We start from the raw sequence: 144,179 nt of genomic DNA on the forward strand, positions 1-144,179 counted from the left end.
CTCACGGAGCCGCTCGGCGGCTCTCTCACTGACTCACGGAGCCGCCCGGCGGCTCTCTCACTCACGGAGCCGCCCGACGGCTCTCTCACTCACGGAGCCGCCCGGCGGCTCTTTCACTCATGGAGCCGCCCGGCGGCTCTCTAACTTACGGAGCCGCCCGCCGGCGGGCTCTGTCACAGTCACCCGCATTTCTCGGAGGGGGCAGTTGCCCCGTTGCCCCCCCCCTGGATCCGCCCCTGGGCCATAGATGTATCGAATCACCCCCACTTGGGGGCTAAGAATATAAATGCAAATTACACACTAGGGAGGAGAACTCTGCAGGAATCCATGATGGAGAAAGATTTGGGGGTTCTGGTAGAAGACAGACTGAGTAAATGCATGCAATGTCAAAGCTAGCGAACTATTAGCATGTGTAAAAAAAGGGAATTTGCTCCAGAAAGAAAACTATAATCTTACAACTTTATAAAACTCTGGTTCGGCCACATCTGGAGTATTCCGTTCAGTTCTGGTCACCAGTCCTCAGGAAGGGTGTGCTGGAGAGAGCCCAGAGAAGTACAACAAAAATTATTAAGGGGACTGGAGGAGCTCAATTATGAGGAACGACTACAAACACTAAATTTATTCTCCCTGGAGAAGAGACGCTTGAGAGGAGATGATAGTGATATACAAATATCTTAATGGTGGTGGGTGATACCAGCATAGGTAGGAAACTATTCAGTCTAAGGGAGTGTAAGAGGACACGGAGCCACACAATGAGACTGGAGGAGAAGCGGTTTAACCTTAAGGTGCATAGGGGGGTTTCACTGTCAGGACGATAAGGTGTTGTCAGCTGGAAGTATTGATAGTTGTAAAAGACTCTTGAACGTGAATCTTAGTAAACAAAACATACAGGGATATGGGAAATGATTATCAACACTGACAAACATACAGTGGGGACGGAAAGTATTCAGACCCCCTACATTTTTCACTCTTTGTTATATCGCAGCCATTTGCTAAAATCATTTAAGTTCATTTTTTTTCTTCGTTAATGTACACACACCAACCCATATTGACAGAAAAACACAGAATTGTTGATATTTTTGCAGATTTATTAAAAAAGAAAACTCAAATATCACATGGTCCGAAGTATTCAGACCCTTTGTTGTGACACTCATATATTTAACTCAGGTGCTGTCCATTTCTTCTGATCATCCTTGAGATGGTTCTACACCTTCATTTGAGTCCAGCTGAGTTTGATTATACTGATTGGACTTGATTAGGAAAGCCACACACCTGTCTATATAAGACCTTACAGCTCACAGTGCATGTCAGAGCAAATGAGAATCATGAGGTCAAAGGAACTGCCTGAAGAGCTCAGAGACAGAATTGTGGCAAGGCGCAGATCTGGCCAAGGTTCTTAGGAGCACAGTGGCCTCCATAATCCTTAAATGGAAGATGTTTGGGACGACCAGAAGCGTTTCTAGAGCTGGCCGTCCGGCCAAACTGAGCTATCGGGGGAGAAGAGCCTTGGTGAGAGAGGTAAAGAAGAACCCAAAGATCACTGTGGCTGAGCTCTCTAGTTGGGAGATGGGAGAAAGTTGTAGAAAGTCAACCATCACTGCAGCCCTCCACCAGTCGGAGGTTTATGGCAGAGTGGCCCCACGGAAGCCTCTCCTCAGTGCAAGACACATGAAAGCCCGCATGGAGTTTGCTTAAAAAAACAACTGAAGGACTCCAAGATGGTGAGAAATAAGATTCTGATTTTGGTCTTAATTCTAAGCGGTATGTGAGGAGAAAACCAGGCACTGCTCATCACCTGTCCAAAACAGTCCCAACAGTGAAGCATGGTGGTGGCAGCATCATGCTGTGGGGGTGTTTTTCATCTGCAGGGACAGGACGACTGGTTGCAATCGAGGAAAAGATGAATGCGGCCAAGTACAGGGATATCCTAGACGAAATCCTTCTCCAGAGTGCTCAGGAACTCAGACTGGGCCGAAGGTTTACCTTCCAACAAGACCATGACCCTAAGCACACAGCTAAAATAATGAAGGAGTGTCTTCACAACAACTCCGTGACTGTTCTTGAATGGCCCAGCCAGAGCCCTGACTTAAACCCAATTGAGCATTTCTGGAGAGACCTAAAAATGGCTGTCCACCAATGTTTACCATCCAACCTGACAGAACTGGAGAGGATCTGCAAGGAGGAATGGCAGAGGATTCCCAAATCCAGGTGTGAAAAACTTGTTGCATCTTTCCCAAAAAGACTCATGGCTGTAATAGATCAAAAGGTGCTTCTACTAAATACTGAGCAAAGGGTCTGAATGCTTAGGACCATGTGATATTTCAGTTTTTCTTTTTTAATAAATCTGCAAAAATGTCAACAATTCTGTGTTTTTCTGTCAATATGGGGTGCTGTGTGTGAAAAAAAATGAACTTAAATGATTTTAGCAAATGACTAAATATAACAAAGAGTGAAAGATTTAAGGGGGTCTGAATTCTTTCCGTCCTCAATGTACATCGATTGAACTATTGTCTTTATTCAACCTTACCAACTATGGAACTCGGCTGGTTCAGCAGGGCCTGGCCGAGATTCGATCCATGTATGGGCAGACTGATTGTACCCAAGTCAATCCATATATAGAGTGTAGCCATTATAGGGGTGGGGGAGGTCATATGAAGTTGCCCTCTCCACACAGGCTATGGCGCTAACCTGCAGGTAACCAAATGAGCCAGAGCCTTCCCTAAAGGAAGAGTGAACTATGAATATATAATTGACAGTGCCTCCACCTAGACCAGGGCTCCAGCATATGTAGAGATGAACCCTTTCTAGGACAATATCTCACCCAAAATAACTGACAGCAGTAGTACTAATACACCCAGCATAGATTTCTAAGAGTAAAGATATGCAGACATACCAGCAGGTGATTAATGTAACTTTACATATGATAAAGTGATGGCATTACATACAACCAAAGCAATAACAGGAAGATTAGACATTAATGGCTGTGATGAGTTATTTTGAGGGGACAGCAAATTTACACTGTTATACAAGCTGTACACTCACTACTTTACATTAGTAGCAAAGTGTGGTTTCTTCAGTGTTGTCACATGAAAAGATATAATAAAATATTTACAAAAATGTGAGGGGTGTACTCACTTTTGTGAGATACTGTATATGTATCCGGATAAATAGCTAAAGACCTTTAACACCAATACCTTTAATTAGGCCCTGTGGCACAGTTGAGTTGCAGGGGCCCCTGATGAGTTGACTTGCAAGTCATAACACAATTGGACTTGAGACGACGAACGCTGACACATCTGTGGAGCGGTGGCTTCCTCGGGAAGCTTGTACAGATGAACACACCGATGGCAAAGAAGTCTGGAACATGCCACCTGCAAGGCAAATCAGGCCTATCTAGCCTATCTCTTGGTCCCTAACCTGACTATAGGCTATCAATGCTACCGGACCGCTACCTATCTAAATGGCCGTCGGAAGCCTATCCTGTTGCTACCCTGAGATGTTTACCATTCCCTAGGCTAATACTAGCTAGCAACCCCCCCAGACCAAAAAGGGACACTGTTGCTTTAAATAATGAAGTGGCAGATACACACTTCAACGCAAACCAGTCACTTGATAGGTTATAATAAAATGATCTTTGCTCTCATACACTTGAGAATAGCCCAAGTATATTGCAGTATGCAAATAGAGGCTTCTCTGATTCACGGAAACTTTCTAACAGATACAGTATCTCTGATTCCCACACAGGAGTGACAGTAATATAACAAACAGTGCGCTACACAGTGCAGTAACACTTGCCTATTGTTTGTCCCTTTTCAGCCTGAAAGAATGGATACAACACATGCTGAGCAAGCCTCCTGGCTTGCTCAGCATGTGTCTGGACACACTCTCCTTCACTTCCTGTAAGACATCCACATATATAGCCTTGAGGGTCTTCCTGACCCTTAGAGCCCATTCACACAGGGGCAACACTACTTCCAGAGCGACTTTGGGAGGCAACTTGGACACAACTTGAGTATGAATCACAGCACGACTTGGGGCAACTTACAACACAATTTGAAGTCGCCTCCAGGACAGGTAAGTTTACAAGTGGCCAATCAGAGCTTATCAGCTGTGTGTGAGAAGGAGGGGGCTGGCTGTTTAGTGGAGTAAATTACTTTCTGTTTCCTTTCTGCTTCCTGTAAAGTTGCCTCAGTATGAACAGTGATCAGACTTGGAGGCAACTTCCATTAAAATCAATGGGTACAAGTCAACTTCTAATCGGATGAAGTAGTACAGGAACCTTTTCTGAAGTCGGAGCGACTGCAGTAGTGTGCATTAAGACGGATCCATTCACTTACATTGATTTTTCATGTAGCACGACTTAAGGCGACTAGGGGCCACTTGGGGCAACTTGGAGTCGGATCCAAAGTTGCCCCTGTGTGAATGGGCTCTTAAGCAGGGACAGGAAACAACCTCTTAGCAGGCAGAATCTGCTTATACAAGAACTCTATGGTATGTACCAGGCATGAAAGTAAACAACCTCAAAGACAGTGTACAAAAGAACACTTCCCTACAAGAGCATAGATTGGGGAATTGGGTTCAAAACCCACTACACGTAGTCTGTTTTCTTGTCTTGATTTGCATATTGATCCTAAGGATAAAGTGAAGGAAAATAATTATGGATGCTGTTCAATGTGGAAGAAACAGAATAAAGAATTTGATCGAATGAGGTCCGTGTAGAAACACTACTTTGCCCTGCATCTAATTGTGGGTCATATTCATTTGTTGAGAATCCCATCTACATATTTATATGAATAAACATTTGAGGGAAGTCTGCGAGATTTATATGAAATGTCTGCGAGATTTATGTGAAATGCATTATTGACCTATGCATGGTTAGTGGGTCAAGACTTTATGGTTAGCTCTCTGCCTGCTTGAATATTTGTGAGCTATGAATGATCAATGCTCGTGAGTAGATTATATATTAATTTGAGTTTATTGATATATTTGATATACTACACTATGAAATTTTCTATCTTCTTATAAAAACATGTGGCCGAGTTGAGTGGAAGAAAGTGGAACATACCTGAGAAAGGGAATTTCCACAGAGTTTACTACCATATGGGGTTACATGGAAAATACCTTGTATAACTCACTTTTACAAGGGGTCAATAAACACTGATAAGTCTCCTTTTTTACAAGAGGGATAAGGGTGGTGAAAGATTTGAAGATTTTTGTATAGGAATACTGGAAAAGTCACTATCAATTCCAGTGTCACTATCACAGTGACACTGGACTTGATTTAATTAGATTGACTTGTCATATCACTGTTACTTTTAGGAGAGGATTTATAGTTTTTTAAGTTTTTCACAGTAGGTAACATGGAAATGTAAAAACATTGTACCCTAGTAAAATTTTAGTGCAGAAAGTCCCATCTTGAGGTTGCAGTGTCCATTTACATGATCTCATATATCAAAGAGAAAACTGTCTATTGGTTTTGACTATTATAGGCACAACATATGCATGAACTTATACAGTGGGAACGGAAATTATTCAGACCCCTTAAATTTTTCACTCTTTGTTATATTGCAGCCATTTGCTAAAATCATTTAAGTTCATTTTTTTTCTCATTAATGTACACACAGAACCCCATATTGACAGAAAAACACAGAATTGTTGATATTTTTGCAGATTTATTAAAAAAGAAAAACTCAAATATCATATGGTCCGAAGTATTCAGACCCTTTACTGTGACACTCATATATTTAACTAAGGTGCTGTCCATTTCTTCTGATCATCCTTGAGATGGTTCTACGCCTTCATTTGAGTCCAGCTGAGTTTGATTATACTGATTGGACTTGATTAGGAAAGCCACACACCTGTCTATATAAGACCTTACAGCTCACAGTGCATGTCAGAGCAAATGAGAATCATGAGGTCAAAGAAACTGCCTGAAGAGCTCAGAGACAGAATTGTGGCAAGGCACAGATCTGGCCAAGGTTACAAAAACATTTCTGCTGCACTTAAGGTTCCTAAGAGCACAGTGGCCTCCATAATCCTTAAATGGAAGATGTTTGGAACGACCAGAACCCTTCCTAGAGCTGGCAGTCCGGGGCTATCGGGGGAGAAGAGCCTTGGTGAGAGAGGTAAAGACGAACCCAAAGATCACTGTGGCTGAGCTCCAGAGATGCAGTCGAGAGATGGGAGAAAGTTGTAGAAAGTCAACCATCACTGCAGCCCTCCACCATTTGGGGCTTTATGGCAGAGTGGCCCGACGGAAGCCTCTCCTCAGTGCAAGACACATGAAAGCCCGCATGGAGTTTGCTAAAAAAACAACTGAAAGACTCCAAGATGGTGAGAAATAAGATTCTCTGGTCTGATAAGACCAAGATAGAACTTTTTGGCCTTAATTCTAAGCGGTATGTGTGGAGAAAACCAGGCACTGCTCATCACCTGTCCAATACAGTCCCAACAGTGAAGCATGGCGGTGGCAACATCATGCTGTGGGGGTGTTTTTCATCTGCAGGGACAGGACGACTGGTTGCAATCGAGGGAAAGATGAATGCGGCCAAGTACAGGGATATCCTGGACGAAAACCTTCTCCAGAGTGCTCAGGACCTCAGACTGGGCCGAAGGTTTACCTTCCAACAAGACAATGACCCTAAGCACACAGCTAAAATAACAAAGAAGTGGCTTCACAACAACTCCGTGACTGTTCTTGAATGGCCCAGCCAGAGCCCTAACTTAAACCCAATTGAGCATCTCTGGAGAGACCTAAAAATGGCTGTCCACCAACGTTTACCATCCAACCTGATAGACCTGGAGAGGATCTGCAAGGAGGAATGGCAGAAGATCCCCAAAGCCAGGTGTGAAAAAATTGTTGCATCTTTCCCAAAAAGAATCATCGCTGTATTAGAGCAAAAGGGTGCTTCTACTAAATACTGAGCAAAGGGTCTGAATACTTAGGACCATGTGATATTTCAGTTTTTCTTTTTTAATAAATCTGCAAAAATGTCAACAATTCTGTGTGTTTTTCTGTCAATATGGGGTGCTGTGTGTACATTAATGAGGAAAAAAAAAACTTAAATGATTTTAGCAAATGGCTGCAATATAACAAAGAGTGAAAAATTTAAGGGGGTCTGAATACTTTCCGTCCCCACGGTATATAAAAAGTATACATGGCTTTATTGATACAAACACATTTAAAATAGAATCAATTAAAAGTAAATTGCGGCTACATCACATATGTAGCACCCTCTAGTGGTACTAGGATGTGTACAGTTAGATTTTTTTGTAGTATAGGAAAATTTAAGCAGGCTTGGCAGACAGCCAAGCCTGTGTGTGTGTTTCATTCTGGGTTTGCAGGAAGCCAGGCAGGGCTGGGTGACTCTTAGGGCTCTTTCACACGGGGCCGATCATGGATGATCTGCCCCGTGAACACCCGCTTGCTCAGCGGGGATCGCTCCGCTGTAAGAGCGTCGCTCTCCCCTATGGGGGATCGGATGATGACGGACCGTAATGTCCGTCGTCACCCGATCCGAAAAGAAAAAAGTAGGGTTTTCCTCCGTTACACTTTTCGGATCGGAGCGGGTCGGATGTCAGCGGACATGTCACCGCTGACATCCGACGCTCCATAGGGATACATGTATGTCTGTTTTTCATCCGAAAACGGAAGGATGAAAAACGGACATACAGACTCCCCGTGTGAAAGAGGCCTCAGGCAGCATCAGCATCACTGAGACCTCTCACTTCTTTCCAGAACATGCTAGAATCTTCTGGAAAGGGAGGAGAGGTGAGGTGGAGCTGCCTAGAGTATTCTGAGGGCCCTGACCAATCCCCAACCTGGATTGGTAGGGGGCAGGCCTTCTCAAATACTCAGGGTCAGCCCAGCTGGGGAGGAGTTGTGATCGGGTGGAAGATGGAGATGGAGTGTTAGGCTGCCGGGGCCTTTGAGGGGGCTCTTCAGTCTGGGGGGGTGACCTTGGGCCTGGGCTCGGGTGCGGACGGGACCTTCTTACAACCCACGGAGGTGTCCTAACCAGGAGGCAGAGGAGCAAGAGAGGACAGCAGGAGGACACTGCCGGGAAAGTCTCCAGGAGTTCCACAGAGGCAGCCAAGAGGGCTGGTGAATGTTCAAACAGTCAGGAGGACTGAGAGATTGTAGTCTGGGATAGGTGCAGAGCCAGTGGAGTGGATTGTGGTGGAACGGGCGGTGGAAAGGGGCAGCTGCAGCCAGGAGGGCTGGCAGCGCCTGAAGCTGTGGTGCTGGGATCAGTAGCCACGTGGACAGCTAGCACTAGGACTACCACCATTCTTTTTGCTACACCAAAGGGGCCCGCGGTCTTTGCCTGCAAGGGGCATTTGCTAAGGCTCGGCAGAGCCAGTGTAAGGCCTAAACTATAGTGCTAGCTGGTCCTGGAAGTGTAACCAAGTGATGTGCTGGAGCTGGAAGCAAGGAGGTGTATATAGTTGAATTCCCAGTTCTTTATTTCTTCAATCAAGTGAGCATTCCATACCTGTTCTCACCCCATCCAAGTTTAATTCCCCTCAATAAAACATAAAAAACAAAGTACGACTGCTTCTTAACTTCTGAGTGTCTGAAGATTGTGTGCCTGGCTGTGCAGGGTGAGACCACAACTCCCAGCAGCCCCTACAGGGGCACCACTACATATCTGTAAAGGTTACATAGTTGTGGTTACAGACAACAACCTTGACCCTAAACTAATGTAGCACCCTGTAGTTTATGTAGCGCAGGTGTTGTGACCAGTTATCAGGCTAAGTAATGTGATTTTTTTTAGTATGGCTCCCTCTAGTGTCCTTTTGATGTTAATGCTGTTAGGACTTTTCTTACAATTCTGAAACAGCGCTGCAAAGTATTAAGGGAAATGTAGTTCAATGTTCAAGTGACTCATGTGTTTGGCTCAGTCAAGGAACTACTTACCTACAATGGCTTATTCACTTACCCACAAGGCCAAGCCACAGAACAGCCTGCTGGGTAAGCAAATAAAAGAGACAGGCGTGGCACGTTTTCTCTCTCGCTGGACACCATTGAATACACAGGAGGAGGTCTGTGTGTGTGCCCAGGGCTGGAAGAGCAGAGAGCTGATCGCTTGCCAGAGGGATCCTTGTGGGCAGCCCAGCCATCTGCCTTCCAGCACACCGGGAGGAGGTGTCATCTACACAGATGGAGTCTACAGACAGCAGGGATCCAGAGTGGGTGAGAAGGCATCTGCCTATACAAGTAGTGACTGTGATATTGAAAAGTGATTACCTGCTATACAGACAGCCGCTGAGACCTGTAGTTCCACAGATGTGGATGAGCTGCATCTGAGCCTTTTGCAATCAGATCTTGGGGCCTTGCTTTTCTTTTTACCCATGCTGCAAGGTCAGTACTGTACTGTTCACTCTCAGAAGGAATTACCAGTGGGAATGGCTTGCAGCTAAGTAATCAGTCTCACCATATTCTACAGTTACTGTTTCCTTTGCTATGTTGGATTACAAATACGTGCAACACCGTATACTGCAGTATAATTAAGCTAGCTGAAGAACAGACTACAACTGGAGGGACTTCCACTACTTTATTCTTCCACAAGGCTTTACTGCTATACAATTGTGCATCACTTGGAACTGCACTCTAGAGGGAGCCATTTAGCAACATACAGTTGGAACTTGTACTTTTATTATTGTGTTCACTGTCTGTGCAATTTCTGTGTGCATTGGTCTGTGTGCTGAGGCCTCAGTGGGAGGTGCTTCAATACAGGTATTAAAGTATTGAGGACTATTCCACTGTGCACCTGTTCAAATATACCCTTTCAGGTTGCTATTGGATAAAGTGGTATAACATTATTGCTTTGAACAAATGTCTCTGCCATTTATAACTTGTGTTATTCATATGTTTTTCTTCACCATTCTTCATCATAGTAAACTTTTACAAGTGGTTCATTGATACCTTGTGTGAGTCTCTTTCTACTACCACTGCTGGTGAAGTGACGGAACCCAGGGACTCGGTAAATATACTACATACTCTATTATTATGGTGTTTTCTCTTTGTTGTTGGGTCCTACACTGACATACAGTAATTACATAATTAACCAGGTGTGCCAGAGGGGTTGAGGCAGTTACTGGGGTTGAGAAGCAGAGTGCAGGCCCACTTATTTAAATTATCAGCAGCTCCTTAGGGGGTCAGTGCTACATTTAGGCAGGGAGCTCCTCACAAATTTACTTGCCAGGAGTAGTTATCCTGGTTGATTGATAGAGATCTATTGATTTCTCCCTAAGTTTGGCCTTGTTGCACTTTTCTCTTCTACCACTAGGTGGCTGGGTACTTGGTGGTACTAGATATGAGAAGGGCAACCCAAGGTCAGGTTATGGGTATGTGGGGTATCTCAGGCAATGGGCAGGGGTTTTCTTTAATTTCTTAGCCTGCTGGGAGAACCAAAATATTCGGGTGGAGTCAGTATTCTATGTGCTGGACTGCTGTCTGGGTGGACGTGTCGTATTGCCTGGGCTGCTATGCCAGAGATTGGGCCTATCCCGGGCACATCTGGCTGCTAGGCTGTCTGAGGGCCTATCCAGAAGCAAGAGAGCAGCGCAGGGTTGGGATTGCGGCTTGCAGTCCAACCAAAAGTGACAGTTCTGCCGGCCGGAGAACCTGTCGTGGTCGGAGGTAGAGGGAAGCTGTCGCCAGTAAGGGACTATCCGCCTTATTACAAGGGACCACAGTGAGTAACTGAAACAAGTACCGGAGCAGCAGTCTCACCAGACGGGGACGAATCTGGAAACTTCAGTGGGAATCAAGCCAGGGACACAGCCAGTGTAGGTGATGCTTGCAGGGCAGCCTTGTGTGTCAAGCTAGGGACTAAGCAGGCCAGCGTGGGTGAAGCTTGAGAGGTATCTAGAGTGCCAAGCTAGGGACCAAGCAGAGAAGCAGGGGTGATGCTTGAGGAAGAAACCTCCATGAAGATTAGAAGAGCTCAAGGGACTCAGTGGCAGTGAATCAGAGGGTCTAGTGAGAGACCGGGAGCTCAGTGTAGGGAAGAACTTCAAGGAGAAGTTGTAGTGAAGCTGAAACAACTGTTACACTTTGTGTTAGGAACTATTAAAGATAGTTGTCATAGGAGACAGCATTCCTGCACATGCAGATGTGGCTTCTTGCTGGAGGCCTTTCCCTGGACTGCTATCCTCCTATTGAAGTCTCGGAGTCTGCTAATTGAGTTTGCAACTATCTAAGGGTATCCTGGCCCTAACCCTCTCTCCCCCTAAAAATATAAAAAGGACTGTTAAGAGAAATAAAACCACTTTTACATCCAACCAGTGCTGACGCCCAATGACGTTCACCATCTTTGCACCCCACTATGTCTCACAACCCACTACATACGGAAGAAGGTCAGCTATCCCTGGCCCTAGAGGTTCTCATCAGACCAAAGGAGGCCTGGGACGCTGCTACACTAATGAATGCTTAGGCATGGAGTTCACGCATATGTTGTGCCTATAACAGTACCAACCAATTGAGGCTATTCTCTTTGATTTATGTCATGGGATGATGGCACTCCCATAGCACCTACTCTATGTTTGCATTATCTGCCCAAAAGGTACAAGTATATACCATCAACAGAGAATATACTAACAAGAAACCGAAAGAAGAGAGAGAAAATAATTTAACAAAGAGTTGGAGGAATGGAAGGGTAGGATTAGAGGGCCAAGGTAAAGTGGTGTTAGATAAGAGGGAGAAGGAAGGTTTCAAAGACTTCCGAAGACTCCCTACCAAATTGACTATAGGCTGTTAGGTGAAAGTGCTACATGGGCATATTGTATCCAGGGGTTGCAGACAGTTGTAACTTTTTTAAGAGTATTGGTAAGTATGCTATTGAGTTTATCATTGACAATGTGTAGCACCCTCCTAGATAGGTGCTAGTATTAGGTAAATTTAGTTTTGGTTCACTGTATCCAGTGGAGCTGCTGTGTTGTTGTTAGGCAAATTTAGTTGTGCTTACTGTAATCAGTGGAGCTGAGTTGATTATTCTAGTCTGTTCAGTGTTTCACCTGCTGCAGGTTTGATTGCTCTCTGCTTTTTGGAGAGCTATGAATCTCTCTGGAACTTAGGTGTGGAGCAAGGCAAATGAGCAGCATAAATATTTATATAGCCCTGGCCAATCTCAGGAAGGATGGCCCAGGTGGCTGCTTAGAGCCTTTATAAATACTCAGACACAGGGCATCAAGGTCTTTTCCTGTAGGAGTGGGTTGGTTGCTGTTTAGTTTCGGTAGATTGTACGAACTTCTCTCCCTGAATGTATCGGTTCAATAAACTACCTAAAGTGACTGGCGGTCAATTTCTTCCACCCACAAAAAGTCATATACACTTCATTGCCTCATCATCCCCGTCTTAGTCCATAGGGTTCAATATTGAGTTGGCCCACCCTTTGCAGCTATAACAGCTTCAACTCTTCTAGGAAGTCTGTCCACAAGGTTTAGGAGTGTGTCTATGGGAATGTTTGACCATTCTTGCAGAAGCGCATTTGTGAGGTCAGGCACTGATGTTGACGAGAAGGCCTGGCTCGCAGTCTCCTCTCTAATTCATCCCAAAGGTGTTCTATCAGTTTGAGGTCAGGACTTTGTGCAGGCCAGTCATGTTCCTCTACCCCAAACTCGCTCATCCATGTCTTTATGGACTTTGCTTTGTGCACTGATTGAAATCATTTCAGGGGTTGGGCTTGGCCCTTAGTTCCAGTGAACGGAACTCTTAAGGCGTCAGCATACCAAGACATTTTGGACAATTTCATGGTCCCAACTTTGTGGGCACAGTTTGGGGATGGCCCCTTCCTGTTCCAACATGACTGCACACCAGTACACAAAGCAAGGTCCATAAAGACATGGATAAGCGAGTTTGGGGTGGAGAAATTTGACTAGGCTGCACATAGTCCTGACCTCAACTCTGTAGAACACCTTTGGGATGAATTAGAGAGGAGACTGCGAGCCAGACCTTTTCGTCAACATCAGTGCTTCTGGAAGAATGGTCAAACATTTCCATAGATACACTCCTCAACCTTGTGGACAGCCTTCGCAGAAGAGTTGAAGCTGTTATAGCTGCGGGCCAACTCAATATCAAACCCTACGGATTAAGACTGGGATGCCATTAAAGTTCATGTGCGTGTAAAGGCAGGTGTCCCAATACTTTTGGCATATAGTGTATTCTGCCCTGAGATAAAATACTAGCCTACCGAGCCACCTGGAGATCCTTTGCCACTGTTTAGAGGTAAGGGGGTGCTACACTACAAATGTGATTCACCAATTTATTCAGGGTTTTGACTCAATCTGCCCTTTAAAATAACTTAGGGAAGCAGATTTGTGGTGAGTGTAAATGTTTGGAGACAGCCGTTATCACTCGATGTCAAGATTTGCAGGATGAGTAATGTTTGATCAAACGACACTGATCGCTTCTGGCCCCGATGGAATTCTTAGCAACCAGTAAGAGGCTGCGATGCCCCAAGTGACACTCGCCTCTGATGAAAATGTGTTGCTGTCATCACAGGCTGTGTAAGACTGCTGCTAAACTGTCACAGGGATAATGCAGACGTGTGAATTTTTGCTGAAATTCTTTCCTGCGACTGCACACAGCCTCTATCAGAACAGATGACTTTGGAGCCTAACTACAGATTCCCAAAGGTCACTATAAACGCATATTATCTCTGCAGCTGTAGTTCTACACATTTACAGCTGTTATTAAACAGATCATTGTTTCCTTAGACAGGAAGTTTTTGTTAATGAAAATCAGTTCTCATAAAAGCTGATATTCTTCAGAGAATGCTAGTTGTCTGCTATTACACTGATGTAGGGGCTTTGGTACTCTGAGTCTAAAACCCACAGCAAGCATGAAGGGCAGTCCTGACGCTGGTGAGTACATTTTTGCTTTAATGCTGTCATACCACCCACTGGTTGCGATATCACTAATGCGTCTCCACAGCTCTGAATTCCTGCTTCTTTTTTCTAGTTTAATTGACAGTTGTTACATATACTTTCCTACAACTTTCTGTCCCAGTGAAAATGGTCACCAGGACAAATTGAAAGTGTGAATCTCTCCAATGGGACAAAACAATAAAAATATGATGGGGTTCTAATCCCCATCACTGTATCCAAACCTAGAAAAAAAAGGATTGTCTATATTCAAATATATATTTATATATATATATATATATACACGATTCCGCACTTCCGGGTAGGAGGCGCGAATGCACGCTGCAGGCGGCTCGCTCCCGCTGTGACTATTCACAGCGGGAGGCGATAGATGGGTACCGAGGACTCTATCTCCGCCGACACCCGCCGATGGTTTGGTACACAGGCAGAACAGCAGTCTGCTTATGTAAACAAGACCCCCTGTGATAAAGTCAGAAGTGACAAAACGCGTTGGTGCGTGGTTACGTGCCGACTGCTGGTGACATCAGGACAGAAGGCGGAAGGAGACACAGAGACTTATCGATAGAGACCATAGTGTCTGGAGGTGGTGAGATGGTCATAGTCTACTACTATAGAGAAGAATACCTGATGTCACAGCATACAAATTTTAACTAAATGCAAGTTTTTATTTGTAAACATGTGAGTGGATTTTCAGCGTGCTTTTAATGAAATTTTGTGAATATTGGGTTACTGTACCATTGGAGGATATCTGTTTTTCCTTTACATCAGGGATCTCCAAACTACGGCCCTCCAGCTGTTGCAGAACTACACGTCCCATGAGGCATTGTAAAACTCTGACATTCACAGACATGACTAGGCATGATGGGAGTTGTAGTTCCAGAACAACTGGAGGGCCATAGTTTGGAGACCCCTGCTTTACATTATAATGGCCATCACTGATTTCATTATTGATTCCTGTGGAAATGTATGGGGACCACCTTTGATTCAAACAGCAGGATATTTTACAAAAGTGTGCTGCGCCGACCACGAGAGTGGAAGGCATTCAACTGTGGTGAGTACCTTATCTGCTGGGGAGAGGGATCACCAGTACACGTGAGTTGGTGTGGTGCTGTTATTATCGCTAGTAGGAGAGAATTTGAACACTATTTTTTCACTATTGGTGAACTGTTTTTTATTCAGATTTTTAGTGTTTTATGAAGAACAATTTATTGGTATTTTTTTTTATATATTATATTTTTTTAAGTTTTGAATGATCTTAAATTACAATTGAATGTCTTCCCCTAGAAAAAGCACCCCCCCCCCAGTAAAAAAAACACCTGCTAGGCACACAGTTAACCCTTTGATCGCCCCTGATGATTAACCCCTTCCCAGCCAGTGTCATAAGTGCAGTGACAATGCATATTTTTAGCACTAATAAACGTGGGAAAAAAACACGCTAGAAAATATGACCATAAAAAACGAAAGAAAAAACAAAAACTGTAGCTGCACAAACAAACACCAATATCCGTGTAAACATAAATCAATAATCAAAAATAAGTGCGCTTACAGCTTGTATACAAACATTGGTAACAATGATTGATTAAAAGATGAATTGTGAATTTCCGTGCATAATGTGAAAACAGTTCACAGTTGCTTTTCATTGCATCACTCTTTATGATATATACTTTTGATTTCACCATTATGCACGGAAATTCACAATTCATCTTTTAATCAATCATTGTTACCAATGTTTGTATACAAGCTGTAAGCGCACTTATTTTTGATTATATATTTTTAGCACTGATCACTGCATTAGGATCACTGGTTCTCATAGTTACATAGTGGGTGAGGTTGAAAAAAGACACAAGTCCATCAAGTCCAACCTATGTGTGTGATTATATGTTAGTATTACATTGTATATCCCTGTATGTTGTAGTGTTCAGGTTATTATCAAATAGTTTTTTCAAACTATCAATAGCCCCCACTGAGACCACTGTCTGTGGAAGGGAATCCACATCCTTGCCTGCTCTTACAGTAAAGAACCCTCTACGTAGTTTAAGGTTAAACCTCTTTTCTTCTAATTTTAATGAGTGGTCACATGTCTTGTTAAACCTACTTCCGCAAAAAAGTTTTATCCCTATTGTGGGGTCACCAGTATGGTATTTTTAAATTGAAATCATATCCCCTCTCAAGCGTCTCTTCTCCAGAGAGAATAAGTTCAGTGCTTGCAACCTTTCCTCATAACTAATATCCTCCAGACCCTTTATTAGCTGTGTTGTCCTTCCTTGTACTTCTTTGTACTTTGTACTCGCTCCATTTCCAGTACATCCTTCCTGAGGACTGGTGCCCAGAACTGGACAGCATACTCTGGGTATGGCCAGACCAGAGTCTTGTAGAGCAGGAGAATTATTGTTTTATCTCTGGAATGAATCCCCTTTTTAATGCATGCCAATATTCTGTTTGCTTTGTTAGCAGCAGCTTGGCATTGCATGCCATCTCTGAGCCTATCATCTACTAGGACCCCCAGGTCCTTTTCCATCCTAGATTCCCCCAGAAGTTCTCCTCCCAGTGTATAGATTGCATTCATATTTTTGCCACCCAAATGCATTATTTAAATTTTTCTACATTAAACCTCTACATTTACCATGTACTTGCCCACCCCATTAATTTGTTCAGATCTTTTTGCAAGGTTTCCACATCCTGCGGAGAAGTTATTGCCCTGCTTAGCTTGGTATTGTCCGCAAATACAGAGATTGAACTGTTTACCCCATCCTCCGGGTCGCTTATGAACAAATTAAATAGGATTGGTCCCAGCACAGAACCCTGGGGAACCCCACTACCCACCCCTGACCATTCCGAGTACTCCCCAATTATCACCACCCTCTGAACTCGCCCTCGCCCAGTTTTCAATCCATGTACTCACCCTATGGTCCATGGCAACAAACCTTATTTTGTACAGTAAACGTTTATAGGGAACTGTGTCAAATGCTTTTGAAAAATCCAGATACACCACGTCTACGGGCCTTCCTTTATCTACATGGCGACTCACCTCCTCATAGAAGGTTAATAGATCGGTTTGGCAAGAATGATTCTTCATGAATCCATGCTGATTACTGCTAATGATACCGTTCTTATTACTAAAATATTGTACATAGTCCCTTATCATCCCCTCCAAGAGCTTGCATACTATTGATGTTAGGTTAACTGGTCTGTAATTCCCAGGGACATATTTTGGGCCCTTTTTTAATATTGGTGCTACATTGGCTTTTCTCCAATCAGCTGGTACCATTCCAGTCAGTGGACTGTCAGTAAAAATTAGGAACAATGGTCTGGCAATTACTTGAGTGAGTTCCCTAAGTACCCTCAGATGCAAGCCATCTGGTCCTGGTGGTTTATTAATGTTAAGTTTCCCAAGTCAAATTTTAATTCTGTCCTCTGTTAACCATGGAGGTGCTTCCTGTGTTGTGTCATGAGGATAAACACTGCAGTTTTGGTTACTGAAGCCCCCAATTTCCTTGTGAAGACTGAGGAGAAGAATAAATGCAATACCTTCGCTATCTCCCCATCCTTTGTAACTAGATGTCCTTCCTCATTCTTTATGGGGCCAATATGGTCTGTCTTCCCTTTTTTACTGTTTACATACTTAAAGGATTTCTTGGGATTTTTTTGCTCTCCTCCACTATGTGTCATTCGTGTTCTATCTTATCCGCCCTAATTGCACCCTTACATTTCTTGTTGCATTCTTTATAAAGTCTGAATGCTGATGATAATCCTTCAACCTTGTATTTTTTGAAGGCCTTCTCCTTTGCTTTTATATGCATTTTTACATACGAGTTAAGCCATCCGGGACTTTTGTTCGCACTTTTAATATCCCTCATAAGACTGGAGTCAGCACTCACTCTCATTCACATAGTATGTGGAAAGAAAAAAATGCCTCCACATAGTGCAGATAAAAAAGGGGGTGTTTTTTATTGCTAAAAAAACTTTACAATAAAAACGTCTTCTACTGGGGCATAAGGCTTATGCCCCAGTAGAAGACCCTTTGGTCGAAACGCGTCGGACTGATTTATCTTCCTCCATGTTGCTCATTCCTTTTTTATGCTATTGTGATCACGTTTTTATTCTAAAGTTTTTTCAGCAATAAAAAACACCCCCTTTTTTATCTGCACTATGTGGAGGCATTTTTTTCTTTCCACATACTATCTGAATGAGAGTGAGTGCTGACTCCAGTCGTATGAGGGATATTCCATCCTCTGGATCCACATTTTGGTCATCCACTGTGAGGACTTACCTGGTGACCCCCGGAGATCCACGCAGAGTCCAGCCTGGAGGGTTCAACTACTGGGATATCCTACCTTACACCCTGGGTGGCATACTGCTTTCTTGACTCCCTGTCACTGACAAGGGAGTCCACAGGATCTGGTAAGAATTTATACATACCATTCTTCCCATGATGTCCCTGTCTGGTTGATGTGTCTTCTCTTCACGGATCTACACAATCCTTTACCAATTCTTGGAATATCATCTTCCTTGTGGATTACATCCATATTTTTATGCAGTGGGACATTATATTTTTTCCACTTATTCACATATTAATTTACTGACTTTATGATTATTTTTTCTTTGTTACAGATTGCCCTATCTGTCCTTCTAAAAACTGAGTCCCCTACCACCAGAATCTGTCTTTCCTTTCCCTTCGCTTCCCCTTCGCCCCCCCCCCCCCCCCCCCACGCTCACTGGAGAAGTTCTTCCCCTGGCAGCTAGGAGAGTCCCTCAGCTCCAGCAATGCTGGTCCCTGACTGATTTCACCAATGTCACTTAATGGAACGTACTTATTGGGTTGTTCCAGCCCTGGATCTGCCTCCCTGCACTTCCCCCTCTACCCTTCCTGATTGTCACCCATCCACTCTTTCCTAGTGCCTGCACCTCTTTGTCTCCACCCGCCTCTGTGCTGGCCCCTACCGTCACCTGCCGTGTACATTCTCAAAAAGGTGCCAGTTAGTGTCCGATTGTCCACCGCAATATTGCAGTCCCGCTATAAATTGCTGATCTCCACCATTACTAGTAAATAAAAATTAAAAAATCTTATAGTTTGTAGATGCTATAATCTTTGAGCAAACCAATCAATATACGCTTATAGGGATTTTTTTTTACGTAGCAGAATACATATTGATGAAGAAATTAGATTTTTTTTCAATTTTTTTTTATGGGATATGTTTTATAGCAGAAAGTAAAAAATATTTTTTCTTTACAATTTTGCGGTCTTTTTTGTTTATAGTGCAAATAAAAAAAAGCAGAGGTGATCAAATACCACCAAAAGAAAGCTCTATTTGTGGGGAAAAAATGGACATAAATTTTATTTGGGTACAGTGTTGCATGACTGCGCAATTGTCGATTAAAGTAAAGCAGTGCCGTGTCGCAAAAAAAAAATGGCCCAGTCATAAAGGGAGGTAAACCTTATGTAGGTCGAGTGGTTAAAGAATAAGCCATGATTAGCCAGAAAAAAATAAATATGTTCCCTTCCAGTGCTATCTATCCTGCTAAAATAATAAAAATACTCACTTTCTGACAAAAGCAACAAGTCAGCAATCAGGTTGCCATAAAAATGTGAGCTTTCAGATGTCTTTTTGAGCTTGATGCATGCACCCTGTACCCCAATATTCTGTAATTAATCTGCAGGGAGCACACTTATATTAAAGAGAATGTCTCAGTGCAAAGGGCTGGGTCAAGGAGGAGCAAAAGGGGAGTCAAACCCTCTCTCTGCACCAAGGGAGGCCACCACTCCCTCCCCTGTACTTTATTTGGACTGCCCTAATATCATAAACAATCTCCTTAGATTTATGTCTGTACCCTTACCTGGAATGAACCCAGATTGGTCTCCATGAATCAAAGTAAGGATAACAATATACAGATGTGTATTTTAATGAGTTATTTTGCATTTTTAGATATATACTGTATATATCAAGTTTAGTGTTGTTCTAGTTTGCTCTTTACACTGCTATTACCATCTCTTTCCACCAGCTACATACTCCCCCCAGCTAAATAAATAATAATTTGCAGACCTCTTGGCATGTTGTGCATGGAAGAAGAGCTGGCATTAACACGGGCACTATCTGTACACAAGCCAGGCCAGGCAGGTCACTGGAGCCTAGATAAGTGGCCCAGCAGAGCTGATAACACCCACAGCGTTCTTTTCTCCTCTCTACTGTAGAAACCCTCCAGGAATAGCTGTGCAGCCTTGGGGAAAGTGACTTTGATGGTTGTCAGAATATACAAACGTCTGTTTTTCCTTCCACTTTGGAGATACCATCTCCTATACGCTGGCAGACCCCTTCACCCACTTCTAATTTAAGGAACACTCTGGTCAGACACAAACATTTTCATGGAACATTTACCTAGTTGTTGAACATTTTTAGTTGTCATTTTGCATTTATATTGTGCAGCTGGACGCTTCAATGGGTAAATCCCTATAGTTGGTATTCTCTTCTCATTGGCTCTGAATGTGCACATGCAAAAATGCAGTCCAATGTGTTCCCTGGTTCATGCCACCCACTTCTCTCTCTCTGGAATTACTGTCACCTTGCACATATACATTGATAGGGACATTTCGCAGTGCAGAGATATGCAACAAATCACGATGCCCCACCTGTAGATATGTGAAGAGTTTTCCAAGTCTGGCTACCTTGGATTTTTGTATGACTTACATTCACATACAACACGTGTTCTGTTCAAGCACAGCTAAAGATCTTCCGAATCCTCTTAGCCCTTTAGCCATTTACTTACTCGTCTGAGCTTATTTCTGTGCAGCCCTTTGAGAACTTTTATTTTAAAGCCAACCTTTAGCCCAAACTTTTTGGATAGGTTGATTTTTTTTATTACTATTTGTGCCTTGGACCGTATTGAGGAGATCTTTCTTTGCGTCCTACAGTATATTGTCACTAGGATAGGGTCAACAAGAAGAGATCCGGGTTTTCCAACTCTTCTTTTCTAACCCCAGCTTTCTAGCCTCACCTTTATCAGGTGTGTTTTCACTTACACTTAAAGGAAACATCCCTTTAGCTAAAAAAAGTTATAGCAAAATGAATTGTTAGGTGCACTGGAGATAGCTCACAAAAATATTTGGCATATTTTTCTTAGGATTAGTATGTCAAAGTATTAACCATATAGAAACGTATAAAACGAAAAATGTAGACCACGTTTGTGTTAAAAAAAATTTTGCAAATTTGCAGGCATATAATCCAGTACTTGGCTAAGAAAATATAGCAAACAGGTGCTAATGATCAGTGTGATCAGTAACAGTAACATAATGGGGAAGTATATATGGGAGAAAAAACGCGACAATGACAAAAAGTAAAAAACTAAATAAACAGCAGCGACTCAAATGTGTGATATCACAAAAAACAGCATAGTGTAAAACAGAGTCGCGTAGAGTAACTGACATATACAGCATAAAACATCTAATAATAAACAGTTCTTATTGGAAAAGAGTGATGTGAGAAGCAGGGTGATAAGTAGACAACAGTGGCAAAATCTTGAAATTTAAAATACGTAGTTCATGTGTAGACTTTCAGACACAGTATAGTCCCCTTCAATCCCCTCTGCAATGGACACTATATGAGACCCCCACTGGTGATAAGGAATGCCTGCTTACCAGATACACTGGACCTTTGGAAAGGCCAGTAACGCTTGTGGCTGATTACCCCGCAAGGGCCTTTGGGTTGCAATGTGACCAAAGATCTGTGGTCCTGTAGGCGATCTCTCTCTCTCTCTCTCTCTCTCGATGTTAGGACAGGTGCACCTGTAGCTCTGGCATGTGGCAGCAGGGAAGAGCCCACTGTGGGACATTCCTAACATCGAGAAAGAGAGAGATCACCTGCAGGACCACAGATCTTTGGTCGGATTGCAACCCAAAGGCCCTGGCAGGGGAATCAACCACAGGCGTTACTGGCTTTTCTGAAGGTCCAGTATATCTGGTAAGCAGGCATTCCTTATCACCAGGGGTGGTCTCATATGGTGTCCATTGCACAGAGGATTGAAGGGGACTATACTGTGTTCGAAAGTCTACACATGGACTACGAATTTTAAATTTCAAGATTTTGACACTGTTTTATACTATAATGGGGGAGATTTACTAAAAGTGCACACATAATCTGGTACAGTTGTTCATAGTAATCAGCTTCTAACTTCAGCTTGTTCAATTAAAGTGAAAGAATAAAAAAAAAAACATATTATACTTAGCTGCTCTGTATTTTGCACAGAGTAGCCCCAATCCTCTTCTTTTTGGGTTCTGGCCCCCTTCCCTCCTGCCAAGTGCCCGCAATAGCAAGCCTCTTGCTATGGCGACACTCAAGTGGGCTTGCTCCTGAGCTCCATTGACACACAGAGCGTAGCTCGGTCCAGCCCCCTGCTCTCCTCATTGTCTCACTACCCATGATTTACAGCAGCAGCTGCTGTGTGAGCTAATGAGTAGAGAGAGACCCGGGAGAGCTACTGCTCTCAGGCACATCGCTGGATCGAGATGGGGCCCAGGTAAGTGGGGAGTGGGGGTGGGGGGGGGGGGGCTGCTCCCAGAAGGTTCTTTACCTTAAGGTAAAATAACCTCAAGTCATTAAAAGAGCTTTAAGCTTTGACAAAACAACATAGAGGCTGATTAGTTACTATGCACAGCTGCACCAGATTTTTTGTGCACCAGTTTTAGCAAATCTCCCCCAGTGCATATGTTGGACCAAAGTGATTAACTGAACAGCTGTGTAGTGTGAAAAAAGTGGGCAAAGGACAACTACATTAAAAAGAAGTGGTTGTGACATATGTGTCAATTCTTGGACACATGTTGTCTATCCTGCGTCATTATTTTTAACATCAAGCAACCAAAGCGTGTGGCAGGCAAGTGTTTCCAGAAGTGCTGTCCTAGATCTACTACAGAAGCACAAACAACGGGGAAAGGTTTAAAACAGATGCAATGGTTGACTGAAGAACCTGAGGTCCGTAAAGAGAAATACATCAAGCTTACCACCCTTTTGAAATCATAAAATGTCCCTGATGCTCACTCCCCTGCCCTTCACCCCACCTCTCTTTTCCGCCTTCCTACTGTGAGCATCCTTTGTTTCTCTTTGTTTATTTCTTTTTTTTTGTTGTTGCAGATCATGCTGTTTATTCAGACTTGATGTTTTAAACTGCTTAACCCTAATTATACAAACGTATGAATGTCCAGCTCCTCATTCAGGCCATGGGGAGAGAGTGTACTGAGCTTATTTATCCACATGGTCTCTCTCTTACATAACAGCATGAATCTTTCATTGTCCGTGAGAGACCCCTTAGGGATAAGTTTGATCGCCACGACTGTCAGAACTTTATAGTTCTTCTCATAAAAGGTAGATAAGTGACAAGGAATATTATGCTTTTCCTTTGCCTCCTTGAGAGACAGGCGATGTTCGCCCACTCTAGTGCGCAAAGTGCATATGGTTCATCCCACATAGAATATATTACAGGGACATTTCAAAACCTATACAACATATTGGGTCGAGCAAGTAAATTGTCTTATGGAATAGACTTTCCCAGAACTATCAGTAAGGTAGGACCATGTGGGACAGATTGACAAGTGAAACAGCCTCTTTTCCTGCACTGGTAAATTTCTACCCGACTATCAAAATAACCTCTAATATCTGTTGGTTTTTTGAGTACAGTCTTTTTGGGGATACTCAGTGGGACCAGGTTCTTCAGTGTATGAGCCCTTCTATACATCACTTGGGGTACATCAGGAAGATGAGGGCCCAAAGTGGGTTCAGATCGAAGGATATGCCAAGGTTTCTTAATGACACTGGCAATTGTTTTAAAACTGTTGTTGAACCCTGTGATAAATCTGGCACTATTTTTGGAAAGAGGGGCTCTACTGATCATAATATAGGAGCGGTCATCTAAACAAGACTCAAATGCATCCTGAAGGAGGTCATATGGATACCCTTTCTCTCTGAATTTGTCCAGCAATATATGGCTTTGGGATTTACAGTCCTGCCTTTTGGAACAGTTCCCTAAGGAACTGGCCTTTGGGTATGTTATTTTTTCCTGCCGTATGGTAGCAACTAGCATAATGTAGGTAAGAGTTGCCACCAACCAGCTTGGAGTGATTACTGGTGACAATGGAACCGGCTTCATGCAACAGTTCAAGGTGCAGAAAACAATCAGGGTCAATCACACGTGTGAAACTAAGTCCCAGATTGTTGCCATTACAATGTGCAACAAAGGATGTTTGGATCCTAATCTGAACCTACCTGAGCTCTACTGCAAGGAAGCCATTACTGCAGCCAAGCAGAGGTGCAATAACGCCGGGTGTTGTACAGGTGCAGCTGAAGGTGTACAAGTCTTTTGTCAAGAGATGGACAAGCACAGCCAGAAAGCTAGTAGTTAGGGATGAGCTTCGTGTTCGAGTCGAACCCATGTTCGACTCGAACATCGGCTGTTCGATCGTTCGCCGAATTGCGAACGTTATGGGCCGTTCGCGCTAAATTCGTGTGGCGCGTCACGGCCCATAATTCACTGCGGCATCGCAGTGCATTGCTGGCTGATGATTGGCCAAGCATGCACTATGACCCGCATGCTTGGCCAATCACAGCGCTGTCAGTAGAGAGAGCTGTAATTGGCCAAAGCCAGGGTGGCTTTGGCCAATTACGGCTCAGGGCATTTAGTACACACCCCACACTATATAAGGCCGCCTGCACGGCGGCCCTGTGTAGTGTGTGTTCCGGTGTGCTGAGAGATAGAGAGAGAGAGAGACAGTGTCATTTGATTTGAGTTAGATAGATTAGGCAGAACAGTCAGTCAGTTAGCTGCACTTACAGTGTATTGTGTATATATATGCATCCCAGGTGTTGCATATATATATATACACTGTATTCAGTTTAGCTAGATCCGTTCCTGTTATCTTCTATCTAGACTATTTACATTTAATGCAGTGCGTCCTGCTCACAGTGTTCAGCTAGATCCGTTCCTGTTATCTTCTAGACTATTTACATTTAGTGCAGTGCGTCCTGCTCACAGTGTTCAGCTAGATCCGTTCCTGCTATTTACATTTAGTGCAGTGCGTCCTGCTCACAGTGTTCAGCTAGATCCGTTCCTGTTAAATTCCTACTGACCGGCAGGCTTGTCTGGTTACAGTATATAAAGCTACCTGAAGAAAATTACAGGTGTTCTATTTGATCCTATTAGTACCACGGTCAGGCAGCTAGACTATTTACATTTAGTACAGTGCGTCCTGCTCACAGTGTTCAGCTAGATCCGTTCCTGTTATCTTCCTACTGACAGGCAGGCTTGTCTGGTTACAGTATATAAAGCTACCTGAAGAAAATTACAGGTGTTCTATTTGATCCTATTAGTACCACGGTCAGGCAGCTAGACTATTTACATTTAGTACAGTGCGTCCTGCTCACAGTGTACAGCTAGATCCGTTCCTGTTATCTTCCTACTGACAGGCAGGCTTGTCTGGTTACAGTATATAAAGCTACCTGAAGAAAATTACAGGTGTTCTATTTGATCCTATTAGTACCACGGTCAGGCAGCTAGACTATTTACATTTAGTACAGTGCGTCCTGCTCACAGTGTACAGCTAGATCCGTTCCTGTTATCTTCCTACTGACAGGCAGGCTTGTCTGGTTACAGTATATAAAGCTACCTGAAGAAAATTACAGGTGTTCTATTTGATCCTATTAGTACCACGGTCAGGCAGCTAGACTATTTACATTTAGTACAGTGCGTCCTGCTCACAGTGTTCAGCTAGATCCGTTCCTGTTATCTTCCTACTGACAGGCAGGCTTGTCTGGTTACAGTATATAAAGCTACTTGAAGAAAATTACAGGTGTTCTATCCCAGCTTAGTGCAGCTACAGGCCATTAGTATGTCTGGAAGGCCAAGAAGGAGAGGCAGACAGTCACAAGCCAATAAGAGAGGGCAAGCAGGCTCTGTGTCTAGTGCTGGTCGTGGAGACGGTGCATCCTCATCAGCACGTGGCCATGGGACACGCTTGGCCTTTTTTTCGGCAGCTGGCCATGTTGAGCCGCAACATGCGGAAGACTTGGTCGAGTGGATGACCAAGCCGTCCTCATCCTCCTCATCCTCTCTCACCCATGCCCAGGGTGCTTTGTCTGGCAAAGCAGCGGCCTCTTCCCTCAGCTCAATGTCATCAGTGACTCCTTCCCTAGCTCCACCATGTCCTCATGAGGATTCCCTCGAACTGTTTGACCACAGTGTTGGGTACATGCTCCAGGAGGATGCCCAGCGTTTGGAAGGCTCTGATGACGATACTGAGCTCGATGAAGGCAGTAACATGAGCGCGGACAGAGGGGGTGCCCAAGAAGGACAGCAATCTGGCAGTCATGCTCCCCCTGCTGCAGCATACTGCCAGGTTTGCTCCAGTGATGAGGAGGGAGGGGATGATGAGGTCACTGACTCAACGTGGGTGCCTGATAGGAGAGAGGAGGAGGAGGAGGAGGAGGAGGAGGAGGAGGAGGAGGAGGCGGCAGCACATCACCAACGAGGCAGGATGCCCTCCAGGGGCCAGCCTAAGGGCAACACATTGACTGCATCACACCCCAAAGCTCCACATGTGCAGGGCGCTGCAGTCTCTGCGCGTTATTCAAAAAGTTCTTTGGTGTGGGCCTTTTTTGAGACGAGTGCATCAGATCGCACCGCTGCTATTTGCAACATATGTCTCAAGCGTATCTCGCGTGGCCAAAATATCTCCCGCTTGGGTACCACATGCTTGACCAGACATATGTTGACCTGCCATGCAGTTCGTTGGCAAGCGTATCTAAAAGACCCACACCAAAGAACAAAGAGGATCTCTCCTTGCTCCTCATCAGCTGAGATTTCCAACCCCACTAGACCTTCAGTCCTCTCTGAGACCTGCAGTGAGAGGAATGAAGGTGTAGAATTAGGTGTGTCACAGCCAAGTACTTGTGGGCAATCTGCTTTTGGTACACCGACGTCAGATTGTACCAGGCAAATTTCCCTGCCCCAGCTGCTGCACCGCCGAAAGAAGTTTGCTCCCAGCCATCCACATGCCCAGCGGTTGAATGCTAGCTTGGCAAAATTGCTAGCACTTCAACTGCTGCCTTTTCAGTTGGTAGACTCTGCCCCCTTCCGTGAGTTTGTGGAATGTGCGGTTCCTCAGTGGCAGGTACCCAAACGCCACTTTTTCTCACGGAAGGCGATTCCGGCTCTCTACCGGCATGTGGAAGGCAATGTCCATGCCTCGCTGGACAGGGCGGTCAGCGGTAAGGTGCATATTACCGCTGACTCATGGTCCAGCAGGCATGGACAGGGACGTTACCTAAGTTTCACGGCGCATTGGGTGACTCTGCTGGCAGCTGGGAAGGATGCAGGACAAGGTGCAGTAGTGTTGGAGGTTGTTCTGCCACCACGCCTCCAAAATGCTGATTGTGACACACCTCTCTCCTCCACCCCCTCCTCTTCTTCTTCCTCCATGGCCTCTTCCTCGGAACCAGCGGTGCTCCGTAGGCGTTCAAGGGGCTACGCAAGTACGCAGGCCAAAAGATGCCATGCGGTGCTTGAGCTGGTGTGCTTGGGGGACAGGAGCCACACTGGGGCAGAGGTTCTGTCAGCTCTGCAGGGGCAGGTTCAGAGGTGGTTGACGCCACGCCAACTTAAGGCAGGAATGGTGGTTTGCGACAATGGCACCAACCTCCTCTCTGCCCTCCGACAGGGACAAATGACCCATGTGCCCTGTTTGGCTCACGTCCTTAACTTGGTGGTGCAGCGGTTCTTGGGCAGGTACCCGGGCTTACAGGATGTCCTGAGGCAGGCCAGGAAAGTCTGTGTGCATTTCCGCCGGTCATATAATGCCAGTGCTCGGCTGACGGACCTCCAAAAGGAGTTTAACCTGCCCAAGAACCGCCTAATCTGTGACATGCCCACCAGGTGGAACTCAACGTTGGCCATGCTGCAGCGGCTGCACACGCAGCAGAGGGCCATCAATGAGTACCTGTGCGACTATGGCACCAGGACAGGGTCAGGGGAGCTTGGTTTTTTTTCCCCACGCCAGTGGGCCATGATCAGGGATGCATGCACTGTCCTGTCACCATTCGAGGAGGCCACGAGGATGGTGAGCAGTGACAGTGCATGCATCAGTGACACTGTCCCCCTTGTCCACCTGTTGGAGCACACGCTGCGTGGAATAATGGACAGGGCACTTGAGGCAGAACAGAGGCAGGAAGAGGAGGACTTCCTTAGCTCTCAAGGCCCCCTTTATCCAGACAGTGTTCCTGCGTGCCCGCCGATCACACAGGAAGAGGACGAGGAGGAAGAGGAGGAGGAGGAAGATTGTGTCAGTATGGAGGTGGAGCCTGGCACTCAGCATCAGCAGCAGTCTTTAAGGGATCAGTCCCAAGAAACACATGGACTTGTACGTGGCTGGGAGGAGGTGGCTGCGGACCATGTCGTTCTTAGTGACCCAGAGGACTCCGGACCGAATGCCTCAGCAAACCTACGCTGCATGGCCTCCCTGATCCTGCAAAGCCTGCGTAAGGATCCTCGTATTCGTGGTATCAAGGAGAAGGACCAATACTGGCTGGCAACCCTCCTTGATCCACGTTACAAGGGTAAGGTTGCGGACCTTATCTTGCCATCGCAGAGGGAGCAGAGGATGAAACATCTTCGGGAGGCCTTGCAGAAAGGTCTGTGCAACGCGTTCCCAGAGACTGGGAGGTTACAAACTCCTGTTTCTGGACAACGTGTTGCTGAGGCTTCGGTCAGTCAAAGAAGGAGCGGTGGAGAAGGTGGCCGTCTGACCGATGCGTTCAGACAATTTTTTGGTCCGCAGCCCCAAGGTATGATCGGTTCCAGCAACCATCGCCAGCGTCTGTTTTACATGGTGCAGGAATACCTAGGGGCAAGATCAGACTTGGACACCTTTCCCACCGAAAATCCTCTGGGTTACTGGGTCTTGAGGATGGATCACTGGCCAGAGCTTGCACAGTATGCAATTGAGCTACTGGCCTGTCCTGCATCCAGCGTTCTTTCGGAACGCACATTCAGTGCTGCTGGAGGCGTGGTAACCGATCACAGGGTGCGTCTGTCCACCGACTCGGTCGATCGGCTGACCTTCATAAAAATGAATGAGTCTTGGATCACCACCAGCTACCAAGCACCTGATGCTGATGTAACCGAATAATTTTTTTTGAAATCTCAGATCCCTTCAAAGACTGCCTATGCTGATGCTGAGTGACTATCCCTGAGTAATTATCCTCTTCCTCCTCAATCATCACGCTGATAGCTTGTAAGAACATTTTTGGTTCTGGGCGCCACCACCAGTGCCTAAGGCACAATTTTTCAGCCCCTGTTTAACAGGGGCGTGTAATTACAATTTTTGATGTAATACTTTGCAGCAGGGCTCGTTCCTGCATTCCAACTAGAGTGTCTGTGAGGGGTTGCAGTGTTGTGGCACCAGCACCAGTGCCTAGGGCCCAATTTTTCTGCCCCTGTCTAACAGGGGCGTGTAATTACAATTTTTGATGCAATACTTTGCAGCAGGGCTCGTTCCTGCGTTCCAACTAGAGTGTCTGTGAGGGGTTGCAGTGTTGTGGCACCAGCACCAGTGCCTAAGGCCCAATTTTTCTGCCCCTGTCTAACAGGGGCGTGTAATTACAATTTTTGATGCAATACTTTGCAGCAGGGCTCGTTCCTGCGTTCCAACTAGAGTGTCTGTGAGGGGTTGCAGTGTTGTGGCACCAGCACCAGTGCCTAAGGCCCAATTTTTCTGCCCCTGTCTAACAGGGGCGTGTAATTACAATTTTTGAAGCAATAATTTGCAGCAGGGCTCGTTCCTGCGTTCCAACTAGAGTGTCTGTGAGGGGTTGCAGTGTTGTGGCACCAGCACCAGTGCCTAAGGCCTAATTTTTCAGCTCCTGTTCAACAGGGGCATGTAATTACAATTCTTGATCTAATATTTCACAGCAGGGCCCTGTGAGGGCTTACAGTGTTGTGGCCACAGCAACACCTAAGGCCCAAATTTCTGCTGAGTATATAGGGCAGGACCCTACTTTCAAACATCTAACTTACAAACGACTCCTACTTGCAAACGGAAGGAGACAACAGGAAGTGAGATGAAATCTACCCCTAGGAAGGGAAATTCTCTCCTGTAAGAGTTAATATGGGAAAACAATTTCTCCTTTCCACTGATGCTTTCCAATCCTTGTTCCACAAAAAAACCCAAATTTTCAAAAAACATTTTTCATTGGGACAAAAAAGTGAGGTGAAATCTTCTGAAGAGGAGGAAAGACAGCAAAACAAATGTCACAGGGGTGATAACCCTTCCCTATGTTTTCCAAAAAGCTTAGAAAAGATTTTTTGGCTGGAGCTAAACACGTTAAAAATGTTCAAAATTACAAACAGATTCTACTTAACAACAAACCTACAGTCCCTGTCTTGTTTGCACCGCCTGTATACTGCTGTTCAGAGTATATAGGGCCTGGTGGCCCCACACCTTTCCTTATTTTAATTTGGGTGCGGGGTTCCCCTTAATATCCATACAAGACCCAAAGGGCCTGGTAATGGACTGGGGGGTACCCATGCCGTTTGTCTCACTGATTTTCATCCATATTGCCATGACCCGACATGACATTAAACCCGCAAGCAGTTTTAAATGAGATTTTTTCCTTTAAAAATGACATTTGGTGCAGGGACTGTTCTAAACATGGGAAACACGCGTCACTTTACAGGCATACTATAGACACCCCCCAGGTACGATATTTAAAGGAATATTTCACTTTTTTTTTTTTACTTTAAGCATCATTAAAATCACTGCTCCCGAAAAAACGGCCGTTTTTAAAAGTTTTTTTTGCATTGATACATGTCCCCTGGGGTAGGACCCGGGTCCCCAAACCCTTTTTAGGACAATACCATGCAAATTAGCCTTTAAAATGAGCACTTTTGATTTCGAACGTTCGAGTCCCATAGACGTCAATGGGGTTCTAACGTTCGTGCGAACTTTCGGTCCGTTCGCGGGTTCTGGTGCGAACCGAACCGGGGGGTGTTCGGCTCATCCCTACTAGTAGTGCTAAAGTTGTTCATGTTCTACAGTTCTGGGGTATCCCATGCTCCCTATCCTCATCCAAGTGCATTGTTCCACAATAACAAAACAAAAAAAGAAAATGCTGTGTGCCTGGCTGTGTGTGTACTAATATGCAATATATATATATGTATATATATTGCATATTAGTACACACACAGTCAGGTATATATGTATATGTGTGTGTGTGTGTCCAGGTGATGGGTGGTAGACCAGCCAGGAAAATAAACTAAATTTTTGCTATGGGAATAAGCAAAGCATTTAAAAAATCTCTAAAAGGTTTAAGATAGCCATGGGACTATGGGGTTCCTCCAGAGGTTGCTAGGGGAGAAAGCAATGTAAGGGGTTACTTCTACTCTGACCACCAATCTTAGGTGTCATTTATACACTGACAAACACAAGGGGTCACTACAGTTTTCACAGAGTTTCTTTTCTGGCCATTATTATTATTCATTACATTTCATGATTATTCAAAAAATTATACTTTTATTTAAAATTCTCTACAAACTTTTGATCAAAGTAATGTGCTGTGAGCTGTAGGTCTAATGCTGTGTACACACGACTGGACTTTCAACGGACTGAATCACGTTGGACTTTTCGACAGACTTCCGTCGAATCGGACTTGTCTACACACAATCACACCAAAGTCCGACAGATTCGACCATGATGACGTACGACCGGACTAGAATAAGGAAGTTCATAGCCAGTAGCCAATAGCTGCCCTAGCGTTGGTTTTCGTCCGTCGGACTAGCATACAGACGAATGGATTTTTCGACCGGACTCGAGTCTGACGGAAAGATTTGAAACATGTTTTAAATCTAAAGTCCGTCACATTTTCGACAGAAAAGGTCCGCTGCAGGTCCGATGAAGCCCACAAGCGGTCGAATTGTCCGATGGATTTAGAATTTTATTGGGGGTTCCCTGAAGCCTGAAAACTATTTCAAGAGTTCCCCTACGGTAAAAAAAAAAAAGTTGTGAAAGGCTGGTTTTGCTCTTTCCCACTATGGTGTCCGTTTATGAAGCAGTGAAATCTATTCACTGCTTCGTTCTCCGGCATTCACAGTGAAGATCTTTCTCCTCTGTGTGCCAGTTTATGAAGCTTTGTAGATCGCTTCACCTTCGGAGGAGTGAAGAGATCTACAAATGCTTCAAACAGTGGAGAACGGCCCCTGATACTGGAATCTCGTGAGACTTTACGAGATTACAGCACCAGAAATACAGAGATGTCAGTTTATTAAGCGGTGATAAATTATCACCGCTCAATACACGGACGATTAATGTTAATAAAATAATGAGTCCCCCTACATTATATACATATGTATACACACACACACATTATATATACATGTATATACACACACATTATATATATATATATATATATATACATATACACATTATATGTATATATGTATATATATGTATACACATAAATATGACAGGGGGACATGCTAACAGTGTTGGGGGGTCTGAACGAGGCATAAGGAAGTTAAAAATCTTAATCCTTCCCCCTCAGATCCCCCCAGATTTCCTCTTCACTCCCCGATTCACCACCTCTGAGCTGGTGAACCTGGGAGTGTGAATTCTGACACAGATCGCCAGTGAAGCGGTGAGATCACCGCTTCATAAACTGGCCGTTACTGTGTCATTCATGAGAATTCTCCGCGTGTAGAGATAATCGGCGGGAGAACAAGTTCAAACATGTTCTCCCCCGATTATCACTGTTTCATAAACTGTTTATGGACTGTGATCAGCGGTGATCCTCGGGATCACCGCTGATCACTGCTTCATAAACGGACACCACTGTGCGGTACTAGAAAGTACACATATTAGCTTGAGTTGGACTTTAAAATGTAGGTGCACTTTTCAAAAGACCACATCAAAGATACATATTTCTGGAGAAGAATAACAGTTGGCTCATTCTGCCAAACAGTCAGTGGATCCTGTATTCATCATACATTGAGCACAGTCTTGTAATAACATAAGCGCTCATGATTTGTGTCATTCATAGCATTGCAGTAATCTGTGCTTTATGTCAGTCTCCATCCGGAAATTTGGCTTGGTGTATATAGGTCATATATTTAGCTAAATACAGAGCAGAAAGTCTGTTTAAACAAATTGTCTAATTTTGTATGTTATTATTCACAATGACATTTAACATTTCTCTTTTATTAGCCATATCTTTTCTCAAAATAGGCCATAGCAATCAACAAACTTTCGCTGTTTCCAGGCACGGTTGTGCTCTTATCACGCAATTTATCTATTGACTTTAGATTCCTCTCCTTTGACCCAGGCATAGTGGATGATAAAGATAACAGCAAAGTTTAATACAGAAGTTAAAGTGGATTTAAACCCTCTCCTATACCCAGTGAAGTGAACAGCCTCAGATGCATAGGCGTGCACACAGCATGTGCCGGGTGTGCCCAGGCACACCCTAATCCCCCCATGCGCATTAGTGTTATCGTTCTGTGTAGCAACAGGAACATGGGAAAGATCTCCCTCTTACCGGCTCTGCCATAAGAGAAGTGTTTATCCTTTTCTCTTTCACTGTGCCAGCAGGGAGATCAATGTGTCAGAGTCATATATATGTAGATACATACACATGCATGTGTATTTGAGCTTAAGGGTGCACACCCTAATGCATTAGGCTGCGCACACCTATGCTCAGATGATACACAGAGATTAAACAAATCTCCCTACATACGTTTTACATGTATATCTGCTCTCTTCAGCTTTCTACATTCTATAGAAAACGAACATCATGTTAGAAATTTTTCTTCCTGTTTCAGCAGTGGGAGGGGAGTCTGGGCATACACTTTGTATGTGCTGATTGGAGGAAAGGCACCCCCCCCCCTCCACATAGGCAGAGGAACGAAGAAACTTGCAGTGCTACACTGTGAATAGACAAGCTCTCTGCTTATCTTTCCCTAAGATCCCTCCCCGACACAAATTTCCAGCTGCAATAGCAGGCGTGAGCGTTGCACGTGGCTGGTGGCCGCAATGTCTGTCGGCCACCTGCAATCGCTCCACAGAGAGCCAGAACGGGGAGCTGACAATGTAAAACAAACAGATCCTCATTCCTTCCTAGTGATCAGGAACAGCGATCTCTCTCTACTTACAGTCAGTACACTCCCCCACAGATGGCCCCCTAGTGTTAACCATTTCCCTGTCAGTGACATTTATACAGTAATCAGTGGCTATTTTTTAGCTCTGATTACTTCAGCCCCAGAAGGATTTGCCCCCTTCCTGACTAGGCTATTTTTTGCGATACAGCACTGCATCGCTTTAACTGACACTTGCGCGGTCATGCGACGTTGTACCCAAACAAAATTTATGTCCTTTTCTCCCCACAAATATAGCTCTCTTTGGTGGTATTTGATCACCTCTGCGGTTTTTATTTTTGAGCTATAAACAAAAAAAGAGCGACAATTTTGAAAAAAAACACAACATTTTGTAGTTTTTGCTATAATAAATATCCCCAATTTAAAAAAAAAAAATATTCAGTTTAGGCCAATATGTATTCTTCTACATATTTTTGGTAAAAAAAAAAATCACAATAAGCATATATTGATTGGTTTGTGCAAAAGTTATAGCGTCTAAAAAACAGGATAGATTTATGGCATTTTCATTAATTTTTTTTTTTTTTATTACTAGTAATGGCAGCAATCTGCTATTTTTATCAGGACTGCGACATTGTAGTGAACAGATCAGATACTTTTGACACTATTGTGGGACCACTGACATTTATACAGCGATCAGAGCTAAAAATAGCCATTGATTACTGTATAAATGTCACTGGCAGGAAAGGGGTTAACGCTAGGGGGCGATCAAAGGGTTAACTGTGTTCCCTAGGTGTGTTCTCACTGTGAGGGGGGTGGGACTGACTAGGGGAGGAGAGAGATCGGTGTTCATACTTAATATGAACACACAAATCTGTCTCCTCTCCCCTGAGAGAACCGGGATGTGTGTTTACACACACAGACCCTGGTTTTCGCTCTGCACATGCAATTGCGGGTGCCTGGCGGTCATCACACCCGTCAGGCACGTGCATCAGCTTCGGGGACACCCGGCGGTGCATGCACACCTGCTGTGACATCTTAAAGAAGCGACGTACAGTATAACTGCGGCGGCTGGTTGGCTAGAGGTAAATATATTTGAGCATCATATTGTTCTTAGATTTTGTTATTGATATTAATAATAATAACATTAATAATAATAATGTCATATCTTAACCACTTGCCGACTGCCCCATTGCAGATTTACTGCTACAGGGTGGCCGTGCTGCACAGAATCACGTATATATACTTGATTCTACACTTCCAGATAGGGGGCGCATATGCGTGCGCCGCTTCTGCTGTGATTCTTCACAGAAGAAGCCAATCAGTGGGTGCCAGCCAAAGGATGTCCGCTGGCACCCGCCGATCATTGGAAAAACACAGAATGGAGCTCTGCCTATGTAATGTAAACAACGTTCTAACAGGGGGGAAGCGATGGGATTTTTTTTTTTTTTACCAAAAATATGTAGCAAAATACATATTGGTCTAAATCTATGAAGAAATTCAATTTTTTTTTTCATTTTTTATTTGGATAGGTTTTATAGCAGAAAGTAGAAAAAATATAATTTATTTTTTAAATTTTTAGTGTTTAAAAAAAAAAAAAAAAAAAAAAACGCAGTGATGATCAAATACCACCAAAAGAAAGCTCTATTTGTGGGGAGAAAATGACATAAATTTTATTTGTGTACAGCGTTGCATGACCGCGCAATTGTCATAATGCAATGCCGTATCGCAAAAAAATGCTCTGGTCATGAAGGAGGGTAAATCTTCCAGAGGTCAAGTGGATAATAAAATTATTATCATTGTAATTCTTTTATTATATTACATATAGTATGTAACAATCTAATGAATATTATCTATGCTCTCATGTTACATTATTCATATTAGGAAACATAAGCTTATTATGTAAAATGATCCTTTCTGCGGATAATTGGTCTAACATTGTTTTGACATCACTGTGAATAAAGTTGATGTTATTCCATTTTTCTGACCCCGTCCTCAAAGCTCTGTTTGTGAGTACAGTGTAGAATTCCCCCAGATAGTCTTCTGTTATGACGAAGTCCTCACAGCGGGTGGACAATGAAAATAGTCATTTATTTGAGTTTCCACTGAGTCCAGGACCGGAGCGTATTCTGCCCATTATCTCCGGATATTGCTACTCACCCCGCTGAAAATACATGGAAAAACATGAACTCCTGTCTGCCCTCTGACATGGAAAAATCACTGACAGCTCAAGCACTGTCAGCTGTCAAAACCAGATGGGAATACGTTTGTTAGTGTTTGTACAATTAGCTGCGTGGCTTGCTAGTGATAGGACAAATACAGAAATCTCACCCAAGACAAACTTTCAGGAAAATATAATAACCCACTTCTGGTGGGCGTCCTTTTTGGAGAAATAATTCCCCTGCCTTAAAATTTTAATAGGATTGCAAGTTTTCCAAAACAGAAAAATTAAACATACATAAGGGGAGTAATGCCAAACAACACTGGTGGCCAATTTAGTAGCTATAGGGGGTATATTTCACATGATATTCAACGTATATAATGTTAGAGAAAATTGTCTATTTTTCACTAAATAAAATAACTGGGATGTGATTGTGAAGCACAGAGTAAATAGTCAACCTTAAAGTGGTTCTAAAGGCAGTTTTTTTTTTTACCTTAATGCATTCTATGCATTAACCCCATTAACCCCTTCGCACCAACTGCACACATTTATGCGACTTCACAGAAGTGTTTTTTTTTTTCCATGGGGACATATATTTGCATAACTCCCTTTGTGCTGGCAGCGCACTCCCAGCACAGAGATCGGGGTCTCGTACTACTGATTGGGACCTGGGACTGTCAGTTCCGGGTCACCTGATCACTGTGATAGCCTCTGATTGGCTATTACAGTAATCAGTAACTGTGAGCCCACCCCTGAGTTTCCTTCCTCTTCTGAATGAAGAGAATGATACATTTTATCGTCCTCTTCTTGCAGGGGAGGAATTGTAAACAATCCAAGTGTGTAAAAAAAAAAAAAAATATATATATATATATATAAATAAATAAAAATAAAAAAATACATGTAAAAATAATAAGATCAAGGTTGCCAGAGTTATTGTTAGGGTCAAAGGTCAAGGTCAGCATATTTTGTGTAGAATAAAAAATAAATAAAAAATTGAATTGGTATCAGCGTCAGTGTGTTTTAGGCTCGATTCACATCTATACATGTTGCTTTTAAACGTTTCTGCAGTGCTTTTTGCGGTGCTTCCCGCGTTTTTGAACATTCGTTTTTGCTGCGTTTTGCGTTTTTTTTTTACAGTGTTTTTTTTATACTGTATACAGTTTAAAAAAAAAATTGAGAAAAAAAACACAAAACGAGATAAAAATGGGCAAAAAGGCTGTACTTGCGTTTTGGATGCGGGTCCATTGAATTCTATTACATGCAAAACGCTGCATTTTGCATGAAAAAAAGTCCCCGACCCTTTCCAAAAATGCAGAGGCACAAAAATGCATTGATGTGAACATGTTCCATAGGAACCCATGTTAAAAAATTCCCATGCATTTCTGTAAAATGCAAAATGCATCAAAAAACGCATTAGTGTGAATAGAGCCTCAGGCAGGATAAAAAAAAAAATGCACACCATCCTTTCTGGGCTGTACTACGGGTACAAACAACAACTAACATACACCTATGTGGTATCACAATTCATTTCTGGTTGTTCTTTGGTGGTAAATTATAATAGCAAGAAATATACAGCTAAATTTAAAAAAAAAAAACAAAAACTTTTTTTTTTAATTTTTATTATTGTGGGCCAGTTTTCCTTTGATAATAAAAAAAAACAGGAGATATCCATTACCATTTACCACCAAATGAAAGCTCAATTTGTCCTGAAAAAAACGCGGTATAATCCACCTGGATGCACATAGTAGTTGTGACGAAATGTACAGTTTTACTAACACATGTCAAAGTTGCAAAATTGAGCTTAGGTTTTTAGATTTGTTTTGCTCTCAGGTGTGAAGGGGTTAAGGTAAAAAACCCTCCCAGCCCCCCTTAGACCCCTTTCACACTGGGGCACTTTTCAGGCGTTTTAGCGCTAAAAATAGCACCTGTAAAGCGCCTCTCAAGCCTCCCCAGTGTAAAAGCCTGAGTACTTTCACACTGGGGCGGTGCGCTTGCAGGATGGGGAAAAAAGTCCTGCAATCAACATCTTTGGGGCGGTGCGGGAGCGGTGTTTACACCACTCCCAAAACGCCCTGCCCATTGAAATGAATGGGCCGTGCTGCCGAAGCGCCTGAAAAGCGATTCGGCAGCACCGCAACACAGGCGCTTTTAACCTATTCTTCTGTGGCTAGCGGGGGTTAAAAGCGCTGCTATAACAGCGGTAAAGCGCCGCTAAAACTAGCAGCGCTTTACCACTAATGCCGGCACTGCCCCAGTGTGAAAGTACCCTTGTACTTACCTGGATCCAGTGATGTGCATGAGAGCAGCTGCTCTCCTGGGTTTCTCTCTTCTCATTGGCTCACATAGCAGTGGGAGCCATTGGCTCACCGCCAGTGAGCAAATGTCCATTCACAGGAGCGTGGCTCGGAAGCAAGCCTGCTCATGTGCCCCATAGCAAGAGACTTGCTTTGGGGCCACTCAGCAGGGGGGAGGAGCCAGGACCTCCAGCAGGGGACCCAAAAAAAGGATCAGGGCTGCTCTGTGCAAAACCATTGCACAGAGCAGGTACGTTTAACATGTTTATTATTTTAAAAAAAAATGAATTAATCTTTAGTTTGACTTTAAAGCTAAAATCTGGAAACAAGACAAAATGTACTTTTCCATAGGCCCCACCCCCTGCACTAGATGGGTTAAATGCTTATTTAGTTAAGGAGTGCAGGGTAAAGTGTAATTCTCACAATATGTGGCTCCAGCAGGCCTCCTCACTCCAGCTTTGAGCTCTGGACACACACTTGCCTCCTTAAGTACAATGTAAGCTTAAAGTGGTTGTAAACCCCCCTGAGATATTTTTACATATAGGTAAGCCTATAATAAGGCTTACCTATATGTACTGAAAATATGTCCTAAACGTGCGCCATTTAGGAAATATTTACCTTGTTGTGCGCCGCTGAGGTCATCGGCGCATACGCAGTGAAGAAACGGCCGTTTCTTCCCCAGCGTGTGACGTGACTGGTGCCGGAGCCGGAGTCCACGGCCCCGGAAGGAAGAGGGGCGAAGATGTTTCCACCAGCGGGGACATCGCAGGCTTGGTTTGCAGGTAAGTGCCACATAATGGGCTAGTATGCGATGCATACTAGCCCATTATGCTTTTACTTTGCAGGGAATAAAGAGGAAGTAAAACCCATCAGGGTTTTCTTCCTCTTTAAAGATTGAACTAATCCCAAAACCAAAAATGTAATTTATTGCAGATTACCAATCATTGGATGCAGTGGCTGCTTTTGTTTTTTGTTTTTTTTTTGCTATAACTTTATTCCTTAATTTTCAACCAGTGATTGTCCAGTAACACATCTGCAGTCTTATGCCCCGTACACACAGTTGGATTTTCCGATGGAAAATGTTCGATGGGAGCTTGTTGGCGGAGATTCCGGCCGCGTGTAGGCTTCATCGGACTTTTTCCATCGGAATTTCCGACACACAAAATTTAAGATCTGGATCTCAAATTTTCCAACAACAAAATCTGTTTACACAATTCCAACGCACAAAATTCCACGCATGCTCGGAATCAAGCAGAAGAGCCGGACTGGCTATTTTAAACTAACTTCATTTTTCTCGGCTCGTCGTAGGTGTTGTACGTCACCGCGTTCTTGACATTCAGAATTTCCGACAAGATTTGTGTGACCATGTGTATGCAAGACAAGTTTGAGCTAAAATCCATCGGAAAAAAACATGGATTTTGTTGTCAGAAAATCCTATCATGTGTACAGGGAATTAGGGTGGCTACATTCACTGCTCCACTGTATCTATGCAGGAGCAACGTAGATACCCATCTGCGGCAGCATTATCAATCCATGTAGAGGGTGGTGTTAGATGGACCAATAATTGCTTGTAAAAATCCGACATGCTGGTTGTACTCAAGTCAACTGATGGATCGAATTGGGTACAATCAGCCTGACCAAAGATGGTTTGAATGGGAATGGCTGAGATTTAAACCATCTATGGCCTGCTTAAATGCCACTTACCTTGACTGACTGGCAAAATCACGAGATAATAAACTATATTACAGGGGAACCCAGAAAAGCAAAGGCTGCTATGCTAATGCTACTGACAAACTAAATAATATATATAATCTTTTATTTTTGCCATAGTTATATTATAATAATAGCCTGCACTGTGTGTGATGACACCAAAGGACCACCCACAGTCCAGAGCTTTAGGACAGTGCTGGAGCTTGCTAGACCAAGGTGTAGGGTAAATAGTACACTTTATCTCTGCAGCCCTAGACTAGATGAGCACTATATAGACAAAAGTATTGGGACATCTGCCATTACACGCACATAAACTTTAATGGCATCTTAGTCCGTAGGGTTCAATATTGAATTGGCCTACCCTTTGCAGCCATAACAGCTTCAACTCTTCTGGGAAGGCTGTCCATAAGGTTTAGGAAGGTGTCTATGGGAACGTTTGACCATTCTTCCAGAAGCGCATTTGTGAGGTATTGTCAGGTATTGTTATTGGATGAGAAGACCTGGCTCACAGTCTCCGCTCATATTCATCCCAAAGGTGTTCTATCGGGTTGAGGTCAGGACTCCACCCCAAACTCGCTCATCCGCACTATATTTCCAAAAGTATTGGACCACTCCTCCAAATCATTTGGTGGAGGGGGGATTATGGTGTGGGGTAATTTTTCAGGGGTTGGACTTGGCCCCTTAGTTCCAGTGAAGGAAACACTTAAGGCATCAGCATACCAAGACATTTTGAACAATTTCATGCCCCCAACTTTGTGGGAACAGTTTGGGGATGGCCCCTTCCTGTTCCAACATGCCTGCTCTGTGGAAGGGTTTTGCACAGAGCAGCCCCGATCCTCCTCTTCTGGGGTGCTCTACTGGCGCTCTTGACTCCTCCCCTTCATCTGGTGCCCACAAGGAAAGCCGTGCGGGTGTGCTCCCGAGTCCTGCTGCTGTGTCCATTGACACAGACAGCCTGATTCAGCCTGCCCCCACGTCACTGGATTTGATTGACAGCAGCAGGAGCCAATGGCTCCCACTGCTATCAATCTATCCAATGAGGAGAGAGACAGCTGCAGAGCTCGTGAACATTGCTGAAATGGATGGGCTCAGGTAAGAAAAGGGGGGGAGGGGGCTCTGGGGGCAGCTGCAGTAAAGAAGGTTTTTCACATTATCACACAGAATGCATCAAGGTGAAAAACCTTGAGACTTTACAATCCCCTTAAGAGTTCCCTTCACTGGAACTAAGGGGCCAAGCCCAAACCCTGAAAAACAACCTACACACTAATTCCCCCCTCCACCAAATGATTTGGACCAGCGCACAAAGCAAGGTCCAGAAAGACATGGATGAGCGAGCTTGAGGCGGAAGAACTCGACTGGCCTGTACTGTACTGGCCTGTACAGAGTCCTGACCTCAACCTGAAAGAACACCTTTGGGATGAATCAGAGCCCCGACTGTGAGCCAGGCCTTCTCGTCCAACATCAGTGCCTGACTTCACAAATGGTCAAACATCCACACAGACACACTCCTAAATCTTGTGTTAGGTTATAACACTTCACAGAACGATGGTAGCTTCTCGTGCAAAGCTACTTACTCTACTTATCAAATTCCTTTTTGACTTATCCCAACGAAGAATGCCCCAGGAAGAGTGAGATATCTCAGCAGAAGAAGAGCCAAGGGCTTTCTTTATCTTGGTAATCTTGCAGCATGCTGCCCAAGAGATACAAAAAGGAAATATCAGTTTTGGGTGAAATGACCCCCCTCTTTAAAATACTTTATTACAGAATGATTCTAATTAAGTTGTATATGGAAAAATATCAACCGGTTCTGACCCCACCATATCACAGTGGCAGGAAGGATCCTCAACATCTGGCTCAGTTGCCTTGGGACGTGCTAATGATTAAAATGCACAACAGGAAATGTAAAAACATTGTAGAAGATATGGGAAAAGTGAGGCTTTGCACGTACACCCCAGGCTGTGTTATTATACAAACATATTCTCAGAAAATTATTAAATATGGAAAAATACAGAGAAGCTATCGGTTTCCATTTGGCGCACTTCATGACATAGATTGCAATTAAAACATTTATATTCTGCAGTTTTGCACAGTGCAGGACCTTCAGCCTTTAAAAGAGCAATCACTATTGAATAATATGCCACTTAAACCTTGGGTCCAGGTAATTTCCACCCTCATGGAACTCCATTGGAAGGTCCACCCCTGAGGAAGTGCTTATTAACCTTCTCCATGCTAAACTCCTCCCTCATGTAAAGATCTTGCTTCAAACTGAAGAGGCCTTAGATATAATAAAACATAGCTGTTTATAATGTATCAAATTCAGGCCTATTAATTATTATTAATTATTTATTTAATACTCATGTCCAGATAGGAAACAATTCGGATTTTAGGTTTCTATGTAATTTTTTGGGATGGACAACATATTTATCCCTACCTGTTTTCTCCCTCGTTTGTTATTTCTTCTGCACTTTTCAATCAATATCTACAGGGTTTGTGTCACACCACTTATGGTGATCAAGAGTCCATTTATCTCAAAATGCATTATTATTACTTTACAAAATACCATATTAAAAAGAAATTCACATTTACCAGATTCTTTCTCCTCACATTATGACAAAGTCTTATGACTGTACATAATATTGGACGCCTCTGCCACCAGAACTATGTACAGGCTTTTTCGACATCAAACACGATTGAACCCTCCTGACCTTACCCGAGCAAGAATTGGGCCTCCTTGGGCATTGAGATGACCACATAAAGAACTGTGCAGAGACATTCTCCACAAGCATTAACGCTAGGTTGCACGCAACATTTACAGTCAGGTCCATAAATATTGGGACATTGACACAATTCTAATCTTTTTGGCTCTATACACCACCACAATGGATTTGAAATGAAGCAAACAAGATGTGCTTTAACTGCAGACTTTCAGCTTTAATTTGAGGGTATTTACATCCAAATCAGGTGAACGGTGTAGGAATTACAACAGTTTGTATATGTGCCTCCGACTTTTTAAGGAACCAAAAGTAATGGGACAGATTAACAATCATCCATCAAACTTTCACTTTTTAATACTTGGTTGCAAATCCTTTGCAGTCAATTACAGCCTGAAGTCTGAAACACATAGACATCACCAGACGCTGGGTTTCATCCCTGGTGATGCTCTGCCAGGCCTCTACTGCAACTGTCTTCAGTTCCTGCTTGTTCTTGGGGCATTTTTCCTTCAGTTTTGTCTTCAGCAAGTGAAATGCATGCTCAATCAGATTCAGGTCAGGTGATTAACTTGGCCATTGCATAACATTCCACTTTTTTCCCTTAAAAAACTCTTTGGTTGCTTTTCGCAGTATGCTTCGGGTCATTGTCCATCTGCACTGTGAAGCGCCGTCCAATGAGTTCTGAAGCATTTTGCTGAATATGAGCAGATAATATTGCCCGAAACAGAATTCATCCTGCTACTTTTGTCAGCAGTCACATCATCAATAAATACAAGAGAATCAGTTCCATTGGCAGCCATACATGCCCACGCCATGACACTACCACCACCATGCTTCAGTGATGAGGTGGTATGCTTTGGATCATGAGCAGTTCCTTTCCTTCTCCATACTCTTCTCTTCCCATCACTCTGGTACAAGTTGATCTTGGTCTCATCTGTCCATAGGATGTTGTTCAACTGTGAAGGCTTTTTTAGATGTTGTTTGGCAAACTCTAATCTGGCCTTCCTGTTTTTGAGGCTCACCAATGGTTTATATCTTGTGGTGAACCCTCTGTATTCACTCTGGTGAAGTCTTCTCTTGATTGTTGACTTTGACACACATACACTTACCTCCTCGAGAGTGTTCTTCATCTGGCCATCTGTTGTGAAGGGTGTTTTCTTCACCAGGGAAAGAATTCTTTGGTTATCCACCACAGTTGTTTTCCATGGTCTTTCGGGTCTTTTTGTGTTGCAGAGCTCACCGGTGCGTTCTTTTTAAGGATGTTCCAAACAGTTGATTTGGCCACACCTAATGTTTTTGCTATCTCTCCGATGGGTTTGTTTTGTTTTTTCAGCCTAATGATGGCTTGCTTCACTGAGAGTGACAGCTCTTTGGATCTCATATTGAGAGTTGACAGCAACAGATTCCAAATGCAAATAGCACACTTGAAATGAACTCTGGACCTGTTATCTGCTCCTTGTAAATGGGATAATGAGGGAATAACACACACCTGGCCATGGAACAGCTGAGCAGCCAATTGTCCCATTACTTTTGGTCCCTTAAAAAGTGGGAGGCATATATACAAACTGTTGTAATTCCTACACCGTTCACCTGATTTGGATCTAAATACCCTCAAATTAAAGCTGAAAGTCTGCAGTTAAAGCACATCTTATTCATTTAATTTCAAATCCATTGTGGTGGTGTATAGAGCCAAAAAGATTAGAATTGTGTCAATGTCCCAATATTTATGGACCTGACTGTATTTGGATGACCACAACGTCACCAGATGTAAGTGATAACTACTAAATTTCCTTTTTGAAGTTAAACTTTCTGCACAATTTCAAAACTCAACAATACTACATTAAAATGGCTTTCCCACCCCCACTCTTTTTCCTTTTTTATCCTCCTGACTCTCCTTCCTGTTTTTGAGACGCTGACCCTGAATGACACTTCAACAAAGATAGTTCCGATCTTATGGGGAAAAAGAAAAAAAAAAGCTGATGAAGATGTTGTACTGTGATCTCTGTGAGAGGTAATAAATATCTCTAAGCATAATACTATTGCCCCGTACACACGGTCGGACTTTGTTCGGATATTCTGACAACAAAATCCTAGGATTTTTTCCGACGGATGTTGGCTCAAACTTGTCTTGCATACACACTGTCACACAAAGTTGTCGGAAAATCCGATCATTCTGAACGTGGTGCCGTAAAACACGTACGTCGGGACTATAAACGGGGCAGTGGCCAATAGCTTTCATCTCTTTATTTATTCTGAGCATGCGTGGCACTTTGTCCGTCGGATTTGTGTACACACGATCGGAATTTCCGACAACGGATTTTGTTGTCGAAAAATTTTATAGCCTGCTCTCAAACTTTGTGTGTCGGAAAATCCGATGGAAAATGTGTGATGGAGCCTACACACGGTCAGAATTTCCGACAACAGGGTCCTATCACACATTTTCCGTCAGAAAATCCGACCGTGTGTATGGGGCATTATACTTGTGTGGAGCACCCCTAAAAAGCCGATCGGGTAGATAGGGCTTATTTTCTCTCCTTAATTTGAAGAGGTTGAGGACTATAAATTTTTTGGCTGCACTTGTTCACTTCTTTACAAAAATAGCACAAAAAAGCTTTTTTCTCCTCAGCTGCACCAGTAGTCTGATTTTGTCTTCTTCTCAAGACTAAAGCACTAAATAGTCACTCCTGCAGCACTGGGGTTTTGTTCTCACTCAGCCATAGGATCATCAGTTGCCTTCTTCTGATACACAGCTGGAAGATGGACGGATACAGTGAAGTTCCTAGTCCTTTATATTTCTGATATACAGCTGGTTTTTCCCTTGTTAGGGAGATGCAGGGTCACTCAACCTCCTGGGCTCCCAGAGCTTCCATTCCGGCTTTCCTCCTGTGAACTCCCTCCTGAGTTCTTATCATCCTGCTGACTCTCTCTGTTCAGGTCCCCCAGCTAAGCCAAGCTGGGACCCTCTTTGAGCTTTAAGCCCTGGTTTACATCAATGCTACTTTGAAATCACACTACTACACTTGAAGTAGTGCGATTTTTAAAGTGGCAAGGTCAGCGCGATTTCAGGTGCTACTTGATAGACATCTGTGTGGCTTCATGCACAGATGTCTATTGGAGTCCCACACGTAAATTAGCAAAAGTAGTGCAGGAACTACTTTTGCAAATCGGTCCAGCGCCGCAAAATCGGTGTCGCACCGATTGGAACAGTGCCATTGCCTCCAATAGGTTGAGACTTGTCATGCAATTTGACCTCTCAAATCGCATGACAAATTGCTCCAATGTGAACCTAGGCTGAATAGAAAAAAGAGATTCTGTGGACAGGTGTCTTTTATACACGTAACGAGTTGTCATTTGGAGCACCTTAAATTGACAGGACTAATCTGTGTACCACATGAGAACATACTGTAGCCAGTCTGTGGCAGCCAGAATTATTGTTGGTTGGTAGGGGATCAAATACTTATTTTACTCACTGAACTGCAACTAAATTTATAAAATTTGTATCATGTGTTTTTTATGGATTTTTGGTTGGTATTCTGTCTCTATCATTTAAAATATACCTATGATAAAAAATATAGACCCTTCATTTTTTTGTAAGTGGGCAAACCTACAAAATCTGCAGGGGAGCAAAAAATTATTTTCCCCACTGTAAGACCTTGTTTTGTCCAGGGGAGAGAAGAAAGACTTATACCCACCTTATCCTTCACTCCACCGGCAAACGGCACTCCCGTACAATCCAGCGGTGGACTGTTCCTGGTGTCCTCACATTCAGAGCAGGTCTATGGAGCAGTCCACTGCTCAAGGTCGCTAGAGCACAGGGGTGCTGGAGAGGATCAGGTAAGTATATCACCCTTCATCTCTCCCCTAGACAAAAACAAGCAATTAAATCTTGCAGGCACAGTCCCACTGCAAGGGAAAACTTTTTTTTGCCCAGAGTTCAGATTTAAAGCACAGTATATTTATGTGCTTGCTATTTATTGACACCAAAGGGTGATCTACTACAGCAGCTGAGAATTTAAATTGGTATTTGGATACTTTGCACAGGTAACAAGGTTATAAGAGACAGATCGCTGAAGAAAAAAAAAAATAATGTCTGGGGAGATCGAAGAATCCATGCAAAGAGTGAGACTGGACACTGGAAGATCTCACCTCACAAAACCAACTTCTTTTTATATCTCGCATTCATTAAGTCGCTAGGACTCAACTTCATTGCACTTAATAAGATTATTCACTTACTGGCCACTTTATTAGGTACAGCTGTTTAATTGCTTGGTAACACAAATTGCTAATCAGCCAATCACATGGCAGCACCTCAATGCATTTAGGCATCTAGATGTGGTGAAGACAACTTGCTGAAGTTCAAACCGCGCATCAGAATGGGGAAGAAAAGCAGAGTTAGGCTGCTTTCACACTGAGGCGCTTTACAGGCGCTATAGCGCTAAAAATAGCGCCTCAATAGCGCCTGTAAAGAGCCTCTCCCCTCACTCCAGTGTGAAAGCCCGAGTGCTTTCATACTGGAACGGTGCACTTGCAGGATGGTAAAAAAAAACCTGCAAGCAGCATCTTTGCAGTGCTGTAGGAGCAGTGTACACACCGCTCCTAAAGCGCCCCTGCCCATTGAAATGGGTTTAACCCTTTTTCAGCCACTAGCGGGGGTTAAAAGGGCCCTGCTAGCGGCTGAATAACACCGCTAAAAATAGCAGTGCTTTACCGCCGATGCCCCTAATGCCCCAGTGTGAAAGTAGCTTAAAGCCCCATACACACTATTAGATTTTCTGCAGATTTTTGTCTTCAGATTTACCAAAACCATATAATATGAGGTCAAACCTTAAGAGTTTCAATTTCTATGCAATCAGGCAGGCCCTCGCACTACATGGTTTTGGTAAATCTGAAGACAAAAATAGTTCTATATTTGGTATTTCCCAGCAGGCTGTAATTTCCCTGAACACCTCTGGGTGTAATACCCATTCCCCTTGGGAGATCTCTTGGTGGCTGAGGAAGTCCGCCACTTGATTGTTTTCCCCCTTTAGGTGGACCGCTCCCAGCGACAGTAGATTCCCTTCTGCCCATCGACAGATCTGGTTGGAGAAGTGGCTTAAGGAGGGGCTCCTCGTGCCCTCTTGTTTGTTCACATAAGCTACTGCCGTGGCATTGTCCGACAGGATCAGGGTGTGATGACTTCTTAGTTGGTCTTGGAAGTGTTCTATGGCTTTTGCTATTGCCATAAGCTCCCTCCAATTCAAAGACGCCTGGGCTAGGTGGGCTCCCCATCCCCAACTGCTCGCGGCTGTTGTCAACTTCCGTGAGGTTGGGAAAGACTGTGCCAGACCCTGGTTTAAATTTGTGTGGATCCTCCACCACCAGAGCAACCTCTTCACAGAGGTTGGGAGTAAGAACGATCCTCTTGTTGATTTCTTAGGAGAAAGGCTTGTAGGGGCCTTAGAGGATACTTGGTCCATTGTACTGCTGGTATCGTTGAGGTCATCAGACCCAGAACCAACATCAGCTCCCTGATGGATGTTGGGAGGTTGTTCTGTACAGTACTTACTCTCTTGACGAGGCCTTGAATCTTCTCCTCCAGTAGGGACATCTTCTGCTCTATGGAGTTGAGCAGATATCCCAGAAACCGGATGTTCTGAGTGGGACACAGGTTGGATTTTTTTATGTTTAAAATCCAGCCTAATGACTTCAGTCATAGTTGAGCTTCTGCCAGGTCTTTTACCAGCTGTACTTCTGATGGTGCTGCGAATAGTAGGTCATCTAGGTACGGTACTACGGTCATCTTCTTCAACCTCAGAGGGGTCGGGCTTCTGCTAGGACTTTGGTAAATATCCTCTGTGATGAGGATAGCCCAAAAGGAAGAGCCCTGCTCTGGAAATGATACTCCTTTCCCTCTCCACCGCTAACCTCAGGTATCTCTAAGACTCTTCTGAATGAATGAATGATTTGTAAAGCGCTACAAATGCGAACTGAATCGCCTCAAGGCGCTAAATGCGTTTTGTGTTGAACAGCTTCTTAGAAGAGGAAGGTTTTGAGTTTCTTCCTGAAGGCCAGATGGTTTTCTTCCATGCGGATGTGAGTCGGAAGAGTATTCCATAGCAGAGGTCCCTGGACTGCGAATCTGCGTTCTCCCCTTGCTTTGTAGCGGTATTTGGGAACGAGGAGGAGGTTTTGGTTGGATGATTGCAGATTGCGATTGGGTATGTAGTGTTTTATTTTCTCTCTGAGGTATTGAGGGGCGTTACCTTGTATGCATTTGTGGGTGAGGCAGAGGGTCTTAAATGTGATCCGATTCTTTACCGCTAGCCAATGTAGGCTCCTCAGGGATGGGGAGATAGACTCCCAGGGTTTTTTTCCTGTTAGCAGTCTTGCCGCCACGTTTTGAATTGCCTGTAGGCGCGCAAACTGATATTGGGGTAAGCCTATGTAGAGTGAGTTTGTGTAGTCAAAACGGAAATTGATGATTGTTCCAACTACTGCTGCTTTGTCCTCTTCTGGGATAAAGGGAATGAGTCTGCGTAGCAGGCGGAGGAGATGGTGAGATCCGCTAACTACTGATCCTATTTGTGCATCCATTGTCATTTCTGAGTCAAAAGATAACTCCGAGACTCTTGGCTTTGGTGCTCGGAGAGATGGTCTGTCCGAAGATGGTGAGAGGTGTCCATGGAGCCATGGTTTTGGGATTTTGGTTAGCGTGTAGGAGGAGAAGTTCTGTTTTTGACCCGTTAAGTTTGAGGGAACTAATGGTCATCCAGTCATCTATCAAAGTGAGGCATTTCTCTAGTTGTTGGTGGTCTTTTTGTCAGGTGATTCGAAAGTAGATTTGGGTATCGTCAGCGTATGGATGGAAGCAGAGGTCTGATTTTTTGATGATTTTGAGGAGTGGGTGGATGTAGATGTTGAATAGCACTGGCGACAAGGGTGAACCCTGTGGAACTCCACAGGAAATTGTCTGGGTGTCAGAGGTGAATGCTCCAAGTTTCACTGTCTAAGAGCGATTCTCTAAGAAGGATGCAAACCATTTTAGACTCGAATCTGTGGCTCCTGCAACTTCTGTGAGGCGGACAAGTAGAGTATTGTGGTCCACTGTATCAAATGCTGCACTAAGGTCTAGCAGTATCAGGAGACATGATTCTCCGTCATCTGCTGCTTCGAGGGCATCATCCCATATTTTTAGAATTGCTGTTTCTGTGCCATGGCCTGGGCGGAAGCCTGATTGTAGAGTGTCCAGAAGTTGATGTGTGTCCAGGTGGCATTGTAACTGTTGTACTACCGCTTTCTCCATAATCTTGGAGATGGTGTTTAGGCTTGTTATTGGTCTGCGGTGGTTGCGGTCCTTAGGGTCGAGATTGGGTTTCTTTAGCAGGGGTTTGACGGTGCCTTGCTTGAAGGAGGTTGGCACAATCCCTTCTTTGAATGACTGATTTATGAGGTGTGTTATAGCGGGAGCCAGGATGTCGGAGCATTCTTTCAGGAGTTTTGTGGGAATGATGTCATTTGGTGATGTGCTGTCTCAAAGGCTTCTCATAATGGTTTTAGTCGTGTCAGTGGTGATCGGGGTCAAGAAGAAGTCCGGCGGTTGAGCGATGTTCGTGTTGATGTCCTCTTTTTGCTTTGGTTGGGTAGGGTTGGTTGTTTTTTTCTGTTGGATTGATTTCCGGATGTTGTCGATTTTGTTGATGAAGAAATTTGATAACTCATTGCAGAAATCTTGAGTATCGTTTGCTGGGGGCTTCTCGTATGGGAATGTTGAGATAGGCATCCCTGAGACCCATGGTCGCCATGAAAGTTCCCAGTTGAAGGATATTTGTTTCCCAAGTTCTTATTTAGGATAATGTCGCTCCTCTTGTCCATACAATCTTTTAGATGCCCCATGTCTTCAAAGGACTTTTTGGAGACTTTTGATAGTGGCCAGACTTTTGATAGAAGGTAGCCAGCCTTCCCCCTACTGGCGATCTGTCGTCATTGTTTTGGGGTTTGGTTAGAAGTGCCAAAGAGGACGTTACTCTTCGGCTTCCCCTTGTGACCCGTCCAGTTGTTTTTGGGGTAGTCCTTTTCTTCTTGCGGAAGCTCTCTTGGTCCATGAAAAAAACTCTTTTGTGGAGGTTTGCGTTTTTCATTCAGAAAGGTTTTCTTCCTGTCCGCCTTTCTTTCTAGGGCTTCGTCCAAGCCTGTTCCGAACAAACAGTCTCCGGAAAATGGGAGGTTGCATAGTCTCATTTTGGAAGCTGGGTCCCCTGACCAGGTCTTCATCCAAATAGCGCATCTGGCTGACACTGCTAGGCCTCCTGATCTTGCTGCCAGTTTGACGGACTCTGCGGATGCATCCGCTATGTAACCAACTGCCTTGGAGAGAACCAGTAGGGTTTTTAAAATTTCTTCCCTAGGCGTACCATTTTTTATATGGTCTTGCAGTTTGGAGAGCCAAAATTCAAGGTTTCTTGCCATGCAAGTGGTGGCAAGTGCCGGCCTCAAGAACTTGGGAAACAAGTGTCGCCAGCCTATTTAGGATAATGTCGCCCTCCTGTCCATACAATCTTTTAGATGCCCCATGTCTTCAAAGGACTTTTTGGAGACTTTTGATAGCGGCGCATCCAATTTAGGATTCTTATTTCACACTTCCTGTGGATCGTCACTGGAGAACCCCTTCTTATGACTAGCTGCAAAGAAGGGCTTCTTTTCTGGGTCTGCTCACTCATTCCTTACGATGTCCGACATCACCTGGTGGACCGGGAATACTTTGGACTTTTTTCCAATTTCTCATATATATAGCCCCAAGTAAGTCCTCTACATCTTTTAGGGACAATTTATACTTGGGCCCTCTTTTTCCGTCTCCCCCAGCTTCCTGCTCTGAATCTGAGCTGTCGGCTAACCGCGCTACCACCCGATCGTTCCCTCGCTTGCTCCTGCGAGTCTGAGGCGACTGATCTTGGCGAGGCTATGGGAGAGGAACTTCCAGAGGGAGCTTGTTGGAGGTTTTACCTCTGCAATGATTTTTTAAGATCCTTGAAGGTAGTAGCCATGTCCTTTCTCACGGATCCAAAAATCTTTGTGTAAATTACATCAGACTGTTTTTTAACCAGTCTGTCTATGCAGACTTGACATAGCGGCTCTGTGTATCCCAAGGGCATCTTGGTAGCACATTTTGCACATCGCTTCCTGGGAGTGGGCTTTGGGTCTTTAGAGGGCTTTGCCTGCCAAAACATAAAACACAGGGGCTCATGGCAGTGAGAAAAAAGCATCAGCATTTACTCAGCCATTACAGCATGCACCCCCAGTGACACCTGAACCCCCTGTAGTGCCCCAGCTTGCTAGAGACCACCACCAACTAGCCTGCTGGTCCCTATATGGACAACAAAAGTTCACCCCCTGGTGACTACCTGTGTCCCACTGGTGCCTGCATCCCTGGGAGCCTGGGCAGATGAGAGCTCATCTTCCTCCTGCATCCTGGAGCTTCAGTGGCGATTCGCTGACTCCTGAAGCCGTGTCCACACAAAAAACGGTACCAGCTGGCCATTCCAGCTCCCTGTGCCTTTAAGGGGGCTGGACCAGCTCCCCTTGGGGCACACAGATGATGTCGTCTGTCCCCGGAAGTGACGCCCGTGTCTTCCTGGTCAAACAGCCTCCGGCCGCGGGTACACCCCCCCCCCTGGTGGAGCCAGTCAAGGGGACACTGTATCAGCGCCTATCTCCCCGCCTGGGCTCAGAGGGAGCCGGAATCCTGCTTGCTGCTAAGGAGGGTTGCCCGTGGCTGCACACCCGACCTCCTCCACCACAGAACAACGCAAATAACCACTTGTTACAACCACAGTATGCAGAATACCATCTCTGAATGCACAATACATCGAACCTGAAGCAGATGGGCTGGAGCAGCAGAAGACCACACTAGGTACCACTCCTGTCAGCTAAGAACAGGAAACTGAGGCTACAATTCACACAGGATCACCAAAATTGGACAATAGAAAATTGGAAAAAACGTGGCCTGGTTTGATCTCAGTTTCAGCTGTGACATTTAGATGGTAGGGTCAGAATTTGGCATAAACAACATGAAAGCATGGATCCATCCTGTCTTGTATCCAAGGTTAAGGCTGGTGGTGGTGGTGTAATGGTGTGGGGGATATTTTCTTGGCACACTTTGGGCCCAATAGTACCAATTGAGCATTCTTTTTCTTTTTTAATCAGAAAATACATTTTTACTGTGCAAAATTTCAAAAAGTACAAACATTCAGTTTGTGAAAACTCTGGATATATAATTTATAATTTTGAGTTTACATCACCAAAATTGTACCAGTTTTCAGCATCAGCGTCATATACCAAGGTATACATTCTGCACAGTAAATATAATAATCAGTATAGCATATACCAATAAAGTAAAACAAAGAAAAATCACAGGTAGATTAAGAAACCAATTTAAGAAGTGTGTGCTATCCTCTAAACGATCACCTCAATCATGTAGTATAGAGCATTCTTTAAACGCCACGGCCTACCTGAGTGTTGTTGCTGACCATGTCCATCCCTTTATGACTACAGTGTACCCATCTTCTGATGGAAACTTCCAGCAGGATAATGCACCATGTCACAAAGTCCTCATCTCACCACTGGTTTCTTGAACATGACAATGAGGTCACTGTACTCCACAAATCGGCAGCAACTGTGTGATGCTTTTGTGTCACTATGGACCAATGTTTCTGAGGAATGTTTCCATGTTTCCAACACCTTGCAGAATCTATGCCACCAAGAATTAAGGCAGTTCTGAAGGCAAAAGGGGGTCCAACCCGGTACTAGCAAGATGTACCTAATAAAGTGACCGATGAGTGTGTATCACAACTGGGAGATAGCTGGCACACCACAAATGGAGGATCTGAACCATCATGGTAGGAGGACCAGGTATTTGTACATAAAAGCTGCAGATTAAAAAGATGGAAAGCAACTTTTAAATGATATTAGGATGTTAAAGCTTATATGAAATGTTTAGGTAAAATGAGGTGTGACTAGTATTACCAGTTTACACTAATGATTAGTGATCTACCTCAGTAGGTGGTAATGTACCGCTCTCTGCCTGGCAAATGACATTGATCTGCAGGCTCCAAGTTAATATGTAAAGTCAGAATCTCAAATAAGAGACAGGTACAACAGTCACTTCAGATCAATGAAGAAGATAAACTTAGAAAAATGTTGTGAAATAACATCTCAGTTTCGTTTTCCTGATAAATAATTTCGTAAATGGATGTCTTTTCCTCCTTGAGTCTTGATTTCTCAGAAATGTTTGTAAAAGATAAAGATAGAGATCAGTGATTAATAATCGGTGTATGTTGGGACTAAGCAACCCTGGAAAACTGGAGATCTACATAATAGAGATCAAAGATCACCAGCGTGTAGCACTCTGGTCTCTGGAGACCTAGTAAAGCTCCTTTAAAAAGTAAGGATGGTTTGAAAAGTGCAGGAGTAATTTAGTAGTAAGTTACGCAGAATTCAGGGGTCAGGAATAAATAACAGAGTTTAGAGGTTAGAAGTGATGAACACACAGAGGTCAGTAGCAATGCAGAATGCAGGAATCAGGAGTAAGTAACACAGAGTCCAGATGTACAGTGTCTCACAAAAGTGAGTACACCCCTCACATTTTTGTAAATCTTTTATCATATCTTTTTATGTGACAACACTGAAGAAATGACACTTTGCTACAATGTAAAGTAGTGTACAGGTTGTACAACAGTGTAAATTTCCTGTCCCCTCAAAATAATTCAACACACAGCCATTAACCACTTGCTTACTGGGCATTTAAACCCCCCTCCTGCCCAGACCAATTTTCATCTTTTAGCGCTGACGCACTTTGAATGACAATTGCGCGGTCATACAACACTGTACCCAAATTAAATTTTTATCCTTTTTTTCCCACAAATAGAGCTTTCTTTTGGTGGTATTTAATCACAGCTGGAGTTTTTATTTTTTGCTAAACAAACAAAAAAAGATGGAAATTTTTGAAAAAAAAAATCATGTTTAATAGTTTGTTATAAAATTTTGCAAACAGGTAATTTTTCTCCTTCATTGATATGCGCTGATGAGGCGGCACTGATGGGCACTGATAGGCTGCATTGATGGGCACGGATAGGCACAGTTAAGGCGGCACTGATAGGCACAGTTAAGGCGGCACTGATAGGCACAGTTAAGGCAGCACTGATGGGGACAGATAAGGCGGTACTGATGGCCACTGATGGGCGCTGATGGGTGGCACTGATGGGTGGCACGGATGGGCACTGATAGGTACCACTGATGGGGGGCATTGATGGGGGCACTGATGGACACTGATAGGTGGCACTGATGTGCAGCACTGTTGGGTGGCACTGATGGGTGGCACTGTGGGCACTGGTGGATGGCACTGTGGGCACTGATGGGTGACGCTGGTGGGCACTGGTAGGCAGCACTGCTCCTATTGCTAGGTGTCACTAGAAGGGGGCACACATGATCGCCGTGATCGGGACTGATGTCCCGATCACGGCCGCTGGTGATCGGGTTTTTTTTCCTCACGCTGTCAGAGTGAGGAGGAAAAATAGCCGATTACTGGCTCTGTTTACATCACATGATCAGCTGTCATTGGCTGACACCTGATCATTTGGTAAGGGGTCGGGACCGGCCCCTTACTCTGATCTGTGATCAGGCGAGTCTCATAGACTCGCTGATCACCGAGCGTGCCCTACAGGGGGCGCGCAGGCCGCTCGTGCACGGGATGACGTCAATAGACGTAGTCCTAGCAATGTAGATCCACGCTGTTGCCGTCATTTGGCAATGGCCCGGATCTGAAGTGGTTAATGTCTAAACCGCTGGCAACAAAAGTGAGTACACCCCTAAGTAAAAATGTCCAAATTGGGCCCAGGTGGCCATTTTCACTCCCCGGTGTCAAGTGACTCGTTAGTGTTACAAGGTCTCAGGTGTGAATGGGGAGCAGGTGTGTTAAATTTGGTGTTATCGCTCTCACTCTCTCGTACTGGTCACTGGAAGTTCAACATGGCACCTCATGGCAAAGAACTCTCTGAGAATCTGAAAAAAAAGAATTGTTGCTCTGCATAAAGATGGCCTAGGCTCTAAGAAGATTGCCAAGGCCCTGAAACTGAGCTGCAGCACGGTGGCCAAGACCATACGGTTTAACAGGACAGGTTCCACTCAGAACAGGCCTTACCATGGTTGACCAGAGAAGTTGAGTGCCCATGCATCATATCCAGAGGTTGTCTTTGGGAAATAGATGTATGAGTGCTGCCAGCTGCTGCAGAGGTTGAAGGAGTGGGGGGGTCAGCCTGTCAGTGCTCAGACCATACGCCACACACTGCATCGAATTGGTCTGCATGGCTGTCGTCCCAGAAGGAAGTCTCTTCTAAAGATGATGCACAAGAAAGGCCGCAAACAGTTTGCTGAAGACAAGCAGACTAAGGACATGGATTACTGGAACCATGTCCTGTGGTCTGATGAGACCAAGATAAACTTATTTGGTTCAGATGGTGTCAAGCGTGTGTGGCGGCAACCAGGTAAGGAGTACAAAGACAAGTGTGTCTTGCCTACAGTCAAGCATGGTGGTGGGAGTGTCATGGCCTGGGCTGCATGAGTGCTGCATGAGTGCTGCTGGCACTGGGGAGCTACAGTTCATTGAGGGAAATTACGAATGCCAACATGTACTGTGACATATTGAAGCCCAACATGTACTGTGACATATTGAAGCCCAACATGATCCCCTCCCTTCAGAGACTGGGCCACAGGGCAGTATTCCAACATGATAACCACCCCAAACACACCTCCAAGATTACCACTGCCTTGCTAAAGAAGCTGAGGGTAAAGGTGATGGACTGGCCAAGCATGTCTTCAGTAGACATGTGCGCTGTCAATAAATTAAATTTGTTCCATTTCGTATTAGCTGTTAATTCGTAATTCGTGTCTGAAATTCAATTTGGATTCGTACGAAATACGAATTTTCGTTAGGTTCGTTAACTTTTCGTAACAATTGCGAACGTTCGTTATGATGAATTTAAAAAGCAAAAAATACCTTTCTTAATATGGCAGTCGTCGGACTCATTATGCTCATTATGAAGGGGCTCCCACATCCCTGTGCTGTGCTGACTTCCTGGGTTTGTACCCTGCTGTGCTCATTATGAGGGGCTCCCACTATCCCTGTGCTGTGCTGACTTCCCCAAGGAAGTCAGCACAGCACAGGAATGGTGGGAGCCCACTAATAATGAGCACAGCAGGGGTACAGCCCCAGGAGGAAGTCGGCACAGGGATGGTGGGAGCCCCTCATAATGAGCACAGCAGGGGTACAGCCCCAGGAACTCAGCACAGCACAGGGATGGTGGGAGCCCCTCATAATGAGCACAGCAGGGGTACAAACCCAGGAAGTTGGCACAGCACAGGCAAGGAAGTTCCTCCTGGGGCTGTACCCCTGGTGTGCTCATTATGAGGGGCTTCCATCATCCCTGTGCTGTGCTGACTTCCTCCTGGGGCTGTACCCCTGCTGTGTTTATTATGAGGAGCTCCGACCATCCCTGTGCTGTGCTCATTATGAGGGGCTCTCACCATCCCTGTGCTGTGCTGACTTCCTCCTGGGGCTGTACCCTTGCTGTGCTCATTATGAGGGGGCTCCCACCATTCCTGTGCTGTGCTGACCTCCTCCTGGGGCTGTACCCTTGCTGTGCTCATTATGAGGGGCTCCCACCATTCCTGTGCTGACCTCCTCCTGGGGCTGTACCCCTGCCGTGCTCATTATGAGGGGCTCCCACCATCCCTGTGCTGTGCTGACTTCCTGGGTTTGTACCCCCGCTGTGCTTATTATGAGGGGCTCCCACCATCCCTGTGCTGTGCTCATTATGAAGGGCTCCCACCATCCCTGTGTTGTGCTGACTTCCTGGGTTTTTAACTTCATCATAACAAATAATCATAATTAATGAACATTCTTATTTTGTCTGATTCTGAATCTCCCATCGACTACCAGTACCAGTCTCCCACTCCCATATTAAAAAGGTCATTTTCCCAACCCTCACTCAGCAGCAGAAGAAAACCTCTGATTGGTCAACAAAACACCAGTCATGTTTCCGTTGTAACGGAATTTGGATCCGAAATTCGTAAATGAAATTTCCTTCCTCAGGAAAGTCAGCACAGCACAGGGATGGTGGGAGCCCTTCATAATGAGCACAGCAGGGGTACAGCCCCAGGAAGTCAGCACAGGGATGGTGGGAGCCCCTCATAATAAGAACAGCAGGGGTACAAACCCAGGAAGTCATCACAGCACAGGGATGGTGGGAGCCCCTCATAATGGGCACAGCAGGGGTACATCCCCAGGAGGAAGTCAGCACAGCACAGCGATGGTGGAAGACCCTCATAATGAGCACAGCAGGGGTACAGCCCCAGGAGGAACTTCCTTCCCTGTGCTGACTTTCTCCTGGGGCTGTACCCCTGCTGTGCTCATTATGAGGGGCACCCACCATACCTGTGTTGTGCTGACTTCCTGGGTTTTTAACTTAATTAATCATAATTAACGAACATTCTTATTTTGTCTGATTCTGAATCTCCCATCGACTACCAGTACCAGTCTCCCTTTCCCATATTAAAAAAGGTCATTTTCCCAACCTGAGCATGCATGGCAATTTGTGCATCAGATTTGTGTACACACGATCAGAAATTCCGACAACGGATTTTGTTGTCGGAAAATTTTATAGCCTGCTCTCAAACTTTGTGTGTCGGAAAATCCAATGGAAAATGTGTGATGGAGTCTACACACGGTCGGAATTTCCGACAACAAGGTCCTATCACACATTTTCCGTCGGAAAATTCCAACCATGTGTATGGGGCATAAGTCTTCAAGGTTGTCACACACTGTTGCTGGTATGTTGGCCCATTCCTCCATGCAGATCTCCTCTAGAGCAGTGATGTTTTGGGGTTGTCGCTGGGCAACACGGACTTTCAACTCCCTCCAAAGATTTTCTATGGGGTTGAGATCTGGAGACTGGCTAGGCCACTCCAGGACCTTGAAATGCTTCTTACGAAGCCACTCCTTCGTTGCCCGGGTGGTGTGTTTGGGATCATTGTCATGCTGAAAGACCCAGCCACATTTCATCTTCAATGCCCTTGCTGATGGGAGGAGGTTTGCACTCTAAATCTCACGATACATGGCCCCATTCATTCTTTCATGTACACGGATCAGTCGTCCTGTTCCCTTTGCAGAGAAGCAGCCCCAAAGCATGATGTTGCCACCCCCATGCTTCACAGTAGGTATGGTGTTCTTTGGTTGCAACTCAGCATTCTCTCTCCTCCAAACACAACGAGTTCTGTTTCTATTAGGGTTGTCCCGATACTAATATCGGTATCGGCACCGATACCAAGCATTTGCCCGAGTACTTGTACTCGGGCAAATGCTCCCGATACTTCACCTGATACCAGTGGTGATCAGTGAGTGGGGGATTTACAAGCTTCACCCCCCCTTTCAGCTGCTTTAGTGAAATGATCTCTACAGTGGTGATCGTGCTTGTAACTCCCCCACACCCAATCACCGCTGACAGTCACTGCATCCTCCTCCAGTCCCCCTCCATGCCCCCTCTGTTCTGCTGTCCCCCTCCTTTCTTCCCCCTCCATGCCCCCTCCATTCTGCTGCTGTCCCCCTCCATTCTGCTGTCCCCCTTCCTTTCTTCCTCCATATTCCCCGCCATTCTGCTGCTGTCCCCCTCCTTTCTGCTGCTGTCCCCCTCCAGTTTTCCTCCGTGTCCCCTTCCGTTCTGCTGTCCCTCTCCATGTCATCCTCCTTCCTCTGATGAATGAACAGAGTCAGTGATCACTGATCTAATCTCCTGTGATTATGATGTCTCAGTTTATGAATGGAGAGGAGCTGCTGTCTTCTCTCTATTCATTTTCAGTGCAGCTGAGGCTGCAGAGAAAGGAACTGGGGAATCTCTATCCTCTGTCTCTTTCTCTGTCTCAAGGGGGAGATTTCAGGGGTCTATTAAGACCCATGGTATCTCACAAAGCCCCCCAACAGGGCTGACTAAAAAAAAAAAAAAGTATTACAATAAATAATAATAAAAAAAAATATTGTAAAAAATAATAGAAATTAAAATAAAAAACACACAGACACCATCCACCCCCTCCCTCCCTAAAAAAAAAGAAAAAAAAAGAAAGCATTGTAAAAAAACAAAAAACAAAAAATTGTAAAAAAATTGTAATAAAAAAACCCCCCAAAAAACACTGTCACGTGACATTAAAAAAAAGTTTCGGTATCGGTGAGTACTTGAAAAAAAGTATCGGTACTTGTACTCGGCCTTAAAAAAGTGGTATCGGGACAACCCTAGTTTCTACCAAACAGTTCTACTTTGGTTTCATCTGACCATATGACATTCTCCCAATCCTCTTCCGGATCATCTAAATGCTCTCTAGCAAACCTCAGACGGGCCCGGACATGTACTGGCTTAAGCAGGGGGACACGTCTGGCACTGCAGGATCTGAGTCCCCGGCGGCGTAGTGTGTTACTGATGGTAGCCTTTGTTACGTTGGTCCGAGCTCTCTGCAGGTCATTCACTAGGTCCCCCCGTGTGGTTCTGGGATTTTTGCTCACCGTTCTTGTGATCATTTTGACCCCACGGGGTGTGATCTTGCGTGGAGCCCCAGATCGAGGGAGATTATCAGCAGTCTTGTATGTCTTCCATGTTCTAATTATTGCTCCCACAATTGATTTCTTCACACCAAGCTGCTTGCCTATTGCAGATTCAGTCTTCCCAGCTTGGTGCAGGTCTACAATTTTGTTTCTGGTGTCCTTCGACAGCTCTTTGGTCTTCACCATAGTGGAGTTTGGAGTGTGACTGTTTGAGCTTGTGGACAGGTGTCTTTTATACTGATAACAAGTTCAAACAGGTGCCATTAATACAGGTAATGAGTGGAGGACAGAGGAGCCTCTTAAAGAAGAAGATACAGGTCTGTGAGAGCCAGAAATCTTGCTTGTTTGTAGCTGACCAAATACTTATTTTCCACCATAAATTGCAGATAAATTCTTTCAAAAATCAGACAATGTGAATGTCTGGATTTGTTTCCACATTTTGTCTCTCATAGTTGAGATATACCTATGATGACAATTACAGGCCTCTTTCATCTTTTTAAGTGGGAGAACTTGCACAATTGGTGGCTGATTAAATACTTTTTTTATCCCACTGTATGTGCCCAGCTCAAATTTCATGAATCGGGTTTACATCCACTTTAACCACTTACCCACTGGGCACTTAAACCCCCTTCCTAACCAGACCAATTTTCAGACAGACAGACTCCATCCGAAAGGACTGGATCAGTAGATACTGGTTCAGGGATCTTAGGTCTAAATGGGGCTTGTGTCCCTGTTTGGTTTTTGAACCGTAAACAGGTTCAAGTAGAACCGTGCGCCCCTTTCGGATACAGGAACCTCTACAATCATCTCCTTGATGCACTAAATGATGTAGTGCCTAAAGCAATAAGTCTCTTTTTGGAGGCTCCGAGGGAACGCTGGATCTTAGAAACCTCTGAGGGGAACCCCCCGCAACTCCAGCTTGTAACCGCGGGATATAGTTGAGATGACCCGCTTGTCCTGAACTATTGTTCTCCAAATGTCCGCAAAGTGCAGCAGCCTTCCTCCCACCCAATAGAGTGGGGGCGTCCCCTCAAAAAGAGGGCTTTGTGCTGGGTTTAAAAGAGTTTTGGACCCAGGGCTTTTTCTGGCCCTGGCCTTGTGGCTTGCCCCTGGCTCTAGCGCCCTGTTGGCGGCGGAACTGCCCTGGCGCTGAGACACTTGATGAAGCAGTCCCTTAAGTTTTAAACAAGGGATGCCTGGTGCTTTTCTTCACAGGAGGTAGAGAACTCTTCTGGTTATATTTGTCCAAATGATCACCAAATAAACGTTCCAGATGAAAGGGGAAACCTGCCAATAACTTTTTACAAGGAAGCTCGGCTGACCAGTTCTTAAGCCACAAAAGTCTGCACATATGTACAGACAAGAGAGCCAAACGAGAAACCTGCTGTATTGAATCCTTTAAGGCGTCAACAGCAAAACACAGTGCTCGAGGAATATCTGTCTTATTTTCAGCCAGATCATCCTCCCAGTTAGGCCTTTCCGGCCGTCTGAACTGATCCTTGACGGACTGGCAGATACTAATTATTGTAACAGCTGGCTAAATAGCTGAACCGGCCAAAGAAAAGGAAGCTTTTAATGACTCCAATTTCTTGTCAACAGGGTCTTTCAAGCCTTGTGCTTTATCTACCGGACAAGTTCTTGTTTAAGGAAGAGACTGCTGCATCTACGGCTGGCATGCTCCACTTCTTAACAAACTTTTCATCCATGGGATATAAAAGGGAAAACCTCTTAGGAGGAACAAAAACCCTGTCAGGATGTTCCCAATCAGCATACACTGCCTGTTCCAACAGAGGGTGTAAGGGGAAAGCCTGTGCGGCCTGAAGAGGCCTCAGGGACCCCAAGGAGGACCAGGCCCAGTAACCTCTATAAGAGGCAACGTAAAAGCAGAACGAACCATCTCAGTAAGTGACTGGATCAAAAGCCTCTGCGACTGAAAGGTAGACATCAACTGCGGGATGGAGGCAATCATGCCAGCAATCCTGTGCTCTAACCTGGCTAGGGACGAGGACAGTACATCCTTGGTAATAAAGGTTGAAGCAGCAACATTGACTGTAGGCTCAGATTGCCCAGATGCCTCTGGTCTTTCAGGGGATTTGACTAGGTTCATCAGGAACTACTGACGACATAGGTGTGGCCCTCCCTGTAGTGTTAGTCCCACTCCTCTTTTTTTGAAGACATTTACTAGCCAAAAAAAGAGAGTACCTGGGTGTAGTATTAACACACCTCATAAGGTAGACACTTTAATAGGGCTCACCAAGCCCCTATGCAACAATCCTGCTAAGCACCTTTAGCCTGCCAAGCAACACCTGGTGACTCATGTGACCCGGGTAAGGATAATGCAAATGCCTGGTTCAGAGCCTGCTCTGTGTCCCACAGCTGCCTTCTGTAAGCACCGCATGCTTGGTATACACAGCTTGAACGTTCTTGCGCATATGTGCGTACGCACGTGCATGGCCCCGGCGAACAGGCACGGCTGTATTCGCGTATGTCATAAATCTTCGTGTGCCTAGATAAAGGCTACGGCGCATGTGCGACTTCGCGAAGCCGCGTGCGCCATTGCCACCAAACAAACTGTTGAGCACAGCAGCGCTCTTGCGAACGCACGTGCACCATGGCGAAACCAAGGCGAAATGGCACACCGTTGTGCGCCATCATACAGGTGAAAAACAGCAAGACACAAGCAAAAAAAGGTACACTTTGCAAACACCCACAGCTAGCCCAAAACTCCCCCATATGGTCACTACACACAGGTGTCCAGCCTCTAGCTAGCTTGACTGATTGTTACAATCACTGGGACACCCCACAATAAGTAAATAAAGGGGTTTCACGTACCCATCCAGGGTAGCTTAGAAACTAAGAGCCCAATCTTCACCTATCATGGCGGGTTCCTGTCACTTGAGGACCTTCAAGGACTTGGTACCCTTTTCATGTTTAGGGTCCACTCCTACTTGGACCTGTACAGCATCCTGCAGGAATGCCTTAGAGCTGTGGTGTGTGGTGTGGTGTGCGGTGTCCAGGATTCCACTTGAATCTGCATGATCCAGCGCCAGGAGGCCGCATTACATGTAAAACCTTGCAGGATCTGGAGTCTTCTTTGCGAGGCTCGGGTATCATTTATCTAAGCATATAGAGCCTGTGTCAAATGGATCTGATTGGTCAATCCCTTGATTCATTTAAGAACCGTTTGTGGGACTAGAGACCTGAAGCTCAGAGGGCTCAAACAACCATGCCATCCATACTTCCTGTATGGGAGGGGTTATATAGGGGATCACTTCCTGTCTAAAGACCTTTGGTCTACCAGTGTCCATTCACCTTGAGATGAAGTATAACCCAGTAGGTAATGAATATTAGCCTAACTCTGTCTCATGAAGTATGAAAAAGAAAAATAAACCCGATCACCAGCTTCTGTCAGAGGGACATTGGTCCTGAACACGGAGGGCCGCCGCCGCCTCATCAGTGCCCACCAGTGCCACCTACCAGTACCCACCAGTGCCACCTATCAGTGCAGATCAGTGCTGCCAATTAGTGCCCATCAGTGCCTCATCATAAGTGTTGCTTATTAGTGTCACCTACCAGTGCCCATCAGTGCCACATATTAGTGCCACCTATCAATGCCACCTATCAGTGCCCACCAGTGTCGCCTCATCAGTGCCCATCGGTGCCACCTTATCAGTGTCCATCAGTGTCGCCTTATCAGTGCCTATCAGTGCCCATCAATGCAGCCTATCAGTACCCATCAGTGCAGCCTCATCAGCGCACATCAATGAAGGAGAGAAATTACCTGTTTGCAAAATATTATAACAAACTATCAAAACAGTTTGTTTGTTTTTTCAGAATTTTTGGTCATTTTTTGTTTGTTTAGCAAAAAAAACAAAAGCCCCAGTAGTGAATAAATACCACCAAAAGAAAGCACTATTTGTGTGGGAAAAAAAGATAAAAATTTGGGTAAAGTGTTGCATGACTGCACATTTGTCATTCAAAGTGCGACAGCGCTGAAAGCTGAAAATTGGCCTGGGCAGAAAGGGGGTTTAATTGCCCAGTAGGCAAGTGGTTAAAGAAGTTGTATGCAAGCCGCGATGAAGTCGCGACAGCATGTTGGATTCGAAATCGCGGCAGTGTGAACCGTGGCTAAGACCAAAATGTTTCAGTATATGACAGGGAAACGACATAGGTTGTTATATTTCTTATTCATACTTACGTTGTAACTTCCCAGATTGTTACTCATTCCACATTGGAGAACTAGGCAGTGCTACAGACGTCAGGCTGCACTAATGGAAATGGTGTTTATATCTAGCAGGTTTTACTAGGAATATACACTGGAGGCCTGGGCAGGGGGCTCATCATTGTGTTACTATCCCAGCGCTATTATCAGCTGAAAACATCCAATTGCTTTATGTTGCTCTACTCAAAGAATAAAGGAACACAAAAGAAGGCAAAACTATAGGCATAATATAAACAGTACCCAAAGGCCATATAAAAAATGGAAGGATTCTCAGCTTAGCAACCTATGTACACATTTTTAGCACACTTTGAGGACAGGAACAGGAACAGGAACAAGTAAATCCACACAAACATTTCTGCCTACGATCATTCCTAAAAACTGTAACATAATGTACTTCCTCCAGGGGCACCTCAAACGTGGCACAACATTTTTAGCTTCATACAGAGAGGCTGTTGCAGGGGCAGATTTATATAAGACATCAACACAGCCAAGAACTGCACAGGCACCAGAATTTATATGATTGCATAATTTTTTTAGCCAGCATGCCAGTCCAGAAAGTACATGTTGACCCTGGATGATGCCTGAAACAAGATGGCTCTGTCTTTCTGGAGAGAAAAGCAGATAATACCTGTAACTGTTACACCTACATAATATTTAATATGCATGCACTTTGATTAAGTCCAATTTGAATAAAATGAGCCAGGGACATCATGCTATAATCATCAACGCACAGAGTTTCCAGTCACCCATCTTCCTGGCCGCCAACTAGCCCAAGCCATTGTGGTGCTCCCAGCCACTGTGATGTGTTAATCGTAGAACTACAGAATAGGCAGAGAAAATGGAGAGAGATGTTCGGTGATGTATTAAAAAGACTAGTACAAAGCTTCCCAATCCTTTCACCACTGGGCATCAATGTATGGTTAATAATAATAATAACAATGAACATATTAAAAAGTCAAGTATTGCGGTTTGAATATACAGTATACACACAATACCGTATATTGTGTGTGTGTGTGTGTATATATATATATATATATATATATATATATATATATATATATACTATGTTGTCAAAAGTATTGGGATGCCTGCCTTTACATGCGCATGAACTTTAATGGCATCCTAGTCTTAGTCTGTAGGGTTCAATATTGAGTTGGCCCACCCTTTGCAGCTATAACAGCTTCAACTTTTCTGGGAAGGCTGTCCACAAGGTTTAGGGGGGTGTCTATGGGAATGTTTGACCATTCTTCCTGAAGCGCATTCGTGAGGTCAGGCACTGATGTTGGATGAGAAGATCAGTATCCACTATCCAAAAGGTGTTCTATTGAGTTGAGGTCAGGACTCTGTGCAGGCCAGTCAAGTTCCTCCAACCTAAACTCGCTCATCCATGTTTTTATGGACCTTGCTTTGTGCACTGGTGCGCCGTAATGTTGGAACAGGAAGGGGCCATCCCCAAACTGTTCCCACAAAGTTGGGAGCATGAAATTGTCCAAAATGTCTTGGTATGCTCATGCATTAAGAGTTCCCTTCATTGGAACTAAGGGGCCAAGCCCAACCCCTGAAAAACAACCCCACGCCATAATCCCCCTCCACCAAATTATTTGGACCAGTGTACAAAGCACTGTATTTTGAATGCACCGATACCAGTTTTTTCAGAACAAGTAGGAGTACAGATACTTTTTATCAAATACTCGCCGATACCAATTAACGATAACTATTTTTTGCATGCAATGCGGTGCAATTCAAGCCTATACAAAGTGTATTGGCTCAAATTGCACTGAAAAGAATCACATGTGATTTGAACAAAAATGCGGTGCAATTCCTGTCCGAATCACATGCAGTTTCCTGCAGTCACTACGACAAGCCTGGGTTCACACAGGAGCAGTGCGGAAAACTGCATGCGATTGAGACAGGAATTGCATCACAATTTGAGCCCATTCATTTTGTATAGGCTCCAATTGCATTCCTGTTCAAATCATATGCGATTCTTTGCAGTGTGATTTGAGCCCATTCATTTTGTATGGGCTCAAATTGCACCACACAAAAAAGTATGGTTTTAGTATTGGAGCATTTGTACGATTACAAGTACTCATGCAAATGCTTAGTATCGGCACCAATAACAGTATCATTGCAACCCTAATATGTATTGTAATATGAAGGAGCCTAGGATCACCAGCCAGCCCACTTTGTAAAAGCAAAACTGACTTTATTTTCAAAACCCAGGCAAAAGAAAAGAGCTTCTCGGCAGCATAAGCAACATAAAACAGTCTATAGCTTCTGGTATACAAAAACAAAACTACAGTCCACCGCCAGTAACACTCAACCACTAACAGGGTTTTATTGTCCCCGTCTGTTCCAGGGGTCCAGAAAGGTTAGCAGAGCCTAGCAAGGTCTTTGCAGATTAACAGCCTACATGTAGGTAGGTTGTAATATATATGTAGCTCGCTATTTAGTAGCTGGACCACATTGTTCACATGACCGCAGTTTCCTCCTGGTCCGCAAGAGAGTTACACCACACACAGGAGAGTTACCCCACATGCACGGGTGCAGATGACCCTGCCAACAAACTTGGCATAGACCGCAGTATACGCCCATCACATAGGGTTGCCACCTTATCCCTTTAAAACCGAACACATATTAATTAGACTGTGACTGATTAGGGTGGTAATTAACATTACTTGGTGCCTTATCTGCATTAAATTAGCATCAGAACCTGTGTAATTCATATGTTTGGGTCTATAGGGATGAGGTGGCAACCCTACCACCACACACAACTGAAGAACACCTCTAAAGAGACCATGGCTGTTTAGTCAGTTTTTAGAACTTGTTTAGAGACTTGGAACGTGACTACCATGAAGTGCTTCGGATTGAGTCAGACGCTGTTCCTTGACTGGCTGGAATCCTGATAAGGGATGTATTTAACATCCAAAACCCAGAAGCTCTCAGATCTCCACATGGTTTGCCACATCTCAACGTTACCATGTATCCTTGGCAGAAACTGATCCCTGTGCTGGACACCGACCTCTTGTGTCGGCCTTTAGCGGTACTTGCTCACTGCCAGGTGCAAGGGAGACATGAGTTGCGAGTTGTCTGCCCATTGTGCCACATTCGCTGCATGGAATACACCCATTGGGCTACTTGCACCAGCCACTGCTGCATGGAAGAGACAGAGGGACATTCCCACCTTAGCTCTGATGGAGTGCTGACATCTCGAACACCTACAATTCCTTCCTGCCCCTCCACTGCTGCAAGCTCACTTGCTCTGCTCTCCTTCAGGAAGCATCTGGCTTGACCCCTCCCATGGCACCTGGGGTCGAGCAGCTGACCTCAGCGCCTTCAACAGGAGAACCACCTGTTCTCGGCTCAGCCCACCTCCTGTCTGCAAGGCTCTGAAATGTCCTCTGCTGCTGCGCTGTTGGCACCTACAGTGGCAGCAATGTTCACCATACCCCTCCCAGATGTTACTAGCACTATGTCCATGCTGGATCCTGACCAACTGGTGCTTTTGCCGTTTATTCCAGAAACGCCTATTGCTACTACCTCATCTGGGGTCCCAGGGTCTCCCCAGCCTTCACCTTGCTGTCTGGAAAAGTTGGTGAAGATTTCCTGGAGTTGTAGTGGGAAGCAACATTCCACCTCTCCAGAGGCTGTCATACCTTTACCTTGGGTTTCTGAGGAAGCAGCGACTCCAGTGTTCTCTGCATTCACCTCCAAAAAAAGACTGGCCCTCGCAATGATAGCACCGTCCCGAGGATGCATATCTCCCATGAGGAATGGTTCCCCTAGGCCAGAAGCTGACTCAATTGTCTTGGATGCAAAGACACTTTGATAATTATGTTTTTGACAAATACAGGTTTATATTCCCCTTATGTGCTGAAGATACTGTTCAGACAGCTCGAGGAGGAGAGGCCAGAAAAATAGGGCAGAGCTGTCTGGGAGAAGCTCCATGTTCTGTGGCACCTCTGAGAATTCCAGAATCAGAATGAATTAACTCATGCCCGCTTTCATTAAATCTACAAGGAATGAAACCTTGGTAGGCATATTTTCATGGACAGAGTGGAACTGGTTAAGCAGGACTATGCCAATTATCAGGTGTATCGAAGACCCACCCGGCCACGGGAGAAAGGGTCTGGCTCCCAGATGCTATCTTTTATGTCTAAAACTTACAGAATTCTTATAATGTTTTAAAATTTATACCGTTGGTTGTACTGCCTGTGAAGTTTGTACATTCTTGTTCAGTCTGTTTAACTATTCATTGTTTATGAGTAATTCACTATGTGATGTGCTATTATTTGGGGTTTTAGTTAGTCGCAGCTGGGACAACATGAGAAAAAGGGAGGGCGAGTGTAGGTAGGTTGTAATATATGTGTAGGTGGTTATTTAGCAGCAGGCCCAGGCTGGAGAAGGGGTTAAAATTTTTGGCTCAGTTCCCGGGCTTTTGGTTTTGGCGGGCTTACCTGTTATATAAGAGAGAGCGGGACTGACTGGTGGCTGGAGAGCAGAACGCAATGGAGACACACCTGTGAGCGCACGTGTGGTGCTGAAGATACCGCGGGTCATGGACAGTGGGCATGTGCAATTCGTTTCGTTCAGAATTCGTTTTTTAACAAATTTCGACAAATTCGTTAATTCGGGAATATCCGAATTAACGAAAACCCGTTTAACGAATTTTTCAGAATATTTGTAAATTCGATAAAATTGGACATTCGTAAATTCGGGCATTCGTACATTCGTACATTCGCAATTTACGAATGTACATTCGTACATTAGTAAATTAGTGAATTCGTAAATTTGTAAATTCGAAAATTCGGAAATCTGAAATAATAGTTAACTAATAATAATTTAACTATTAGTAATTACTAGTAACTTTTAAATTATAGGTATTGTAATTTCCTTTCAAATTTGGCTGTTAGTGAATGTAACACATACAAATTTATCCGAAGTTATGAATGATCCAAAAAAATGGAATGGAACGTAATGAATTCATAATAATAAATAACAATAATAATAATAACATTTTAATATTATTATTTATTATTAATCTGTTCCATTCCATTTGTTTAGATGCAGCATTCGTTTTGGATAATTCGTAACTTCGGATAAATTCGTATTTGTTACGTTCACTGACAGTCAAATTTGAAAGGAAATTACAATACATATAATTTAATAGTTAGTTACTATTTCAGATTTTTGAATTTTCGGGTTTTTGGATTTTCAAACTTCGAATTTACAAATTTCCGAATTTTCTAATTTACAAATGTACGATTTTACGAATTTACGAATGTACGAATTTACGAATGTGCAAATGTAAAAATGTACGAATGAACGAAAGTTCGAAATTACAAATGTATGAATGAACGCATTTACGAATGAACGAATTTACGAATCGCGATCATAACGAATGACCCGAAAAACGAAAAAAAATAATAAACTAATGAAACGAAAACGAAAATGAACACATTTTTTGGCTGTGCGCATGTCTAATGGACAGCATTCAAGTCATGGACCTTGCCTATATGGACTCTCGCCTCACGGAGGTGTGCCTGGGCCACTAGATTATTCTAGTTATGGTTAGGGAAAAAATGTTGTTCATATTGATCTGTATGCCGCATCATGGTTAGTAAAGTTACAATAACCATGCTAAGCCTGGTCTGAAGTGATTCAAGGGGTGGATGCTGGATCTGGTGTATTCCAAAGAACCTGGGTCTGTAACGCACTATTAGGTATGGAGTTAACATCACTACAAAAGGTTAACTCGGCAAGACAAGGAAGGAGGAGTGTAGTTGCTATGTGTAACCAAGTGAAGAAACACGCTACAAGCAACCAGTCGTTAGGTGTGGTACCCGGTAAGGTGACAGGTCCTCCGGTAGCAAGGGGCTTGATGTTCTGGCACCATCTCCTGCGATCTGTCTTCCATAGCACCTGGGAGCAGACTAGTATTACAGAGATCCATGACCTGGCCACAATGTACAGGAAGCTAAGGAGTTAACAGTGAGAATGCATGAGGTCAGTGCTAAGTGCTCAGTTGGACCCCATTTATGTTACTGGGAGTGAGGTAACAGAGGAACACTGGACTGGTGGAGTGGGTGCAGTTCAGAATATCCCTCCTAATGCAACATACAAGTTACAGTGTGTAATGAAACTGGAAATATCTATTTTCAGAGGTACTCTGCACTTTATTACTGCACACAGTGAAGACTCATCTCGACTAAAATTTAATTATTTGGCCTGAACCCCAAACGATATGTCTGGCGGAAATCCAATACAGCTCACCATCCAAATAACACCATTCCTACAGTAAAGCATGGAGGTGGTAATATTCTGTTAATGGGGGTGTTTCTCTGCAGCAGGGACTGGAGCTTTTATCAGGATAGAAGGAAAAATGGATGGGACAAAATACCATCAAATTCTTGAGGAATATCTGCTGCCCTCTGCCAGAAAATTGTCAATGGGAAGAAGGTTTTACCTTCCAACATGACCATGACCCAAAGCACACAGCAAAAATGACCACACAGCGCTTGAAGGAGAAAAAGGTGAATGTCCTTGCATGGCCCAGTCAGAGCCCAAACTTAAACCCCAATGAAATTCTGTGGAATGACTAGAAGACTGCAGTCCACAAATAGTCACCATCAAATTTACCTGAACGTGAGCAGTTCTGCAAACAAGAGTGGGCAAATATTGCAAAGTCTAGATGTGCAAAGTAGAGACATATCCCAACAGACTAAAGGCTGTAATTAAAGCTAAAGGTGGTCCAACAAAATACTGACATAAGGGGGGTAAATCCTTTTTCCAACTCCGTGATTCTGTTTTTGATTTTTTTTTCTCTGACATGTTGGTATTATATCTTATATTTGGATGCTATAAGTTGCACTAATAAATACAGCTGGATAAAGCAAAAACTGTGTCTTTCTTCATTTCAGGCTGCTGCAGCAACAAAATGTGATTATTTTAAAGGGGGTGATTCCTTTCTTTACCTACTGTATATATACAGTATATATATAAATTTTGTTTTATCGTACAGAATTAGTATAGTATAATATAATAATGACTATGCTGGACATGTAAAGGGACAGGCACACAGTTAAAGAAGACAGATATGAAGTACAATACAGGCACCTAGATATCTACAGTACATTAAATAAGAATCAGAAAGAGAAAGGAAAGAATGCAACCCAGTAATACTGAAACTGAGCATTCCTTAACACTATCAACATCTGCTGAGGACAACATCCTTCCAGGTCACATGTTCTGGCACAGGCTCTCTGTGAGATATCATGTCTGTGGACAGTAAGCTTCTGGGCCAGCATTTTGTTCCAGTAGCTGTTAGGAAGGAATCAAGCTGTGGCCCTAGTCACAGAGGAGGAAGAAGCTGACAGTAAAGGATACAAGGGAGGTGGGAGCTCAGGGGGTTTCAGGAAAGTTGCCATCACAAGAACATTGTTGGAGAAAATTCTGAGAAATAAACGGTTGAATAGAAAACCTTCTTTCAGCAGACTTTGGATATCAAGCTGCCGTGCAAGGTATGTAACTTAGAAACATAAAGGTGCTAGTGGGTATGCTTGCAGCAATTATCATTGTCTTCTTGACACTCAAATGCTAGGCAGTAGAGATCTGGCCAAGTTCCGACAATTCTTGGTAATGATGGAGATTTTTCCCCCCACAATTGCTTTTCCCACATTCTTATTACCCAATGAGGCAACCTATCATAGTGACAGTCCAATAGTAATGTTAGTTACATAGTTACATAGTAGATGAGGTTGAAAAAAGACACAAGTCCATCAAGTCCAGCCTATGTGTGTGATTATATGTCAGTATTACATTGTATATCCCTGTATGTTGTGGTCATTCAGGTGCTTATCTAATAGTTTCTTGAAACTATCGATGCTCCCCGCTGAGATCACCACCTGTGGAAGGGAATTCCACATCCTTACCGCTCTAACAGTAAAGAACCCTCAACGTAGTTTAAGGTTAAACCTCTTTTCTTCTAATTTTAATGGGTGGCCATGAGTCTTGTTAAACTCCCTTCCGCGAAAAAGTTTTATCCCTATTGTGGGGTCACCTGTATGGTATTTGTATATTGAAATCATATCCCCTCTCAAGCATCTCTTCTCCAGAGAGAATAAGTTCAGTGCTTGCAACCTTTCCTCATAACTAATATCCTCCAGACCCTTTATTAGCTTTGTTGCCCTTCTTTGTACTCGCTCCATTTCCAGTACATCCTTCCTGAGGACTGGTGCCCAGAACTGGACAGCATACTCTAGGTGCGGCCGGACCAGAGTCTTGTAGAACAGGAGAATTATCGTTTTATCTCTGGAGTTGATCCCCTTTTTAATGCATGCCAATATTCTGTTTGCTTTGTTAGTAGCAGCTTGGCATTGCATGCCATTGCTGAGCCTATCATCTACAAGGACCCCCAGGTCCTTTTCCATCCTAGATTCCCCCAGAGGTTCTCCCCCCAGTGTATAGATTGCATTCATATTTTTGCCACCCAAATGCATTATTTTACATTTTTCTACATTGAACCTCATTTGCAATGTAGTCAGGGCCGTCTTTAATATTGATTGGACCCTGGGCAAACATTTTCTTGGGCCCCCCTCCCCCATGCAATTTCACTCTCCACCTGCTCTGAATCTACAATAAATAGCAGCTAGACTCAAAATCAGTTTACTGAATTAGATCAGGAAGTGATTGCGATTGGTTGACAAAGGTTACAGTTTATCATTACCACTCACTGACTGGCTGCTAGAGGTTACAGCACACATTATGGCTTACTTATTATTTTCTAGAGGTTACAGCACATGGCTTCTGCCTGTTGCTGATTGGTTGCTAAAGATTACGGTACATCAATACTGCTCACTGATTGGTTGCTAGAGGTTACTGGACATCCTTACCACTCACCAATTGGTTACTAGAGGTAACTGTACATGTGCACATGCACCACAATTCAGGGTGCTGTGGCACCATGCTATTTTGAAAAAGGGTTCCACCTCCAATTTGCTTGCCTTGCAGAACAGGCTAATGATAGGGTCAATGACCACCGTTGTAGGCAGGACTAGTTACATATTAATTCCGAAGCTATTTACATATCAATGCAGGTTATTTAAATTTAAACACAGGGCCTGCAGGTGAGTCATCTGTGCACAGCAATAGGCAGAGCTGAGCAAGACCTGAGATATCAGGACACAGCATGGGACTAAAACTTCAAGGGGCAAGGGAATTTGAACTGGGATAGTTGGCAAGTATGAGGCAGCTGCTTTGGGCCCCAAAACAATGATGGGGCCCAGGGCAGATGCCCCTTTTGCCCCACCTTAAAGACAGCCCTGCATGAAGTTGCCCACCCTATTAATTTGTTCAGATCTTTTTGCAAGGTTTCCACATCCTGCGGAGAAGTTATTGCCCTGCTTAGCTTAGTATCGTCTGCAAATACAGAGATTGAACTGTTTATCCCATCCTCCAGGTCATTTATGAACAAAATAAATAGGTTTGGTCCCAGCACAGAACCCTGGGAGACCCCACTACCCACCCCTGACCTTTCCGAGTTCTCCCCATTTATCACCACCCTCTGATCTCCCCTTGTAGCCAGTTTTCAATCAATGTACTCACCCTATGGTCCATGCCAATGGACCTTATTTTGTACAGTAAACGTTTATGGGGAACTATGTCAAATGCTTTTGCAAAATCCAGATACACCACATCTACGGGCCTTCCTTTATCTAGATGGCAACTCACCTCCTCATAGAAGGTTAATAGATTGGAGTGGTAGAGTGGGAGATGTGTTGGTAGTGCAGGTATGTATAGGCAAATGAAAAGCAAACACAGAGCTCTTCCCTCCCCACTCTCATCTGGAGGAATTATCTCGCACCTTTGCCTGGCTCTCAACCTCCACAAGCCACAACAGATGCAAACAGGTAAATAAAAGAACCGGCAACTCCGTAGGAAACAGCAATCTTTATTATCTTCTATAAAGGGGTGTGCAAACCAGAATACAAAAGTGCTAACGCGTTGCATCTCACAATGCCCACAGCTAAGATTAAGGCCCTTGTGGGCCGAAATGCGTTAGCACTGGTGTGTGCTGGTTTGCACACCCCTTTATAGAAAATATCTGTTTCCTGCAGAGAGTCATTGAGTTGCCAGTTCTTTTGTTTGCAGATGTGGGCCAATCTATCCCCCCACTGCTGCATATACTCAGCTATGGTTCACTTCCCTCAGCTCTGTTTATCACTAGAGCATTATACCCAATAATTCCAGGTATAAGTGAGAATGTGGATTTCACCCTTCCTCCCACAATGTACCTCTAGATGCAAAAGTGACCTCCAGAAAAACAAATTATTAAGGAGCTAGAACTTTAAGACTAATTTGTATGATCAAGTGAAAGGAAACTGTCATACAAGTTCACTGCATGTGGTCAGGTGGCTAACATAAAACATGGCTTCCCTCGAAAGGGTACCCAGAAGTCAATATAACAATAGAAATATTGAAAGAAGTGCCAAAACCAAACAATGAGAGAGTTCAAAAACATATAATTATTCATAATGCAATCACATAAAACAGCCAATGCATTTGGGGGCACATAACCAATCCACCTCCATCAGGGCTACGAAGTAAATGAAACAGGATAATAAAAATAGGAACCTATATCACAACATTGTAACATAAATTCCAATTTTCATTATCACGTTTAATTTATTTTGTAGCCCTGATGAAGGTAAAGTGGTGTTTGGTCCCGAAACGCGTTGAATGTTTCATGTGAGCAATTAGGAATAGCATTCATTTTTGTTTGACATTATGGTGGAGAACCCTTTAAGCCTACACTCAAGTTGAAAAATATCTTTACTAGAGAATAGGGTTAGAGAAGACGAGACCCTTCTGACTTACAGAGCCTTGTCCCTTCTACATACCACTAATTTTCTGGTATCGGAAGGATTTACTAAAGTAGTAACGCATGTTTACTTTGTAAAGTGTTTTCTAGTCTAAAATAGTAAAGCTAGAATTATTAATATTAGTAATAATATTATTATGAATATACATTTTTTAAGCTATTATTATTAATAATATTAAATATTTAAGCTATTTAAGCTATGTTAAAATTAATTATTATTATTATTATTAAAGCTTAAAAGAGAAGTATGGGTTTGGGCTTTTTTTTTATATTAATACTTACCTAGGTGGATGAAGCATGGTGCATCTGTCCCCCGGCGCCTCTGCACTGAGAACTGAGCGATCGAACATCGCCGATCACTCGGTTCTGACAGCTCCCCGAGCAGAGAGCTGCAGACTATCAGTCATCGCTCCCTGCTCTGCCCCCTCCTTGCACACGTTTTGTCACATGAAAAGATATAATAAAATATTTAAAAATGTGAGGAGTGTACTCACTTTTGTGAGATACTATATATAGATATAAATCTATATATACACACACATTATATTGCCAAAAGTATTGGGACGCTTGCCTTTACACACACATGAACTTTAATGGCATCCCAGTCTTAGTCCGTAGGGTTTAATATTGAGTTGGCCCACCCTTTGCAGCTAGAACAGCTTCAACTCTTCTGGGAAGGCTGTCCACAAGGTTTAGGAGTGTGTCTATGGGAATGTTTGACCATTCTTCTAGAAGCACATTTGTGAGGTCGGGCACTGATGTTGGACGAGAAGGCCTGGCTCGCAGTCTCTGCTCTAATTCATCCCAAAGGTGTTCTATCGGGTTGAGGTCAGGACTCTGTGCAGGCCAGTCAAGTTCCTCCACCCCAAACTCGCTCATCCACACTATATTGCCAAAAGTATTGGGCCACCCCTCCAAATCATTTGGTGGAGGAGAGATTATGGTGTGGGGTCGTTTTTTTAGGGGTTGGGCTTGGCCCTTAGTTAGAGTGAACTCAACATCAGCATACCAAGACATTTTGGACAATTTCATGCTCCCAACTTTGTGAGAACAGTTTGGGGATAGCCTTCCTGTTCCAACATGACTGCACACCAGTGCACAAAGCAAGGTCCATAAAGACATGGATGAGTGAGTTTGGGTTGGAGGAACTTGACTGGCCTGCACAGAGTCCTGACCTCAACCCAATAGAACACCTTAGGGATGAATTAAAGCGGAGATTGTGAGTCAGGCCAACTCAATATTGAACCCTACGGACTAATGCCCTGTACACTCGGGCTCCATCCGTCTTTTTCCATCGGAATTTCCGACACACAAAGTTTGAGAGCAGGATATAAAATTTTCCGACAACAAAATCCGATCGGTTAAATTCCGATCGTGTGTACACAAATCCGATGCACAAAGTGCCACGCATGCTCAGAATAAATTAAGAGACAAAGCTATTGGCTACTGCCCCGTTTATAGTCTCGTCGTACGTGTTTTACGTCACTGCATTCAGAACGATCGGATTTTCCGACAACTTTGTGTGACCGTGTGTATGCAAGACAAGTTTGAGCCAACATCCTTAGGGAAAAAATCCATGGATTTTGTTGTCGGAATGTCCGATCAATGTCCGATCGTGTGTACAGGGCATAAGACTGGGATGCAACTAAAGTTCATGTGCGTGTAAAAGCAGGTGTCCCAATACTTTTGGCAATATAGTATATATATATATATATATATATATATATATATATATATATATATATATATATATATATATATATATATAACAAATAAAATGTTGGAACAGATAGTAAAAACAGGACTTCTTATAAGAGAGCCTTTACTGTAAAGTGGATGAGTCCTTAAAATCAGTAGCAAACTCTATGGACGTGCGTCTTTTTTTCAATCTGTCGCTGGAAACCAGAAACAATAATGTAGGATCTGTCAAGCATGGGACAATGCATTCAGTTCATACAGCAGGTCATTGTCCCTTTAAAAGAAGGCGGAGCCAGGCGTTGGCTAAATAACTTCTCATCCTGATACTGTCCAGGGAAAATGAAGTGAAACGGTTGTCAGCGCTCCAGGCTATAAACTTCTGCAGTGGAAGCAGCCCATGGAGTTGTGGATATTTTATCCCTAATATGCAGGTAAGTCATCTATGTATACAGATGGGGATTGTAGAATTAAAGGACATGTCCTAGGGGTGCTATCTGCTGAATGAATGTTATACTGAAATTATTATTGAAATTATTGCTACAGAAACAATAGAGTACTGTCCATGATACTTTTTTTATTTGCACCAACATACAATTTTTCAGGACAAGCTTTCTTGTATACCCCTTTCATCAAGGTCTGATCGACAGTACTCCATTGTTTCTGTCGCAAGTGCACCAATGCGGCTCCAATCACCTAAAGCAAGGATTGCTTCATTTAGTTTTTCTACATTACCTATGGGAGTTGGGGCTCAATACCTGTGTGTTAGGAGGACATGACCAGTATGCATGCTCATATTTATGTATTAGAAGGAGGCTAGAAGTACTTGTCCTGAAGTTTGTTTATCTGTGGAGAAAAGAGGTATGTATTCGTATCTGTGTATTAAGGATAGTTGTCCTGACGTCTGTGTATTAGAAATGGTTGTCCTGATGTCTGTGTATTAGGGATAGTTGTCCTGATGTCTGTATATTAGGAGGGGGTATTAGGGGGAGTCTTGATGTCTGTACATTAGAAGGAGAGAGGTGTCCTCAGATCTGTGTATTAGGAGGAGGTGAGATGTATCCCAATATTTGTTTATCAGGGGGAACTGAGAGGTGTCCTGATGCCTGTGTATTAGGAAGACACGAGAGGTGTCCTAATGTCTATGTATTAGGAAGGGGTCATACATGCCCTGATGTCTGTGTATTAGCAACCAGTGAAAGGTGCGCTGATGTCTGTGTATTAGGAAAGGGTCATGCATGCCCTGTCTGTATATTAGGACGTGAAAGGTGTGTCAATGTCTGAAGAGAGGCATTTCCTTTAGTCTAGGTCTTATAAAGAGGTGAGATGTAACCTGCTGTCTTTATATTAAGAGTTGATGAGAGTTGTCCTACTGTCTATATAGTAATAGAAGGCGACAGGTGTCCTGATGTCCATATAGTAATAGGTGGAGATAAGAGTCCTGATGTCCATATAGTCATAGGTGATTAGAGGTGTCCTGATGTCCATGTAGTAATAGGTGGAGAGAAGAGTCCTGATGTCCATATAGTCATAGGTGATTAGAGGTGTCCTGATGTCCATGTAGTAATAGGTGGTGAGAAGTGTCCTGATGTCCATGTAGTAATAGGTCATTAAAAGTATCCTGATGTCCATGTAGTAATAGGTTGTTAAAGGTGTCCTTATGTCCATGTAGTAATAGGTGTTGAGAAACATCCTGATGTCCATATAGTAATAGGAGGTACGAAGTGTCCTGATGTCCCATGTAGTAATAGGAGGTGAGAGGTGTCCTGATGTCCATGTAGTATTAGGTGGTGAGAAGAGTCCTGATGTCCATGTAGTATTAGGAGGTGAGAGGTGTCCTGATGTCTATGTAGTAATAGGTTGTTAGAGGTATCCCGATGTCCAAGTAGTATTAGGAGGTGAGAAGTGTCCTCCTGTCCATGTAGTATTAGAAGGTGAGAAGTGTCCTGATGTCCATTTAGTAATAGGTTGTTAGAAGTTTCCTGATGTCCATGTAGTATTAGGTCTTGAGAGGTGTCCTGATGTCCATGTAGTAATAGGTCATTGGAGGTGTCCTGATGTCCATGTAGTAATAGGCCATTAGAGGTGTCCTGATGTCCATGTAAAAATAGAGGTAGGGCCTCAAAATACTACTAATAAGTAAAGACTATGGGTACCATCATCCTAAAGACTATCATAGGGATAAATGCAGGAAGACTATCCCCCTCAAAAGTCTCCAAAGCAGAGAACAAGGGAAATGGACTATCTTGGTACCCTGGATAGATTCCACATTGAGTAAAAAAATATAAATTTTATTGATACAAAAAATGTAATTAAAAACAAGGTATCCAGATGCAGTCTACAACAGGGGTTTACAAAAATAATAGAAAGGACCATATCGTATGACAATACACGTTATACTGGTGCGGTATATACTCCACGGTGGAACATAATTAGTCCACAGTGCACTAACATCCTCTATATGTTTTGTGGGAATTTACCGCTTCTTCAGGAAGAACAGTACTAGATAAAATATGAAGAAAATATAATAAAATATAAATAGTAACAGGCAAAAAGGTACAAGGAAATATAATCCAAAACACAAGAGGAGTGAAATAGGGGAATTGGGTACTACTGTCGCTTACCACTGAGGACCAACACGAGGGCCAAAAACAGGACACAAGTGTCACCAACACTCCCCTACGGCAGACATGGGGGACAAAATGGTGGATGCTAAGGCTGAGTAGCCACTGAGGAAAAAAATGATATAATTGTAAAGGACCTTGTCCATGTATATGGATAAAAAGGGGGGGGGTAACAATTTGAGTACACGAAAGGAAGGGGGAGAAGGGGAGTGGGGGAAAAGGAAAGAAGAAAGGAAAGAGGATAAGAAAAAGCACAAGGAGGAGAGGAAAGGGGGAGGAGAAAAAGGGGGGGGGGAGACAGGAGGATGGGGGGGTGGGGGCATGAGAGGTATCCTGATGTCCATGTAATAATAGGTTGTTAGAGGTGTCCTGACGTCTGTGTTGTAATAGGAGGTGAGAGGTGTCCTGACGTCTGTGTTGTAATAGGAGGTGAGAGGTGTCCTGATGTCCATGTAGTAATAGGCAGTGAGAAATGTCCTGATGTCTATATAGTAATAGGTGGTGAGAGGTGTCCTGATATCCATTGTAGTAATAGGCAGTGAGAGGTGTCTTTATGTCCATGGAGTAATAGGTAGATGTACATGACCAATGTGTTGTATTTTGTGTTTTATACATAACAAGGTTTATTTATTAGGGTAAATGATGCAGGAGCAGTGTGAAATAGTGCTATGGGTTACCTCTGTTGGAACATCATCACTGCTCTATGCACTGCCTTACTCAATAAACCCGGCATTAACAGACAGAGATGGATGCTCAGTGCTTTCATGTAATAAGGCATGAGGTACGCCCAGCCCCATCAACTAGGCTTCATAAGGGAAATGTATTTTTTTTTTCTATGCATAAGAATAATGTGACAGGTGCATGCTGGCACTACATCCTCTTAGTATTATTTGACAACACTGTGCCATTTAACCCTTTAACCTCCGGTGTAAAACTGCTTTCTCTCTGCAGTTGACTTGCCAGCATCCCCACCCTGTGAAGGGGGGACAAAGCTGTCCCTGATGTCTCAGCAAGGCAGTTGAGAGGTATGCGCTAAATGTAGACATTCTTATCTTATACCAGTCTGGGAGAAAGAGAGAGAGTGAAAGTGCGAGAGCACGACAACATTAACCCGTGGTAAGCCACATATACACCGCCTGCTGCAGTCATAAGCAGGGAGGGGTTAATCCTTATGCAGACAGTCATACAGGGCCTAAGAAAACAAATTGTAGGGGCCTTGTAGGCACAGCACCTAAAACTTCCTACCGATGCCGAATATTTAAAAGCCTCTACGTTTGTTTTCTTTAGATCACCTATTTTACTGGATCCAGCAACTTGAATGTATTAACTACCTTTACAAAAACAATTGTCCATGATCATTTTTTTTAAAGTGCCCTAACATTTCACGTTTCAAAACAAGCTTTCGTGGCGTTCCCCTCTTCTCGGTTCAAGCCATACATTTGTTTTTTTGTCTAAGGGATTGTCCTAGTTAACATTTTGCTAAAACTTTGTGCATCAGTACTACTTGGACTGAGAAGAAGGGAGCACCTTGAAAGCTTTTCCTAAAAATGTAATAGTTACATTTTCAGGACAGGCTTTTGGAGTGTTCCCTTCTTCTCAGTCCAAGCAGTACTGATACACAAAAGTTTAGCAAAATGTTACCTACTATGACAATAAAAAAAAAAATGTACTGCTTGGACCAAGAAGAAGGGAACACTCCAAAAGCCTGTTCTGAAAAATGTAATGTTAGTGCAAATAAAATAAATTATTACAGTCAGTTGTTTTTGTTGCAAGTGAACTAATATGGCTGCAATCACCTCAACTTTCTCTACACGAATTGACTTACTATTTATAATTACATACAATATATTAATATATACAATGTACATACTAAAGGAAGGTAAAATTATCTTCACCTAAACTGTGTATCACGTAGTTAAAACATTGCCACCCAGTCTGCTCCTCTACACCAGACTTTGTCAACCACGGTTCCTCCAGAGGTTGCTAGGACTTCCTTAAGTACGGTAATAGTTAGTAAATTGGCACTCGGTCTCTACACCAGCCTTTGTCAACCAGGGTTCACTGGAACCTTAGGGTACCTCCAGAGGTTGCTAGGGGTTCCTTCAGCAATTCTTAGTACACTGACACCCAGTCTGTTCCTCTGCACCAGCCTTTGTCAACCAGGGTTCTTTGGAACCCTAGGGTACCTCCAGAGGTTGATAGGGGGTCATTGAGCAATTGTTAGTACATTGGCACCCAGTCTGTTCCTCTACACCAGCCTTTGTTCTGTGGAACCCTAGGGTACTTTCAGAGGGATTCTTTAAGCAATTGATAGTACATTAGCACCCATTCTGTTCCTCTACAGCAGCCCTTTTTAACCAGGGTTCTGTGAAACTTTAGGGTCCCTTTAGAGGTTGCTAGTGGTTCCAATTAATAACAGCCACCAATGGTCGTTTTAGCTACCTGTAAGGTAAGGGGGTTGTTCTTCCACATAACCACAAATGTAAGGGGCATTCTATCCAGTGACAATCACATTAATGTACTACGATCTATAGTTAGTATTAACAGGGGTTCTCTAAGTCCGAAAATTTATTTCATGGGGTTTCTTCAGTTTAGGAAGGTTGAGAAAGGCTGATTTACAAAGACATATCGTACACACATACACACATGTAAGGTTTACATAGCTCAGTCAAACTGGGCGCATGCAGGAGCGGGTTTAAATATGTGACATATGTTTAGGAACTTACACTTTATGTAGGATAAAGCCAAGGCCACTCTGACAATTTTCAACCATGAGAATAGTCATAAAAAAACAAAAATTTATTTTACTTAATTTTTTATGCCACTGTGCTAAATTTGTGTAAATCATTAAACAGATCATTTTTGTTACATTGCAAAAAGAAAAAACAGGGAGAAAGAGGGACACGAGGAAGGAAAAGATTAGGGAATAATGGATTGTTGTCTAGTCTTTTCCTGCCTGTACCAAGAAATTGTTATACATGCTAATTTAAATCAGATAGACTGAGCTGAAGTAGCCAGTTAGTAGTGTTCTTTAATATATTATATTCTGAATGTTTTAATCAACTCAGAGATTATCCTAATTTGTTCTGGTATGCCAGTATTTTACATTCAGTTACTTTACTGTGTTATGTTTTGGGATAACTACACTTTAGGAGGCTTTACAAAAATAAGACTACTACCTTCGGAATAAATAGTACAAATTCTAAAGAGACTGTAAAGATCTCAAGGTGCAAAAGCCAGTGAAATTTAGGGTGAATGTCGACATCATTTAATGAATGCCTTGTGCAAAAACATCAGCTCACTGACACTTTTTAGGCTATAGTAACACTTTTAAAATATATATATAAAAGGCTGGCCAAACATTATGCCATTTCTTGTACAACGTTCCTTTTACCAAAACAATATAATACAAGGTCAAACATAAACTATTTCAATTTGTATGCACTACATAGTTGAAGGTAATTCAAAGGAAATTGAACAAGAACATTTGTATAATGTATGGCCAGCCTAATATTCAGCAAATGGTTATTTATTTTATCATACTCAAAAGTTAATAGTCCTCCAGAAGTAGAACAATGAGGTTTAAAACCCAACTTTTTGTCAAGCCTTGTGCTCCAAAGGTTGACAAAGGGCTATTGTGGCTAAAACATCACCTCACCATGTTACTTCTGGAAAACCTGTACATTTTTTACTGTCATGCTTTGAATATAAGAAGACAAAGAGCTATTTTCTGAACTTTATACTACATAAGCCCTCTGTGCAGGACACCTTGCTGAAGAAAGGACTACAAGCCACCTTATACCACAAATGGTTTTAACCCTTAATCAATAATCCAGGCATAAATTTGAATATAATGGACTGGTGTGTAATACCATATCATCAATACGATTATTGTCACCCTATTACAGCTCAGAATTTATTGTCCTGCTGAAAATAGCAATAATAGACCACTGGGTCTTCTCTAAACAGATAGTAAGCTTTTAACCATGTTATTATGAGATGGTAAAGAACTTTGAGGTTGAGTTGTTACAGTGCCTTGAAAAGGTATTCATACCCCTTGAAAGTTTACACATTTTGTCATGTTACAACCAAAAACGTAAATGTATTTTATTGGGATTTTATGTTATAGACCAATACAAAGTGGCACATAATTGCGAAGTGGAAGGAAAATGATAAATGGTTTTCAAATTTTTTTACAAATAAATATCTGAAAAGTGTGGCATGCATTTGTATTCAGCCCCCTTTACTCTGATACCCCTAAATAACATCTTGTGAAACCAATTACTTTCAGAAGTCACCTAATTTAGTAAATAGAGTCCAGCTATGTGTAATTTAATCTCAGTATAAATACAGCTTTTCTATTTAGATTTGTTAGAGAACCTTAATGAACAAATAGCATCATGAAGGGCAAGGAACACCCCAGACAGGTCAGGGATAACATTGTGGAGAAGTTTTAAAGCAGGGTTAGGTTATAAAAATATATCCCAAGCTTTGAACATCTCACGGAGCACTGTTCAATCCATCATCCGAAAATGGAAAGAGTATGGCACAACTGCAAACCTACCAAGACATGGCCCTCCACCTAAACTGACAGGCCGGGCAAGGAGAGCATTAATCAGAGAAGCAGCCAAGAGGCCCATGGTAACTCAGAGATCCACAGCTCAGGTGGGAGAATCTGTTCACAGGACAACTATTAAAAGGCCACAAAGCTGGCCTTTATGGAAGAGTGGCAAAAGAAAACCATAAGAAATCCCATTTGCAGTTTGCAAGAAGTCATGTCGGGACACGGCAAACATGTGGAAGAAGGTGCTCTGATCAGATGAGACCAAAATGTAACTTTTTGGCCTAAAAGCAAAACTCTATGTGTGGCGGAAAACTACACACTATACATCACCCTGAACACACCATCCCCACCGTGAAACATGGTGGCAGCATTATGTTGTGGGGATGCTTTTCTTCAGCAGGGACAGGGAAGCTGGCCAGAGTTGATGGGAAGATGGATGGAGCCAAATACAGGGCAATCTTAGCAGAAAACCTCTTAGAGTATGCAAAAGACTTGAGACTGGGGCAGAGGTTCACCACAACGACCCTAACATACAGCCAGAGCTACAATGAAATGGTTTACTTTAGATCAAAGCATATTCATGTGTTAGAATGGCCCAAAGTCCAGACCTAAATCCAACTGAGAATCTGTGGCAAGACTTGAAAATTGCTGTTCACAGACACTCTCCATCCATTCTGACAGAGTTTGTGATATTATGCAAAGAAGAATTCGCAAAAATGTCACTCTCTAGATGTGCAAAGCTAGTACCCAAAAAGACTTGCAGCTGTAATTGCAGTGAAAGGTGGTTCTACAGTATTGTATTGACTCAAAGTATTGAATACAAATGCACGCCACACTTTTCACATATTTATTTGTAAAAAATGTTGAAAACCATTTATCATTTTCCTTTCACTTCACAAGTATGTGCCACTTTGTATTGATCTCTCACATAAAATCCCAATAAAATACATTTATGTTTTTGGTTGTAACATTACAAAATAAGGAAAATTTCAAAGGGTATGAATACTTTTTCAAGGCACTGTATGTACCTCTGATATTGTGTCTAATAGTAAATGTACACTCATTACATCAGATTTGAATCTTAAAATTAGATAATTCCCAAGTCTTTTTTTTTACTCCTTTATTAGGGAGCATTGTGGTTGGTTGATAAAAATTATAAAGTATATTATAAAGCATATTATTTTATATTTGTCCCCAATCATTGGTATCTCTAATATATCTGGGTGTTGTGCATTTTGGCCTCATCTACTTTGCTCATAAAACTAAGGGCTCAACTGCTCTTTATGGATGTAGAGGAGGCCTTTGACAGTTAGATGTCCCACTTCTTATTTCCGTTGGCAAGAGAAAAGTTCACTCATTTTTCTAAATAACTGTTATTTCCAGGATAACATATTTGGACCAAGAGCCTCATATTAACCACTCGCTCTCCGGAAGGTTTACCCCCCTTAATGACCAGTCCAATTTTTGTTTTACAGCACTGCGTTACAATTGCTCGGTTGTGTGGCCCTGTACCCAAATAAAATGTATGTGCCTTTTTTCCCCCACAAATAGATCTTTCTTTTGGTGGTATTTGATCACCTCTGCAGTTTTTATTTTTTGTGCTATAAACAAAAAAAGAACAACAAAAAAAAAAACAAAACAAAAAAAAAACAATATTATTTACTTTCTGCTATAAAACATATCCAATAAAAAATGTAAAAAATCTAATTTCTTCATAAATTTAGGCCAATATGTATTCTGCTACATATTTTTTGGTAAAAAAAAATCCCAATAAGCGTATATTGATTGGTTTGGTTTGCGCAAAAGTTATAGTGTCTACAAACTATGGGATAGATTTATGGAATTTTTATTTTATTTTTTTTTTTACTAGTAATGGCGGCGATCAGCGACTTATAGCAGGACTGTGACATTGTGGTGGCCAAGTCGGACACTAAGAGACACTTTTTGGGGACTAGTGACACCAATACAGTGATCAGTGCTAAAAATATGCAGTGTCACTGTAGTAATAACGGTGGCAGGGAAGGGGTTAACATCAGGGGCAATCAAAGGGTTAAATGTGTTCCTAGGGAGTGCTTGCTAACTGTGGGGGATGTGCTTGTACTGTGGGAAGGCAGAGATCCGTGTTCCTGCTTAGCAGAAACACAGGATCACTACCTCCCCTTCTCACAGAATGGCGATATGCCGCTCGGGAATTAATCAGAGGGTCCCAGCAGACATCACGTCCGTCAGAGCCACTGATTGGCTGATTGGGAGCAGGTCACCGGCGGCCCGCGTGCGTGCCCCAGACCCGGAAGTGCAGGATCACGTACAGGTATGTGATCTTGCTAAGAGGAGCCGCTTTGCCGCTATATATATATATATATATATATATATATATATATATATATACATATACAGTCTATGGTCGGCAAGCAGTTAAACCTCCAGTAGATGTTGTCAAAGGCCTCCACTACATCCATGAAGCAGTTGAACTTTTAGTTTTCATGAGCAAAATAAATGAGGTGGATAGCTTTACCAGTGTTATTTATTTATTTATTTTTTTAAGCAAGGTCAGTTTTCAAAGATTAATAGAGGAAAAATATACTAAATACTGTTCCTATTGGCCATTGAGCCATTCCATTATATTGATCATTGTGTGGGAGTGTGAACAACTGACCAAGCTTCAACACTACCAGGAGAAGCCTTTAACCAACAGACTTTATTAAAATGTCTTTAAGTAACTGGACCACATTAACACCAGTAAGTACCTTAGCATACTGTGCTCTAATAATTAGGAATAGTCAAATTCTTATCTACCATACTTAGCGGCAGGTCACTATTTTATTTATTTATTATTACAGGTACTTATATAGAGCTTTCAATTTACACAGCACTTTGCACATATATATTGTACATTCACATCAGTCCCTGCCCTCAAGGAGCTTACAATCCAAGGTTATATAGCGCTGTCAATTTACATAGAGCTTTGCACATGCAGTGGATTTAAAAAGTCTACACACCCCTGTTAAAATGTCAGGTTTCTGTGATGTAAAAAAAATGAGACAAAGATAAAACATTTCAGAACTTTTTCCACCTTTAATGTGACCTATAAACTGTACAACTCAGTTGAACAACAAACTGAAAGTGGTTGTAAACCCTTACAGACCACTTTGACCTACAGGTAAGCCTAGATTAAGGCCTACTTGTAGGTCCAAGAAATATCTCCTAAACCTACACGGTTTAGGAGATATTTGCAAAAAAGACAGGCACGCAGGCGCACTGAGCATGCCGCTGCTAATGGCGATATGGCGGCTCCCATCCGCTTGCGCGAGAGTGATGTCATCGCGGCTCCGGCCAATCTTCATTCCAAGCCACGAAAGAAGATGGACGCTCCGTAGCAGAGGGGACAGCGGTGACATTGCAGGCTCCTGTGTCAGGTAAGTGACACATAATGGGCTACTATGCTATGCATAGTAGCCCATTATGCTTTACCTTTGCAGGGAAACAAAGAGGAAGTAAACCCATCAGGGTTTACTTCCTCTTGAAATCTTTTAGGTGGAGGGAAGTAAAAATAAAAAAATAAAATAATATGGTTGCATAAGTGTGCACACCCTTAAAAACTAATACTTTGTTGAAGCACCTTTTTATTTTGTAACAGCACTCAGTCTTTTTGGCTATGAGTCTAACAGCATGTCACATCTTGACTTGGCAATATTTACCCACTCTTCTTTGCAAAAACACTCCAAATCTGTCAGATTGCAAGAACATCTCCTGTGCACAGCCCTCTTCATATCACCCCACAGATTTTCAATTGGATTTAGGTCTGGGCTCTGGCTGGGCCATTTCAAAACTTTTAATCTTCTTCTGGTGAAGCCATAACTTTGTTGATTTGGATGTATGCCTTTGTCATGCTGAAAGATGAAGTTCCTCTTCATGTTCAGCTTTCTAGCAGAAGCTTGAAGGTTTTGTGCCAATATTGACTGGTATTTGAAACTGTTCATAATTCCCTCTACCTTGACTAAGACCCCTGTTCAAGCTGAGGAAAAACAGCCCCAAAGCTTGATGCTGCCATCACCATGCTTCACAGTGGGTATAGTGTTCTTTTGGTGATGTGCAGTGTTGTTTTTGCGCCAAACATATCTTTTAGAATTCTGGCCAAAATGTTCAACATTGGTTTTATCAGACCATAACACATTTTCCCACATGCTTTTGGGAGACTTCAGATGTGTTTTTGCAAAGTTTAGCCGGGCTCGGATGTTTTTCTTGCCACTCTACACCATAGCCCAGACATATGAAGAATACGAGAGATTGTTGTCACATGTACCACACAGCCAGTATTTGCCAGATATTCCTGCAGCTCCTTTAATGTTGCTGTAGTCCTCTTGGCAGCCTCCCTGACCAGTTTTCTTCTCGTCTTTTCATCAATTTTGGAGGGACATCCAATTCTTGGTAATGTCACTGTTGTGCCATATTTTCTTCACTTGATGATGATTGTCTTCACTGTGTTCCATGGTATATCTAATGCCTTGGAAATTCTTTTGTACCCTTCTTCTGACTGATACCTTTTAACAATGAGATCCCTCTGGTGCTTTGGAAGCTCTTTGCGGACCATGGCTTTTGCTGTAGGAGGCGGCTAAGAAAATGTCAGGAAAGACCTACTAGAACAGCTGAACTTTATTTGGGGTTAATCAGAGGCACTTTAAATGATGGCAGGTATGTACTGACTCCTATTTAACACGAGTTTGAATGTGATTGCTTAATTCTGAACACAGCTACATCCCCAGTTATAAGAGGGTGTCCACACTTATGCAACCACATTATTTTAGTTTTTTTATTTTTACTTCCCTCCACCTAAAAGGTTTCAGTTTGTTTTTCAGTCGAGTTTTCAGTTTATAGGTCACATTAAAGGTGAAAAAATGTTGAAATTATTTATCTTTGTCTCATTTTTTTACACCACAAAAACCTGACAATTTACCAGGGGTGTGTAGACTTTTTATACCCACTGTATATATTGTACGTTCACATCAGTTCCTGCCCACAAGGAGCAATTTAGGTACGTTTGCAACTCAATGGCCTACTGTAAATGCTGTACTATATACATTAGAGGCAAACACAGACATTAGTATTCTACAACTGTATATTAAGACAGATTTTGCTGATTCATAGTGAAATACATCACAATTATCACAAGAGATATGAAAATCTATCTCCATCTGACTTAAAGGCAAAGTATTACATATTGATTAACACCACAGAAACCTTTTATATTGAATTAAGAGATTAGAAGAAAAAAAAAAAAGGTTAAATATATTTCAGGGCATACTCCCATGTAGCAATTTGTTAATAATAAAAAATAACTATATTTTAGGGGATAATAATAATTATAATGTTAGTGATAATGAATATAACAATATTCAGCAATTTAAAAAAAATACACAGCCATGATGTCCATATTAATCCACTTTAAGAATGTTGAAAGCGGTCAAACGTTTTTAATAAAATCACTAAATTTATATGCCTGTACATTCTAAAATTTAAAAGGTACAAAATCCTAGTGAAAAACAAAATTTAAATACAAACTTAAATATTGTACAATTCTACATTTGGATAAACCAAGCAAGCTTTCATACAGCCGTTATTACAGAAAGTATAAACTAGTTCAATTAGACTGTGATATATTTTGTTTTAAGTGTTCACCACTGTGAAAATGGTTTATCTCTTTAAATCCTGTACAATAAAATAATAACAAAATCAATTATCTAACATTGTTAGTGAAGTAAAAGGTGTGTATTATTATAAAAGACTAAAAACTTTGCAAACATATAATGTTCGAAGCACTGTATCAATAATTAAAACAGATACAAGTATGGGGATGATTGTTTGAAGTGTTTAGGACAGTGTTTCTCAACTCCAGTCCTAGGGTGTGTAGTTTTCAATGCAAAGAGCGGTGTTATTTTTTTTTTCTTATATTTCCATTAGTATATTATTACTACTTATTCTTTTTAATTAAATTGGTCTTTGAATTTTTATAGTATGTCTTTACTATATTTGAAAACAGGAAAAGTACTTAGAAAATGTGCTCATATCTCCCTATTTGGCTTCTAGAATCCCTAGCATTATCACATTTTTAGGCAGCCCTCCAGTCAGTTATTACAGGAGAATTAGCATAGTACAGTATGTGTATGTGATAGAAAGACTATAAAAAAAAAAGCGGTTGTATATATTCTTTTATTTATCTGGTTCTTATGACTTCCTGAATCTGGACTGGGATGACAGATCCCATACCTGGATTATAAATCATGAAAAATAGCTTAAAGTACATGTTCTCATAATGTTATAATTGTTTCTCATGCAGTGCAAGAGTCCTGGACAAGAGGAGACATGGGGGAATGGGGCTTTTTGAGCTCGCTATTAGATGCTGTCCAGGAGCACTCTCCCATGGTGGGACGGTTCTGGCTGGTGGTGATGCTCATCTTTCGCATACTCATCCTGGCCACCGTGGGTAGTGACATGTTTGAAGATGAACAGGAGGAATTTGTATGTAACACTATGCAACCAGGCTGTCGTCAAGTTTGCTATGACCAGGCCTTCCCTATATCCCACTACCGCTTTTGGGTCTTCCATATTGTGCTGCTCTCTGCCCCAGCAGTGCTGTTTGTAATTTATTCCATGCACCAGAATGCCAAGATGGGAAGAGATGCAGATGAAGAGGAAGCAGCACAACCTGGGCAGCCAAGCAGCATCAGAACCAAGTTAAGGGCTGACCAGCGTGGACGTCACATACGCACATTCTACATTGTCAATGTGGTGATGAGGATAATGGCAGAGGTGGGTTTTCTAGTGGGACAGTGGTTACTCTATGGGTTCAAAGTAGCTCCAGACTACATCTGTGAACGCAAACCCTGCCCACACAAAGTGGACTGCTTTGTGTCCAGGCCAACAGAAAAGACCATTTTTCTGCAGTTTTACTTTGTAGTTGGGATCATCTCTGCCATTCTCAGCCTGTCTGAACTGCTACATATTTTGGTAAAGGGAAAGTGCCGGTCTAGGGAAGGACTGGGGTCCAGTCCACCTCCAGCCTACGAGAGGGATAATTGGTCCAACAGAGAACATGAAAGGACCAATAACTTTCTTCTCCGAAGACAAAGTACTGATGATCGAAGAGCTAGCGGGGCTGGTGGTCATCGGCTTTCTATTGCATATCCTCCCGGCACAGCGTATAAGCTGAAAGTAGGCCCTAGCTCGGCTATCAGCAGCAAATCATCCAGACTGATCAAAGGTGACTTAACCGTATAAAGGGATGCTTGACTAAACCATGTAGAGTGGGATTTGCATTGACTGACATGCTTGTTTTACAAAGACAGATGCCATGCCAGATGACAGAAGGGCATCAATTCTCTGCAATCAGTGGTCTTAGAACTCCACTTTAAAAAAAGTGTTGCAAAATGTGGTCTAACCACTTCAGCCTTCAAAGAAGGGGCTGTCTCAAATGAATGCTATGCATAAAAGCACCTTCTACAGACAATAAAAATGTCACGTGAAGTGGAGAGAGCCACCACATGTCTTTCCCTCAAAAGGTTGTTCTGGTTATTAGAGTATTTATTTCCATAGAAGTAGGTTGCACAACCACCCTACAGCATCTTCTGGTAGTACAAACAGTTATGTTATGTATCAAACAGTGGATAATATCGTGGGATGCTATTTTTATGTACAAACTTATAACTAAATTCAAGGTCCAAGATCAGATCATGCATAGTAAGGATGCCACAGAAGCGATAATTGTCACACAGATATTGGAGGAAAATTGAGTGGCTTGGTAAATTTTGCACACTTAGCTAGGCGAGACCTGTCAACAAAACATAAGGTTATTGAACATTTCCAGAATAGGATGCGTGCAGAGTCTGTTTTATAATAAAGAAAGCTCCTATTAAACTAAACTGTATCTGAGCACCACAAACTAAAAAAGCTATTTAACTACCTAATTTGTTGCATTCAAAGCAAACTCATCCATCCACCCATGTCTCCATTCGAGAGGAGTAGTCTGCTGAAGTCCTCAGCAGAAACCAACTCCTCCCGAAGTGTCCATCTCCTGGCTCCCCTCCCCAGCTGTGCTCAGTAGTTCCTCCCGTCAACCTCCGCGTCACTACTGTGCCTTGCAGTGGCGTCAAGGTCAGCAGAAGGAACCATCGAAACCAAGTGGTGTTTATTAGCTTCTTTGTGGCTTCAACAATCCTAAAAAATGTTACCGCTCCAAAAGCCCACATTTGGATATCTGCTTCCTATCTCAGGTGTGGGCACAGCTCCCCAGCGTATCTCTGCTCAAAGTCCATCAAATAGAGCAAAATGTCACACATCATGTTCAAATTTAAAATGTACTGACGCATTTCACCAAACAGACAATACGGCTACAAAAGCCCACGCTTGGATATCTGCTTCTCATCTCAGGTGCAAACACAGCTTTCCTGCCCATCTCTGCTCACAGTCCACCAAACAATATGGAGAAAATACTGGCCATCATGTTTCTTTTAAAATTTCCAACGCATTTCACCCAACATGGACTTAGGCACAGAGATTCTACAGTAAGGCCTTGTTGAGTGAAACATGTAAGTGAGGATCCCAGGCAGGTGATTGTTAGACATTTTTCCACATGGAATATCAATGTTTTAAATTGAACCGATTATGTGGAGTTTGCCCCATATTGTTTGGTATTCTTTGGAGTCATTTTAATATCCCCAACAGGGCCACTTTAAAGTTAAACTTCTGGGAAACAACTAAATACGTGCTTGAAATGTTTATATTTACAGTTTACTTGCCAAAGGCTTCACAGAACATTGTGTAAGGAACATTGGGCACCTTTTCTTGCATCTCAGCTTGGTTGGCACAGACCCCCCATGATATTTGAATGATGAAAATGATCCAGAACTAATAAAGTGTTGTGATTTATTGTGGGCAGGAAAAAAGGGCAGGCAAGGCTTTGTATATCATAAGACTGTATACTTTTGAAGAATTCCACTGCTGAGTCTGAGTATCACCAGCTCCAAGCTCAGATGCCAAGTCTGTCTCCCTTAAATGGAAAATAAATGTAAAGAGCCAGCCTGCGTCTAAAAGAGCTATATAAATGTTAAAGCCTCCAGTCATAAGCAAAAACTGTTGTGACGTCTGAATCTGACATTAGGCATTGCTAGTAAAGTGTTTGTAGAGGGAACTGAAGTACATATATCCTTCTGTTATAAATTGAGATCATACAGTTTGCAGCTTGCTGGACTACTGTTGGTTTTACTGTCAGCAAAGCATGGCAAAGGGGTGACTAGGCAGTTTATTCCAAAAACTCAGATGGTCGAAGCGATTGTCAGGTAAAGGGGAGTTTTCAGAGATAAAAAGCACAATCACAAGGGTTCAACATTTTTATACTATTGTTAAAAGTCATGGCTGGGACTTTTTACTCTTTACAAACTAAAGTCACCCTAAGTAGTGTTAATACATGACCCAGAGACAATAAAATAGCTGAAGGTACAATGCTCAATGGCCAACCATCGTCATTTAGATTTTTTAATGTGAAGTACTGAATGGAACCCTGTCATCGTGCCAGTGATGATCCTTATAACCAAGAGTAACCTGGAGTCCATTGCTCCATTTAACAACATTCCAATACTGCTTGGTTGTTTTTGCACGTTATTGTATTACAAACATAGGACAGCCTATTCATTTTCACCTTTTGGAGCATAGGGCCAGGGTGCCGCTGATAAGGCAGTACAACTGGTCCTGTAGTACTGGACCCAGGCCCCATCAGCTAAACGGGGGGGCCCCGGGCAGCTTTATTGTTCATTTCTGCCTAATTGAATAAATGGAGTATACTACACCCACACCCCCACTCCTACTTGCTAACCAGGGCTTAAATTACATTTCCCTGGGCCCCACCAGGTCAACAGAGGGGCCAAGGAGATGGGAGCAAAGGAGGGACTTTTTTTCATTTTTGGGGCGTAGGTGGATAAAGTCAGTGCTGCTGTTCCACTGCACCCCTTGGAGCATGGGGGAGGAGGGTTGGCATGTAGGCAGGGTTGGGGGGAGCCACTCAGGGAGGCTGTATGGGGCCCCATGATTTCTAACAGCAGCTCTGCATAGGGGATAGAGTACTGTAGCTGCTGGACGCATTTGGGGTTCTCATTTTTTTCTTGCGTTTCGAGACATGCAAATGTGAATGCATCCTTGGGGTGTTTTATAGTATAACACTACAAGCTTTACTTCCTCCTTTTTTTGGAGGGTCAGATGCTTTGGAAAAAAAAAACCTTATTCACATACAGTTGAACCTCAGATTGCGAGTAGCGCGGTTAACAAGTGTTTCGCAATACGAGCACTGTATTTTTAAAAATCGTAACTCGCCCCTGCCTCTGGCCGCATGTGGTATTGCATCCAATTGAAGTCAATGCGGAACAAATTATTTTCGTTTCCATTGACTCCAATGGCAAAACTCGCTTTGATATACAAGTACTTTGGATTACGAGCATACTCCTGGAACGAATTATGCTCGTAATCCGAGGTTCCACTGTACCTCCCAACAGTTGGGAACGAGGGACACCTATTAGCAAAAGTATGTAGTCATAGGATACAACCCCTGCAACACCCCCTCAAAGGAGAATTATAAAAAATAAAATTAAAAAATAAATGAGTTACACCCACAAATGAGGAGGAAAGAGGGACAGAGGGACTTCCAAATCAGTTACAGTTGGGAGCTATGCATTCAAAATGGGGCAACTGCCTTCCTTTCTCATCTTTCCTGCCCCAAACACAAACACATCCTTCCCCACTTAAGGCCCCTTTCACACGGGCTTTCCAATAAGGTCCCGGACCTGATTGGACGCTCCATTCACTCCTATGGAGTGGCAGATGTCAGCGGTGACATGTCCGCTGGCACCCGCTGCAATCCGATCCTGTCCGTGAAGTCAAGACAGATGGTCACCCTATTTTCCATCCTTCTGGCGGATCGGATGGGATTGGATGAAAACGGACAGGCGGTCCGTTTTTATCCGATCTCCCCATAGAGTAGAGCGGGGCTCTAACAGGTCCATCTCAGCACAGTGAGCAGAGACAGACCTGTCATCCACCTGCTCAGTGGGGATCAGCAGATCGATCCCCCCCCCCTGCAGAGCAAAGCGGAGTCCACTGGGCGGACCGCCCGCGGGCAAGGACCTTACAGTGCCTGAGTGATCTGTTTTGCCTGGCTCAAACCACTGTAAAATGGGAAGAGAGGATATGCATATGTTGTGAGGGTCAACATACAAGCTTATACAAATACTGACTTTCATACGAAGAGGGGAAAAGAAGACCAGGAAAGCCATTAGAAATCATGGGGCCCCAAAGAGCACTTCCTGACAGTTCCCCTCCAAACCCCCACTGCTTTGACCTGTCTGACAGCAACACAAAAATAAACATGTTGGGCAGCCATACAGAACCCCTAGAGTGCCAGTACCCTGTGCAGACCACACCCCTCAATATATGCCGTCACCACTGCCCACTTTCCTCCAGTTCAGCAGCAGGCGAGAGGGGACTATTTACTCATTTTTGGGAGCAGGCAAAGAAATCCTCTGAGCCATGGCTCCCAAAAATGTAATTAAAGTTTTGGCCTGTCCCAGTGGATGGATATAGAAGTAGATCCTTACACTTTAATTTAATTGTCAGGAACCACAGCGTCAGGGATTACTCTACCTGCTTCTGAAAATGAGTACATTTCAGGCATCACAGTGGTTAGCACTTTCGCCTAGCAGCACTAGGGTCATAAAAGAAACATTGAGGCAGCCTTTGCTCAGAGCTTTGAATGCCTAACCCATAATATGCCTATAGATCAAGAATTCTAACTATTCTCTGACTTTCATCATCTGTTTACTCGCTTTAGGTCTTTGAAGCAGAAAGTGTAGACAAAAGACAGTTCCCATATTTGTCTCAAGATGGATTCGCTTGAAAAAAAATCTATTTTTTAATGGAAGTATACAGTATGTCACTACTTTTACAGACAAATATGGAGGTTGCACGCTATATCTTGAAAGCGCTAACATGATCAATTGCATACAATTGTACATTGTATTTTTTAAATTGAAAAAGTACCATAACTGAGGTTACAAAATTCTTCAACAATTATTTTTAAGCAAACTTTGTATTAGAAAAAACAGAAAATTAATCTACAGCGCACACTTATAAAATCTTCCTATATTAATGCCATCAGTGCTCTTCACATGCATTGTAAACCACACACAGACTGGACACAATATAATATTTGTTGCATGAAAGCATTCCTGTATCATTTGGCTCCATCTAGTGGCCAAATGTGGTATAGTTTTCTCATTGAGGAATTTCAGAAAACTATACCATATTTCGACCACTAGATGGAGCTGACTATGCAAGCATTAATCTATTAGAAAAAATATGGTGACATTTTGTTCACCTTCCATAAATGTTTCTGACGTTTGTGCAACGAATGTTTTATAAAATAGACCACAGTGTTATTTACAGTTCTCAGTCCTTTTAACGAAATTTCCCCTACAATAAATATTTAAAGATACATTACATGTTCATGAAATAACGTAATGTTCATGAAATAATACTTGTATTATGGATTTGCACACCTTAATGAAATAATTAAAGCCACCTTACACTGGAAAATTAAATATTTATTATATCGGCCCTACATGTAGATTTAAACTGCAACCTTTTACAGCACACTCAACAAAATGCCAGGGCCTGTAAATAAAAACGATCAGAATGTTTTAAAGGCAGCACTATTTCAAAGAAAACATTTTTATTTGTCTGAAGGTATTTATCTTTTTGAAAGTGTAAAATGTATGTGATTACATGTCAGAACACATTTTGGTGGCGGTGCAATGAATAGTTTAGAAATTCAGTGATTGCAGACATCATTATACAGTTATTGACTTATTCATAAAAAGTTATACAGTATTGGTTTTAGGATATTTTTTTTTACATTTTTAAGGTTATTAATATTCATTTTTAAAACTCTTGTTTCACAAATTTGTTAAAACAGGGACCACCCATGATACTGAAGCTTATGGGCTTTCTAAAGGGGGAGCACAGGAGAAGCCATTTGCCTTTAGCCTCTTTCTTTCTAATAAACCCAGATGGACCCTCTGCAGAGAGGGGACAGATGGGGATGAATCCTTCCTCTGAGTCATTCAGTAGAGTTTGTATATGTAGGGTTAAGCTATATAGCCAGCATTGATTTTCTCTACAGAACAGTTAAAGTTGGCCATACCTGGATTGAAATTCAGCCGGTCCCTGCTTTCGATCCATGTATGGGCAGGCTGGTTGTACACAAGTCCATCTATTGATGGCACTGTATGATCAGTGCCGTCGGCAATAGCCAGTAACACTGATCATTGTATTCTGGCAGCAGAGAAGACTCCCCGCTTTCAGAATACAATAGCACAGCAGGATAGATTCACCCATCTACCTCGAATGTGTGGATGGTTAAATCAGATCCATTTTTTTTTTCATTCAATCCACTGGGAAGATGTTGCAGAATGGGGGCCAGCTTGACTTTTACTGTAAAACTTTTTTCAGCTGTCATTATCTCTGGATTTATCAATCATGTGACATCCTTAATCCACCTAAAACAGAACTATCATGTGGGCTCATTTATTAAAGGCAAATAGACTGTTCAATTTGCAAGGGAAGTTGCACTTTGCAAGGGAATTTTCCCCAGAGCTTAGTGAATGTGGTAAAATTTCAATTTGCAACGGATACCCACTCACATGCAAGGAATGAAAACTGCTTTATTCCTTGCACATAGTTGGGTGATGGAAATCAGCAGAGCTTCTCCTCATTCACTGAGCTCTGCGGAAATTCTCTTGCAAAGTGCAACTTCCCTTGCAAAGTGAACAGTCTGTTTGCCTTTAGTAAATCAAACCCATAACTCTATGACTCCATAATTGCTTACATAGGACTATTTCCCCATGAAAATTATTTTGCACTAAGTTACAGATTTGATTCTGTAGAGTAGATTTTTTGTAAAATTGCACCTGACTGTATATATGTAAATGATGTTTGAAGCACAAATGTAACTGGATAGTTTTTAGAACAGGCCACAAACAGCAAGAATTTGGTCAAGCATTAGTTTATTAGTTCTTTTCTTTCAGTGGTTACTTAGCATACTAGGGATGCTTAAAATGTCTTGTTTTGTATGTGAATAATAAATTTCTTATTGTAAAATGATGCAGTGTGAAGTGTCGTTCTTTATCTGGGTTATGTTTTTCAAAGTGATCTCTAGTGAAAATAATGGCTTATAACCACGGCATAAAATAGCACAGAGGGATTTGTCTGATCTCTTCATACATACAGTATCTCAGAAAAGTGAGTACACCCCTCACATTTTTGTAAATATTTTATTATATCTTTTCATGTGACAGCACTGAAGAAATTACACTTTGCTACAATGTAAAGTAGTGAGTGTACAGCTTGTATAACAGTGTAAATTTGCTGTCCCCTTAAAATAACGCAACACACACATTAATGTCTAAACCGCTGGCAACAAAAGTGAGTACACCCCTAAGTGAAAATGTCCAAATTGGGCCCAAAATGTCAATATTTTGTGTGGCCACCATTATTTTCCAGCACTGCCTTAAGCCTCTTGGGCATGGAGTTCACCAGAGCTTCACAGGTTGCCACTGGAGTCCTCTTCCACTCCTCCATAAGTACATCACGGAGCTGGTGGATGTTAGAGACCTTGCGTTCCTCCGCCTTCCATTTGAGGATGCCCCACAGATGCTCAATAGGGTTTAGGTCTGGAGACATGCTTGGCCAGTCCATCACCTTTACCCTCAGCTTCTTTAGCAAGGCAGTGGTCATCTTGAGGGTGTGTTTGGGGTTGTTATCATGTTGGAATACTGCTCTGCGGCCCAGTTTCCGAAGGGAGGGGATCATGCTCTGCTTTAGTATGTCACAGTACGTGTTGGCATTCATGGTTCCCTCAATGAACTGTAGCTCCCCAGTGCCACTCAAGCAGCCCCAGACCATGACACTGCCACCACCATGCTTGACTGTAGGCAAGACACACTTGTCTTTGTACTCCTCACCTGGTTGCCGCCACACACGCTTGACACCATCGGAACCAAATAAATTTATCTTGGTCTCATCAGACCACAGGACATGGTTTCAGTAATTCATGCCCTTAGTCTGTTTGTCTTCAGCAAACTATTTGCGGGTTTTCTTGTGCATACTCTTTAGAAGTGGCTTCCATCTGAGACGACAACCATGTAGACCAATTTGATGCAGTGTGTGGCATATGGTCTGAGTACTGACAGGCTGACCCCCCCACCCCTTCAACCCCTGGCAGCACTCATACGTCTATTTTCCAAACACAACCTCTGCATATGACGCTGAGCACGTTCACTCAACTTCATTGGTCGACCATGGCGAGGTCTGTTCTGAGTGGAACCTGTCCTGTTAAACCACTGCATGGTCTTGGCCTCCATGCTGCAGCTCAGTTTCAGAGTCTTGGCAATCTTCTTAAAGGCCTAGGCCATCTTTATGTAGAGCAACAATTCTTTTTTTCAGATCCTCAGAGAGTTCTTGTCACGAATGTCACGTCTACCTCAATGCAGGTGGTCAGACACTATAGCTAACTACTGTGTGCTTCACCTTTAGCAGCCCCCTTTCCCTTAAGACAAGCAGGCCTACCGATACTTGGTTTCCCCCAGGACTTATACACAATGCTACAGTGCCTGGCCAACACACTGGGGCAGATGCGAGCAGAGTAAACAACAGACTACTTGTAGTTTAGCACATAGATAGCGTGGTTCTAAGACGTTCCAGATAATAAGGCGGGCTGAGTTCAGGGAATAGTTCAATATCAGATCCAATGACAGTCTAGGTAATAAGGCAGGCTGAGTTCAGGGAAATGTCCAATATCCGATCCGGGTCACACACTGGGAGATCCAACAGCAAGCAAGGCAGACAAACGGAAGGCTTGATCAAGAACAATGCAGGTAACGGTGTCTCTATTACAAGCAAGGGATAGAGTGTTCGGTTTGCTTATATCAGGTGACTGATCAGATCAATGACCTGCAGGTGAACACAGACAGGGGAAAAGCAACAGCCAACATCCAGGTGCTGAAATGAGGAACAGGGGCACTAAGTGATCATGACAGTTCTTTGCCATGAGGTGCCATGCTGAACTTCCAGTGACCAGTATGAGAGAGTGAGAGCAATAACACCAAATTTAACACACCTGCTCCCCATTCACACCTGAGACCTTGTAACACTAAGGAGTCACATGACACCGGGGAGGGAAAATGGCTAATTTGTTCTAATTAACATTTTGACTTAGGGGTCTACTCACTTTTGTTACCAGCAGCTTAGACATTAATGGCTGTTTGTTGAGTTATTTTGAGGGGACAGCAAATTTACACTGTTATACAAGCTGTACACTCACTACTTTTTTTTTTTTTTAGAATTTTTATTCAGCAGAGACAATATAAACATACAGAATATCATGTATTTTGAAAAAATCAGATACAACAAAAAACATTGCATTGCATGGGGCTCCTAAAAAAATTGCAAAAAAGACGATTAAAAAAATAAAATTGTAAAAAATAATACAACAATAAAATAATAAAAATGAAAAAATACTGACACCGTTCACTGCCCTAATGACACCGTCAGTAGATATACACAGTTGTATCTGATGTTTTCAAAATACCTGATATTCTGTATGTTTATATTGTCTCTGCTGAATAACATTAAAAAAAAAAAAAATGCACAAAACTTAGGGAGAAAAATAATTTTAAATAAATGTATTTTACCCAGCATTGTAAGTGATAGCTTCTGCCATTTTTGCACCTTCCCCCAAAGAGCTCCTATATTTGGTGTCAAATCCCTAGATATTTAAAAGATCACGACAGCGGGATGGGGCAATCGGTGGGGGCCACCATATGTTCATCAATGGGAAACAGAGACGACTTGGCCCAGTCAAAGGGGTTGCAAAGGTTCCTGTTTTTTCACCTTAATGCATCCATTGCATTAAGGTGAAAAAACACCTGGCAATGACGCCCCCCCCCCAGCCCCCTCCCCGTTTACTTACCTGAGCCTGTTCACCTGCTGTGCACGTCCCCCGGTGTCCTCTTCTCCACGGAGTCTGGCCGTTGATTGGATGAATAAGGTAGATTGATAGCAGCACAGCCACTGGCTCGCGCTGCTGTCAATCATATCCAATGATGCAGCCGCCGGGGGGGGGCGGGACGAGACATAAACTCTGTGTCTATGGATGCAGTGTGTATGACAGGGAGAGTGCCCACAAGCTAACCCCCTCAGGATAGAGCTTCCCGGGGGGGGCCATTTATCACAGAGAGGAGCCAAGACAGCCGCCGAGGGGCCCCAGAACATGAGGATCGGGGGCCACTCTGTGCAAAACTAACTGCACAGCGGAGGTGCGTATAACATGTTTGTTATTTAAAAAAAAAAAAAACCCATACAACCCCTTTAATCCTGAAGCCAGAGAAGTCCCCAAATTCTTGAATCAGCCCAAAAGCCGCTGAGAGTGAGGGACCCGGATCCTGCAAATACAGCAGCATGGCATCTGCATACAATGACATGCGTTCCTCCAGCTGCCCCACCCGGAAGCCAGAGAAAGTATCACTAGACCTCAACTTAGTTGCTAGGGGTTCTATGGCCAGGGCAAACAGGAGTGGAGACAATGGACACTCCTGTCTAGTCCCACGAAAAATAGGGAAAGGTTCAGAGATAATACCATTAAACCGTAATCTTACTAATGGTTCAGTGTATAGAAGTTTCACCCATAGGACTCCAGAAGCCAAAACAGGTAAGGCCACTTCACTTAGTCAAAAGCCTTCTTCGTGTCTAAGGAAGCCACCACCCGTGTCCCAGAGTTGTCGTGTCTAGCCTGCAAGTTCAGAAATAGTCTCCTAATATTCATTTGAGCACACCTACCTGGGATAAATCCCATCTGATCCGCATTCACAAGCTTTAGTATCACCACCTGTAACCTCCCTGCTATAATTTTGGCCAGTATTTTTGTGTTTACATTCATCAGCGAGATCGGATGGTAGGAGGCACACAGCCTAGGATCCTTCCCTCCTTTTGGGAACCACCAGAGCCTCTCGCACGGAGAGCGGCAGTCTACTATTCGATCTGGCCACTTCAAACACTCTCAACAAACGGGGAGCCAGACCATCCCTAAAAGTGTTGTACCACTCCGTGGGGAGACCATCCAGACCAGGAGATTTCCGGGGAGCAAAAGAGGAGATTGCCACCGCCACCTCCTCCACAGTAATATCTTTTTACAGAATGGTGCTGTCTTCGGTAGTCAGTACTGGCAGATCAATGTTTGATAGGTAGGTCTCCAATGCAGCCCCCCCCCCCCCCCCCTCAGAGGTGTACGACACATACAGTTCCCTGTAAAATTGAGCAAAGACGTGTAAAATATCTCCTGAGTCACATACTTCTGCCCTGTGCCTGTCACATACACTTTTTATATATATAGGGACATATTCCGGTCCGGCCAGGTACGCCAGCAGTCTACTGTTCTTGTCCCCGAACTCAAATATGCACCGCCTTTGAGCAAATCTGAGTTTAGTAGTCTGATCAGTCAGGAGGGCGCGGTATTCCCTAGTTTTCCCTGCAAGTCCAGCAATCCCTCCACAGTCAGGGTCCTAACATATCCTGCCTCCGCCAGTGATACTGCTGCTTCCTTCTCTTTCACCTCAGAGGCAAGCTGCTTCTTGAACCCACTCACTTCCGTCATGAAAACGTCTCTTAGAGTAGCTTTGAATGCCTCCCACTGAGAAAGAGGGAAGCCCACCTTCTCATTCTCCACCCAAAAGGTACCAATAGCTTGAGTACATTTAATCTTCACATATTCCTCCTGTAACCAACTAGCTTACATGCGCCAGTGGTGGATCCCAGATTTAGGTCCCAACCTAAGGTCTAGTATAATGGGAGAGTGGTCAGACAGCGCTCTAGGCAAATATGCCACCTTGCTCACTAACTCCAATCCATCCCCTTCAGCAAGGACAGTGTCTGTCCTGGACATTGATTTATGAGTTTTAGAGAAGCAAGAATATTCCTTGGTGACCGGATGATGAAATCGCCATACATCTCAGAAGCCATAGGTGGACAGCCACCCCACCAAGGGGGCTGGAGTCCCAGGAGATGCTTCCAGCCTATGCATAGCCTCTGTTTCTGAGTGGGAGCTGAGTAATCAGGGTAGATTGAAATCCGGTATCCATTAAACTCCAGCTCTGGGCCAATCCTGGCCCCTCGCAGAATATTTCCCCGGTCACGGAAGTGCAGAATTTTTGCTATCATAGGGTGAGGGACTTTCAATAGCAAACAGTTTAGTGAAAGTCCCAGGCTCCATATTTGCAAAGAGCCATCCCTCCAAGAATTCCTCAGGATGTCTCTCCTCCAATCCTTCAGGAAACCCCACTAGCTGGATATTATTCCATCTCATATGATCCTCCATGTCAGCCATTTTCAAAGGATGTTCAGACAGGACCTTCTTTGCCACCTGTACAGCAGTGTCCATAGGCCTTACAGTATCTTCTAAAGCAGCAATGCGGTGATCAGTAGCCTGAGCTTTTTCTCTTATCTTCTGCATATCATGTTTCATGAAAGAGAATTTAAGCTTAAGGTCCCCAAAGTGATCTATGAGCTTATTCTGGCAGCCCTGTATAGCAGACATGATCTGTGTGAGGGATGGCTCATCTACCCCATCCTCTGCCCAGCCTGATCTCTTGGCATGCTGCTCCAGCCTGTCCAGCGATCTCCCTCTCCACTTTAATGATGCCCTCTGGGGTCTAGGACTCACCCGATCACTTGCAGGAGATGTAGGCTGTTCTGGGGCTGCATTGCTCACCATGGAAGCCATTCCTCCTCCTCCATCTCCACCCCCGGCCGCCGGCAGCATCTTGGGACCTCCAGGAAAACCTTGCCAGGCATTCCCCAGCCATTTTCAGAGGTGCCCTCCATCGTCCTGCACACATTCCCCGCAGTTCGGAGCAGAATTGGGCAAACTGCTCCCAGGATCAAGGCAGGATAAGGGATTTATGGATGGAGCTCTGTCTCAGCCGTTCTCACATGCTGCACACCAGCTCCTCCCCCTGGTAGTTAGAATCTCGCTTCTTCTGACAAAATCAAGCTTTTCTTACCCGTACACTCACTACTTTACATTGTAGCAAAGTGTAATTTCTTTAGTGTTGTCCCATGAAAAGATATAATAAAATATTTACAAAAATGTGAAGGGTGTACTCACTTTTGTGAGATACTGTATCTACAAACTATACATGGAGAAAGGTTATAAATATAAAGCAAATATTTACTGACTTTGAGAAAGTAAGTCGCCAGCAGAATTTAGGACTATTGCTTGTACGTTACTATTGGTGGGCGAGGCTGCCAATCACAAGGGACCAACTGCAAGCCGTGGTAAGGGTGCATGCCAAATTGACTATTTCCAAAATTAAACTGGTTGTTGCATAACAGATTACCCTGGGCTTCAATGCTTCCAATGTGCTGAAGAAGATAAATGAAGGTAGGTACAAGTACATAGTTGTACAGAGCACTGAGCCCACACACTTTGTGTGACAATAGCAAACTAATATTTGCTATTGTCTTCCTGATTTTCCTCCTGGCCAATTAGGAAGCAGGTCTTAAGACCCAATTGGCCGAGAGGAGAATCGGCCATGTTGGCTGCCGAGGAGGAGAAGAGGCAGGGGAAGCAGCCGTGAAGCCGCCAAGGAGGAGGAGACACAGGAAGGAGCCGAAGCTGCCCGTTACCTAGATGTGGTAAGTGTGCGGCTGGTGGGCGGATCAGCAAGTGACGTGGGGAGGGAATGGGGGCGTTTGACGGATCCACCGAACAGTGGGGGTGGTGGGTGTTGCTGGTGCTCTCAAAAATTGGAGCACCAGCCGCCAAACATATAAAAACTAAGGAGAACAGTAGGAAGGTGCTCTACATAGTGTTTATTACTTATTTTAAACCTTCTATACTGCAGACATGATTGTCAGATTTATACTGATGGAATATTACTGTACATCCCCTATGCAAGACTTGTCTTTCTGGCCAAGTGAACAAGATACGGTAATTGTTCATTTCTCTGCTAACCTACTAAAAAAAAAAATTTGCCTTGATGTGTTCCCCACTATTGCTCCTGTGCTCATTCTGCAGTATATGTGGCTTCACTTTGGAAAATTAGAAGATATAACACATATGTATATATAAAATAGGTAATAAAAATATATGATTGTACAAGTGATCTGTTATAGAAAAAATTATATTTCATTGTTTGTAGATGCCCTCCTAAGCAACGGGGGATCCTGTACCCACTAAACGCGAAAGCAACTCTCCCCAGTGTATCACTTTATATGACGTGAAAATGTGTTAGATAATAAAAAAATGAGTACAATTATGGAGATGTTGATAAACTGAGGGCTAAGCAGGTGGAGGGGGGAAGCGACAGAGTCAAACATTTGTTTTAGATCTTATTATTTTAATTTGGTTTTAATAATTTAGAAAATCGTGTTATCGACAATCTTTATGTTGTGGTACCGTTAAATTCCATTGCTTGTTTTTGTAAAATGTGGTATTATTCAGAAGGAGCACCTTGCTAAGCTACCAGTTTATTAGTTATTTAACTTTGAACTGAAAGTTCAATATCCCCATTGGTATCACACACAGAACTAAAAACCTGACAAAAATGTTAACTTTTTCACACTGTATCCACAACTAAAATAAAAAATATTGTCTTATCAGACTATAACAGAAATTAATGTAGGGTTTGTAAGTATCATGAACATTAAAATCAGTACTGGCCAGAAAAATATCAAATTAGACAATATTGCCATACACAACCCATTTACTTGTCTCTCCGGCATTCCGGCTCAGCTTATAACTGCCAGGCTGCTGGAATGAAGATGTTTCCTCTATCTAAACTTTGATTTTATCACCAGCTAAAAGATGTTATGGGTTTTTATAAAAATGGAAAATGGCACGTGTGGGAGGAGGCAGATGATATAAATAGAGAGAGATATAAATTTGATAACGTGCCCATCTTTTAAAACAGGAGTTTTGTATCATAAAATCTGTTTCTTGGTACTATTCACTAAAATACACAGGATTCAGTTATTCTGGGACAATTAGGTTATACCAGTGACGGTGCGTCCATAAAGGACCCCCTCTCCTGCACCGCTCTAATCACCATAGATAGATTCATGCATTGCATGAATCTATCTATGGTCGCTGCTGACACCCCTTATTCAGGTGCCCGGCCCATTTTTGGGCGCTGGGCATCTGAATTACACCGGCGGGGGTGTTTTTTGGAAGCACCTGATTAGAGCCATAGGCTCTAATAGGCGCCCAAAAATGTGAGAAGCGGGCGCAGCGCTGTGCGTTCGCTTCTCACTCACCTGTATGTTAGCAAAGCGAAGGAATTCACTTTGCTAACATTGAACCGCCTCTCAGCCAATCAGGTTGCCGGGTCTGTGTTACTTGTCACCTGATTGGCTGAAATGACAGGCGCTGTTATTGGACGCCTATCAGGCGTCCAATCATAACAGAGGACAAGAGGAGGAGTGGGAGAAGACATCGGGGTCGGGGAAGAAATGGAGGACACCAGACACCGCTCGCCACCTGCCGCCATCACCCGCTGCCCACCCGAGACAAGGTAAGTGCCGGGCAGATGGCGGGGGGCACAGTGGCAGCACTTGGGGCACAGTGGCAACATCTGGGGCACAGTGGCAGCACTTGGGGCACAGTGCCAACATTTGGGGCACAGTGGCAGCATTTAATGGGCACATTGGCAACATTTGGGGCACAGTGGCAGCATTTAATGGGCACAGTGGCAACATTTGGGGCACAGTGGCAGGATTTGATGGGCACAGTGGCAGGATTTGATGGGCACAGTGGCAGCATTTGGGGCACAGTGGCAGCGTTTGATGGCAAAGTGGCAGCGTTTGATGGCACAGTGGCTGCATTTGGGACAGTGGCTGCGTTTGATGGGCACAGTGAGGCTGCAATTGATGGGTTTTTTTTTTTCAGAATTTTTCAGTTTGTTTGCGCCCCCCCCAAACATTTTGAGCACCAGCCGCCACTGGGTTATACGGCTGCCTTCAGGAGGAATCGGACAAAAAAAAAAAAAACTGGACAGCCAGGTATAAACCTTCCCAACTCCCATCGTGCTTCAGTTTTGTAGAAGGAGCAGAACACAAACAGAAGGATGGGACGTATGTCCCTTAATGAATGCTTTTTTCCTTCTAGTTCATTAAGGGACACAGGATTCCATTATTCTGAGACAAATGGAAATACAAAAGAAGCCCAAATGAAGGGTGGACAAAACAACTAACCAAAGGCTATCAGGCCCATACAAAAACAATAACAAAAACTGGTGGCTGTCTGGAGCTCACTGAAGGACCTTGTGCCTGAAGCTGCCATCAGATGAAGCTTGAACATCCACCTACCTGTTATAAGTTAAAGAACATGTGAACAGAAGACCAGGTAATATCATTGCAAATCTTGGAAACAGTTGCCTGATCTTGAAATGCCTAGTAAGGACAAACTTGTTTTCTGGTAAAAGCTCCATTATGTGGTCATTTATTAAACGCTCAAGTATCTTCTACTATAGTGCTTTATACAAGGTAGGCCGGAAACAGGAAGTGGGTGGTAGCAGGAAGGAGGCTATGAGCGAGTACCTGCGGGGCCTAGACCTTCCCAGGGCAGAGAAGGAGGAGGTAGAGCGCCTTGAGATCCCCAATCACGCAGGAGGAAGTAGAAAGGGCGATAAGTAACTCTGCCCTGGGAAAGAGCCCGGGCCCCCGACAGACACTCCATAGCATACTATAAAAAAATTTCTAAACTGTTAGCACCAAAATTGTGTACTTACCTGAACGCTTTGGGGGAGGGAGAGATGCCCCGAAAAGAGTCTCTTTTGGCTCATATTACCCTCATCTTGAAAGAAGGAAAGGATCCAGCATCCCCAGGAGGTTATAGGCCAATCTCGTTATTAAATGCAGATATAAAAATTTTTGCTTAAATACTCGCTGATAGGTTGAAGGCTGGGCTGCATCGGTGGGTACATAATGACCAAGTGGGGTTTGTACCTAGAAGGGAGGGTAGGGACAACTCCTTGAAATCCATCTTCCTGATTCAGGAAGCGGTTAGCAGAGACACATTGATGCCGAAAAGGCTTTCGACAGAGTCAACTGGGGATTTATGTTTGAAGCATTGAAGCACCTGGGAATTGGGGAGAGGATGATGAGATGGATTATGTCCCTATATAGACATCCAAAGGCTAGAATCAGAAGTAAACGGAACCCTGTCTTCTCCCCTTGAATTATTTAACGGGACAAGACAGGGCTGCCCCCTGTCTCCAATCTTGTTCATAATAACTTTGGAGCCATTGCTAGCTGCGGTTCGAAAGAATGAAGACATCAAAGGAATCTGGGTGGGAGAAAGGGAATACAAAGTAGCGGCATTTGCCGATGACTTGCTTTTTTATATCACCTACCCTAGAACAACAATCCCCATGGTGCTTAAGGAGTTTGAGCGCTATGGAGGGTTGACAAACTTTAAAATAAACGTGGGTAAATCAGAGCTTTTAAATATAACACTTCCTTTGCGAGAACAGAGGGCAATTCAACCCAGGTTCCCCCTTACATGGTGCAGGAGGGAGTTAGGGTACCTGGGTATAAAACTGACATCGACTCTGAGGGATCTGTTTACTGCTAATTATATTCCCTTACTCAATAAAATTAAGGACCAACTAAATAGAATGAGGCATAGATCCTTATCATGGATTGGCAGGATAAATGCTGTGAAAATGTTTGTTCTGCCAATGATAATTTATACCTTCCAAATTATCCCAATAGCTCTCCCTTCCGCCTTCTTTGGAAAACTACAGTCTATGATTGGGGGGTTTATTTGGGCACGCAAATATCCTAGGATAGCGTATGGTACTCTGGCTAAGGAAAAAAAGCAAGGAGGGCTGGGAGCCCCAGACTTCAAAAAGTACCACCAAGCCATTTCTATCTCTAGAATCACTGATTGGTTATATTGTAAAAAAGATAAAAGCTGGGTGAATATAGAAATTGCACAAAGTAGAGTGGATATAGAAAAGATGATATGGATCCCACCACAATTTCGCGAGTTAGGACACAGTGTTAATTTTTTGACTAGGAACACATTTAAGACTTGGGATGAGTTAAGCAAGAGATTTAATTGGGAATATAACTCACCACTAATATCATTATTGAACATTAATGCCCTGTACACATGGTCCGAAACTGATCGGACATTACGACAACAAAATCCATGGATTTTTTCCGACGGATGTTGGCTCAAACTTGTCTTGCATACACACGGTCACACAAAGTTGTCGGAAAATCCGATCGTTCTAAACGCGGTGACGTAAAACATGTATGCCGGGACTATAAAAGGGGCAGTAGCCAATAGCTTTCGTCTCTTAATTTATTCTGAGCATGCCTGGCACTTTGTGCGTCGGATTTGTGTACACACGATCGGAATTTCCGACAACGGATTTTGTTGTCGGAAAATATTATAGCAAGCTCTCAAACTTTGTGTGTTGGAAATTCCGATGGAAAATGTGTGATGGAGCCCACACACGGTCGGAATTTCCAACAACAAGGTCCTATCACATATTTTCTGTCGGAAAATCCGACCGTGTGTACAGGGCATAATTATTTCAAACCTGGGAAGGAGGAGCACTTATATTTTACAAGGTGGGCCAAGAAAGATGTGATACAATTACAGGACGTGATGAGGGGAGACAGATTATGCACTTACACAGAAATCACACGGGAATGGGGAAACAAGCCACTGGATAAATGGAGGTATGCGCAGATACAACACTTTTCACAATCACTACCACAACCACTGAGAGGAAGAGGCCAATTAAGAGCAATAAAAAAATTGCTAAGCTCCCCCTCGAGTGTGAATAGTAGGATATCTAAATTCTACAGATTACTCAGGGGGGAAGCAAGCAAAGGGTTCCCCACTTACCTGGAGAAGTGGGAAAGAGAAATAGGACATCTGAGAGACGAGGAACATAGGTCTAAAATATTAAAAATGGTCTATCTATCGGTAAGAGACACTCAGTCATATGAAATGGCCTATAAGTTAATGGCTAGGTGGTATATGACGCCACAGAGGGCGCATGAGTACGGGCCTGAGATCCCCCAACTTGTTGGAGGGGGTGTGGGGCCTTAGGAACCTTTGCGCATCTTTGGTGGGGGTGTCCCAAAATACAGCTTTATTGGGAGGGAGTCTTGGGAGAAATCCTGCAAATAACGGGGGAACAGGTTAATAAAAATCCATGGACGTGTTTGTTCCACGATTCTGAGAAAGAGGTTTCCCGATATAGTAAGTCTTTAGTCCCGCACCTCCTGAATGCTGCTAAAGCATTGATCCCACGTTTTTGGAAAAACCCGGAAGCCCCAGGGCTAAGGGAGTGGATAATAAGGGTGGAATGGGTAAGAGCCATGGAAGAGTCAATACACTCGATGGAAGGCTCACAGGAGAAATATTGTAGGACTTGGCTGAAATGGTTGGAATTTAGGAATACGGAGAGATGTATGACGTTTTTGGAAACTTAGTGGTAGGAGAGAGAGAGAGGGGGACTGGGGGGATTGGGGTGTGTTTTTTTTGTTGTTTTTTTGTTTGTTTTTTGTGGGACGAGGGGGGGAGATAATAAATAGGAAGCTCTTTTTCTTTGTGATACAGTGAATTTTATGTGCGATGTAGGTTAAAAATAAAGAATATATAATAGGAAGAAAAGAAAGAGAGAGAGGAAAATTCTCTCAGCCACTATGATGCGAAAACGAAGGGACAATGACGAATGGCTCTGCTGAGTTAAGTCTCTCATAAGTGATTGCTGATGTGGAAAATAAAAAAATAAAAAAAAATTAATGGTTCTTAAAAAATTATAAACGATGGCTTCAAAATAACAGAGCTCAACTTTTTGAGGACACATAGGTGTTACCCATCTGGTCCAGGTGCCATAGGCCTCATGCACACTGGGCATTTAGCTCTGATGCATGAGACTTCGGCATTTAGCTGGAGGACACAGAAGAACCATCCAGCCTCGCTGCTGCCAGCCTGTCAGACTCTCATAGAGGCTGGACGGGTGGTGCACCTAGCAGTATGGACATTTAGGGCAGTATGTGTACAGGGATGAATGCCTGAAATGCAAGCTGCTGGCAACAGGGCTGGACCATGTGCATGTGTCCTTCAGCAGCCGCTAAAGGCTGGAGCCTCATGCCCTGGGACTAAATGCCCAATGTGCATGAGGCCGTATTTACCTTTATTTGTTTAAATGTTTCAGAACCATATCAGTTTTGAGCCATTTTAGGGTTGAAGTCAGTACTATTCCTATTAAGGACTCGAGCTTCTCGATGTTCCTTTGAATACACAGAGATAAAGAAAGTATTTAATAAATTTGCCTTCTCGTATTCTGTTATGTTCCTTACTTTTAACCTCCCTGGCGGTATGATTATTTCAGATTTTAGGTGCTGAAAGCGGTACCATTATTTTTGCATGGAAATGTGGCGTTTTATATTGTAGGCCTGTAATTCTTAGGAATAACTCACTGAAATCTGTCCAAACAAGAGTCTAGTAGACATCCTGGGTATGATAAAGTTTGAAACACAAAATCATAAATTATAATATAATAAATAACTATAAATAATAACAAATAATAATATAATAGTAATAATACTTTTTATTCAATAAATTTTAGTAAATAATATAAATCAAAAACACTGACTTTTTTTTGTCCAAACAAGAGTGCAATATTAATAGTCATATTGCTTTTAGTAAACGTCTCGGGTATGGTAAATTTTAAAACAGGGTACAGCGCAAAGTCCGACGTCACAGTCAGGACAGTAGAACCGGGTTTCTTTTCTGGCTTTCCTTCCTGTGTCGTCACGTTTAGAGCAGCAAACCACACACATCCTTGTGGGTGCTGCCTTCTTTTCTGTTGGTGGAATGTGGTCCACAAAGTGTCGACCTGTCAGACGTTCCGGGTTCACAACGCCAGCAGCACGACGTCCAGATCGATTTACAGTGGTCGGTGTTTGGTGCTTCAGAAATATGAGTTCTGCAACTTTCCAAACGAAGTCTGCATGAATCACAGGCCTGTCACTCTTTTTTTTTAGAAGAATGAAAGCGTTCCACAGGCACTGTTCAAGAAGATGCCTGAAGATTTTTTTATAATATTTTTTTTGTTGCTTTCTCATAGCAGGGTAAAAAGTCATGGCCTGGTCAGCTCTGTCAACACCTCCCATTGTGTTGTTGTAGTCCATTACGACTTGAGGTTTCATAACATCTTTTCCAACTTTTGTACGTACCATGACAGTAGAGGTGTTGTGAATGGTACTCATTAGGCACACATCTTTTTTATCTCGCCATCTTAGTGCCATCATTTTGCCTTTTTGCCAGGCAACTATTTCTCCTGCAGTGAGCTTTTTTTTGGCAAAGGTTGGCGGCATGTCACGCCGGTTAGCTCTGATGCCGCGTACACACGGTCGGACTTTTCGTCTACAAAAGTCCGACAGCCTGTCCGACAGACTTCCGGCGGACTTTCGGCGGACTTGCAGCAGACTTTCTAACGAACGGACTTGCCTACACACGACCACACAAAAGTCTGACGGATTCGTACGTGATGACGTACACCGGACTAAAATAAGGAAGTTCATAGCCAGTAGCCAATAGCTGCCCTAGCATGGGTTTTTGTCCGTCGGACTAGCACACAGATGAGCGGATTTCGGGGTCCGTCGTAGTTACGACGTAAAGATTTGAAGCATGTTTCAAATCTAAAGTCCGTCGGATTTGAGGCTGAAAAAGTCTGCTGAAAGTCCGGAGAAGCCCACACACGATCGGATTACCAGCCAGCTTTAGTCCGTCGGCGTCCGTTGGACTTTTGTAGACGAAAAGTCCGACCGTGTGTACGCGGCATAACAGTCCCGTAAGCATCTGTCTTGTGTTGTATAAGGAACTCATAGTGTTCTGGAGAAGTATAAAAATTATCTGTGGTTACACAGTACCCCTGATTCAACAATGGCTCAATCAAAGTGAGAACAGAAGCGGTTGCCATTCCATATTGACTGAATCTGTCGTTGAATTTCGTCCCTTTCCCGGTGTAAAGGACCGAATTCCATATATAACCAGTGCTGGCTTCACAGAGCATAAATGATTTTATGCCGAATCGCGCTCTCTTAGACGCGATGTACTGTATCCAGCTAAGTCTTCCTTTGTAGGCCATAAGACTTTCGTCGATACTGACGTCTCTGTCTGGTATATAGGTCTGCTGGAAATTTTTCTGAATAATTTGATATAAGTCCCAAATTTTTTTCAGTTTTGGAGCTGGATGAGAAGTCTCATCAAATTCGTCATTGTTTTGAAAATGCAGATATTTCATTATGAGTGAAAATTTGTATTCCGACATTATGGTGCCAAAAAAAGGAGTGGCTAATATTTTGTTGGTTGTCCAGTACCACTTTTGCAGGGGTTTGCCCACCACTCCCTGGAGAATAATTAGGCCCAGAAACTTCCAGATGTCCTCCTTGGTCACTGGTTCCCATTTTCTGCTCCTTGAAAACCTCTGCGGTATAGCAGCTTGTTGTTCCTGGTACCGATTGGTCTCTGTAACAATTATTTCTATGACCTCATCAGTCAAAAAGAGTTGGAGGTATCCCAAGGGGCTGTCATCTTCAACCTCCACTTTTATACCAGGCGCTCCGGTAAACGGGAATCTTGGGGGCGCTGCGTGCTCTGTACCGCAATCAATCGAGCACCAAGTCCGCACATCGCTGGGCAAAGTCGCAGGATCATCGCTGAAATCGCTTTCCGTGCCTGATGACGAACTTCCCCATGATTCGCTATCACTCACATCTGCAAGCGATTCTGTCTCGCTGTCGCTGTTTTCCAGCAGGTCATATGTCGCTTTTGATGTTGAAGCGCGCTTTTTGGATGCCATGGTCGCTTTGCAGTTTCCAGACACAAAGTACAGTAAAACTGCAGGCAGGGGCACTGGACAAAGCACTGGGGGGCAATCTGAGGTCAATTTTTTAATATTTATTATATTTTGTAATGTAATCCAATAGGATTACAATGTGTCAGTGTGTTTGTGCTTTATACATTTTGAATTTGCCGCCGGTTCCACCCCCTGCGTCGCTACGCTCGCAGGGAACGGAAGCCAGGGCACACAGTGGATCGGGCGGAAGATCCGGCCGCCGAACACAGCGGGAGAACATCGCGGGATCCCGGAGACAAGGTGAGTCGCGTCTTCCAGGATCCAGCGATGCGATCCCGAGTCTGGCTCGGGGTTACCGCTTTTGGTACTAAAATCTCACCCCGAGCCAGACTCGGGAATACCGCCAGGGGGGTTAAACAATGGTAGTGTTCCTTCATGTTTTATCATTTTAAAATGCCCTTTTAGTATTATTATAGCTTTTAACCACATAAGCGTATTGTCCATGGGAATATATTTTTCTTTGTGTTTTCGTTCAGTTGAGCTGAAACATTTACATCCTGTTCTGTGTTCTTTGAGGACAATATGCCTTGGAGAGCAGTCCTCAACCTTGAAAAAAATGCTCTCTTAAAATGAAGTGTTTTTATCTTTCCGGTATGTGTTTGTTGTTTACAGCTTAAATCAAATGAAATCATGTTATGGTCACTGCTAACAGATGTTTTTTTCATATGAACATTGGTAATAAGCTCCGCATTCTTTGAGATTAAAATGATACTAAACGCTCTCAATAAACATTAACCATTTTTAATCCTTATGCTCCCAGCCTTAGTAAATAGATAGGAATGTATATTATATTTGCTTGTTTTAATCTTTTTTGTACATTTCTTCAGCTGCTTCCTGCTTCTTCATGGGCATTTTTTCTTTTATCTTGAGAAGGGAAGGAGAGACTTTCTCAGATAAGCCCATCCTCCTGCCTGCGTGCCTGACCTAAGGGTAGATTGATTCCAGGAAGTAAATGCTAAATTAATCACCCACCCTTACTCAAGATGGCTAGAACTCATGGGGGGGAGGGGGGGTTAAAGTGATTTCTCAACTAAATAAAGCATGTAGGCATAGCTCCCAACTGTCCCTGATTTAGAGGGACTGTCCCTGATTTGGAGCAATGTCCCTCTGTCCCTCTTTCCTCCTCATTTGTCCCTCATTTTAGTCTGATCCATATAGTTGTATATAAAATGCACTTTTTATGTTTCAAAAGGTGTTTCCCAGAGCTAAACTTTTTTATCCAAGATCTAAATTTCTGCATTTGTCAATTTTAAAAGCAAATATAAAAGGAATATTAGTGGTAAAAAAGCACTTATTTAATAATTTAGGTTTAATTAACTTTTTTTTTGGTTATGTCCCCTTTCAGGGGTGTGGCAGGGGCGTGTCCTATGCCTACATACCTTTGCTAGTAGGTGTCCCTCATTCCCATCTCAAAATATTGGAAGGTATGTGTAGGCGTGAATGGAGTATGCTGTGAAAATTAAAAATGAATTAAGGGCCAGTTCACACCAGAGAAACCCAGTCCAGATGCGTTCCAGATGCTTTTCTGCATGTGCGTTTTTGATGCATTTTTGCTGCAGTCCAGTGCATTTTTCCCCCTCTTTTTTCTTAACCTTTAAGTGGATGTAAACCCCCCGCTCACCCAATATAAACTAATGGCACAATATTAATCTGTGCACAAATACAAGACTCCTGCATGTACCCTTACCTTTCCTCTGTAACCCCTTCAGCTGTAGGAGCCCCTCAAAACTCCAGAATCGGTGGGCGGGTCCCTTTGCCAGCATTTGGTGGGCGGAGTCGTGACATCACCAGACTCCCCGTCCACCTCGACACTTTCCAACTCTTTCTGCTGGCTCTGGGAGCTGACTGCACCATGAATATCCTCCTCAGTCACACTGATCTTCTGCTGATCTCATGGTGGATCACGCCCCATGATGAGTAGCATCCAGTCAAAACTCAGAAGAGCCATCACATAACTTCAGCATGCCCAATCATGCTGAGGTGTGGAGCAGCCAATCCTTGGAGAGCTTGAGAAGAAAGGAGGAGGGATGTGAAGCTGGAGTCATAGACACTCTCTCTGCTCTCATGCTTTTGCATGAGATAAAGAAATGAGATGTCACAGCAGTGGGGGATGTGGTGACACAAACTTATCTGTGTGTAGTTTTTTATCTTAGTAAAAAAAGACAAGAGGATCGCTCGGAATGGGTTAACTCTTCGTGGCAAGTCTTCAATGAAAAGGTTTACATCCACTTTAAATAAAGACAGGTGTGTTCCAGTGCATTTTTGGTGCGTTCTGGTGCATTCCAGTGTGTTTTTGATGTACTTTACAGCGTTCCAGTACAGTCCAGTGCAGGAACAATGCAGCATGTTCTACTTTTTTTCTGGAACTGGAACGCACTGGAACTGCAAGCACTAATGTGAACTGATGCAGAAAAAAACACACTGGACTTCATATGGTGTGAACTTGCCCTAAATAGTGTTTTCAGTTTGTGGTGCACAGATGCAGTTGAGTTTTGCTTTAACAAGCCCGGCGGAGCATCAGTTCTAGTTGAGGCTTCTACAAAGTATACTATAAAATTGACTTGTAATAGATTTATAAATATTTGTATTTTTGCTATTCCAACAGTGCCAGTCAGTTTCAGGGCTGTTACATTCTCTCATTATTACAACTTCCCCAATAATAGTGGAAGGGGGGGGGAGGGGGGGGGGGCATTAGCAAACTCCAAATAATTTATTTTGCAGTACATACAACCATATGCAGCTCCACCCATAATGACTCAACATCATTCCACTCTCCATCAACAAGGCCCTCTTACACACTTGTAAGCAGGTTGAAGTCTGCTACTTACAGGGTGAGCTTGAATAAAAAAAGTTTTCTTTAGTTGCAAGACCAATGTACATTGTTGTACTCATATTACTGTGGGTTATGTATATTTGTGCTTAGATAGCTGGCTGCTAGGTCAGTAAGGGGTTAACTTGGGTTCTTGTTTACCAGCCAGTCTTTCTTGGAGGATTTCGGCAGGAAGGCAAGCTGAGCTGTGGACTTATGTAGCTGACACCCCTTTGTGGGCAACCAGGCGGGGTCCCACAGAAGATGAAGTAGACTTTCTGGACTCATGGATGCTTAGAGGTATGGTCTGTTAGCCTGGGGCTAGAGAGAGGAGAGACTTATGCTTCAAAATACACTGTATTGTCAAAAGTATTGGGACACCTGCCTTTACACGCACATGAACTTTAAAGGCATCCCAGTCTTAGTCCGTAGGGTTCAATATTGAGTTGGCCCACCCTTTGCAGCTATAACAGCTTTGACTTTTCTGGGAAGGATGTCCACAAGGTTTAGGAGTGTGTCTATGGGAATGTTTGACCATTCTTCCAGAAGTGCATTTGTGAGGTCAGGCACTGATGTTGGACAAGAAGGCCTTGCTCGCAGTCTCCACTCTAATTCATCCCAAAGGTGTTCTATTGGGTTGAGGTCAGGGCTCTGTGCAATCCAGTCAAGTTCCTCCACCCCAAACTCACTCATCCATGTCTTTATGGATCTTGTGCTTTGTGCACTGGTTCAAATCACTTGGTGGAGGGAAATTATGGTGTGGGGTTGTTTTTCAGGGGTTGTCCCCTTAGTTCCAGTGAAGGGAACTCTTAAGGAGCCAGCATACCAAGACATTTTGGACAATTTCATGCTCCCAACTTTATGGGAACAGTTTGGGGATAGCCCCTTCCTGTTCCAACATGACTGCACACCAGTGCACAAAGCAAGGTCCATAAAAACATGGATGAGCGCGTTTGGGGTGGAGGAACTTGACTGGCCTGCACAGAGTCCTTACCTCAACCAGATAGAAAACCTTTGGGATGAATTAGAGTGGAGACAGGGAGTAAGGTGGCAAGCTACATCTGGGCTGGTGAGGGGGACATAAGCTTTGCTGTGTCTGTGTCTTTGCTCCTCCTGGTATCCCCGCCAGTTCAGCTTAACTTTATATTGATTATGATACAGCTGAACCTATATATTTGTCATATGACTTCAATTTATGATTATAATCCCTTTTTTTGCAGACTGTAAACTGTGTGTCCCCTCGACATAGGCGTGTGCACAGGGTGTGCCAGGTGTGCCTGGGCACACCCTAATCACCCTGTGCTGCGCAGATTCCCCCTGCTGCTTGGCTGCAGAGAAAGAGACTGGGGAGTCTTTGTCCTCAGTCCCTTTCTCTGTGTGAAAAGTGGGACATCAAGGGCCTGTTTAGATCCCTGATATTTCACCAAAGCCCCCCCCAATGGGGCTCCTAAAAAAATGTAAAAAAATAATAAAATTATTTGAAAAAATATTGTAAACAAGAATAAATAAATAATAATGAAAAAATAAAATTGTAAAAGAGTAAATAATTAAAATAAACTACTGACACTAATCTCTGCCCTACTGACATTGTCCAATGCTCTACTGACACTATCATATATATATATATATATATATATATATATATATATATATATATATATATATATATATATATATATATATATATATATATATATATATATGCAGACACATGTGAGTTTGAGCTTTGGGGTGCAGACCCTTATGCAATAGGCTGTGCACACCTATGCCCCTTGATGTAGGGTCTCCACATTCACCGGTGCAGACTTGTATCATATGGGCTTGTGCACATGACCTTGTCCTGGGTAAGATCACATGCATCGGTCATCACCACACCTGTTTGTTTTATCTGCAATTTTTATGATTGTTATAATTTTTTCTTCTTTCTTTTCCTTTTTCTATTCATAGAATTCATAGGTGTGCGCAGCCTAATGCATTAGGGTGTGCACCCTTAAGCTCAAACACACATGCATGTGTATGTATCTACATATATATGACCCCGACACATTGATCTCCCTGCTGGCACAGTGAAAGAGAAAAGGATAAACACTTCTCTTATGACAGAGCCAGTAGGAGGGAGAACTTTCCCATGTTCCTGTTGATACACAGAACGATAACACTAATGCGTATGGGGGTATAAGGGTGTGCCTGGGCACACCCGGCACACCCTGTGCGCACGCCTATGATAGAATTTATAGTGATGTTTGCGCTATAATAAAATATATAAAAGCTCCTGAAGAAGCGGTGGTCTACCCGCAAAAATATTGAGCAGATCATCCATTACGCAGATGGTATACACTAAACTGACGATGGTTATTTCCTAATGTCATTCCACCTGTGGTTTTATAGAGCTCAATGTTAAAGACACCTTTATTCGTTGTGTCTTTTTTAGATGTATGCATGTTTTAATATAAGTCCACATTAGCCTCAGTCCACATTTTCATCTCTGTAGTAGAAACATTCTGCTGGAGAGCGTGTTCTTTTGAAAAACAACAGACTTACAGACCAGATAACCAGGTAAAAATAAAAGTAAGAAAATCTAAACAAAGAAAACAAATGCAGCCAATACATTTAAGAATTGGTAAGCTGCAATATAATAAATGTTTTCTTTGGGGTTTAATACCGCTTTAAGGTGTCTAGTTATAAAACCTTTGTTGCATGAATGTCAGAAGCAATCATGCAAACTGAATAAAATATCCCTGAAATTTTTGTAAGATTAATTCCTGTATCATTCAAAGCCGCATTCGGTGTGAACTAGGGCTTAAAGTCAATATCTCCTGATGTATATGAATGGGTGGATTCCTCACCTTGCTCCTACCCCATAGGACCCCACTACCCATAATCTAAGGCTAACCCAGGCCATGTGTTCCTATTTTGTCCTCCTCAGCTCTAAGAACGAACGAGATGTGCTGCGCATGCTGCTTCTTGTATCTGGCTGTAATTAACCAAAATGCAATATGGTTTTCTTGTTGAGGCATTTCAGAAAACCATACTGAATTTCGGCCACTAGATGGAGCTGATGATACAGGTTGTGCAGGCTTTTGTAAATGTAAACATTGCTGCAACAAATGTTACAAGTCGCACGTTTCCTGTTTTTTTTTTTTAAATTATTATTATTAACTAATATACAATGCTGTGAAAAGTATTTGCCCCCTTTCTGATTTTTTTGCATATTTGTCACACTTTGACTAATCAAACAAATTTTTATTATTACACAAAGATAACCCAAGTAAATACAAAATGCAGTTTTTAAATGATGGTTTCATTTATTAAGGCAAAAAAGCTGTCAAAACCTGCTTGGCTTTATGTGAAAAAGTAATTGCCCCCTAAACCTAATAACTGTTGTGCCACACTTGGTTGCAACAACTGCAACCAAGCGTTTGCGATAACTGGCAATGAGTCTTTCACATCGCTGTGGAGCAATTTTGGCCCACTCTTCTTTGCAGAATTGTTTTAATTCAGTCACATTGGAGGGTTTTCCAGCATGAATGGCCTATGTAAGGTCATGAAACAGCATCCCAATTGGATTTAAGTCCGGGCTTTCACTAGGCCACTCCAAAACCAACATTTTGCTTTGTTTGAACCATTTGGAGGTGGACTTGCTGGTGTGTTTCGGATCATTGTCCTGCTGCATAACCCAAGTACACTTGAGCTTGAGGTCACGAACTGATGGCCGGATATTCTCCTTTAGGATTTTTGGTAGAGCTTAGAATTCATGGTTCCATCAATTATGGTAAGTCGTCAAGGTCCTGAAGCTGCAAAGCAGTCCCAGACCATCACGCTACCACCACGTCTGACTGTTGGCATGATGTTCATGTTATGAAAGGCAGTGTTCGTTTTATGCCAGATGCAACGGGACGCACACCTTCCAAAAAGTACATTTTTGTCTCATCAGTCCACAGAATATTTGCCTAAAAGTCTCGGGGATAATCAAGATGTTTTTTGGTAAATGTGAGATGAGCCTTTGTGTTCTTTTTGGTCAGCAGTGGCTTTGGCCTTGGAACTCTCGCATGGATGACATTTTTGCCTAGTCTCTTTCTTCTTGTTGAATCATGAGCATTGATCTTACCTGAGGCAAGTGAGGCCTGCAGTTCTTTAGATGTTGTTGTGGGTTCTTTTATGACCTCCTGGATGAGTCGTCATTGTGCTCTTGGAGTCATTTTGGTGGGTCGGACACTCCTGGGAAGGTTCACCACTGTTCCAAGTTTTCTCAATTTGTGGATAATGGCTCTCACTGTGGTTCGCTGGCATCCCAAAGCCTAAAGCCCCATACACAGTATTAGATTTTCTGCAGATTTTTATCTTCAGATTTACCAAAACCATATAAGGTCAAACCTTAAGAGTTTCAATTTGTATGCAATCAGGCAGGCCCTTGCACTACATGGTAAATCTGAAGACAAAAATCTTCAGCAAATCTAATAGTGTGTATGGGGTCTTAAGCCTTGTACACGCGATCAGACTGTTGGCCAACAAAGCGTCAGACTTTTGTCCGAAGGGCGTGTGCCAGGAACTTGTCTTGCATACAAACGGTACACAATTGTCGGCCAACAAACATGAACGTAGTGACATACTACAAGGAATTTCAGCTCTTAAGCGCCACCCTTTGGGCACCTTCTGCTAATGTCGTGTTTGATGAGCATTGATTCTGAGCATGCGTGTTTGTACTTTCAACTTTTGTGTGACAGACTTGTGTACAGACGATAGAAAAATCTGACAACAGACCATTGTCTAATGGAGTGTACCAACGGTTGGATTTTATGCCAACAGTCTGTCATCACACAATTCCCTGTCGAAAATTCGATCGTGTGTACGAGGCTTTAGAAATGGCTTTGTAACCCTTTCCAGACTGATACATGTCAAGACTTTGTTTCTCATCTGTTCTTGAATTTCTTTAGCTTATGGCATGATGTGTTGCTTTTTGAGATCTTTCAGACCCCATTCACACAGGGACGACTTGTCAGGCGACCTAGTCGCCTGACAAGTCGCCTCCCGTTCTGTACTATGGAGCCGTTCTAAGGGGAGCGACGCAAGTCGCTCCGACTTAGAAAAAGGTTCCTGTACGACTTCGGGGGCGACTTGGGGCGACTTGCATAGACTTCTATGCAGAAGTCGTTTTGCTAGTCGCCCGGGCATTCCTTTGCAGGTCGCCTCGCTGAGGCGACCTGCAAGTCGTGTTGCCCCTGTGTGAATGGGGTCTTAGCGTGCTTCACTTTGTCAGACAGCTTCTATTTAAGTGATTTTTTTTTATTCAACAGGTCAGGCAGTAATCAGGCCTGGGTGTGGCAAGTGAAATTTAACTCAGCTTTCCAAAAAACTGAAGTTAATCACAGTTCATTCATGATTCAGCATGGGGGGGGCAATTACTTTTTCACATAGGGCAAGTTTGAACAGCTTTTTCCCTTAATAAATGAAATAATAACTTAAAAACTGCGTCTTGGATTTACTCGGGTTATCTTTGTGTAATTTTAAAATTTATTTGATGAATCATTTAAGTGTGAGAAATATGCAAAGAAATAAAAAATCAGGATGGGGGAAAATACTTTTTCACAGCACTGTATTAATATATATATGTTTTTTCATTTTAACACTGTTGCTTTCATTTTCTTTTTTTTATCACTTTTATTGCTGTCACAAGGAATGTAAACATCCCTGTGACAGTAATAGGCAGTGACAGGTACTCTTTATGGACCCCACATCCCTCCTCTGCACTTGAATGCATTCAAAACGCCATGATTGGCGATTTTGAATACTTAAAAAAAAATTTAAACTTAAGACTCCAGTAATCCGAAAGTGATGTCATGATATCGCTTCTGGGTTACTACATCCGAGACCCAAGTCTCCTCCCGCTGCTTGTAATACCAACCGAGCGGCTGCTTAGCCGCTGCGGATGTTTACAAGAGAGCCGACCGTCAGCTCTAAACAGCAGTACTGCAGTGATTCTTGCAGTCGCAGGCATCACTCCGGTACAACCACTTGAAGCCAAATGACGTACAAGTATGTGATTTGGCGGCAAGTGGTTAATTTTTCCTAATAAAGCTGAGACCCAGTGGAAGTGGAAGAAAAAATATATAAATCACAACATAAGGCAACAAATTCACAGATTTGAAACAGTTAGCCTAATTCCTGTAAAGTGTAAAGGCGTATTAATTGGCGTATAACATGCTCTTTTACCTCCTGAAAATAGAGGGCACATCATGTGTGCGTGTTATACGGCGATATTTTAACTGGGATGACTCCGAGGGGAAGGGGGGCATGGGCGCCCCCGGATTACACAGAGCGAGGATCTCCTGTTTACTCGGTGGCCGCTGTAATGCGAAGTCCCGCCTCCTGGACCGGCTCCTATGATAAACCTCACACGTCCCGGCATTGGACCAGTATTCTGTCTATCCTAGGAGCCGGTCCAGGAGGCGGGACTTTGTATTACAGCGGCTGCCGAGTAAACAGGAGATCCTCGCTCAATGTAATCCAACGTCTCTAATCTTCGTGTACTAATAGGCAATGGTGAGGCTGCAGATGGGCACTGATCAGGCTGCATTGATGGGCACTAATCAGGCTGCATTGATGGGCAATGGTGAGGCTGCATTGATGGGCACTGGTGAGGCTGCATTGATGGGCACTAATCAGGCTGCTTCTATGGGCATTGGTGAGGCTGCATTGAAGGGCATTGGTGAGGCTGCATTGATGGGCACTGATTAGGCTGCATTGATGGGCACTGATTAGGCTGCATTGATGGGCACTGATTAGGCTGCATTGATGGGCACTGACCCTTTATTTGCTTCAAAGTTCTTAATTTAAAATGTAATTTTTTTTCCCTGAAATGTTCCTCTTAAAATTAAGGTGCGTGTTATAAGCCAATAAATACGGTAAATAAAACCCTCAGAAAAGCCAACAATGATAAACTGACTGATCATGCTGTATACTGGGCAAGAGCACTGACCATCCTAGCACAGCACCTCCTAGAGCTGCAGCAAATGAAAACACAATGAAGACATTTCACAGATCAGAAGTGTGATAAGTGAAATATAAATGAAAGCACTAGAGACAGGAGAGTGATTAGGAAGAGGAGACTGAAGCAGACAGAACAGAGTGAAGTCTGTGTACAGTGCCAGCCCTCAGAGCCTTCACTCCTAGCCTGGGATGATGATGAGGATGATCCTGTTGGAGAGTAACGACGAACTCCGGCGTGTTCGCATACTCCATGTGCAGAGCCCACCAGGAAGTCGGCACTGCGCTGCGCTAATCACAGGCAGTGAGACATTTCCCGATGTGCAGCTGCAGAGATCGGGAAATGTCTCACTGCCTGCGATTAGTGCAGCGCTGTGCCGACTTCCTGGCGGGCTCTGCACGTGGGGTGTGCGAACACGCCGGAGCTCATCCTTTTTGCAGAGTCCCAATGGCCACCTGGTCCCAGTGGTGATATCATGCTCATGTGGTCCTGCCTCAGGTCCTGGTCTGCTTACAGGTGGATGGAAAGTTCCTAGGTAAGTGATTACCATCAGAATACAGGGCAGCCCTGGCACTTCAGGAATGAGAGGCATAATACAGGTGCAGGGCCCACAGATGTAAGGGATGATACAGCTGTCACCAGTGAAAACCAGTGTTCTCAACCTACCAGCTTTTACGTACTATGGGAAATTTCAGCTCTTGAGCGCCACCGTTTGGGCACCTTCTGCTAATTTCGTGTTTGGTGAGCATTGATTCCGAGCATGTGTGTTTGTACTTTCAACTTTTGTGTGATGGACTTGTGTACAGATGACGATACGAAAATCTGACAGCAGACCGTTATCCACCGAAAATTTACTAGCCTGTCATCCAACATTTGTTGGCCGAAAGTTGGACAACAATTGTCTGAAGGAGCGTACTAATGATTGGATTTTAGGACAACAGTCTGTCAACAAACAATCCCATGCCAACAATCGGATCGTGTGTATGAGGTTTAAGACTGGGATGCCATTAAAGTTCATGTGCGTGTAAAGGCAGGCGTTCCAATACTTTTGGTAATATAGTGTATCTCTAAATGTGAGAACTCCAAAGAAGCACTTTGCTGACACTTTGTGGTGGTTTGTGAGTATTGCAGTTGGAGAACTGATAGACTGTGCTATAATTATTTCAACAACCCTTTTTAAAATTCAAAAATTTGAGGTCATTTCAGTTGGGCTCTCTTACACTATATACTTTACCGTCTCCTAGACTTTACATTTAATTTATCCATTTTTCTGCTAGTTGGAGAAGCAGTGCTGTATCATTTTATGTACGCCCAGTCGCCCTATGCTGCAAAAAGTATGTGAGATTTTTTTTATCATATTCAGAGATTTTTGATCCCGTAGAAGGGAAGGCCTGTAAATGGCGGTTACGCGCTTTATTTTTTTACACCCAATGAATTTCTCTCCTACATGTGCTAGAATGCCTGAAAATATTGCTTCAAAGCCACCAGGAATACACTCTGCTTACTCTTTGTTCAGGTGTGAATGCAGGCTTTGGAGTTTGGCAAACTCCCACCGTAGGCTGCAGAGCTGCTCTTTCGAAAAAGGAGGCCGCCTTAAAAAGGGCATCCAACGTCTTATCGATTTTGTTTGGGGGGGGGGGGGGCAGTACGACAACCCGCATCTGTTCTGTCTGTCATCTAGCTGCCATCTGGTAGGCCTCAAAGGCTTGAATCACTTTGAGCCACACAGCTAGGGGGACCATGTGTCCCAGATGGCCCAGGACAGTCCCACATTTTGCAGGCCTGTCCCGGGTCCCAGGCACCCTCATTCTGGGACAATACAGTGTCTTGGAATGAAACTGACACAGCCACCCTGCACAGTGCATTTTGCACCCCAATTGGGCAAAGCTTTCAAAAAAAAAACCGGTGTGGGGTTCCACCCAAAATCTATACCAGACCCTTATTCGAGCATGCAGCCTGGCATGTCAGGAAAAGGGGGGACAAGGGCATCCCCATAACCCTGGCCAGTGGTTGTGGGGGGGTATGCAGGCAGGGGCTTATTGGAATCTGTAAGCCCCTTTTAACGAAGGGGCCCCCAGATCCTGCCACCACCACCACCACCCCCCATGTGAATGAGTATGGGGTAAAAAAAATTGTCAAAAAGTAATAAAAGCAGAGACAGTTTTTGACAATTTCTTTATTAAAAAAAATAAAACAACAGTGTCCCCCAATATAAAAATATAAATGATGTATGGACTGGGGGGGGAGGGAGTAACCCACACCGTTTTTTTCAACTGCGAGTCAATTTAAATGTGATTTGACTTGTTTTTTTTTCTTTAGAAATTTAATTTTTACTGCAGCATGTTCATGTTCTATATGACTAATAGTTGTCCTGTGGACAGATTCTCCCACCTGAGTTGTGGATCTCTGCAGCTCCTCCAGAGTTACCATGGGCCTCTTGGCTGCTTCTCTGATTAATGCTCTCCTCGCCTTTCAGTTTAGGTGTGCGGCCATGTCTTGGTAGGTTTGCAGTTGTGCCATACTCTTTCCAGTTTCGAACGATTGAAAGCTTGGGATATTTTTTTTAGACTTGTCTGGTGTGTTGGCCTTCATGATGCTGTTTGTTAACCAAGGTTCTCTAACAAATCTCTGAGGGATTCACAGAACAGCTGTATTTATACTAAGATTAAATTACACACAGGTGGACTATTAATTAGATGACTTCTGAAGGCAATGGTTCCACTAGATTTTAGGTAGGGGTATCAGAGTAAAGGGGGCTGAATACAAATGCATGCTACACTTTTCAGATATGTATTTGAAAAACATTTTGAAAAAAATGTATCATTTTCCTTCCACTTCACAAATATGTGCCACTTTGTCTATCACAAAAAATCACAATAAAATACATTTACGTTTTTTTTGTTGTAACATGACAAAATTTGGAAAATTTCAAGGGGTATGAATACTTTTCAAGGCACTGTAGGTCCAGGTCCTTCAGAAAAGGACACTAGAGGGTGCACTAGAAGGACTTGGAAAGTTTTGGAGGCCACTAGAACCCAAAACCAGTGACTGTAGGAGAAAAGGATTCCAGCAGCAGTAACTTCAGATTGGTGTACACCACATCCACCAGGAAGCCCATCATGTTCACCTGTTTCTAAGAGCCCCAGATCAAAATTCTTCCTGGGAGGACTCATCTACAGAGGAATCACAATACTCAACAGCTTCCTTCTATTCCTCATCTTTCCACAGGAGGATAAAGAAGCAGAGTGCCTGCGCCTGCATCCCAGACGTTCCAAACCAATGTGAACCCCTGAGAGCTGATTTTGCAAACCAGAGACAGATGTAGACAATTCCTCCTGAAACAGTGCAGGGCTCACCAAAGGGTCAGCACCCAGCTGAGAGGAAAGCCAAGCCGATCTAAGCCAGACCTGTGTGATAAGTCACCCCAAGAACATTAAATGTTCCAATAGTTTCTATGCCTGGCGCCTAATTAGGGGCAACTGCAGCTGTGCGGGGCTGTGACAATGTGCCGCAGAATGTGTAAAATGTGTACCAGAACCCTGTGAATGCAGGTGTTTCCACACCTTGAGAAGCTGTAATATGGCTTTCTGTGCATGTGAAGACATGCATGATGATGATGTCATCCTCCACACCAAAGACAGACCATGATACCCTTGGAGAAAAGTTGCCACATGCTCCACCATCTCTGAGGCACTTGACTACCATCCAGGGGGATCACTGCCCTGGACCTGTAAAGCACCCCGACAGCGAGGTCAACAGATACATTTTTAGTCTGGAGTTCACTGTTCACAGGATCCAGCACTGACCAGCAACATTACAGGCCTTCCCTGTTCTTGCATGCAGGGTCCGGTTACATTAACAGATCCAGATCGAAGCCCTCTACTCCAGAAGGGGTGTAAGGAATAGGACAGGAAATGGGAAAATAAGCCCCAGAAAGAAGATCTATGAAGAGACATCTGTAGGTACATCTATCACTTAAGAACAATAGCTGAGGCTTAGCTGATCTGGGAGGGGTTTTGCCTGGATGTGATTTCCTGCCTTTTGTGGCCTATGTCCATTCACCTGAATGTGGCAGTATAAGCCAACTAGTTGTAAATATAAAGTCCTGTGATGAAGTTGAGAAATTAGTGTTTCCAGGCTTGGAGTATGATGCTATATATTTTCAACAGGCTTACAGCACATTTTACATTCCTGTAATAGAGGATGGGTCTCCTACCTCCCATCTGTTCCAATGTTGAGTCTCTGCAGGACTGTTTGGCATTTGACACTTTTGGGGGTGTCAGATGCATGTGTCCACTACCACATGCTGTGATTCCATCTTCCAACCCCCGCGTCACTGGTGAAAAGAGTCAAAAGCAGAGGCGTTATGGAGGCTGCAGTGCTGGAATGGAGGAAAGGTAGTAGATACAGGCCGTCAGAGGCGAGTGTAAAAATTCTATTATATTTTCTTACACAAGTGTCACTGTGTATTTTTTGAAGACCTGACAGGATCAGTTTTTTTTTTTTTTTTAAATAAAGGGTAGCCTAGTCAAATACTCCTTGGATGGATCAGCAGCAGCCCAAGTACAGTCATAGTGCCCTATGATTTTCAACAGACAACTGTCCCAAGCAGGACACCAGTTTTGAGGTTTGCAACAAGCCATCACAGCTAAATCATAGGCTCCAGACATTTGTTCCAATTGCTTGATGAAACAGGGACCTACCCCAGCTAGAAGGGTCTTCCCTGAAGGCTTTCACCGAACCTGTGCTCATGTCCTAGAGGAGTTTAAAATATAATAGGATTGTGAGGTCTCTCAACCTATACTGCTTAGCACATACTTGTTTGATCCTCCATTTTGACCTTTACCATTTCCAATCCTCTCTTTAACCTCTTACCCACTGGGCACTTAAACCCCCTTCCTAACCAGACCAATTTTCAGTTGTCGGTGCGTTCACATTTTGAATAATTACTCAGTCATGCAACACTGTACCTATATGAAATTTTTGTCCTTTTTTTCACACAAATAGAGCTTTCTTTTGGTGGTATTTAAAGCGGGGGTCCACCTATCTATCGGTTTTTTTTTTGGAGTTCATTCACAAACTTTTCTTCTCATGATTATCTACTCACATGTTCTGTGTAATAAGTCCGCCTGTGTCCGATTTCGTTGTAAAGAATAACTTATAAAATTCACTGAAGGCGGTTTCCATCTTCATTGTGGGCATTTGAAGCCCACAAGCATGTATTTCCTGGATGCGGTGAATGCTGTGCTCCCAGCATTCACCGAGATGTTGTGATGACGCTGTTGCACAATGCATGCTGGGAAGCCTGAGACTAGCTCCCAGGGGACTGTGGGAGGTCTGGGAGAGGCTAGAAACACGCCTACTCCCATGGGAGGAAAATCAGGAAGTGTTGAGAAGATTAGAAAAAAAAAAAAGGTAATTACGGCGATTTACATTTTTTTTTTTACACAGCATGTCAGCATCTAGGCAAGGAAGAGAATGCATAGAGATAATGTTCAAAATTTGGATGGAACCCCGCTTTAATCACCGCTGGGTTTTTTATTTTTTGCGCTAAGAAAAAAGACAGAAAATTCTGTTAAAAAAATGAATTTTTCTTCGTTTCCGTTATAAAATTTTGCAAATTAGTAATTTTTCTTCATAAATTTTGGCCCAAATTTATACAGCTACATATCTTTGGTAAAAAATAACCCAAATCAGTGTATATTACTTGGTCTTTGTGAAAGTTATAGAATCGATAAGCTAATCTGAGAGCCAATCTCTGAAAATTGATCACACCTGATGTACTAAGGCCCATCTCATTTCTTGAGACCCTAACAAGCCAGGAAAGTACAAATACCCCACAAATGACCCCTTTTTGGAAAGTAGACATTCTAAGGTATTTAGTAAGAGGCATGGTGAGTTTTTGAAGTTGTAATTTTTTCCCACAATTCTTTGCAAAATCAATATTTTTTTTCTTTTTTTTTCACAAAATTGTTATTTCTCACACAGAGCATATGAATAGCACACATTACACCCCAAAACACATTCTGCTACTCCTCCTGAGTATGGCGATACCACATGTGTGAGACTTTTACACAGCGTGGCCACATACAGAGGCCCAACATGCAGGAGCACCATCAGGCATTCTTGGAGCATAAATTACACATATAATTTCTTGACTACCACTTACACTTTTGAAGGCCCTGGAGCACCAGGACAATGGAAATGCCCAAAAAATTACCCCATTTTGGAAAGAAAACAACCCAATGTATAGTCTATGAGGCATAATGAGTCTTTTGAACATGTCATTTTTTTCTACAAGTTTTTGAAAAATGTGTAAAGAAAATGAAAACACATTTTCTTTTTACACAAAGTTGTCCATTTATGCAAGGTTTCTAACACATAGCATGTACATACCAAAAATTACACCCCAAAATAGATTCTCCTACTCCTCCTAAGTACGGCGATACCACATGTGGGAGACTTTTACACAACCTGGCCACATAGAGGCCCAACATGCAGGGAGCACCATGAGGTGTTCTAAGGGCATAAATGTCCAATCTAATTTGACTACCTATTACACTTTTGTGAGGAACTGTAGTGGCATGGATGAGAACCGATGTGGCATGGATGAGCATGAATATGCCATGGATGTGGATGGCTGAGCATGAATGAGTGCCTGAGTACGGCCGGATACAGCTGAGTATGGATGGGTACCTTTGAGTATGGCTGGGTACGGCTGAGTATAGCTGGGATGGCTGAGTATGGATGGATGAGTATTGCTGAGTATGGATAGATGGATGGATGAGTATTGCTGAGTATGGATGGATGGCTGAGCATGGATGAGTATTGCTGAGTATGGATGGATGGATGAGTATTGCTGAGGATGGATGGCTGAATATTGATGAGGATGGATGGCTGAGCATTGATGAGGATGGATGGCTGAGCACTGATGAGGATGGATGGCTGAGCACTGATGAGGATGGATGGCTGAGCACTGATGAGGATGGATGGCTGAGCACTGATGAGGATGGATGGCTGAGTGAGTGCTGGAGTTGTCACATATCAGCGCTGTGGGCACTAAACATCCAGCCCACAGCGCTTCTGCATCTGATCTCTCCCCTCTCTGTACCAACTGGACAGAGCGATCACGTGCTAAACGGCTGCCATCAGCGGCCATTTACTGTGATGCGCCGGGTCCTCTGGTCATTCGGCTATAGCACGGTCGGCAAGCGGTTAAGCTACAGGTCAGTGGGAAGAATGCTCCTCACATTGGTGACCAGTGGGAAGAATGCCCCTCACATTTGGTGGTCAGTGGGAAGAATGCCCTTTACATTGGTGGCCAGTGGGAAGAATGCTCCTTACATTGGTGGCCAGTGGGAAGAATGCACTTTACATTGGTGGCCAGTGGAAAGAATGCTCCTTATGTTGGTGATCAGTGGCAAGAATGCTCCTTACATTGGTGGTGAGTGGGAAGAATGCTCCTTACATTGGCAGTCAGTGGGAAGAATGCTCCTCACATTGGCGACCAGTGGGAAGAATGCCCTTTACATTGGTGGCCAGTGGGAAGAATGCTCCTTACATTGGTGGCCAGTGGGAAGAATGCTCCTTACATTGGTGGCCAGTGGGAAGAATGCCCTTTACACTGGTGGTCAGTGGGAAGAATGCCCTTTACACTGGTGGTCAGTGGGAAGAATGCCCTTTACACTGGTGGTCAGTGGGAAGAATGCCCTTTACACTGGTGGTCAGTGGGAAGAATGCCCTTTACACTGGTGGTCAGTGGGAAGAATGCTCCTTACAATGGTGATCAGTTGGAAGAATGCCCTTTACATTGGTGGCCAGTGGAAAGAATGCTCCTTACATTGGTGGCCAGTGGGAAGAATGCTCCTTACATTGGTGGCTAGTGGGAAGAATGCCCTTTACACTGGTGGTCAGTGGGAAGAATGCCCTTTACATTGGTGGTCAGTGGGAAGAATGCTGCTCACATTGGTGGTCAGTGGGAAGAATGCTGCTCACATTGGTGGTCAGTGGGAAGAATGCCCTTTACATTGGGGATCTGTGTGAAGAATGCTCCTTACATTGGTGATCAGTGAGAATAATGCCCTTTACATTGGTGGTCAGTAGAAAAACCGCCTTACATTGGTGGTCAGTGGGAAGAATGCCCTTTACATTGGTGGTCAGTGTGAAGAATCCTCCTTACACTGGTGGTCAGTACAGCTGCACGATTCTGGCTAAAATGAGAATCACGATTTTTATGCTTAGAAGATAAATCACAATTCTCTCACGATTCTCGCAGCGTAACATCATCTTTCACATTAAAACAAAAAAAATTGGGCTAACTGTACGGTTTCGTTTTTTTTTTTTTTTTTTCATTGAAGTGTAGTTTTTCCCAAAAAACTGCGTTTGAAAGACCACTGGGCAAATACAGTGTGACATAAAATATTGCAGCATTTGACATTTTATTCCCTAGGGTCTCTGCTAAAATATATATGATGTTTGGGGGTTCCAGGTAACTTTCTAGCAAAAAATATTGATTTTAACTTAAGAAACAAGTGTCAGAAAAAGATTTAGACTTTAAGTGGTTAAACTTCCTGCATTTACATGTTGTTTAAAAACCTGGCAGACTGCCTGGATTGTTTTCTTTACACACAGAAGTTTGCCTTTGATCTAAGAAGGAAGAGTTATATTTTCTTTTTAAAACTTGGCAGACTGCCCTGATGTTTTCTTTTGACAGCTGAGTGAGCAGATAAGAAGTCTCTCCACTTGTTATATGTAAGAATTGGCAAACTCTGCAACAGAGATCGTCAGTGGGGTTGAATCGAGATCACAATTTTTTAACGATTAATTGTGCAGCTTTAGTGGTCAGTGGGAAGAATGCCCTTTACATTGGTGGTCAGTGGGAAGAATGCTCCTTACATTGGTGGTCAGTGGGAAGAATGCCCTTTACATTGGTGGTCAGTGGGAAGAATGCCCTTTACATTGGTGGTCAGTGGGAAGAATGCTCCTTACATTGGTGGTCAGTGGGAAGAATGCTCCTTACATTGGTGGTCAGTGGGAAGAATGCCCTTTACATTGGTGGACAGTGGGAAGAATGCTCCTTACATTGGTGGTCAGTGGGAAGAATGCCCTTTACATTGGTGGTCAGTGGGAAGAATGCTCCTTACATTGGTGGTCAGTGAGAAGAATGCTCCTTACATTGGTGGTCAGTGGAAAGAATGCTCCCTTTACAGTAGTGGTCAGAGTGTGACCCTTACAGACACCAAAAAAGATTGGTGCCATGCAGCTGGGACGATCAATGGGAGGTCAATCAGTCACAGCTCCAGGAACTCCCAGCAACCTCTGGAGCAACCCTGGTTGATGATGGCTGTTCTAACCTTTTCCCAGCCAAGTCCAAAAACATTAATTTGCTTGGAGTCTGCTTTAATGTAAGAAAAAGGATGGGGCTGCTGCGTTGATGGAAGAAAGTAATGCTGGCCATAGATTTTCAGACAAGAATATTTTCTTTGTACATATGGACCAATGGACGAATCTCATTTGAAAATTTCACTTGCTGTTAACATTCAATTTTAATATGACTAATTCCCAAACTAAAAACACATACAGTCTGAAAAAACCATTTGTTCAAAAGACCTTTTTTCCATCCAGCTCTTTCAAATTTTTTTCGTCATTCTGGTTGAAAATAACCATCAGTTTGACCCCACTAACGATTAGAAAACTGAATGAACATTCTAAAAACAACAACCTATACGGCCAGCATTGGAATCCGATTGGTTGCTGTGAAAAAAATAAGAAACCAGAGTCAAACAAACAAGTTTGTTTTAATATAAAGATAAACGTTTGTGCAGAAGTTAGACAGAAAACTCGAGGAAAAAAAATCTTCAAAGTAAAACAAAAAAAAAAAAATCTTTTCCGTTCACATAAAAAAAAAAACTTTCACATCTCATTTTTTTTAATAAGTTTTTCTTTTTTTTTTTTTTTTTTTTCTTAATTTCATTACCTTAGGGAAAACACCCCACCCCCTCTCAAAATGAAAACTTTTTTTTTTTTTTTAGTTCTTTTTCTGCTGGTGTGTATAACGTGTACAAACAGCAAGTTTCAGTGGGGAGGGGGGTACAAGGTGGGAAGGGATGAAGGAGATTGCAGCTGTTTAGTGGTTAAAAGAAATAGGTTGCGACCAGTGATACGGTGCAGCTGGTATATCATGACAATGTAGCTGAGAGCCCAATACGTCGGCAAATGCACCAATTCTGTTGGGCTAGCCAGGTCATTGCAGTTCAGTTGTCCTAAGTGGTCAGCAGTGCAGGACTGACCCAACTACACTTTCCACTTCCATAAGGCACTCCATCATAAAGCACTCTGCAATTAATGCAACTGCCAGGATTCCCGGAAAAGGATGGCTCTCCCAACATAGCCACACCCACATCCGTAACCCCACCCAATTTGAGTTAAAGGCCCACCTGCTTAAACGGTATAACTTGGAGCTTTTGGCAACTAAGCGTGAAGCAACCCTGTAGATCTGAAACAAGAGATATTTTAATAAAGCCAAGTATCACAAATATGTATGTAAAAGTACACCTGTACAGATAACAAAACTGATATTTGACTATACTGCCCTATTTACCAACCTAAGTTTTTTGCCATTGGTGACTAAAATCCAGAATCTTTTACATATACATCTGTGAATGATAATAAAGAAAACTGGTCATAAATAAAGATTGCCGACAGCTCCATTTGAACATACTAGCTGAATGTCCGTCATTCTGATCCTCTATAAAACTTAGATACTGACCCGAAACAAATATGTAGATAAGGACTTTTTACATCTACAGTTTTATTTTGGGACTTGGCAAGTGTTGAAGCCACTGGGTCAGCAAAAGCAGCCAAGTAACTAGCATTTTCAGGACCATGTCAGCCCCCATACTTCTCTCCTTACAGAATTACTTTAAAGTGTATGTAAAGCCCAAATTTTTTTTTTTTAGGTTTAGATAGTGTGGAAGGTAATAGAGTTCCATACACAGGTCAAATTTTGGGTGATTAATCAAAATTTGAGCTGTAGGTGAGCCTATCTTCCCATCTGGCTTGACAAAAATCAATTATTCATTCGATATTTGTCAAGGGCATCAGCTTGTAGAATACCATAACCAGCAGGAGGGATTTGTCCATCTGCGCTGTTTAACGTTGATGGAGGAATCTGTTACATTTCCTGAACGACAGGCTGAACAACTGTTTGTATGGCCAGCTTTAGAATCCTTGGCTGTTTTTTGTTGCCATCTCTGGGGCAATTCACACTCGCGGTTGATCCTGGTAACCATGGACCACTGGCCCTGGTGACAGAAAGTGATAGGAAATGTAAAATGTTTACAATGTCACAACAGTAGGGAACTCTTTCACGGGGAAAACTTGTTTTGGTAACAAATGTCTAAAAAGTAGATTTTCTCTCCCTTTGGAGAGATCTCCCCTTACTTCCAGTTGTGTTTTAGGGACAAGAAGTGAAGAGCAATCTCCCTGACAGGACAGCCAAGAAAAAAATAATAATGAAAATAGATGGGTCTTTAACCATTCCATACTCTGAAAAACTAGAAACAAAAAAAAAAAAAAAAAAAGTTTGGGCTTTACAAACTCCTTAAAGAGTAATTTAATCCAAAGCCTCTGCTTGAGATCTGGATAGCGGAATCCGCTATCAGCTTCTTATGTCGCCAAGCAATGCTCAGCTTTCCCAGCTCATCCACATGGCTTGGCTGTTTTTAGGGTTCTTCCAATAGTTGCTTGATTTTGTCTTTATCTGACATGATGGAAAATGAAAAAAAAGACCTAGCTTGGATTAGCAATAAATGTGGGGGCAGTGCCAAGAGGTCCTGTAGTGCAGTGGTCATCAACCCTGTCCTCAGGGCCCACTAACAGACCAGGTTTGCAAGATAATTGAAATACATCACAGGTGATATCATTTGCTGCTCTCAGTGATGGCACTATTCTAGTCTGCATCTCCCCAAGGTAATACATAAAACCTGGCCTGTTAGTGGGCCCTGAGGACAGGGTTGATGACCACTGCTGTAGTGATTTATCACTTTCATAAAGGACAAAATATATGAAGACTCCAAAAGGGATGGTTACAACCTAATGGAAGTGGCAGGTGGATAGGGTTGGGACCCGCCAGAGCTCCAAGAAATAAAAAGGTGATTTAGGTGGACCCAAAGCCTCATTAAAAAAAAAAATTACCCCTTTCCTCCTGATATCCTAAAACTGCTACTTAAGCTCGTGCAATTCTTACCTTCCAGCGACACACCACTGTGTATGTTGGTAGCTGGAGGTACATGGAGCTACTAATAGCCCAATCTTAAGCTGGCCATACACAGTTCCTTATAAACCGGATGCAATTTGAGTAATATGTGGTTCTCCCATCTGACATATTTCAATCTAAAAAAATGAAGGAGTCGGGCAGAATATTGTTGGTCAAACAGAGGCTGCAGTCAATTATATATAGCCACTGGTTAGATATTTTGACAGCTGTGGGTGCTGGTTGTCAGAATACAACAGCCAGCAGGGAAGATTCACCCATCCACGTAGTTTAGCATGGATGGGGGGAAATCAACAAATTTTTTACAGTGTATGGCCAGCTTAAAACAGGTTTTACTAGTAGTTTAGGTTTTTGGACAGTGGCAAGTATAAACCGCTTTAGATAAAGCGAATTCCAGCGACTCAACTAAAAACTAAATTTACTTTGGGAAAACTTAATCTTTACATAACTGGATTCTAGTTTCCTGGCTTATTAAAAAAAACTGTTTAAAAACGCATTGTTTTACAAATGCTGTATGCTTCTCTTCCAGCTACCAGTCTAAGCAAGCAGCAACATTTCCTACCTTTACACAATAATACTTTAAAATATTTTAAAAAGGTTGGTTAAAACTGGGAGAAACCCCTACAAAAATATATATTCATTTGCATGGATTGATGTCAGAGCCTACATTTTGTAATTTCCCTTCCAGTTACATTACCCCAAGTTCCTATTCCTAGGTATGCGATAAAAAAACACTGCTTAAACAGCTGTATTAAGAACAGAGTGCTTTTTGGGGTGCAAGCAATGGCAGTGCATGGAGTACGTGACCCAGTACAATCCCCCCCTCCCATGTGAAGTGGTTTGATTGACAATGGTCACAGCTCTCTGGTTGGAGCGCAGTCCTTTGGCGCCTCCACCCTCCCTCCACAATCACACCGCACAGTGCAAGAGTTTGCTCAGTCTTAGGCTTTGCCTTGAGTCTGTTCTCAGTCCAGTGGGTGCAAGAAGTCCAGAGGCACAGGTTGAATTGTAAGGAGATAAGGGGAGAGGCAGATATTTGTCCAAGTGATATGCAGTTATCTCCGCTCCGGCTTATCCCAACTCTTGCAGAGACGAGTCCAAACCGAGTTACAGCACAGTGATGCTTCGCTGTTGAGGTCGAGTGCAGAATAAAAAGGTAAAGCCAAGGGAGTACAGCATCATCCATTAAGAGGCCAGAGGACCTAGGTGGGAAGTGAGGGAGGGATGAAGTGAGTGCGCTGGTGAGTCTCCATCGCCTTATTCCCACAGCCTGCTGGAAGGTCAGGGCGAGTGTGTAGAGGGACTGCTGTGGGTGGAACTGGGGGACAAACTTGGACTGCAGCTTCCTGGGGGGACAGGGGTAGGAGGCAGCAGTTTAGGAGATCCAGCTGCCAAGTTGTCCAGGCCCTCAGAATTCTCTAGCATCTCCTGGATGAGAGGAGGCATGGATCCTGGGATCTCCATCTTCAGGGTGATCACACGTTCAGCACCTGTACAGTGAACAGAAGAAGTCTCGGGTCAGTCAATAACTTCACATCTACCACCAGAAATCGACTGAGACTGTATAAAGCTGGTCACATACATTACCATTCTACTTCTACACAATCTGAATACAACTGAAAGACCTCTACCCCCAATGTCCCCATACAGCATGAAAGTTTTACCAGATATTTTAAGCAATCACTTGAAAATTAATACATTTCATACCCTCTTCATACGACTGTTCAATGGCTTGACAAGTCTAAACATAAATGTGCAAAAATATCTCTGTCTGCGGTGGACTGTAAGATAATATCACGTTAAAATGTAAGAGTTTGACATTTCCTGATACATCCAATCCTTTCTGGAATTAGGGCCTGATTGGATTGTATAAAAATAAACCCACACATGCTGCAGTAAGCATAAAATGCAGTTGGATTAAAGGATCAGTCAACCTAAAGTTGATATTTTAGATATCGGAGGCTGTGTTCGCTCCTGTCTTCTTCTTCTGTCTTCTAAGTATTATATGTTCCAACATCTGATGGCCATAATTGCCAACTTTGCTCCTCTGCAGTTTTAGGTGCATCTGCCCACCTTTACCTGTTGCATTCTTTAGAGTATAAAAATTTAAATTCCAGCAGGACAAATGTGACCTCAAAATTCGAATATCTCACCGACAAAGAAATCTCCAAAAGGAAGAAAATGTCAGGCCGTTTATCGGTAACTTGAATTTCAGGCCAACCACCGACATCACTGGCTCTAAAAAGTTCAACTGAAAAATGGAAGGAGCCAAGTGGAGAAAGAACGGCTGAACAGTGACTGCAGCCAATCAGCCATAGTCACTGTTTGGGTATTCCGCTGGTGATGGCTGTCAAAATAGAATAGCTGGCAGTAAGGGATTTGTCCATCCATGCTATTAAGTGTGGATAGGGGAAACTATTGAGAAACCTTTACGCGTATGGCCAGCTTGACACACAAGTTATCCGCATGCCAGTTTTTTTGTTAAGCGAGTCACTTTTTAGTCTGGTCAAATTCACTTTTAGTCCTCATGTATGCTGCTGGTAAACGGACGTTTAGGCCCAGTTCACACTTGTGCAATGCCAGACATCGCATGTAACTCGCAGCGCACTGTCGTTCACATTACATGCAATGTCTGTGCGGTGCAATATCAATATGGCTGATATCGCACCGCATTCGGTGCAAACACGCACAGGACCCTTTTTTCTGTTTGGACCAGAATCGATCGCATTTGTGTTCACACATACGATCCGATTCATGTCCGAACTGCCAGTTTGCAGTGCGATATGCAAGCTGAACTGGGGGTGTCGTTAACAATGTATTGACACTCCCCAGCAATTCGCATATGGCAGTGTGAACCGACATGCGAGTTGGTGCGATGCGGGAACCCGCAGTGGATTTGCAGTGTTCTCGCATCGTACCAGTGTGAACCGGGCCTTAGGAGCAGTTGAGCATTTTTTTCAACTGGTCCTGAACTCTCCTCTATGTGATCTTATCAGTACATGTACACAGGTTCGTTAATAGTCGTTACTATAGTAGTTTCCAGGCTGTTGAGTTTAGAGACTTTTTGGAACCCAAAAAAAAAAAAAAAACGCGTTCAGAAGCTGTGTTTAGAGGCATTTCAAGCAGCTAAACGCGGATACCCGTGTTTAGGCGCGTTTGGTCTAGAAGCGTTTTTAAAAAGGGAAACATTTTATTAATTACTTTTGAGCCTGAAAAATGCTAAAAAAACACCAAAAACTCAATTATCACTGTATGCAAGCTTGATATACCATGTGATATTCCCCTCATCAGCCAATTATACTGTACAATACACGACTTGCATTACTTGACGCTGAAGTTGAGTCACCAACAGATGTTCCTCTGGTGGCACGCTTTTCCTCATGTTGGTGCGAACTAGACGGGGTCTAACCTTTTCCAAGAGAACGTCAAAGGTGGTAATTGACATGCATGTAAAATTAAAAAAAAAATCTCAGGGTAATTACGCAGCTGAACATAGATATTAGAAAGTATCCTGTGGACATGCGTTGAGCCATCAATAGATGTGTCCAGTAGCGATAAACTCTCACGCAATTTTCTACGTCTTTGGAGCCTCAGCAAAAGCAACATCAGGAGCATTTCCTCACACATGCTCATCATGGGATCCATATTAACAAACCAACCAAAAAATAACAGCTAGCTACAAGCACACTGCTTTCTCAGCTGCTATTCACACTGTTCTCTCACAGAATGGCTAAAGTAGTTAATAAATACCTGTTTTTAGTGCTTTCTAATCATTTGGGAGGGTCTCCTGAGGTTATCTTTAGTAAACGCTTCTGAACGCAAATGCTGCTAAATGCGGCTTGTAAATGCTGCTAAACACACGTTTTTAAACGTGGATTACTAGCTGTGATGTTCCAGCGTTCAGGAGAGGTTGGAAAATGTCCTGTGTACATGAAGCCTAAGAGATGGTAAAACGCTGCTTAGCTCTTTAGGGCTGGAGATCGAGCTGGACTGACTCAATCAGTCATTGGTTAATGGGCAGGTGATGACAGGAGCGGGTTGGAAGAATTCCCTTTCAATGATTTCTACCCAACCTAAAAAGAAGGTGGCGGTGAGCCCCTTTGTGCAGGCTTGGGCTGCTACCTCTGGATACGGTCTTAAGGTCATTTCAGCATGTACTTGTAAAAGTAGGTAGAAAGGGGCGCCTGATAATCAGTGATCGCAAGTTGGAAGGCGAGTTTGTAATCGTTTATTGTGCGTAGCAACAAGTAATCAAGCCAGTGTTTTGGGGGAACAAAGACCTCCTCAGGTCTATTGCTGCCTACTAATATTAAAATGGAAGGATCCCAAATAGGTGTGTCTAACACCAAGATCAGAAAGATGAATGTCGGAGGTGCTTACAGAGGGCAGCATTGACTTGCCCATTTAATATTAGTAGGCAGCAACAGCCCTGAGGAAGGGGAATCTTTCTTCCCCCGAAACGCACTGGCTTGATTACTTGTTGCTACCATCGAACAATTACAAACTCGCCTTCCAACTTGCATTCACTGGATATAGGGCATTCCTTTCTACCTACTTTTGAAAAGGCTACTTAAAGTTTTCATGAGGGTCATAGAAGAACTGGTAAAAACTGAAGAAACTTTTTGTACAAAGTATACGCCACACATTTTAAATCAACTTGAATACTGGTAAAGACAATTAAAATAGAACTAAAAATAATTACTTTTTTTTTTTTAGTCAAACTTGAATAGGATTCTCATGGGAATTATTTTAGGATATGGACCACTGAAAAACACAACTGAAATATTTCCACAGCCAGGGGGAAAACAAATCTGTATTAAATATTTAGCATGTACCACAAATATTTGCGGTCCTATTTTTGGGACTTTAAAGCGTGTGGAAAAAAAAAAAAAACTCCCTACATACTTTGCTGATAGTTCCTTGTTTGCCCAAAACTCCTCTCTCTCTAAAGTGCAATGCTGAAGCATATTGTGCTAGATGCTGCCTATAGATGAGACATATCAGTGGCCATACTTGGTTAGTTTTTTTTTTCCACTCGGTCAGTAGCAGGCTGAATGTAAAAAAAAAAAAAAGCTACACAAACTGTGATTCCAGTACGCCCATGTGCATGAGCCGTATTGGAGCCCTAGATAGAAAAAAATCTTCCTCTCTTTATCTGAAATGAAAAGGTTTGATAGAGCGCACATTTTTAAAGTAGACCTTCACTCACCCCATAGCCTCCTTCAAATTATCCCTGTTACCCATTTACAAATATTTTTATGGGTAGTAAGTAACTTTTTCAGCAGATACCTGCTCCCACTTCCTTATCTCTCACCTAGGCAAATAGGACTTGTGCTACGGCTGCCCCTGCCCAAAGCCTCCCTCATTCAATTATGGAGTAATACTATGCAATACCAACATCTCTAAAATAGATTTGGTTTAATTAAAATCAGGGTCTCTCTGAACAGTTGGCCAACCAGGGCCGCTATTAGAAATCACGGGGCTCCATACAGCCTACCTGACAGGCCCCCCCCCCCCCCCCCCTGCCAGACGAAAGTGACTGAGGACAAAGATTTATCAGTTCATTTCTCTACAGCCTCAGCTGCACAGCTGAATGAACAGGAAGCACTCTGAGGCTTCCTGCTCATTCACAAACTGAAGCACAGTAAACACAAGGGCGACTGGTACCGATCACTAACTGTGTTCATTCAGGAAAGGAAGGGGATAGTAAATGACACATTCAATTGCCTCTTTCCCCACTCTCCATCCTGAAACATCTCCCTGTGTGAGGAGGGGCCGGCAACTCTGCCAGAGAAAAGGGCACATGGGGTGTGGGGGGGGCTGGACAGCAGATTGGAGGGGCGCATTTACTAGAACCAACGCCCCTGCAGTGCAGCGGGGGGGGGGGGGGGGGGGGAGAAGCCGGCAGTGCTGCAGGAGGATGCAGAAGAGGATCAGTGTCTGTAAGACATTACAGCTGGCCATCCTACTCAGCAGGTGCCTGGGCCCCCCTTTTGAACGAATGGGGCCAAGGCCCAGTACAGGAGGACTGGCTGTACTGTCTTATCAGCGGCACTGCGGCCAACTGATGGCCCAGCCTCACATCAAAACCCCACTAGGCTGCAGCTAAGAGTAGGAAAAATCCAGGATTTATCAGGATACTGACACCCAGAAGGAGCCGCATTTCAGGCGTGTTAGTATTACATTCTAATGAGGGACATCGGAAGAAGGAATTAAACTGAAAAGTAGGGTTTGGGTCCACTTTAACACTTTTGTACAAAAAGACCTAAACAGTCACAAATGCTTACCCTTGGCACTGATGCTTCGCAAGTCTGTGATCTTCATCAGCATTTTGGGGAACATGTGTGGTTTTTTGGGTCGTCTCCTCCGGACATAGATCTTAAGCGCTTCCAGTAGAGGCTCCTGTAATTTGTCCACCTTGTCCGGCTGCTCCAGGTCTTGCCGATCTGTTAAGAGATACTCTGTACTGTTATAATACGCCCTTACAAATCAGCCATACTCGGTCTCACTGTAGCTAATAATGAATGTATACGGCAGGCACAGATTTCTAGTGCCATACACTTTAAAAAGGCGCACCCAAACCGCTGAATGAAATCATGCCGGACTCTTTAACAAATCGCTCTGAAATCGGCCCCGCACATATGTGAACCCGGTCTTACAGTCTGCGGACTTGAAGGAATCGGTTGTAGTATTGGAGAATTTGCACCGGTTGTAATATTGGAGAATTTGCATCGGTTGTAATATTGGAGAATTTGCACAAGTACTCATGCAAATGCTTAGTATCGACACTGATATCTGTATCAGCGCAACACTAGTACATTTCATAAAAGCGGACAATAAAAATTAGTGGAAAAAAAAAAACTTACTATTGCATTCCAATCAAGTGCGTTTTTCTTCAAGAGCTTCCAGAACTGCCACTAAACCTGCCAGTGAATGGCCAACATTAGGAAACAGTGGATCTGTTTTTGCATGTTCAAAGAAACAATGCCTGCAGCTTCTGATTGGATATAAACACTGCACCTGTGCTTCTCATTGCTTCCCAACTTGGAGCAAGTATAGAGTCTGGTAGTGAGAAGTGCATCATTAACGCCAAGTATTGAAGCACAAGGCTTAGCTAGACAACTGCCATTTTCAGATGGACAGGTGAGCATCAGCAACCTCCATTTTTTGTGTCATGACAGGTTGTCTTTACAATCCAAAAAGGAAGTATTGCTTCAAAAAATTGCTCTGCCAGCTACATAGAGATCTCAGGTTTTGAGTCAGTCAGGGACGGACAAAACAAAACAAAAAAAAAAGTTGAAAGCTTTAATCTGGGCCAAACATATTCTTATTTGAATCTAGTTGAGCTTTGTGTGTTTCTTTAGGGTTGGTGCAGTAATCCAGCATGAAACTTGTGCCTTTGTGCAGGAACTTCCTGTAATACAGACCAGTCAATGCTGCTTTCTCTGCTTGTGCAGGGTGACGGGTCTCATCGGGTGGACCTACTGGGTCCAAACCACAGCTCTGCTCCTCACACTATGTGCAGCACAAGTGATGTTCATGCCACTGCTAATTCTACAATATCTGGGGATTACAGGTGCCCGCAAAG

The 144,179-nt window shown here is 43.2% G+C and overlaps 2 protein-coding genes across 13 annotated transcripts in view; one reads left to right on the forward strand and one right to left on the reverse strand.

The window, feature by feature from the left end:
* The first annotated feature begins 13,771 nt into the window (after window positions 1-13,771).
* On the forward strand, window positions 13,772-98,679 carry GJD3 (gap junction protein delta 3). Of its 5 annotated transcripts, XM_073607982.1 has the most exons (4): window positions 71,967-72,240; window positions 77,632-77,728; window positions 80,870-80,943; window positions 90,817-98,679. In XM_073607982.1, exon 4 carries the CDS (start codon window positions 90,843-90,845, stop codon window positions 91,755-91,757), a length of 915 nt encoding a protein of 304 aa, XP_073464083.1. In that variant the 5' UTR covers window positions 71,967-72,240; window positions 77,632-77,728; window positions 80,870-80,943; window positions 90,817-90,842; the 3' UTR covers window positions 91,758-98,679. The 5 variants fall into 5 exon arrangements, with proteins under 5 accessions (XP_073464086.1, XP_073464083.1, XP_073464084.1 ...); XM_073607985.1 differs by lacking the exons at window positions 71,967-72,240; window positions 77,632-77,728 and adding an exon at window positions 13,772-13,869; XM_073607983.1 differs by lacking the exon at window positions 77,632-77,728.
* Window positions 98,680-133,837: 35,158 nt separating this feature from the next.
* Window positions 133,838-144,179, reverse strand: part of RARA (retinoic acid receptor alpha) — a 246,853-nt gene continuing 236,511 nt past the window's right edge. For all 8 annotated transcript variants that reach the window (XM_073607988.1, XM_073607989.1, XM_073607994.1 and 5 more), the window contains 2 exons: window positions 142,879-143,037; window positions 133,838-138,081 (listed from right to left, as the gene is read on the reverse strand). In XM_073607988.1, the coding sequence (XP_073464089.1) occupies window positions 137,873-138,081; window positions 142,879-143,037 (368 nt within the window). In that variant the 3' untranslated portion in view covers window positions 133,838-137,872. The remainder of the gene's footprint in view (window positions 138,082-142,878; window positions 143,038-144,179) is intronic.

Source organism: Aquarana catesbeiana, linkage group LG12, assembly GCF_042186555.1.
Source record: "Aquarana catesbeiana isolate 2022-GZ linkage group LG12, ASM4218655v1, whole genome shotgun sequence".
NCBI classification, from domain to species: domain Eukaryota; kingdom Metazoa; phylum Chordata; class Amphibia; order Anura; family Ranidae; genus Aquarana; species Aquarana catesbeiana.

Coding starts and splice junctions, on each gene's coding strand:
- GJD3 (XM_073607985.1), top strand. CDS start 90,843: ATGGGGGAATGGGGCTTTTTGAGCTCGCTATTAGATGCTGTCCAGGAG.